Here is a 121,896-nt window from a genome sequence, read left to right on the forward strand (position 1 = left end):
TTTCATAGTTCTGTTTGCAACTTTTCAATTATGTCTTTTTCCACTTTCATGTTTTTAATTCACCAGATGTTTCAAGCCAAGTATTAAAATGCTTTATTGCAATAACTTAGAAATGCACTTACTCCAATTCAGGAAAAAAATGTATTACTAATTTGGAAAGATGCATTGGATTATTAATAATCTAATCTTTAAAACAGGCGCTGTTGCTACCCATAACTCACTGAAAAGTTTAAGTCAGTCAAAATAACTTTGTTTTTATCAGAAAACTGAAAAAGTGAAGAGAGGTATTTTGGCATAAAAGTATTATTCTAATTTTATTTGACAAACAGGACTTTTACATATTATTTTACTGTCTTCAAAACCCAAATCTTAATGTGTCTAGACACAGCTGTTTTAAACCAATTATACACCTGAAATTCCAATTTAAAAGAACACGTTCACAGTTGGTTTCTTGGTTCCAGTCTACCAAGCCTGAGGCTAACCCAAGGCTGCAGACAGAATGGTTATTTGCTTGCAGTTAACTTTTCCCAGGAAGACTGTAATGCTAGCCAGTGGAAGCCATTCCCTGAGGGTGCTGAGCTTTGTTAGATTCTATCCCACCCTATCATTGTATGTACCTTACACTCTGTGCAGCAGTTTATCATCAAGACTAATATCTGACATGAAAGAATCTCATCACCAAACTCTAAGTTAGGAGTAGAGTTGAGACCTCTGAGACGTCCCTGGTATATTTGGTGTGTATTTAAGGAGAGAAGTAAAAGTCATGAAATGATGACTACCTCAAAGCACAGTATATAAATGTTTGAAGAGCAAGCAGAGGGAGGCAGCGTCTTTAGTTTTGGGAGAAATGTTAGGAATATGACTGCTCTCGACTAAAATTAAATAAATCTTGTCCAACTACTGCCAGTAGTGTCATCTGTTGTTTAATTTTTTTCTCTCTTAGTGGTCAGTTAGAAAGGCTAAGTAAAAGTCCATATACTTAAGGATAATTTATTTTAAATGTTAACTGTTAGTTACTTGGTTAGTAGAAAAACTAAGTAATATTGTGATAATAATAACTGACTTATTTTTATTTAATAGATTAATCAAGAGCAGAGGTCTTTTGCTCTCGATCTAATTTATTTTGGATTATTATTATTTTTTATTATTAATTGTAGCTGTCCCAGGTCTGCCAGTTCTTCTAGAGTAATATCTTAATATCTTGGACTTGGATTGTGAAGAAATCGTCTAGTATAAAATGACTTGCTATAGGAGAGCTGGATTTGGAATTCTTTGAATTTTTTGGAATGTCAGATGTCTTCATTCTCTTCACATTTGTGCTTTGCTAATAACTGCTTTTGGTTTCTAAAAGTACAATATGAATTCCTGTGAAATTTAGTTAGCATTTGTGGCTCCTGGAGGATCCTGATGACACTAGATGTCCTCTGTTATTTTAATTCAGCTAATGACATGCGAGCTAATGACATTTGCAGTAGCATAGTGTTACTGCAAATTATCATTTCTTGTCAAGATCAAAACAAAACTGTGTTAAATATACCTAACACATCTCTATAAGACCTACAATAACAATTAATTAATTAAGTCCCCTTTCTAGATTTTTCTTTAAACAATCCTAATAAGGAACAACAAAACCAGTTAGGTGAAAAAGAATGTTACGCTTTGGGAGTGAGAACGGGTTGGAATGGCATAGGCACCGATCGGTTTTCTATCGCCCATTTGCTGGGAGTAAGGGCGCCCTCCGTTTGCGAGGTGCGCCTGCTGCTTGCGGCGGGGGATTCTTTGGCTGGCTGGAGCATCTAATAACCAACTCGCAAAATAAAACAAAATAAAAACAAACAACAAACACGAAAACACCAGACATAATTATGCAGACTTATAATTTGCACCGATGTTTTTTTCGAAATTCTATACGCGAAAAGTGAGCGCGAGAGCGCGAGAGCCCTCGGTGCGCCTGCTTGCTGCTGAAATCAAAGTACCAGTAAACTTTATTGTCATCTCCGCTACATACAGTACAGCATATAGAGAGACGAGACGAGGAGGCTCCAGTTACAGCAGTGCAAGGAAACAAACAACAAATATAAGAAGAGTAAGAAAATTAATATACACTTCAGGACTAGGGGTAAAGGGATCAATAAGAGTTTAAAATTTACAGTTTAAATCTCACACACAACCTGTCGAAAGGGGAGGAGGCCCAGCTGCTTCCAAATAGAGCACATTTCATTTATAATACTGTAAATCCAAGCCCATTATGTATTCATGATTTGAATCCTGGGTTGTGCGAAATCCCAGAAATAACCCTAGACAAAGTGAATCTGTGAACTAAGGTGTAGGTTTAGTTGTGGTGATCCTCGGGTGGGGGGATGGGTGTTCATACAAATTAAAACCAATGGAGGATGGACAAGAAGTCAGTCAGTGAAAGGCAGCTTTTATCCAATACTTTCAGACATTTTGAACAGAAAAGGCTCAAACATGTTATAGGTCAAATTCACACGTAGATTCAAAGGTCCCCAAAGAAAAAGGATAAAAGCTTAACTGCCTTCTTTTAAATGTTAGCAGTACATTCCTAAGGTGTGTTATAAATAAACGTAATTACAGTATTTACAGGGTCTGATTCTGTACTCAGTCTAACCATGTGCCTCCTTGCTCAACCAATTACAAGGTGAGTGAATTTTCTTTTCTTTCTTTCTGAAATCCTGGTTAGCACAACCTTCCAGCTCTGCGCACCTGCTTTTCTCATCATTGGCTTTAGTTCCTGAAGATGTTGTAATTAGTTGGAGATATCGTTCAAGCTAAAGGGATCTGGATAAAGCAGATGTTGAGGGGTTTGCAGATCCATGAGGTTAGAGAAAGATGAAGACAGATTTAGCCCCTAGGCTGCTTCTCAGCATTTAAGCACTTTTCCCCTTAGCAGAGCAGGTGGAGGATGTCAAGACAGTAAGGAGCAATTTGCTAGTTAAAGTGCTAAATATTACTATCATCTTTAAATATGTAAGTTCTGGAAATAATGCCTGTGTGTTCAAAAGCACAGTGTAATTAAAAGAGAGAAAAAAAAGGCTGATTCACTGAAAAATAAACACATGATAAGAAAATATGGTCGCACTTTCTGTTACAGCTAGGTAATAAGGGGGAAAACGGGTAATAATCCAGGTAATAATCACACATTAACTTTGCTTCAATAGGTAATTATTACTCTATTTAAAATAAATGGACAGTTTTGCATTTTGCAGCTCTATTTTGAGCTTTTTACACAGAAATTACCACAGGTAATTGCATAGTAATAACTTTAACCACATTATAACGTTCTTGTGTCTTCCTCGTTACCCTACTATTACCACTTTGTTACCGAGCTATATTTCCACATTGTTGCCCCCAGTTTTGGGGGCTTTATTATTCCATCCATCCATCCATCCATCCATTCGCTTCTGCTTATCCTTTTTCAGGGTCGCGGGGGGTGCTGGAGCCTATTCCAGCTGTCATAGGGCGAGAGGTGGGGTACACCCTGGACAGGTCGCCAGTCTGTTGCAGGGCTAACACACAGAGACAGACAACCATTCACGCTCACATTCACTCACAGATTCACACCTATGGGCAATTTGGATTAATCAATTAACCTACCCCCACAAGCTGCATGTCTTTGGACGGTGGGAGGAAGCCAGAGTACCTGGAGGGAACCCACGCAAACACGGAGAGAACATGCAAACTCCACACAGAAAGACCCCGGCCTGATGGTGGAATTGAACTTCTTGCTGTGTGGCAACAGTGCTAACCACCGTGCTGCCCGCTTATATTATATTACTCAACTGTATCCACTGTTACTACCATGATTTTTATATTAAACTCGAAATACTGCTTTGAGAAAACTTTTTAAATATGGAGATGTCATTTAACCTCCTAAGACCCGAACTCTTCCACGGCATGCATTTTTAATTTCTCTTTGATATTTGGGCTGATTGGGGCCCGATGAATGTAAAAACAAAGAATTACCAGATTTCTTTTTTTTTTTTTTTACCTTATTTTTGTTTTTAAGAAAAATAAGAGCTACATATGAGGATATACGTTAAAAATTTTGATAGAACAGTAGCAGTATAATGTCCTCGTACATGGATATCAGGCCCTTGTAGAGCAAAATTGAGTATTTTGGTCTAAATAACCCAAAATGTGATGTCCACATATGTGGATGCCAGGTCCTAGGAGGTTAAAGTCAAACACCTGTCATGGCTTCTAAACATGTTACAAAATGCCTCTTGTAGATGAATTAGTGAAACAACTTCATCAGCTCTCTTACAGTGTGTTGTGAAGTCCTGGTGCTTATCACCACTCTGTGTTTATGTGTTAAATGAGAAATAATTTCTTTGTTACTTAAACAGATTCTGAAGTATGAACTAATTTACACAAAGTGTTTTGTAGGGTGTGTTAATCTTCACATTGCATGTTTTTCTCTAAATAGTATTTCAAGCTAAACCTCAAAGTTTCAACTCTACTCTCAAAATAATCTGTTTCTTTTTTCTAATGTGGCCATAATACTACTTGTGCTTTAAAGTAAGTGTTTAGGTATTTTTAGCTGTGTTTAAGTGTAATGAATGTTTCTTTAGGATTTCCCAGCAATCTAGAAGATTCTGATAAAATGCTTATGTGGTATCGAGGGTTAGTCTCATTCATTTAATGCAGGGAAAGCATCAGTAACAAAACGTACATTTAATGAAGTACATTTTGCATTTTACATTTTTAATGTACAAAATCTATATCTGTATATTTATCTTATGCTAATTTCTAGTGCCACTTCACTCTATTATGGGGCCAAATATTATTTACATTAGCACTATTTTGAAAATTAAAAAAAATACAAATCTACTAATATTTTATGCTTTGTTTTTATGGGTAAAACTCATTATTTAAAGTCGTCTCTTGCTGCAATATTACATTGATAGACACATTAAGGAGTGAATGATTTGATCCAGTAATATATTTTAGGCATAATGAATGCTTCCATTTCAGGTACTTTACCCTGCTTAACTAAATTAAAGGAACACTTTTTAATCAGAGTATAGCAAGTCAGTTAGAGGGGTAACAGTGAGACAAACGGGAATGGTTTTACAGGTGGAGGCCACTGACATTTATTCCCTCCTGATCTTTTCTGACTTCCTTTTGTTCAATAGTTTTGCATTTGACTGTGGTCAGTATCACTACTGTTAGCATGAGCCCATAGCACAACGCTACGGGGATGTACATTGCCAAAAGGTTTCCAGTGTTCCCCAGCAGGTTTCAGGGCATGTAGGAGATTCAAGGAGCCAGGTAGTTATTCAGGGAGGGACGGACAGGCTGTAGCACAATCCATAATCCTCAACAGAACTGGTACCTCCAGCAGGTCACTGGCATGAAACAGACCTAATGAGACTAGCCTGAGCTCCTGACAGCCTCTAGTGGACCCTGTGCTCACTGCCTAGCACTGTGCAGCTCGATTGGCATGTGCCATAGAACTCCAGAATTGGCAGGTCCACCACTGGCACCCTGTGCTTTTCACAGATGAGAGCACCACAGACTGCCCAGGAGCTCAGTGATGCCCTGGTCCAGATCTGGGACCTTAGGACACCATTGTTTGTTTCATTAGGATCATGGCACAACATTTTCAGGCATGCAAACAAGTACATGGGGTCCATACAAACTACTGAGTACATTTGGGTTTGCTTCATTGGAACAGCATTGAAAAAATAATCTAGTCTGCCACATAACAGAAAAAAAGGATTTGGGGGTGTCTTCTGTAGGTTGATAATTTTCACTTCTATCAAGCTATGTGGCATCTTTAATCTCTAACACATTATCCAGTAAAGATATCCAGGATTTTTATTTTTATTTATTTATTTATTTAACCTATGAAGATATAATTTCTTTTCTAATTGTTCCTTTAATTTTTTTGACAAGTTCATATTTTGATGCAAAAGGTTTTGAACTAAGATTAAAACCAGGATTAAATAAAGTAAGGAGTCTAAATATGTGTTATCATCACCAGTTATTTAAAAAGAATTATGTTCAAACTCTGGTGCAGAGTAGTTTTTCATGTAATATGTTTGTATGAGGGCACAGGGCTGTAGAAGTTTGAACGGTGCATCCAATAAAATGAGTCCATCCAGCTCCAACAATTACAGACTGATTTCAAAGTTACCTCTCACAGCAAAACCTTTTGAAGTTATAAGTCACAACATCTATGAAAAGTTTAACCACAGTACTGAGACTATTCTTAACAGAGTCCCCAAATGAACTTTAAATGATCTTTTAGGAACTGCTGACACTGGTGAATGTTCAGTCTTTACTGCTTGACTTAAGTGCACTTTTGGTACCACTGAAATATAAAATTCTGATTGAGAGGCTGCATCACCAGGATGGCATACCTAGGATGTTTCTGCAGTGATTAAGTTCTTATATAACTAATCTGAAATTTTGTGACCACATCTTTTCCTTTCTGTAAACTGTGGCATCTCCTAGGGGTCTGAACAAGGACCTGTCGTGTTGGTAAAATAATCCACCACTTTGCTTCATTGTACTGAAAAACAAAATATTGTTTTTCCAAGGGTATGCAACTATATCACTCAGTGTAAAGATCTAAGATGCAACAAGTGTGTGTACCTGTTTAGACATCTTTGTGAGGACAGAAAATTGGCACGCTACTATACTTGTGGGGACCAGTGTTGGTCAAGTTACTTGAAAAAAGTAATCAGTAACTAATTACTGATTACTTCCCCAAAAAAGTAATCCCCGTTACTTTACTGATTACTTATTTTCAAAAAGTAATTAATTACTTAGATACTTTTTAAAAACACGATTTACAACCTGAAGAGGTGATAAAGCGATAGATCTTTCAGCCCAATTCTACTTTTTCTGCATAATCCATCATACAAAATGTAATCAAATGGAAAAGTCTCTTTTTTTTAACTTGTTTTATCAGTTTTAATCTTTTAACTTTATGCATCAAGCAAAATTTAATTATATACAACATTCTCTGACTTGAATAAATTAGTTTAACATTTAAAACCTATTTTCTGCACATTCCAGCACATAAAATAAAATATTTTTTGTGCTTACACTCACTCTTTCAAATAGATGCAAGTAAAACACAGCAGAAAATAAATAAAGTCAAAGACTCAGCGGTCCTGTTGCTCTATTTTCACCTGTAAAGCAGGACTGGGGTAGGCGGAGGTTTACCCTGGTGCAGGTGTGCCGCGGTCAGTTGAAGAATCCACGAGTTTCTCTGTGAGTTTCCCATTACGTCGTTGCGCACTCAGTGCTTGCTTGGAAGTTTAGGGTTTTTTTTCGTTGTAAAAAGTTTTCTTCCCACGCACAACGGACGCTAATGTTTTTGTCACTTTTTATGGAATCAAACTCAAAATAAGGTCAGTACTTCCACGCTTTAAACGCTGCACGCTCATACTCTCTCCCACAATCGATATATGATCCATTGTTGATCTGCACACAGCTGTTGTCACCAACGGAGCACTCGCTTACGTCACTGTCATGAGACATTCTCGCAAAAAAAATCACGGTTTTAGTAACGCAGCGTTCCTACGGAAAAGTAACGGTAATCTAATTACCGATTTTGCAATAGTAATCCCTTACTTTACTCGTTACTTGAAAAAAGTAATCCGATTACAGTAACGTGTTACTGCCCATCTCTGGTGGGGACCAACAGTCAGTTATGGGGGCAAAATGCCCATCCCTACGAGTTTGAGGCTTAAAATCTGGTTTTAGTGTCAGGGTTACAATTAGGTTATGGTTAGAATTAGGCTGATGGTTAGGGTAAGTAGCTAGGGAAAGTATTTTTTCAATGAGATGCCTTCACTAAGATATGAAAATGTACGTGAGTGTGTGTGTGTTCATTAAATTGCCTCCATACCGTCTCCCCTTAGTCATTTGCTAATTCAATTCTTTGATGTTCTAAGCTTTTCTCAATTTTATTCTTTTATACTTTCTTTTATTTTGGATATTTGTAATTGAGCTATTTGTACATATTAGAGCTTTTTCTTACATCTTGGTACTTTGTAATACATTGTATTATTTAATTTAGCTCAGTCTGTTACTGTTCTTATTGTCTTGGCGCACTGTAACCACATAATTTCCTTAGGGATTAATACATTATTCTAAAAAGTAAAATTTTACTTTATTCATAATTATGGATTCACACAATAGTTTCCTTAATTTTAAAATTGCGCTTGAGGACTATTTTACTCTTTAGTACCTAGCCTCCTCCATCCATCCATTTGCTTCCACTTATCCTTATAAGGATTCAGGGGGCACACTCACATTTACACCTACGGGTAATTTAGCATCACCATTAACCTTGGCACTCTACTACTAACTGCATGTCTTTGGACTTTGGGAGGAAGCCGGGAGTACCAGGGAGAACACGGGGAGAACATCTAAACTCCACACAGAAAGGCCCCGGCCAGATGGTGGAGTCGACACCATCTGGCCGGGGCCTTTCTGTATGCACTGAAAAAGGACTCGGGACCTTCTTGCTGTGAAGCAACAGTGTTAACCAACGCACCACCATGCTCAGGCTTCTTAAAATGTCATTTGAATTTTATATTTTTTTACAAAAATACTTGGTGGCTCCCTCTGACTTTTTGTGGATCAATTAAAATGACCTAAAACCACTTCTTCTTTGTTTAATTTTAGTTTATAAAGTTATATACTTAATGTAAAATGGCTGACTTAGTTGATTATTAATCCTTTATTATTCTTATATACAGCTCAAGAAAGACTTAATGTCTAGCAGAGCCCATGGTTTTAAATCTGTCTGCATGAAGTCTGTACTAAAGACTTCATTATGAAACTATAGCAAAAATGACATTTTGCATGTTCCAGCAACTTGAAGAGTACAGTAACTAAAATCCTATTTTCCCCATAAGCAGATCAGGATAATCCTTCGCTGAAATGACAGCGTAAGTAAGTGTGGACATGGAGAGATGGATATAATCTTCTTATGTACTGGCACAATACAAGGAGACTGGAAGTTCTATAGCTGATGACTCACCTTTCCTGACCCATGTCAAACACCATCACAGTGTGGGAGTAACACCAAAGTAGATGGATCCAAAGAAGTTGTCAGAATGCCACAACAAATTTTTGTTGTTGCCTTAAAGTCACTACTGCGGTCAGTTCAACAAACAAAAATGAATTCTCAGTATAGTTAACATCCAGTTATAGCCATTTGTGAATTTTAAGAAGGATTTGCATAAATGACTCTAACGCTACACTGCATGCATCTGTCTTTTTCCAAACAGCCTGACATGAACCTGAGCGCAGTGGTGGGAGGGAATCTGATTTTGCACCAGAAGCTAAAAATACAGTGGCTTTTCCTGTCATGTAGGAGCTTGGCAATCTGCTGAAGATGTTAGTCACTGGCACATATGAACACACAGGCAGCTGCGTAATGTACTGAGGTCCCCCCTCCTGAAAAATACTGCAGAACACTCCCACGCTAACGTGTGGTTTGTGCTCCACAAATGAATATTTCTGATGTTTATTTTTCTGCTCTTCTATTTTATTAAACCTCAATGTGTTATTTGATTAAATGAAAAGACTTTTGACTATAAAATCTAGCAGATGCTCCCTACTTACCTTAACAAATGAATGACAGCTGAAAACAATAAAGAGAAAAGGTTCTATTTATAATTTTTTGCTCCGTTTGTTAATTTAATTCTCAAAACATTTATACAAAGGCAATTCTAAGAGAAGAACAAAACACTAGTCATCACAAATTGCCATACCAGGAGAAACAGGAGGGGGTCCTGCTGTCAAAAATACAATGGTATTGTGACAACATCCAAAATACATGGGAGCTATTTCTTGAAAAGAAAAGGAGGAGGGTTCAAGCAATTGTCTAATCAATAATGGATCTTAAGGCAGTTTTCCACGCAGAATACAGAATACATATAAAATGTCTTTGTACAACACAAAACGACTGTCTGTGTGAAAATGTTGGGTTTTATACAGGCCTGTCTAGAAAACACTGAAACAAAGTTAAAAGTTTAATCTTAAACTATCTTAATGTTGACAAAGACATGATCCAAAAATGTGTAAATACAAAATGGAATTCAAATTCCATTTGTTTTATCATAAACGATTCAGTTGTCCACAAAAGAAAAATCAATAATTCAGAAAGTTTTTAAGTCTAAATAGAAGAACAGTGTCCTCAATGTCAAGTGCAATCAGATTTTAGTAACTGCATGCAATTTATTTTAAATTGTCTACCAGAGTGGGGTTAACTAAAATATGACACTTGGAAGCAAAATTATATTGTTGCACACCATAAGTGTTGCCATCAAGGACAGATGAGAGAAATTGAAGGTTGCACAAATTCCCTAGGTGTCGTCATCGCCATCTTCAGTGGCTGCTTGTGCACACTGGGCATTTGTAGCCAGGGGAGAGGAAGACCAAGAGATGAGTCAGATACTGAGGTAGGTCTGACAGCATGGGTTCTTGTGGAAAATGCATGGTGTAGCCTGCCTTGCAGGACTGGGCAGGTCTTCACTGTTATACTGCTGCCCAAGAAAAACAAAGGCGCAAAACACACATCTTATCTAGTGTAAATGTATGCCACAGGGCCAGAAAGAAAGTCTTCAGGGTTGATTTTGAGTGAGAAATAAACTTAAAAGCGACTTTCTTCTTCCATAGCTAGTTATCACTTCATGCCATCTTTATTTTTAAAGCAGTTAATATTGGTCAGGGACACCCATGTAAGAGAGTACAATTTGTAATGTTGGTTTGTTTTTTTTACTATTTTGTGGTGAGTATAAGAACCACTGATTTAGGCAACAGCTGACAATAATAGTCAATCAGCTTTACTTATCCGTTTTCCTTTTTTCTCAGATGTTTCAGTCTGTCTGCATCTTCTTGTGTGAATTCACATTTTACTTCCACACATTAACTCTACGTTAACACCCAGAGCTAATATTCAGATTTCACGCCTGAAGTTTTTCTGGAAGAAAACATTTATTTTTCTACACAATATGGATATGTTACCCTCTTCCTGTGCATTAGCTTGACATGTTTTATCACAGGAATCACAGAAAGGTGGGGGAAAAGAAGTGTTTTCCCAGCTGCATCCACTTTCCCTGATACCTTGAAGATATTTCACAGCTCATCAAGGCAACTTGAAAGAGAGAGATTGCTCCAATGCGTTCATGGTCATCCGCAAGACCCACTGCTCACATAAAACAGCAAGGCTGTACCCACACAGCAGGGCACAAATCAATTGTGTATAATGCTTCAAGATAATGTAATTGGCTCGAGGACCCTTGATGATCCTGAAGATAAAGGAGGGATACTGTTTTTTCCTTTTCCCCTGTCTCTGCTGCCCTTGGGTGCAGTGTTCCTCTTTGACTGAGTAGCTGTCATGCTAAGTCCTCCAAGCACAATCATTAGTGTGTTATTACTGATTATTATTCATTAACCTGCGGTCAGTAGTAGGGCAGATAAACAGGAAGAAGCGACTGTACTCCCTAATGAGAACAATAACTCTGCTTAAATTAGATGGTTCTGTCACAGAGTGACGTGAGGGAGGAATTCATTTGTAGGATGCAAAAGTTGAGTCAGACTTTTCAGGTGGGAAACCCGCTTGCAAATTGTGAGCCATCAAATGTCTTGACAGACACTCTTGAGCTAAGCTTTCTGACTATTTCATTTTAAGGCCTGATGTTCATAAAAGTCAGAGTGCAACAATTTATACCAGCTGTAGGATATGTTTCAGGTGTGAATGGCTTTCAATCACACTGAAAAGACCGGCTGATTCATAATACTCATCAGCAGTCAGAGAAACCACTAAGGTGAGTTTGTCACTGTAGGCTCAGGCTGCTGGGTGACTTCCCATGATGCACTGTTTCTTCTCCACTCCCGTTTTTGCACTCAATAGGTTTATATATTGTACTACTGTATGTCATTAACTTTTGACTTTTCTCTCACAGAGTTTGTGCTTTGTCCTTCGTCTTTCTGTTTCATCCCTTTTTTTTCTCTTGTCTCTGTCCTCATCCCTCAACCAGTTGCAATGGTTCTGCTCTCTGAGCCTGGTTCTGATGGAGGATAAAAGGGAGTTTGTCCAAGTGTGGGGCTCTTTAGATTGTTGATGTTTATCTTATAATGTAAATATAATATACTATCTCCTTGAGATATTAAATTATATTTATATGCTGAAAATTCTTTGAATCTGAGAGTTTTCTCCATCTCAATCTTGGTGATTTTTATTGGCAAACAATTTGTGGTTGACAGGTTTTTAACCAATTACCACAATCTGGATAATTATACTGACCATGATGTACAAACTGAACTTAATATTTTATTCAGTATCACTGAAACTAGCAAATGAGGCCAAAAAGTCTCAGGAAAATGTTTTTTGAGTTCATTGATTGAAAGAGGGTTTTTTTTTTTTTGCAAATTGTCACCGGCTGGCATTTGAAATGAAAGCACGTTTAATGCACTTTTTTCCTTTCTTCACTTTTCACTTCTGGAAGTTACATCTATATTTAGCATCTATAGAAATTAATTGCTATTTTTGTGGGCAACTGGACAAACACACCAGCCACAGTCAGTTCACAAAGTCAGTCATTCATCAGTATCAAGCTATAATCTTCTCCAGCTGGAGACTGGAGTCTTAAGGAGGCAAAGAGTAGTAAAACAGCTTTGTGCATCGGTTCAGTGCAATCTAAGAGAAAATGCAATCTATGGTACTTTCAAGCACATAATCAGACTGAACTGTAATTTTATTTACCTATAATATGATACCGATAATGTGGGAGGATTTTTTTTGTCAGTTTTGAAGTAGAAAGTATTGTATTCACTATGTTCTTCAAAAATAATAATTACAAAAGAATGCAACATCCCAAAAAAATCCACCAGAGGTTTAAAGTTCCATAGAAGTGTTTTTAATATTAAGGATACAGTAGTGAAAAAAATTGCACTAGTTCCCACTGGGGATTGATGGAATATTCAATACCCGTCCAGTAAGCATCATAGTTGCAGACATCCAAGAAAGGGTCTCCAGTATAAAGAGCTGGACAGCACCAGGCCCCGACATGTCTCATGCATACTGGCTGAAGAAGCTGACTGCACTCCCAGAACGTCTGGCAGCACAAATGAACCAGTTGCTAGTTCCTCTGGCTAACCGAAAGCTGGACAGTCCTGATCCCCAAGGAACCCTAGAAGGGACCGCACGATCTGATATCCTCGTGTTGGTGTTGTTCCCAGATCATCATACTAAATGTTGTTCCAGGATCAACATTGCAAGTGACCAATCAGAATGTTGTGACGTCATACTTTTGCGACTTCGGGAAAAACCGGCGTACAACAAAAAACTGTACTTAAGCTGCGAGAAACCGCCTCTGTCCGCCGATCAACGGACCCTGACCCTAACCCTAACCCTTTAATAAACAGTAAGCAGAATTGATATTGTCCTTGCAACATTGGAATTTCATAAATGCACGAATGGCTTGGCGCGCAAAAGAATAACGTCACAACAATGTGATTGGTCACTTGCAATGTTGAACCTGGAACAACATTTTCATGATGGTCTGGGAACAACACCAACACGAGGATATCAGATCATCCAGAAGGGACCTGTCCCATCCAGCTACGGACTTGCCTGACCTCTGCAGGATAACTTGGGTGGTTGCAGCCTTTTCTAGCGGCCTCTCATGGTTCCCATTTGCCTGCGGGATCCCCAGGTACTTGTAACTGTCCTCTATGTCTGCAATGTTGCCTTTGGTAGTTCAATCCCCTCAGTTCTGACTACCTTCCCTCTCTTTGTTATCATCCGACTACACTTCTCCAGTCCGAACGACATTCCAATGTCATTGCTGTATAGCCTGGTAGTGTGGATCAGTGAATCGATGTCTCGTTCACTCTTGGCATACAGCTGATGTCATCCATGTACAGGAGGTGGCTGACAACTGCTCCGTTCCGTAGTCGGTATCCGTAGCCAGTCTTGTTAATGATCTCACTGCGGGGGTTCAGGCCTATGCAGAAGAGCAGTGGGGACAGAGCATCTCCTGATAGATCCCGCACTTGATGGTGACTTGTGCTATGGGCTTGGAGTTGGCCTCTAGTGTTGTACGCCAATCCCCATTGAGTTCCTGATGAAGGCTCTTAGGGTCCCATTGATCTTGTACAATTCTAGGCATTCAGTATCCAGCTGTGGGGCATTGAGTCATAGGCCTTCTTGTAATCAATCCAGGCAGTGCACAGGTTGGTCAGTCTGGTCTTGCAGTCTCGGCTGACTGTTCTGTCTACCAGTAGCTGGTGTTTTGGGCCTCTGGTATTCTTGCCAATTCCTTTCTGTGTCCCACTCATGTATTGAGCCATGTTGCCTGTTCATCTTAGCCGATATGATGCCTGACAGGAGCTTCCTATGTGGTACTGAGGCAGGTTATTGGTCGGTAGTTGGAGGGGACCGGTCCCTTCTTGGGTCCTTGAGGATCAGGACCGTCCGACCTTCGGTTAGCCATTCCGGGTGTCTCTCGTTAACTAGCAGCTGGTTCATTTGTGCTGCCAGACGCTCGTGGAGTGCAGTCAGCTTCTTTAGCCAGTAGGCGGTGAACCATGTCGGGCCCTGGTGCTGTCCAACTCTTCATACTGGAGACCCTTTCTTGGATATCTGCCACTGTGATGGTTACTGGACCCTATTCAGGGAGGTCGCTGTGGTCTGCCCTCAGATCCACTAGCCACTGAGCATTGCCGTTATGGGTTGCGTCCTTCTCCCATATGCTCTTCCAGTATTGCTCCGTCTCCAGCCTTGGTGGTGCTGTTCTCTTATTATTGTTCCCTTGCCACTGAGAGTACACCTTTGCTAGTTCTGTGGAGAACAGCTGGTTTATTCTCCTGCCTTCTATCTCTCTGGTGTACCTCCTCAAGCGGCTGGCCAAGGCTGTGAGTCTTTGCTTGGCAGTTTCCAAGGCCTCAGGTATGGACAGCTTGCTGTATTTCTTATGCACCTTCTTTGTCGCACCTTTCTGACCTCCGTACTACTTTGATCTTGCCCTCTAGCCTCCTTCTCCATGGAGGGTACTGCCCCTTGTGGCTGTTCAACTTGTAGCCAAGCATCTCACTGATCACTGCTGCCGTATTGGAGATCAGCTTGTTAGTGTCGGTAATCGTGGTTGCAGGTATCGTCCGTAGTGCTGCATTAACATCATCTAGTAGACCTTGTGAGGGTACTTCACGTAATCTTGGTAACCGGCTACGGGGGATCCAGGTTTCAAGCTTGGCCATTATCCTATTTTTCAGGTCAGTTCCTCTCGCACTCAACGATCCTTCTCCTATCGCACTTGGGGCTATGTACCCAATCTCGGGTGGGGGAGATGATATCTCCCCCCTGACCTGGCGTCCTGACTCCTCCTTGCCGTAGCATTTGTGTTGTACCTCGTCAATCTCTAGCTGTGAGAGCAGTCCCTTCTTTCGAATGTTGGAACACTGAGCTACTAGTTGTTTCGCCGTCATTGTGGATGTTGGGTATCGAAGAATCCATAGGTCCCTCATCCTATTCATGCGCCCCTTCCGCGGGGGTTACTTGCGTAGTAGCATTCCAACAACACCCTGTTTCGTCTCTTGCCCACCATGCCTCTTGTTCCAGTAGCCCACTTTCGTCAGGTTGCCCTGGTTCCTCAACACCTGACGCGGGACCTTGTTGATCCGGGCGAGTCCGGCCGGCTGCCTTCCTATTATCTGTCTCGCCTGCTGTCTGCGGGCAGGCGCCTGAGCATAGGGGGTCTAGCCGTGGAACCCTTACCTGGATACGACGCCCCGGCAGGCTAGCGAACGCGATTGGTTTTGGGTGGGTGCCAAGGCGGGGGGCGAACCACACGCCCCAGCGGCCGACACAAAGCGGACATTTGTTATCCTTCTTTTCTTGTTTCATTCATTTTTTTAGACACAGACAGAACAGAACATATAACTACATCACATAAGACATCAGAGAGAACAGTAGAGACAGAACAGATATAGAGTACAGAGATTCAAGAACAACACTAGCGACACAAGAGACAGAAAGTACAAGAGTAGACACAGTACAGGAACGACATGCGAAGACACAGAGCGAGAGATACCAGTAGAGAGACACAGAACACAAGAATACAGATACACATGATAAGAGATACATACAGAGTCACGAGCCGACAATCCAAACACAGTACAGAGACACATATATATACATATACAGTATACACACACACCTATACACAATTACAGACACCATACACAAATACATGTACTATATACAACATATATATAACACACATATATCACCACAAATATATATACACCACACCTATACTATATATTCCATACACACATAAATACACACATAATAATACAATCATAACACTAACCACACTTATATATCCTATTAAACTATATATCTATATTACATATAAATATAACTCATATACATATTACATACATATACATATAGGGGTGCAAGATACACAATAATCACGGTTCGGTTCGATACTTTGGTGTCACGGTTCGTATTTTTTCGATACAAAAAATGTTCATGCATTTTTAATTTGTCATTTATTAAAATTATAAATATATATTTTAACTCAAAAGTACAGTTTTTAAATTTAACCCTAACCCTTGTGCGTGTTTTTTATTTTGACAGCGAATGCGCACCTGCGGACCACTTATGTGCAGCCCTGGTTATTTAGCTCATCATATTGCAGCCACAGAAATTCTTTTGTCCATGAAACCATAAAGCTGCACTTTCTTTTTGCCTTATAGTCTGATTTGTCATAACTTCTCCGTTTTGTGGTAAGCTTTTCTTTGGCTGTCACTTCTTCACCCTGACCTGTCTTATTTGGCTCAGCAGAACTGAAATGCTTTTACACGCTCACTCACATAAGCTCAGCGATTCTCTGCGCGATCAACCTCTCACATGTTTAAGCTTGCTGCAGGAGATTTCACTTGTCATGTTTGCATAGTAAGCTAACGATTAATAAGACGATGTCAGAGGAATTGGTGCACAAATTATCATCACTCACAGATCAGTGCTGTCGCTCTCTATACACAGTTCGCACGATTGCAAAGTGAAAGCAAAAAAACAAGCGCAAATTCAAACGCGACTTCAATATGTCACATATTGACAGTGGCTCACCGATGCCAATGACATAATTACCCAGCTACATTTCTGAAAGAATGCAAAAGCATTGACATATATTTTTCCTACAATAGCCCGACGGGCAGGGAAGAGATAGATTTTGGTAGCCCGACTGAAAAAAATCGCTAGCTCCGGGACGTCGGGCTAGCGATATTGCAAGCCCTGTATCTGATTGAGGAATCACTCATCTTTGGAAAAGAGAGTTTATTACAGAGAAATGGCTCTTTCCAAATAAAAGCTATACTATCCGCTTCTTCTGGGCTATATTCTCAGCAGCATAAGGAGAATCATGTGCTAACAGCTGTCTAAATGACTCGGCTAAAGTTAGTAGCATGCTTGCTTTTTTTTGTCTGCTTCCACTTGTCTTTGCACTAGGATGATGTCGGCGTAAATGTGCAGTCATATTCGTTGTGTTCCCACTAGTGCTTTCAGGTTAATCTCGTTGAAATGACCTTAACGCCACAACACGGCAAATCTCCGTTAACGAGCTACCGCCGATCGCTCTGTGCATGGGGCTAGACGGCAAACACGTTAACGAGCTAACTGCGCTAACACACTAGTTCACACCAATGTAATTGAGCATTGCATGGCACATCCAACATACTGTTTTACTTTAGTCCATGACTCGCTTACCTTCAGGGTCATACGTCACATGAAAACCAAAATAATTCCAAACGCCAGATCTGAATGAGGTTCAATTTGCCTGTTGCAAGTAGAGCTTAACTTCTGTCTCGCTAGCTTGCCCTGCGCTCTTCCTTCTGACGATGCTGTCTGTGTTGAGCACTCAGTGGATCTGCGCTCGACAGTGCAGCCTAGGCGGAGTAGTCGAACACAGATTCACTGAGCGCTCAACACAGACAGCATCGTCAGAAGGAAAGTTGATAAAATAAATTACAAATGTTGTATTGTTCGATACATATGCGTACCGAACCGAAAGCACTGTATCGAACGGTTCAATATCGATACGAATATCGTTGCACCCCTAATATATATATATATATATATATACACACACACACACACACACACACACACATACAGTTAAAGCTTTAATCATTCAATACTCAAAAGTAACATCTCTAAAGCTGCCATAGAATGGAGCTGATGGCTGCCTGCAACACAGGAATCAATCTAGAAAATAACTTAATGAGTCAGAAAATGCTTTATAACAGCATCCAAAATTGCAGTTAATGGGCTAAAACAGGCAAATCCAGCTGTTTAATGTGGTGTTAAGCAGCACTATTATATTATATAAGGCTGAAGCAGACAGGAGCATCCCTCTGACATGAATACAAAAAGTCAAATATCTACCGCAACACAAGGTGAGATTAAAACATGAGCATAAAGACAAATATGATGCCTGTTGCCCTGGAGGCCCGAGACCTGTGTACCAGGTAATGACGTTGTCTCTACTTACTTTATTGCTTATCATCTTATTCACTCTTTTCCTCCCTTTCCTGCCAATCTTTGCTTAAAAATAAAAGCAAAAAAAACAAGAACTTCTGTCCATTAGCAGACAGTTTGTGTCACTTGACCTTCTTGCATCCTCCACATTACTGACATCCATTAATGCATTTCAGTAACCGTGAAACCAACAATACTGAAACCTGTTCTGAGGACATCTTGGCCTTTCCAATCATATTTCATTTGTGGGGGTGTGATCCTCTCAGCAGGAGTTCTGCCCTTTGAAAATGGCTCAGCAATCACATTTTATAGGAGGAAAATAAGCGACTGGGTAAAAAAATATCAATTTAGTTTGTTTTGTGGAATTTTTTTCCATAGATTTTTTTTTTTTTTTTTTTTTTTTTTTTTGGGGGGGGTAAAATTGTCTTGACTTTTTAACCAGTAACTCCTAATCTTCTTATTATTGATTTTAAGAACTGTCTTCAATTCAGTGGATTGATTGTGCCTCACATGCATTTATCTGACAAGGTTTATCAGAGTTCAAAAGACAAAAGAATTTCAATGATATTCAGTGTTATCATAACCATAAGTACCACCTTAGGGTTAAATTCATCTCAACTTTGAGGTGAGCGATGGAAGTGATACCACCAGAAGCAAAGTAGTGATCGGCTGTCATTTACAAAGTGATAACCAAACCACTGTGGATGTGATAGTAATCTCCCTGTCACTCTCAGAGTGGATGGGAACTGTCTTTGAAGCGACATCTACTTTGTGTAATCGGAAACAGTTTACACTTATTAAATAAGATAAGTGCACAATATATTCAACCTTATGCAAAATCCTTCCTATATTACACAATATTTGTGCACGTGCTTTTTGCAAACTCCTGCTAGATGATTAAGAGTTTAGTGATGAAAATTGCTACACAGGTACATCTTAGGTCCCCGAAGCCTCTAATATTAGATATTATGATGTCATCATGTTACCACCATAGCAACCATCTTTATCCAGATAAGTTTATCCATGTACAGCCCCTTATGAAAGCATTGTATCATTTCTATTTTACAACAAAAATGTTATTATGGATGCTATATTATGATCCCCTGTTGTCTAGCAGCTACCTAATAATGGACTAAATCGTAGAAAAAACAATACTGTAGCATGGGTAACGACTATTTTAATATACCATCTATAATCTAATATATAATGTGCCATCACTGATGGCACATTATATATTAGATTAATTCTTTGCATTTTTTTGTGGTTTTATTATTTTTAGTGGCTCAGTTCTACATTGCAGCACTTTAGTTGGACGAAAAGTAAAACTGTGACTCTGAGAGCTGCCTCTGTGTCTTTCTGAAGGTGTCATCTTATGTGCAACATTATCGTCTGTTACACCAGTTCTCAAGTTTCCGTCTTCCCCTTGACACCTCTTTGCTTTAGATGTGTATTAGCACCTAATTTCATGTAGCGTGAACAATTTCCCTTTTTACTTTTGTCACAACACAACTGCTCTGATCACATGCCAGTGATAGTATTTTACAGTTAGCATTGCCTATTGCTCTAATGAGTCTATTTACACTACTAAATTTGTTGTTTGTTAGTATTTGTTTATGGTATCATTTGTTTTCAGCCACCTTAACAAAGCAGATTAGGCAGCATTTTAGGGCGATTCTAGTGCTGATTACTCGATGGGTCAAACTGTCCACTTCAACAACTACAGGTATGAGTTGCCAAAGTGAAGAGAAGGATTTACTGTAGGTTTGTACAGAACAGCTTATAAAAGAATGGGTAGCACTTTATTAATGCTTCATAGTGTGACATTATTATAAAATATTAGTAGTCTTAATTCATCATTTATATAGCATTACCTCTCCTTATTATGCTATTTATATATACAGATATATTATTATGACTATGATTATGATTATTAGAAGCAGTGATGGTACATGGTGTAAAGGCAACAGAACAACATATCTGTTAACTAAGGATGAGTACTGATACATACATGATCAGTTAAGCACTTACTGATGCTTAATAGTGAGACACCAAAGTGCTACCAAAGAATGATATGAATCAAACCTGGAACAGTGAACCTCAGAGAAAATAACAACAATTCAGGAATAATAAAAATGTATTTTCTTATAAATTTATAGGAGTGAGGCCTAAATACCTATCTAGATTTCTGAACATACTTACTATCAATAAGCATGCATATAATTATCAAAGCTGTAATCCAACACAGCCTTACATGTGGTAGCAACAAGTCACCTTCTTATTTTATTGTAAAAAATAAAAACACTTTTAGCTTAATGTTTTATCTGTTACTAAATGTAAGATGTTGAGCAAAGGGAGTCTGTACACATTTACTAACTCATTCTCACAGCTTTGATTCATAGTGGTACATGACAGGTTCAGTGATTTTCTTATTGCATTTCTTATAAAATTTTGAAATAGTTTGGTGTGTGGTGGAATGGTTCTGAGAGTTAACTGTTAACTCATTGTGTGTGCGCACTAATTGATGTTACAGCTTTGGGCTTGAACACAGTTTGCAACATAAAGAGCTGAAATGACTAAAATGGAAATGGAATGGATTCATTCATCTTCCTCCTGTTCCAATCGCCCAGATCTGTTTCCACCTATTGTTTCTGTTTGCTTGGATTTCTCCTGTTTGGTGCTATGCACGGAGTTAAGGTTTGTTTCCTTTGGTTATTCCAAGGTTGTTTCTGTGACTTTCAGGGGCTTGAAGCTGGGTCTTTTTTCACGTTGTGTCCCCACGACCCATTTACGGCGCACAAATGCCTGTAGGATGTGATCGGAGAGTTTTTGTTGCTTACTTAGAGGAAAATTGTAATTTGTTCAGCTTCATATGCTCAACATTTAAGCTTCCCAGAATTTTCTTCACACTTAAGATTCATTCTTACCCTACAATAGCTAATGCAAAACCCAGAAAGAACTAGTTAATAATGATTTTAACTAAATATAAATCAACAGCTCATTAAATCAGTATTATCTTATTGCAGATAGTGAGATTTGTTTTTGATGTATTTTGTATTTGTGCCAATAATAATTTGTGCTCTCCGAGACCCACAAAGAATCACAGGCCTGCTTCACTAAACAATCCCTGTGCTGTGAGCAGTTTTTTGACATGAAGGTCAGAAATTTCAGACAGTTCAGTCACTGTCTCGCTCTGTCTAGGGCCGTGTACAAAGTACAAGGTTGCTTGCTGCAGTATTTAGAGTTGCATCAGCACTTGAGCTAAGTCGTGATATGAGGTTAAATCATTGAAGACAGAAAGTATAAATAGTAGTGCATAAGTGATCCGAGTGGCAAATCTCATATGGGACACTATTTTAGCTGCTATAGCCTGCATACAGTTGCCTCTGCAAGCCACATTGCAGGCCTACATCCACCCAGCTCCTCTATTTCAAGCATTCATGCCATTTCTGACATAACGTCAGGCCCATTGTAATGAAGCCTGATCCAATTTTGACTAAAGTTATGATTACTGTAGTATGCAGCATGAGTTCCACACTTCAGGAATTCATTGAAAAGGATATTTATCCAAGTATTTTTTTAAGAAAATTTGATATTTTGTTCAATTAATGTTTAAGCCTGTGAAAATAAGGGGATAATATGTCTAAAAATGGCTCCAGTCCCTAAACAGGTATTGCAATACTTTTGTCAACACCCTTGAATTAAAGCTGTAAGCTCACCCTTCAATCACACCTTGATTGTTTGATTTAAAATCCACTCTGATTGGATACAGAGGCAAATTTACAAAAACTCTGCCCCCATTACAGCACAGGGCAACAAGTCCTTCAGCTGAAGTATCATAATGGCTGTTTGTTCCTATCATCTGAAATGAGCCATGTAAGCGTTCCTGAAACAGCATGTGGCAGCGATTCTCTGTTAGAGTTAGAAAAAGATAGAAGGCAAGAGCTTTCTTTTAAACCTAAGTTAACAGGCTTCCAGATCTCAAGGTGATGGCACCAGAACACATTTTCGTGCTCTCACTATGTTCTGGAGGGTGTTTAAATTTAGAACATAAACACAGGTCATGATGAGATGCTTGTACAAATGACCTATGGTTTTGTTTTTTGAAGGAGGACAGTCTCCTGCAGAAACAGTTGACAGCAACGAGGGAAACAGACTCAACTCGTTTCAGACAGTTTCTCTCATTAGCACAAGGGGCATCAATGGCAGCAAGCCATCTGACCTGGTGTTAACTGCCTGTCAAACACTAAATTCTTTGCCACATTGGTGTCAAGGCTCACATCTTCCCCATAGCTGTATGTGCTGCGGGGACGCCCTATAAATCTCCCCACTGAGGATTCAACCCATTACAATAAATAGCCACAGTAAAACACGAGCTTTTCTAACAGCTCATCCGGGATAGCCCCAACATGCTGACAAGCAGCACCATATTAACTCTGACAGCCCTTTTTTCCAGCTGTTGTACAGCACTGATCAACAGCACCACACATACAAAGGCGTGTTTCCCAAAGAAAATCTCTGCATTAGTGATCGAGTGAAATTCACAGGAGGAAACTGATATCCATAATCCGTGCTGTGGTTTATTGTTGCTGAGGTATCTTCCCTCAGAGAGGAGGTGTCTGAGTTGCAGCAAGCATTGCATGGGCTTTGTGTTACAAATTGTTTCCTTGTTAATGATACCTCATTTGCCTTTCATCTGAATAAAATGAGGAGCCAATCAATGGGATTAACCAAGGGAAAAGAAGTGTGGAGTCAGCTGTGGTTTATAATGAGGAAAATTCTATAGTTTGGACTGAATCTAAATCACAAAGAAGTGTTTTTAACAAAGTAGGTGTATGTGTGTGCATCCTATTCTTACAGAAACTGGTGTTACATACTGTGAAACACACAGGAAAATATGGCTGTGGTGAAGCCTTGTTGATGTCAGAGGTCAGAGGTGAATGGCCAGACGTGATACAGTAGGCAAGATTACCTCTGGCGCCGGTGCCCACCTCTCAATTTTAAATATACATTGAGGGTTCTCGGGAGGGGCTATGCGCTTACCTGCTGCTCTCTGGCAGGTAGCTCCATGCCCTCCTGGGTTTTAAATGCACCTTAGAACACACATGCATCAACACTATATATGAGCGGGCGAAGGGAGGTTTGGAGTCTTCACACACCCCCGTTCTCTGTTGCCCATCGGGGCGGGGGGGCTGGAAGGAGGAGTTGGCCGTCCAATTGGGGTCTGGAATGTGGGGCCTCCCTGTTACTGCGGAGTCGGGCCGGTCTGCTTGTCTCCACCCCAGGGAAAAGGGTAACACCTCCTGGGTCTGGGTGCAGTTTCCCCCTCTAGGGTACCTAGACCTGGGGTATAGAGTGCATTTGGGGAGTGTGATTGTGTGTACAGTGTCTATTTATGTCTGTCTCCACGTTGGGTGAGTGCTGAATATTTGCATATGTGTGCATGGGGATGGGAATGGATGTTCGTATCTGTGTGTGCCTGTTTGTCTGTGTCTATATGTCAGGTCGAGTATTAGACGCCACCTCTCTAGGGACATCTCAGGCCCTCCAAGGTATGGACGCCTATCTCCCCCCACCACTCCCCCTGCTGGTTGCTGACGTCCTCAGACATCGGTGCGTTGGTTGTTCTTGGTGTATGTACCGGCTCACTTCCGGTGGCTGGCTTGTCGGGGCCTGGCACCTGTGGCTCGGTCGGGCCCCTTCTGGAGGTGGGGCGCCCTCAGCCTGGGCCTGGGGCTCGGTCCACTCTTGCACAGCTGGCTGCCAGCGGAGCTCACGGGCACGTCATTGCAGCCCCCCCTGGCTTCTGTTCCACGGCTGCTGGGTGACCCCTCATCTGGGACTCTCCTCATCTCTTTCCGGAAGATTGGCACGGTTGCCCCTCCGTTGGTCTTCCCTGGACTCTTGCGCTCTGGGGGCCTCTGGATGTCTAGAGCCTGGATCTCCTCCATACCTGCCTTATGCCCTGGGGGATTAGGCTCCCCACACCATCTAGCAGATTGTTACATGAAGGAACCTTTTGAATACAAGCGCGCTCACGATCACAGGTGTACACACGGGTGCTCACAGACAAACTACACCTTTTTTGGCTGCTACCTCAAAGCACACTGTGCGCTGTCTATCTTACGTGCTGCACAATAATATTCAATATTTAGTATTTACTGTTATATACACATATTATCGCGATGTAGTTTATCATATTGCTCTCTTTTTTTTCTCAACAGGTGATCCAGGAAGAAAAAAAATAAAAAAGGCAAGAGTAACTCAGTTTCAACCAAGTTATGCAGAACACCATCTCTAAACAACAGAAGACCACTCCCATCAGTTAAGAACAGAAAATTGAAGATATGCTTCACACAGGCTGGCCACCATTAAACAAAAGAAGATTGCAAGAATACCATTGGCTGGTCCAATGATTATTGATTTCTGCGGCAACATTTATATTAGTGTCAGAATTTGGCGTGAATAATATGAAAGCAACATCCTTGTGTCAGCAGTTCAGGCTGTTGATGGTGGTGTAATGGTATGGGGGACATCATGCCACACACTGGACTGAGCATCATTTAAATGTCACAGTGACACAGTGCTTGGTCCAATACTCTTGACCATGTCCAACAGTGTGTCCATCTTCTGATGGCTGCTTTCACCATGATGACGTTCCATGTCACGAAACTCAGCCAATTACGTCACTGTGCTGAAATACCTTCTATATTCACCAAATCTCTGTGTGATGCTGCCATCGAAATATGAACCAAAGTCTTTGATATTTCCAGCAACTTGATAATTCTATGACATTATGAATTAAGGCATTGTACCAAACAAAGTGGCAGGTGAGTGAAATTTGGTGAAAGTGGTGATGCATGCTAGATCAGCCTAGTTAGGAAATCCCAGAAATTTGATTCTGTTCTGGATTTTCCGTGGGAGGAATGTTTCATCCAGATGAGAAAATTAGCTTTAGAGATCAAAACTGTTTGTTTGTTGTTGTTTTTTTACACCACATTGTAACCTTGTTTCTGTTGTCAAGTATTAATTCTAAACTGTATACAAGATGGTTATAGCTACTATAATGTCTCCAGCTGCTTTTGGGTCATGCTAACTATTGCACCAGTGCACAAACACACTTAAAGTGGTTCAATTCAGTGACTTAGGTTAGCAGAGGTCAATCACAGATGACACCTAGAAGCTACAACAGCCTTTGCCAGCATCCCTGTGCTGTTAGGTAACAGCCTGCCATCGTTACCTAAACAATGACCTAATGAATTTAATAGATTTAGGCCTTAATATAATTAAATATTTGACTAAATGAAATATTTAATAATGTTGAATCAAGTAGAAAGCTTTAGTTGCACACATCGAAACTGTTTTGTGTACCAGGCTGTGAACATGTTTATTTCTCCTGTAAAGATGGGTATGCTAACAATGCCGTCTATAGGAAGTAACTCCCTTTAAGAATTGGCTCCATGTGGCTATTAGAGAGAACTGCACTTTTTTCTCATTTCTGCAGTAACTTTATTTTTCAGACCTGGAGGGTCTGATTACGACCTAAATTAAACAACAAGGTCTTTAGAAACTACCGCATTTCAAAGTTTAAGCTGGTGACTGCTCATTTTAGCAGCTATAATGAGATCTGACACATTTACTCAGCTGGGCTTCATTACGTTTTAGTTCGCTAAACAAACAAAAAAAGACATCTTGACATTTTACTGATTAATGTGCTCTCTGCTCATCAGTGTCTGTACCAGTTTAGTTAAAGGCAGGAGATGCTTCACACTGTGCGATTTGATTTTTTGAAGACGTAACTTGTGGGCTATGTGGGTGTTGTGAAAATTCTCCTTGCATGTCTCAAAGGTGCTACTCTTTAGAAGAATAGAAGATGTCGTGTGATGTATCAGATCCAGTTTAATATTCATGCTTCTGGAGAGAAGGGCACAATTATTTGACAGTTGCTCTATGAAGGACTTCGTGAAGTGAACATCAGAGGCTGACATCAGTACAAAATTGATTCATTCAGTCATGCATTCAACTGTTGGTCGTGTGTCTGGTTCTAGCTTTTTTGAAATAGCTTGGACCACCTCAATGCAGCAGAAACTGTTTCAGTCAGTAACTGCTGCAACACTGTGAGGCCAAACAGAATAACCTCAGGCTCTGAAGATACTAAATGCTTGGAAGAATTTTCAAGTATAATAAGTCACTGTGCCCCAATCACTAGACCAGGGTGACATGTGAAAAAAAATCCTCCCAAGAAAATTACATTTTGCTTAATCAAAACTGAGAATAGATGACAGACTTACAACAATGAGAGAGAAAGAGTGACACAGGTGTTATTATCTCTTTTCTAAAAATTCTCAGCCGGCAAATTTGACAGAAGAGAAGTAAAGCACAGCAAATGCTACATCCAATTTAGGGAACACAGAGGCATTGTTCTTTTGCACTCAAAAGCAGAATGAGGAGAAATCGATGGGAGAATTCTCGAATACTAAAGACGGCGGTTATCCTGGCCCAAAAGTGTCAATCAGCAATCATAGTGGAAAACACCCTAGCCAATCATGTTATTGCACACAGTAAAGTTTCAGAAGCTGTAATCATATAAAAGTGTAAGCAAGCAGAGTAGGAGTAGAACCAGTGATTTAAGTTACAGGGTTAGTAAAAGAAACAATAGAAATTTCTATTGTGAACTTCAGCAAATTTTCTTTGCGTACAAGCTTTGAACATCTGACCTTGTGGATTAAGCAAACTGAATTCAAGAGAAGCTACATGATATATAGGGCTGATTTCCAGCACCTAGACGAAAGGTAGAATCAGGTGTCTAATCAGCATTCTGATTGTAACCCAAGAGTGAACACCACATCCTGGTCTGCACCAGGTTTGCATGGCATTTCACAAAAACACCACTCAGCACAAATGATGTTTAGATCTGGTCTCTAAGAAAAAAATATTTAAAATTAATTAGGACATTACATTTTGTGCTGGTTGTAGCTCAGGAGGTAAAACAGGCCATCTACTACTTAGAAGGTTCGATCTCTGCTCTCATCTTCATGCCAAATCTCCTTGAGCAAGATACTAACCCCAAGTTGCTGTCCACTGCTGCAGTATGAATGTTAGACAGAGCACACTTAAGCATAGAAAAAAGTGCTTGTGCGAATCCGTGGATGTGGCATGATGTATGAAATCCTTTGAGTGCTCTGGGAGAGTAGAAAAGTCCTATATGAGAATCAGTCTGTTTACCATTTAAGATTTAAATTTCACTTTATTGCAGTCCTTGCATTTGAAAAAGCTCTCTTTATCTCCTTCCTCTCTTTCTTAAATCTTTCTCCATCTCTCGGTGCCACTCATTAACCTTTTTTCCTCTCCTTGGCAAACACAGCAGCTGTACATTTGGCTAGCAGACACATTTATGACTAACCGTGCAGAATCTGTGTCTGAGTTTGCTGATTTGTATGAAAAGATGCATTTGAAATTGCCTGCCACTAAAAAAAACATTACTCGATTCATGGTCACTCCTCTTCTGTAGTTCTAGGTACATGTCAACCACAACTTTATTTATCCCTGCAGTGCATCACAGCAACAGAAAGGAAAAAAGGATGTGTTCATATGGCTGCTGAGGTGAAATGCTTTATTGTAGCAGGACTTTGCTTAGACACCAGTGTACCTCGCTCAGCAACCTTCCAGTACCAGTTTCAGCCCAGTTCTAACTGAGGGTGTGGCAGAAAGTTTGAACCCTCTGCTCCACCTCTCCCCCTTCAGCTGAGTCAGTGTCTAGGAGTGACAGAGCAGCTGATTATTTTCTAATCAGTGTCTCCTTTTTATGCAGCAGCACCCTGGGACCTGCACACTCCAAGGAAGCACAGCTAAAGATGGCAGCTGGTGTAGATGCAGACACAGTAAGCCTGGGCGATTGACTGGGCGTGCACGGCGGAAGGTGCAGGAGAGTCTGTGTTGTATGTGAAATTATACATAATAGTGAGCAAACATGAAAGGTAAGTCCATTTGTGAGTGAGCTTTGCCACACAGGAGCATACAGCATGGAAAGATCTAAAATCCCAAATGGATTACAGTTCACTTTCATTATATTGCACCTCCTCACAACAACAGCCACTTTACCACATTGTAAGGTAAAGAGTCTACAAGATTATAGATAGAAGCACAACAATCTAACGATTCCCCCATGAGCCCTTGGTGACAGTGAAGACAAAAACAAAGTATAAAGAGTATAGAGTGACAGGCAAGTAAAGAGAGGAGAGAGTATAGAGATGCCACAAATAAAGAATGAAATCATAAACTCTTGGCATGTTGGTGGGGCCAGCAGCCACCGACAGGAACATGAAGGTGGTTTCAGAGCCAGAGATACCTGAAATAAAAGGGGCAGAGAGACAAGGACAGAGAGGACATATCACAAACTACAAGGGAGGGCATAAAAAATTAATGACATGATATTTAAATGCATGCAGAGTAGAAGAGAGGAAAGTAGAGGAGAAGTCCTTGGTGCGTCATGGGAGGTCCCCCAGCAGCCTCGGCCTACAGCAGCATAAGTAAGGGATGTTTAAGGGACATCAAATTAACACATTATCAAGTCACACTGGTGGGTCTTATTCTACTTAAATTAAATAAAATTGCTTCACTGCAGGCGCCCTGTAGTTAATCCACTAATCTGTGTAGTGCCACCATATTTCAATCCAATAATTGAAATGGACACGTTCATTCTAATAATGTTGCAATTGTTTATTGTTTTAAGTTGATATTTTATGTGTCTATTTTAAAGTCATGACTACAATGTGATATAAAAGTCAAAACCCAATTGAATATTTGACTTCGGTTTGTTTCCTTGGATGCTCTGGAACAGGACCTGGATTGGGTCTAATACATTCAGACAGATCGGTGATTCTCAAACTGTGGGGCAGGTCCTCTTGGCGGGTCCAAGGGCCACTAGAAGTGTGGTGTGAATGAGGGAAGAAATCATCAACTTTAAAGATTGATTTCAGCAAGCAAAGCAAAGCACAAACAGTTTGCGGATTCTACTTTTCTCATGTTTTATTGTGCATGAATGCAAAAACTTTTTGCTTCTGAAGCGTAAGAGACACTGCATTAGAGCAAGCAACTAGAGAATAATTTTTAACAATATGGAGCCGGACAGGACGCTGACACTCAGACTTGCAGCCATCTTTTCTGGGCTACAACCCTTTTCCCCATGGATTGCAGTGATAAAAGAGACTGTTTACAGACAACCTCCAACTGTCAGAAGGCTTAGTTTTACTCTTTTGACTTTTTAATGAAACCACGAAGACTTCACATTTGCTAAACCCCCAGAGCTCGAAAAAAGGCCTTTATTCTCACATCGTCATCCAAATGTGAAACCTGTGGGTCCAGCAGGAACCTACGGGCAAGACCAGCAGGGGAAACACTGATGCGCAGTAAAATGTGAAGTGTAACTTATTAAAAACCCATGAAATGACTCTTTACTTTCAGAGTCTGTGTGGTACCAAATCACTTTCAAAGTCTAGAAGAGCCATATGGCTAGGAAAAGCACGGGTATAATAATGAGCATTAATAACCAAACTCAACACCTGGAACTGAGCCATTATTAAACTAATGTGTGTGGCTTCTGGGCTGGAACTGCACTCATTAGTAAAGCAAATACAAAATAAACTTTTGTTGCTAATTTCAAAATATATAGTTTAAGTCTACTTAATATTAATATTAATGACAGCGGTCAAGTCTTAGCAGACAAGTGTCATTAATATCTATAAGGCTTAGGAGTAATGTCCAGTGTCTCATTCCAGCTGTGGAAATATCAATAAGCAATAATGGCTCTCTTTTAGTCCTGTCAGGTCTGCAGTCAACAAAATAAATTGGACCTAATTGCAGACAAAACAGAGATGGACAGACTGTGCAATGAACACATGGACTTTATATACACTAAGGGAGGAATAACAATGCACAGTTGTCCATGACAAATCAGTCATTGTTGCTCATCGACCCCAAAAGATTTTTTATTTTGCAATAATCGCAGTATATAGAAAGAAGGTTGCAAATACAATGAAAACTACAGATCCCTGAAGTTCATAGAGGTGGGATTTTTTTACACTTGCTTCATGCTTTTAAATGTGACACCAAGAACCATAAGTGTTGAGCTAGGAATGAGAGAACAATTTCACTAATCAGTCAAATCTGCGTAAAAATAAAACGGCAAACCCCTCGCGTATAGGAAAAAAAAACATTTGCGTTCTTTTGGTCACCCACACAGAGGTTGAGCTTGCAACATCCTTAACCTCTGGGTCACTGTTTTCAATCACTTGGCAATTTCACTGGTCATGTACTGGTCTGACACAAACTGACTGCACTCCGTCACAAACTGGGAAAGGTTTGCAAATAACTTGCATCTCATTTATAAACAGACAAATTGAGCAATCAATCTGAGTCAGTCTTCACTGATAAGCACAATTCATCTACGGCACATCCATTTGCAGCGGGGGAATCGATTCAGCAGGTTGCCAACTGGTTGTATTCTGGTTATATTCTTGTGTATCCCATCCCGTACTAAGTACTTCACCATATTTGGAGGAATACCTGAATATCTGTTTCTAATCTAAATTTATAAGGTTCTGGCTGGACTTTGAGTATAAGTAATTCACTAGCTGGGACCACATCCTCAGTTACGATGAGCGATGATAGATGAAGGACCGTGTTGTGGTGCTGTGGTTTGGGGAAGGCCTCAAAGGGGACTGGCAGCGGCTCCCGGGCAGATCCCCATGTACTAACGAGAAGTGAATAGAAGGGGGTGTTGTGTTGTGGATTTTTTTTACCACCCTTGCCCAAAGAAGGGAAAGGCAAAGACAAATTGAAAATCAACTCAAGTTAACTCAGTCAGCAAAAATGCTCAAAATCTAATTGTAACATCCTGAGTTGAATCCACTGTGGCTCTACTTTGTTGAAATGTTTTCTCTACAGTGATGTGGCTAATGCAACGTTAATGCACCAGCTTTAAAGGGGCACGTCCTCCTAATGATATTAATATGTAATCCAATATAAAAAAAAATTATAAACTGTCATGCAATACAAGATTAAGCAGTGCTGACAGAGGTTTGCTGAGAAAGCTAATTTGTTTAGCCAGATCATTTCCATTTTCTTTCTGTTATAAGAGATAAGAAAGCTCTCAATCAGAACTGCTTATGAAATATAGCATTTGATATGTACAAGTCGCAAGCTGTAAAGCGTCTGCATAATGGAAAAGCTGTTGGATGAATGTCTTTCAGTCTGATAATGAGCCTCTTCAGGCTTACAGCTTCCATGCAATGTTGAATTGTCTCCTGTAGGTTTATTCTTATATAAAACTCCTGCTGCACTTTGACAGGATTCCCTTAAAAAAGAAACTTCTTCCAGACACATTTATTCCAGCAAAATGAATTCAGTCGTTTATCGCCTATAGATAAATGTACATCTGACACAAAATCTGGTGTTCATCTGAATTGCTCTGCATAAAGAAACTAGAACATGAGCATTGCAACCTTTCCTGAGTATTTTGTATTGTGTTTGTCTTATACCTCAAAATCTATCGAAATAAATGAAAGTAAAAAAAAAAAAATTTAAAAAGAGTTTTCCTGTAACATCATAAATAAGTAAATAACTTGTGACTGACTCCTTATATATATATATATATATTTGTGTTAACAAGAAGCTGAACAGATGTACCTAACAAAAAAGCTAGTGAGTGTATTACAAGTTTGACCATTTGTTATATTTTTCAATCCTTGGTTTCTGTGTTTACTTGGTTCCTGTTCTTGTGAAGAGTTAAGCTTTATTATTCTAGCCTCTGTGGTATTCCTTTTGTATGATTTTCTTGTCTCACCTCTCTCATTACTTCCTGTTTTGCTTTGGTAATTGTCTCCTGGGTTTTGCTGAGTTTTACTTGTTGCCCATTGATTGCGTTGATTATCTGCACCTGTGTCTTTCCTCAGCTGTTTCTGCCTCTCTGATCATGTGAATAAATAGTCTTGTCCCTCCACTTTTGTTTTTCTGATGTATTTTATGCCATTGTGGCTATGCTTTTTGGACTTTTTTTGACATTATTCAAAGGTTTTGTTGTGGCTCCTAAATTAAATTGAAACAATATGAACAGAACCAAACGTGTAAATTTCAGGATTAACTGACCAAAGTTGAGGCATTTCACATGCACTCACTATTGTAATTTTTAGTTATTTTATTTTCCGTGTCATATCAGTCACACTTAATCAGACTCAATTAAATGTCATCACAGATATTATAACAGATATCCGAAAAGAATCCGGTCTTAGATAACCAAACAAAGAACCTGAAGACTTTTTGATTTTGTTTTGCTTTGTAAAAACACAAAATAGTTTCAGGTCATTTCTACAAACCAAGGCTTTGCACTATAATAGCATATTTGCCTCTTCATAGCAGCTGTTGCATTTTTAAGGCAGTTATGAAGCAAATAATATGACCTTCTGTGTGGTTACTTGTCACTGACCATCTAATAAATCTGTGTTCCACTTTTAGTGAGTGGAATTCTGCTTGTGTAGCCCTAATTAGCAGGTCTGTGTGACAGAGTTTATAAGCATATCATGGTAGCTGGCATTTTCTAAAAAGTTATTACTCCAACCACTTGTTCAAATAAATGCACCTCTTCTAAAACAAAAAAACAAAAAAAAAAAAAACAAAATTGTCCCAGTTATAATGCTAAAATCGTCTGTCTTGCTTTTTATTTATGTGTGTATTAAAGTGATGCAGGATTAAAGTTTATTAAAAACTGTCTTCTATAAATTGCACATTTTAAAAAACTGAATTAGGCTTAAGTTGACTGATTATGCTGCCTTTTGGAGCAGCTTTGTGGTCTCAGGTTAGTCACCTCCATCTAAAATGTTGACAGGTCAGTTATTTTTCCCTTTAAATTACGGTACTAAGCTGTGACTATTCCCCTCTAGTCACTTTCCAGAATTACTCAGCTTTCTCCAGCATCGTTCACGCTTGTTTAGGTGGATCAGTTACAGCCTGCGCCATGTTTTTTAGAGTCAGAAAATACACTCATCAGTGTCTTAACTAAAGAAGAAGAAACTAAAGAACTAAAAAACAAAACAAAAAGAAGAAAACAGCCATTCGGGAGAATCTGCAAATTTAGTTGCTTCTTTATAATTACAGCGTGTTATTTTTCCCACTTCTCCACAGATGCTGATTCGTTGCACCCCTGTGTTTTATTCGGTGCTCAGGAACATGACTATACATTTTCTAATGACTGTTAATATGAATATGTTGCACAATGTATGCATATGCACGGTTTGGCTCCCTTTTTTTGAGATGTTATTTTCAAATGAGCTGGCACATCACAGACACAAATATGTGCAAACATGCTGAACTAAAGCAGGAAGTTATTTTCATTTTGATATGAGAAAAATATCATCTGTAGAGGCTCTGTGCAAAACAGGGATTCTCACAAACTGCTTATGCAGATGTTATGCTTTGAGTTAGAGAAATGGTCAAAAACGAATAAATAACGACTTCTGTTTGGACTGTCAGATACCCCAGCTGGAAGACATAATCAATACAGTGGATTAGTGCCAACAACATCTGATTCAGCAGCACACACATACACAGGTGCACATGAGATGAAAGGGAAAACTATTTTTCTTGCACACTAAAAGACACACCGGTGTCTTGGATCTTTAATTTTCAACAGATCATTTTGTTGATCACAAAGTCAAAAAATGTTTTTAGTTTAAAAATAAATAAATTAAAAAAAAAAAAAAAAAAGATCAAAATTAAATGAAAAATTAAAACTAATTTAGAAAAGTATTTGTTGTAGAACTGCAAATTATAGCTACGAGTTGTGTGTTTGCTTTAATTATCCTGGATGTGTGACCACCTGAGGCATGACTGAATACAGAAAGATTCGAGTCTCTTCCTGAGACTTCTGAAAAAAAAATGCAGAGCTGCCGCCTGAAATGCCCACAATCCACAGAACACTCACCAGCCATTTTGTACCCCACACCTGTGCAACTGCTTGCTAATGTAAATATCTAATCAGCCAATCATGTTGCAGCAACTCGATGCATTTAGACATGTAAACATCCCTGTAAAATCCTGCCGAAGTATCAGAATGGGGAAGAAAGAAGATTTAAGTGAATTTGAACATGGGATGATGTTGGGGGTAAATGAGCTGGTCCGATTATCTCCCATACAAACAATTCTAGGGTTTACAGAGAAGGCAGGGTTTGCAGAAGAATGGCAGCAGTAACTAAAATAACCACTCATATTAAGTTATGCAGAAGAGTATCTCTGAACATATAACACAGAACAGAAGACCATACCAGATGCCACTCCAGTCGGCCAAAAACATGTTTTCAACACCAACTAATGACAATCAGTGGACTCACTGAATCAGTTGATAAATGCATGTTTTTACAAAAATTTGATCCAGCCTTTGATCTTATTCTGCATTTAAAATAAAATCAACAAAATAACATTTTGGGAATATAAGATATGCTGTAAAAAGAAACAAGCAAGCAATATTGTATCCCAGTGAAAATTACAGAACTATAACCAATAGTTAAAAAACTACAGTGTCATGATGTGCTGTGTGGCAGGTAGGAATAAGGACCCAAACGCAGGCCTCAAAACAAATGAGTGAACAAGAGGAGGCAGCTTTATTTCTGCTGTAGATAACTCTTCATAAAGAAAACAAAATAGAAAGCCAGGAACTAAAATATAAACACTAACACTCTGGGAAGGTAAGGAACTAAAGTGGGAAACAGAGCTAGAAAACTACTAAGCATACCGGGGGGGGGGGGGGCGCAACACCCAGCATTGTGAGGGTACAACACAATGCAGAGCAAGGAAAACACAGGGCTTAAATACACTGATGGAAAACGAGGGAATGAGACACAGGAGGAGAGCACAGCTGGGAAAAATCAAACATGACAAGACCAAGGGGAAGCAAAACTAGAAACACTGACATGAGACAAGGGACCGTCAAAGTAAAACAGGAAGTATAACGCAGAGATGCGGACTTGACACTGAGACATAGAGACCTGACTGACCGGGAAGACAAAGGGAACACGGAGACAAGACATAACACGTGGAACATGGGGAAGGCAAAGAAACAAGAATCTAAAGCCTAAGAACTAAGAATAAACACAAGCAGAAAATAACCCAAGAATATAAATTGCTTAATAAACACAAAACAGTGGGTCAGACCCTGGACCATGACATACAGTTAAATCTTCCCAGTGATAACTAGAACAAAAGTGGGAAATGTTGTCAATGTTAATTATTAACATGTGATGAAAGAAATCACTGATAAATATCTCTCTGATCAATGTGTTACCACAGTAACTTTGTCTTTTTCGAAACATTCCTCTGCCACCTCCAACAGATTTGTTCTTTAAAATCAAATCCTATTAATGGGATTGGCGTCCTTTCTTTAATATACCTGCCTTTTGATAGTGGGTTGTTAAAATGTCCAAATGTATTGCTGTATTATCAGGCTGCACAGCTGAAGTCTATTATGTTTCATTTTTCAACAAATGGTATGTCTCATTATACACTAAATACAACAAAGCTTGTCAACCTTCCAATAGAAAGAACATAATGTTATAAAGAAAGGCAGTATATGTTTGAAAGGCTTTGGGGGCTCTATTATTTAGCTTCGTAAAGGATCCAACAGAAAGTTTATCAGAATAACTTTATGTGGCAAACATACCATGTTGAGTTTGTTTTGAACTGGCATAAATCATTTATTTCTTTGAAAACACATTTGCTTTTTGAAGGGTCAATAGGAGAAATAGTTCATTATTTGTTTTCTCTTTAATTGCGTTGTTTTACATTTGTTTGAATGTGTTTATAAACTAATTAATAAATTGTACTTTACCTATCAGAGGCCCCTCTTTGATTGATCTGTTGTAATGAGGAATAAACAAAGAAACACCATATGGACGATGGAAGTTCTGTTAGAACTTCAGAGGTCCTTTGCAGAGTTTAGAATACTTACTGGAAGGAGAAACATCTCAGCAGTGCTTCATCAGTTTTACAGTACAGACGGATGTAAGCCACTGAGTAAAAACACATGCCAGCTGGATGGGAATGTGCCAGGCAGAATTTAAGACTTCGAGAGCATATGGGATGTTCTGATGAGGAAAATTTAACTCTTTGAGTTGAACATCATGTACCATGTGAAGTAGTAGTAGTAGTAGTAGCAGCAGGAAGTGCATGTCCTTGTCATAGCATTACAATGAAACATAGTGGTGGCAGCATCATGCCACTGAGTTCTTTTTTGGCATTTACAATGACAGTAAGACTGGCTGGAACCGAGATAAAGATAAATCCAGCCAAATACAAGAGAGGCCACGTGACCTGAGTTGAAGCAAACAGGTTGTTTTTTCAACATGACAAAGCTCGATTAGTCTGGGAAAAGTCTCTAATTTAGTGGACCAGCCAAAGCAAAGATCTGAACCCCACACAACCCCCTATAGAGAAACACAAGTTTCACTTTCTTTCCATATGTGAAAGTTCGAAGCTGCCGTATTTTATGTTTTATGTGTAAAACATGTAATGTTCAAATGTGAGATTTGTCCAAGGAGGCTCTGTCTTAAGCACAGACGAAAACATCACCAATGGAAATCCTACCAGTGGCTGGACAAAGCTGGACTGAAAGACAGCACAGAGGCACTAATCATGGCAGCACAAGAACAAGCTCTGAGCACAAGATCCATAGAGGCTGGGGTCTATCACACCAGGCAAGACCCCAGGTGCAGGCTGTGTAAAGATGCCCCAGAGACAATCCAGCACATAACAGCAGGGTGCAAGATGCTAGCAGGCAAGGCATACATGGAACGCCATAACCAAGTGGCCGGCATAGTGTACAGGAACATCTGTGCCGAGTATAACCTGGAAGTCCCGAGGTCAAAATGGGGAGATGCCCCCAAGGGTGGTGGAGAATGACCGAGCTAAGATCCTGTGGGACTTCCAGATACAGACGGACAAAATGGTGGTGGCTAACCAACCGGACATAGTGGTGGTAGACAAACAGAAGAAGACGGCCGTAGTGATCGATGTAGCGGTTCCGAATGACAGCAATATCAGGAAGAAGGAACACGAGAAGCTGGAGAAATACCAAGGGCTCGAGAGAGCTGAGAGGATGGAGTTGAATAACGGTGTCCCGTGGTAGGCACTATTGCGTGTCCCAGCTAGCGAGTGGTCAGCAGATCCGAAAATCAGCTCTGTCCAGAAGTAGCGCAGTCCTGGGAACAGTAAATACTGCGCAGGACCTCAAGCTTCCAGGCTCTGTAGAACCGACTTGAGATATACCCTGCCCGCAGGGCGTCTGGTGTTTTTTTTTTTTATATTATATTATATATATATATATTATATATATATATATATCAAAATACACCCTCCCACCACACACCTTGTGTAAGCCCTTTGAACTCTTCCTAATTACAGTGCCGGTGGTTTCTCTCCTAAATGAAACAACATTATGAGGAAACAATATTCCTTTCAACAGCCTGCAGAAAAAATAGGAAAGTCAAGCATCAACATCAGGCCTTTAGGTGATTTAAACTCCCCGAGAGAGTCATTGAGGCCATCCAATTATAGCAGTAATGAAATCAATTTAGCGATTAAGATAGAAGGAGCAGGTGGCCACCACCACACCCAACTGAAAACCTGAAATCCTCTTCCTTGAAGTTAATGAGCCAGAAAAGGAGGAATGGTCTCCGTGTGTAAATATGAGGGAGGTTTGTATGCTTATCAGCCTGTCATATAATGACTGTGACTGGCTGCGTGACTTAATATTATGCAGTCTCGTCATCATCCTGCAAGAACTGGAAATGGAAGCCAGAAATGTCAGCTCTGTAATCTATGGGCAACAGCTTTTAGACAATCCTCAAACATATTATTAGGTGCAATAAAGTAGAGAAAACATCACATTCGCCCTCAAATGTCCCTGAACAGTTGTCAAAACACATTCAAATGTGCACTTGCAGCATGTGTGACAGGCTCACACACAGTATGCTCATCTTCTATTTAAAGCCAAAGTGAGGTACCCTTCACCTCGTCTGCACCTCCACTGCAGCAGGCTTATCAACACCGCAGAGCTCCGAATCACTCATGTGCGACCAGCTGCAACCGTGACGGACCGCCGGGCCAGGGGAGAGATGTGAGGCTCTACGACCCCCGGATGGATAATCATCGGTGTGTAAATGCCGGTAGAGGCGCACCAGCTGTGACCGTGGTCCCAGAAGAGAGCTCTTTCGGGGATCTGACCATAGCATGGTCAATTAGTACGTTTCTTTATGAAGTGAAAAGACTGCTTTTCACTTAAAGATACAGTACACACCTTACGGACAGGTATGCTGTGCTGTATTTTTAAGCATTGTCACTGACTACTATATTTTCTCTAGTTCTGTAAACAACTGTATTAGAAGTATTAGAACTTCTAAAGCAATTTTACATGCACTATAGAGCTGAGTGCGTTTTCAAGAGTGCAGGTCAGAATGCAAATGTTCTGCAGCTGGACTGAAAATGATCTGTTGTAAATTTGTGTTGGGATGGATTACAACAAAGTGCATGACAAAGCTTACTGCCAACATGATGAGAGATTTTTTTGTTTTGTGTTATGTTTATTTGTAGCTTCATTTAAAGGAAGAAGAGCTTGTGAATTGGAACCAACACAGGAAGAGCGATTGAAGCCATATGTGTAGAGGAATGCGGTGACATACGATACCATACCTCATGTTTTAACAGACAAGCTGGCGCTCGCGCTCTCTCTCTCTCTCTCTCTCTCTCTCTCTCTCTCTCTCTCTCTCTCTCTCTCTCTCTCTCTCTCTCCTCTTTTATGGGAATGTCTGAATTTCTATACATACCAAGTTATCTCCTGTTTCAGCTGACAAGCGAACAGTCTCTCCTTTTATGGAAATGTTTTATATTCTGAACATGCCACTCCTACTTCCTTGAAAACTTGCTTAAAGTATAAATAAAGAAAGCTCTGAAAGCCCTGGGTGGTCTTTTCCTCTCTGTCACATCTGTCCTGCACACGTTGCTGCAGGATGGATCGGGCGATGAGGGGGGATCGTCCATGTATGTTACATGAAAAAGATATCTTGAGTCTAAGTTTCTTTGCCTTCTAACAATTTTCTCCTCACACAACATGTGTTTGTCTGGTTTTAACAAGCCTTTCAGAATATTTGTTCAAAATGGCATCTTAAAATTCTCAAGCTTGATTTTTTTTTCAAATGCTTACTGTTTATCATGCATACAACTATCATGCAAACTTGTGAAATTCTTTCTCTGAACAGACTCTAAATTAGGCACTACTGTTTGCATCTGCTGCTTGGTTTTGCCTTGTTTTGATTTTCACCAGTTTCTCAGGAAACTATCTGCCGTTACAGATGCTTAAAGTTACGAGTGTGCTCGCCAGCATATTGCTAAGTTTGTGTCTCTCTATTTAGACCTCAGCAGCTAAGGTACAGTGAATGCAATGGTAGCAGAAACTGTCAGCTGTATCAGAAAATAACCCATGAGAGCGGAGGGAGTGAACCAAAACAGTTGAGCTGCAGGCGAGAAAAACAAAATAATGATGTTGAAAATGCTTCTTGGAGGAGAGCTGAGTAATAATTCTTTGCAATTTGTCATTACAAGCAAAATATTTGGCATAAAACTTTAATGATTGGTAAGTGCAGCTTTAAATTGAAAATGTGAAATGAATGAGTGCATAAATGAGAAAACTAAATACAGATGCTTTTATATAAACGAGATAAGTGGCATTCTCCAGACCGTGCAACAGCTTCGGAAGTTGCAGTTCCTCTACTGGCCACTTTTTGGAGGCTGGCTCCAAAAAGCGAGTCAATCCCCATAGACTCCAATTTTAAACTGTTAGACTTTACAACAGAAATAAACGGTATTAACTTGGAGGCATGTCCACTTTGAATGGCAGGTGTGTGTAAACACAGGCAGCTGTAGCTGCTAGCAGTCTGACAGGCTTCACTTCAACTAAACAAAGCTGACTGAGTGGGACTTCTGAACTGTGTTTGTGCTGTTTTTGCCTTTTACTGTGTTCCTAATGTGATAAATGATATGACTTCCTTTTTGGTTAATTATACTAAGAGATATCCCAAGACTTCTAGTATTTTATTAGTCTGCAATTTAGCCTTAAAAAGCAGGTGTCTGTGCATTTGCATATATTTATACAGTTTATAAAAGCAGCTTGCTATCGTTAGTTGATCATTTATATTTGGCCCAGAGGGAGATAGTTAGTTAGACTTAAAGTTAAGAGTTACATTTTACATTAATTCACCAGGAAGCTGACAAAAATGTGTCTATTATATGCGGTCTATGCTTCTGCATGATATTGCTTTTCAGGTAGACAGAAATAACATTAAACCACCAGTATGATATCCTGAAGATCATTCTTAAATTACATAACATTGCTAAAGCTATTCACTCACTCATCCAAATCATTGGAAACAGGTGTTCCAAACATTCCATAACCACAGATCTATAAAATCAAGCACCTGGGTATCCAGTCAGCTCCTGGGACAATCCATTCATTCACAAATGTTTATAGGAGCAGAGTGAATTCCAGCTAGGTACTGTGATAAAGTTCCACCAGTGCACCAAGTCCTGCCATGAAATGACCATTCTGCTCAGGATTCCACAGTCAACTGTTAGTAGTATAATAACAAAGTGGAATCAAATGGGATCAACACTAACTAAGCTACTAAGTGGTAGACCACATAAAATCACAGAGCGGGGTCAGCGGGTGCTGAGATTCATGGTGCACAGATATTGGCAACTTTCTGCAGAGTCAGTTTCTACAGACCTCCAGACTTTATGTGGCCTTCTAATTAGCTCAAGTGCAGTCAATGGAGAGGTTCATGGAATGGGTTTCCAGGCCCAAGCAGCTGCTTTCAAGTCAGTTTGGTGTGGAAGACCTTCCAGAGTCCTGACCTTAACCTGTTTGAATACCTCTGGGAATTACAGTGTCTCTGACACAAATGCACTTCTGGAAGAATGGTCAAAAATTCCTATAAACACATCCTTACCCTTCCCAGAGGAGTCAAACCTGTTATAGTTGTAAAGTTGGCCAACATCATATTAAACCTTACGGATTAAGAATGGGGTGTCACTCAAGTTCATATGTGCGCGAAGGCAGACAAGCAATTACTTTTGGCAATCTAGTGCAGCTCTGACCCACTAGGTTATGGACACTTGTCCTCTAGAGGTATACAGTGGGGTCCTGTTGCATCCTGTGATCACACAGTCGATTGTTCTGATTCTTTGAGTTCCAGGGTAAAGCCTCAGCCTCTGTGGCCAGCTTTTTCCTGCCACGTCATGTAAAATTGGCTTTTTTGTGTTCCTTGATCCGTCCCTAAGAGGTTTGTTGGGACACATTGTCCTGCTTTGGGATACAGTAGCCTTTGGTAGAAAAAGTAAAGAGGGTTATTTGTATTCTCAGAACACCATTAGACTTTTCTTTTTACAGGACTTTTGCACCAGTGCAGTCTTGTGTTTAAAAATGCTGATCTAAGCTAAACATGAGGATGCAGTGACAAAAATATCCACGATCCATTACAGAGACATGGGTGGTATTGAAACTCTGGAAGATGCTGTTCAAGTAAGATGGTATACGGAGGAAAAAGATTCCTCACCACATTTTCATCAAGAGATGAGTGTATGTGTGCATGTGTTCCCCAGGAGGATGGCACAGGCCTGAACTTGACCCTCACAGTGAGGGCGTTTGATGGCTGTGCTGTGCCATCAGGGAGAGAAAAGGTTTCTACAAGACAAAAAATAGTAATCTCAATCACATGTGGGGAGCCTTTTGGGAGCACCGAGACATTTCCTGATGGCTTGAGGGCCATTTTGGACTGCGACAGGAGAGCACGCAGAAATGAGCTCACAGCCATTTCAGAAACCATGCATCAGGACCAACTGTCACTCTCAAAGCAGGATATCTATGCACACTCCAGAAAGATGCAAATAAACAGCACAACTCGGTCACGTTTTGTATTCTTTTTCTATTTATTTATTTTTTTAAATTTTGAGCCTTTGTTTTCGAGTTCACGATGACAGTCTGATTTGTCACCTGTCGATATCAGTCATGTTTGGTGTCCATATTAATCTCAGGCCTTAACATTTAGAAGTTAATTTGAAAGGAAAAAAATTAATGGCCAGGCTTCAACAGTAGGTGTTTGCCAAACCTCTCTGCTTTTTTTTTTTTTTTCGGGGAGGGGTGTAATATTTAATTCTGGCCTGCAGCTTTAAATCCGTGATTCATAACTGCAGGCTATCAGCTGGAAAAAACTCACCTCTGGATTAGTGAAAGGTTTATTTGCATCCAAAGGAGCTAATCTCCTCCAGTTACTTACTCTATGCTGATCTGAGAGAAGATCCTTATATGCATATATTCACATAGTTATGTGCAGGTGTAATTCTGCATATACCCTATAGCTGTAGGATTAGTGAAAGATTAATTTTCTTATTTTAGATCATTCTGATCACATGATTAACTTTATGTGCACATGCGGGGATGAGGTCTAATGTAGTCAGGAAACAATACAGTAGACTCAATCCTTCCACTATTCTTTCTCTGAAGGCCTTTTTAGATTCAGATGCCTTTAGCAAGTATTTTCTGTGTCAACAGGGTAAAATAAAAGTCATGAAAAGTTAACTCTGCCTCCAAGACAGAAACAAAAGCACAAAACTTTACCCTAGAACCCAATTTCACTGAATTTCTGCAGATGAATACAGGGAGGTAGAGGCTGTGGGATGCTGTTTTTTGTTCAAATGATTGCTTGAAATACCAAAGATGGATTCAGAGCTGGCGCGTGTTGTTCCTTTGTTACTTGTAGATGCCAGAGAAAGGAACTGAATCTTCAGCTCTTCTTCGCTGTAAGACACATCCCTGACTGACTTTCATGCCAAGTTTGGCTGCTCCTGCATCGCCTCGAATCACAGCTCCGTCACTGAAGTCACAGCAGAAAGGAACAGGATTGAAACAGGAAATCCTGGGAGAGACTCTTGAGAACAGCGTGGACTAAGTGAAAATGCTGTAGCACTTGGACTGATGCTTTAAAATGCATGTCACACGCCTGATGTGAAGTTGAAGGGGGAGGGCAGGTCAGTGCATTTAGCTGCAGAGCATGAATGTCTTTTAGAAAAGCAAGCTTACGACTCGCTAAATGATGCACCAACACAGCTTTGGGGAGGAGAAACAACTCTGCTTAATGCATTTTAATTGTGCAGCTAACATTCAGCATCTTTCCTTCATTTGTAAAACAGAATGCAGCCCTTAATGATGGCTTGGGGATGGACCTCCTCGCTCTGAAGTACTCCTTCATTGCAGCAAGACTGTCAGGAATCTGCTTAATGCTATTTGAACATTGATAATGCAATTTAATGACAAAGAAATGTTAAAGCTCTGTGCTGTATGCCGTGTATTTTCAGGGGGCTTTTAAAGTGACAAAACGGAGCTGAGGTCAACTGTGAAAACAGAAGTAAAATGAAGGCTGCTTTCATTCGGGCATAAATATGGATATCTGTGACACTGGAGAATGTATTTCACGCATTTATCTATTCAGTCCATGCACTGAGTGCAGTGGGGCTATTACCAGTCTTTATTTCCTAGTTGCGGCTACATCGTTAGCATTTATATCAATGTTGTTAGTGATATTAAAGCTGCAGCAATCAGTATGTTTATATTTTCAAAGATTTGGTTTACTTTCTAAGATGCAAATGTGGTCACACCGTGGGTTCGGTGATGTGTTAATCATCTGTGATTGCCCATATAATTGCAGAGGTGTGTGCCTGTGTGTCTGTGAGTGTGCAGTGCACCAAGCCTCTGCCAACTTAATATTAATTGTAAATAGAAATGAGCTATTTGGCAAGGACGCAAGGCGCCAAATTATCAAAGTAAATCAAACAACAAATCACACAAAAAAACCCAAAGAAATGTCCAATCGCTTGTTCACCAAATGCACATTACTTGGTCATATTTGACCATAAGCTGTATGGTGTGCATACACTGTAAATCCCCTTTTGTTACAGAGGCAGAAAGACCTTGGACTTCTGTGAATAAGAACAGAGAATGCACAATACAGAAAAGAAGGCTTTAAAGGGTTTTTTTGATTGTTTTTTTTTTTTTTTTAAATAACATCTCAAGTCTTTGTGTTTCCTCTGTGAGCATCAGTATTGAACTATAGATGCTTACCAACTACTTTATTCCTTCATCCAACCCCCCTGTGTGCCAACGCTTGAAGGATCTAAATATTTCCAGGAGCACCTGTCTTTGCATTTCCCTGGTGATCACTAAGAGATATTAATTTTTAGAGGCAACTCTATTATTTGGAACTGTTATAAAACAAAAACAAATAAATAAAAATAAATAGAAATAAGTTAATATTGTAAAATATGAACAACTTTATAATATTTTTTATTGTTCTATAAGCATTAATGAGCCTAAAACAGAACAACTATTTGTACTTCCTGACCTTGCCTGTAGACTATTTCTGCATTGCGTTTTTATATTTTTTCTCTACTTACTCTCAAACCATTAAACTCCACTGAGGCTGCAGCTGAGACAATAAAAACTAAAACCGTCTTTAAACATTAATTTGATAAAATACTCAAGCACTCAATGATCCATCGGATTCTAGTGTGTCTTAATGATAGATATGTGATATTAAGTGTGTTAACTACCACAGTTTGATGGCTTTCTTTCCAGGCTTCAAATTGTATAGTCTTATTAACCAAAGTGCTTGAAGTACACATACATTCACTGAGCACTGTTGATGCTAAACTACTGTACAGTGATCGTCCTCTCACAACCCCGATTTATCTGGAGCAGCTGTGATTCTTTCTTTCTTTTTATATGTGTAAGTTCCTTTTTTTTTAATTATACTTTTTAGTTAGTTATGTGGCCCATGGCACCCCTTTCATGTAAACACACATCTGAGTTCAATTTAGCTACGGTTTATACAGTATATCCAGCTTTTATACTCCCTGAATAACACCAAACAGCTGACATGTAAACTTGGAGGCTAGCTGGTGAATATAAAGATTCACCAATCATCTCGAGAGCCTTAAGAACAGAAAGGAGATTCGTTATCTGTCTGTCGACCTGATAAATATAATGCAAACAGGATGCTAAACTGACAATTGTTTGCTATGTTTATCAGAATTTGAAATATGTCAGTATTGTGTCTTATTTCACTACCATAAAATCAGTCACTAAATAGCACAGCTTAACATAAACATCTCCCCATCCATTCAAGCCTCTCTTACCTTCAGCTTGTCACATGATGCTTGATGTAGGTTCCTAAGGCATCACATCTTATTGCACTGTTAAAGGGTCATTTATCAGCCTGCAGGGAATTTAAGTAACTCAAACGTCTTTACCATGATACCAAAGGCTGATACCATTATTCATGCAGGACACATAGACTGCAGTAACCAAGGGAAATGTAGTGAAGCTTGTTTCAGGTAAGAACAAACGTCTCTGATTTTTTTCCAAAACCAGAACCAGCTAATTTTTGTGCCTGAAGAAAAAGGAAAAAAGAAAACATGATTTGAAGTGATGTGACTGTGCCAGCTAATCATCATCTTTACGTATAAAGTTTTGGTTGGCATTCATGCTCAACTAGGAAACGAAATCTGTACTGGGGCAGCAAGTTCAAATCACTTGAATCGTACTTTATTGTAATTTCTTTATGAACATTACTAATAAGACAAAAACACTCTGCTACTCTTTCAAAGACTGTTTAAAATGTCGTTTTTTCCTGCGGTCGCTCTGAGCGTCACCTCCAGAAGCCTCAGCAGTAAATTGTGGCGTTGATGTTGTTTTGGCTTACCCCTGTTTAGTTGCTTAGATTTTCAATGTCAGGCTGACTGAGCCAAAAAAAAAGGATAGCAAAGCATTTGCTTAGTGATTCTCCCACGGTAGATCCAAGAGGGGAGTTAAGATTCACATTTCCAAATGCCAAGATATGATTATTTTTATTGCAAATGTCAGGGGGAAAAGTAGGCTGCAATTTTGTGCAGTTTGATACATTAGGCTTTCAAAATAGTTTTCTCACCTTAAAGGTGATAAATATTTCATGGCAGCATAAATATGAATGTGTATGCTTAGCAGTGATTTTTAATCATAGTATGTGCATGGTATAGACTGCTTTGGAACAGAGAATGACTGGATTTTAATTCAGGCCAATAATGCAGCATTTATTTTAGGACTATTGAGATGTAGCAGAGGAAATCTGCCAATCTTTAATTAGTTGTAATTTTCTGCATTAACATTCTGCATGTGACATCTTCCACAGCCTGATTAGATTAAAAAAAAAAAAAAAAAAAAGATAATTAAGAACTTCTGAAATAACTGGCATGTTTACTTAGTTCTTTTCACCCTTCACTGCATTATCATAAAAACTTGATTTTCCCAGTGTTGTGTCTTTTTTCTACACAATCACTACATTCATTCAGTGTTTTAATACCCAGCGTGGCCCGAATGTAAATAAGGCAAACTATTATTCTTCTGTTTGAAGTGAGAATTCTGACTTCCTGCTACACGTCAGTATCGACCTGATAGAAAATAATAAACTGAAACAGGCTGAAGGGGAAGTGTGGAGATTTATATTTGCTGTGTTTAAAAAAGAAAAGAAAAAGAAAGATAAGAAACTCGTGTAGGAAAAGGGAGCACCTCAGCAGTTTTACTGCTAAATGTCAGTTTACTTTGCATGTTTACCGTGTGTCAGAGCAAACTTGCATATAATATGTTCAGCACGGATGTTAAAGTCGCTATCGTCTACCTCCTTACACCAACAGCAACACCACCACCAGCATTTAGACTCCAGGGGATCCAGTCACTATTTCCTGCCTTCATTTGGGATATTGCTCTATGAAGCTGCTTCTCATTGGAGTCTAACCACCAAAGATATAAACTGTGTGTTCATATTTTTTGGAGTAATTTTCACTCTTTTCTTCAATCTGAATTTTTGTGTGTGATTTTATGAATGACACAAAGTGGCACACATTTCAGCAGCTTAAAAAATGCTACTTGGTTACTGAAATATGGGAATAGGGGTTTCAAATAAGTCTCATATGAACACACACAACAAGTTGTGACTTGTTTTTGTTTTTTAATTTTGCACGAGGCGTGGGGTTGTTTTTTGACATTTCTTTAACTTGAAAATTAGTAGCCAGTAACATCCACAGTATAGGTTATATAGTTATGAGACATGATTGCATTCCATCATAATAGATGCGACTCAAATGCATTCAGGCATGTAGACATGGTCAAGATAACCTGCTGGAGTTCAAACTGAGCATAAAAATGGGAAACAAAGGTCATTTTGTAGCATAGCGTGCTAGTGACAGATAGCTGGCGTGAACAATATAGAGCACGTTTGGGATGTGGTGGACCATCGTGGCTGTACTGCCGACAAATCTGCTGCACCTGTGTGATATCATCATGTGAATATGGATCAAAATCTCTAAAGGATGTTTCCAGCACTTTTTTTGAGTCTATGCCACAAAGAATTAAGGCAGTTCTGAAGGCAAATGGGGCTCCAGCCCAGACTGCCTGTCTCCTGATTCTGTTGAGTTTCTTGTGTTCCCTTTGCCTACATTTCCCATTGTTACTTTATCTGCTTTTGGATTTAATAATAAAGATTTATTTATTAGATTTATTAAAAAGTCCCTATTGCCAGTCTTGGCAGCCGGGGGTCGGTCCGCCAGGGCCTCCGCTCCTGGCCGCCACCCGGCTCACAATGCACCCGACCCCTATGGCGCCTCCTGCGGGTGGTGGGCCTGCGGGAGGATGGGCCCATGTCTCCTCTTCGGGCTGTGCCCGGCCGGGCCCCATGGACTAAGGCCCGGCCACCAGACGCTCGCCCTCGGGCACCCTCCCCGGGTCTGGCTCCAGGGCGGGGCCCCGGTAACCCTATCCCGGGCAGGGTAAACTGTTCCCTCGATATTCTCTTCATGGGGGTCTTCTGAATCGCTCTTTGTCTGGTCCCTCACCCAGGACCAGTTTGTCATGGGAGACCCTACCAGGGGGCCAAAGCCCCCAGACAACATAGCCCCTGGGATCCCTGGGACACACAAACCCCTCCACCACGATAAGGTAGCGTGGTGGAGGGATGAGTTCCTGCCCCAAGTGGAGGAGTTCAAGTATCTCGGGGTCTTGTTCGCGAGTGATGGGAGAAGGGAGCCGGAGATCGACAGACGGATTGGGGCTGCGGCTGCAGTAATGCGGACGCTGCACCGGTCAGTCGTGGTGAAGAGGGAGCTGAGTGTAAAAGCGAAGCTCTCAATTTACCGGTCGATCTACGTCCCTACCCTCACCTATGGCCACGAGCTGTGGGTAGTGACCGAAAGAACGAGATCGCGGATACAAGCGGCGGAAATGAGCTTCCTCCGAAGGGTGGCTGGCCTCTCCCTTAGAGATAGGGTGAGAAGTTCGGCCATCCGGGAGGGGCTCAGAGTAGAGCAGCTGCTGCTCCACATCGAAAGGAGCCAGCTGAGGTGGTTCGGGCATCTGGTAAGGATGCCCCCTGGGCGCCTCCTGGGCGAGGTGTTCCAGGCATGTCCCACCGGGAGGAGGCCCCGGGGCAGACCCAGGACACGCTGGAGAGATTATATCTCTCGGCTGGCCTGGGAACGCCTTGGTATTCCCCCGGACAAGCTGGAGGAGGTGGCTGGGGAGAGGGAGGTCTGGACCTCTTTGCTTAGGCTGCTACCCCCGCGACCCAACCTCGGATAAGCGGATGAAGATGGATGGATGGATGGATGGATTTATTAAAAAGCTATACTCAATGTCTACACTTCAGCCCACCTTAACACTAAACCTGAAGCTAATGTGTTATAGGGACTTTCTTAAGACTTCCTGAAATACATTTTTTCAGTCTTCCCTGATGGTGCCGTCATCTTCATCTGGTACGCGCTGTTCCAGCTGCATTGTCCATTTATGCTCTTACTCTGGATATCACCAGCTAATTCCTCTTTGATGACATCATGCACATTGTGAACATGTAAAGCATAAAAGATTGATGCCACTATTGGCAACCTGTTGGAGCCATTAGCGTCTCTTTCCAGTGTTCTCAATTTAGGTTCTTTAAAAAAATTAGCTGGAGACATTAGTGAAGTACCAATTCTTGAAGGTAGCAAAATTAAGAAACTACTTTTGATGAAATCATTTCAGCTGCTTTCATACTAGTACTGATACAGCAATTAAACCACAGTATAACACAAGGGAAAGTCCTTCGGTTGTATTAACCTGATTAATTCATTATTAATCAAATCCATGACACCCGTACCAAGTGGGAAGACTAACAAATAACACATACATAAAATAAGAATAAGAATAAGGAAAATGAACATACAAAAAATGGCACTACCAAGTATATTAATAACAAACTGTTGCTCAAAAGGTATTACAAGCCAGCCTTTATGTAAAATCAAAGTGTGATATGTAACATTTTGGAGGACTTTCCAATAAAATGCCCGCTGTTAGCATTTATACCCTGCATGTGTATAAGAACTGAAGGTTTGATGGCTTCACAGTTGAGAGTTATAATAGTTTTTCAGGGACTTTAGTAAAAATGGCTCTTATCACCTCGAGCTTGCATCACTTGTTTTCCCAGCAGCTTTCACACATTTTCAGTGCGTCTGTCTCTTGTTTAAAGCAGATATTATGTAAGCAGCAGTTTGCTCAGGTAACTGTCCCCTGTGTATTTTAATGCAATACAGTCCGTTCTTCTCTTCCACCTCGTGTGTGCGTTTGCCTGTCTCCTCTATTCACTATCCAGCAGATGACTTGAGAGCCAGGATCAACATTTATTTTATCTCCCAGCTCTCTTCCTCCCCACTTGTGCATCCCGAGCACATCCCTTCCTCGTAAAGCGAGCAGGCAGAGGAGAAAGTAAAGGAGAGCGATGGTGCCCTGTAGGAAGGAGGAGGGTTGACTGATGATCCAGCCCCGCTACACAGTTGGTTGTCAGTGTAAAAATGGCCCCAGCTTCACATCCATTCAGTCTAAACTACAGAGAGCAGGCAGGAGCTCACTTCAGCTCTTACTGCTGTGCAGTTGCACATGCCTGGTTTTGACGAATCCAAGTGAGAGATGTCAACAGAGAGCACGGGGCGTGTTTCCCACTGCTTTCTCTGGATGATATGTAACCTATATCATATTCCCTGTTCTCCTCTTTGATGTAAATATCACTCTGTTTATCTAGCATTTCTCATGCAGCTGGTATCCACCTACAGCTTCTTTTTTTTTTTAAATGGCCTCTTTAAATAGTTTTTGTTTTAAAAGTTATAACTACTTTTTAATTATTTCTTTTAACTTTCAAGCAGCAACACTTGGATTTCATGGCTATCAATAAATCAAGGCTTGGCTAACTAATTTCCTTGGAGGAAAATACGGAAATAACAATAGAACTACACAGACGACAATTTTATATGAAGGCTGTCGCTGTTTGTATCCCAGTGCAGCAAGAGGACAGACATTCGATTATACTGGCAGTCTCTGCCATTGACGTCACCACTGTGCACGCCTCATTTATTGATGTCGAATCCTCCCTGATATTCTCAGTATTTGTCTGCTGAAAATCAGGTTTGAAAGAGACAGGGCCGTGAAAAGAGAGGCACCGTGAGGGAGGATGGAGGTGTAATGATGCCGGCCGGTCGCAGGCCGATGGAAAATGTCATCTGTTTGTTCATGTGCATGGCCATCAAGTGTCTTTTTTTTCATCGTGCAGCAGAACTTTAAAATGTTAAGTCAATCTCAGGATGTGGAGATTTCAAACATGTAAAAAGTGGCTATATGACAATCTGATTTAATACAGACAAAGAAGTTATTTACTCATGTCTGGAAAATTAAGCAAAGGCAGAAATGCCATAAACCTGCATTCTTTCTAATTGCCAGCGGAGGCGAACCTCTAGTTGCAAAAATAGATCTCGAAGTCTAAGCGGAAGCACAGTAAAGACTTTGCTTTTAGGTTTAATGATTTGAATGGTCAGTTTCAAGTCTCACTAATTACAACATAATGTTCATTTGAGTTAATTAGAACCCCTGATCAGAGTTAAAAAAAGGTTTCAGCATATTGTCTTGTGTACATGTAACCAGAAAGAGATGTGCATTTATTAATTAGACAGCAAATATTTTCAAACCTTCAACAACCTCTCTGAGAGTGACTTAAGTCAGGTCAAGTTAAACTGCAACTCTTTGCAGAAAAGTTGTGTCTTATTAGGCAACCTGTGCAACTGTCTCTCTTTGTTAGCCTTGTGACAGGCTGGTGACATGTCCAGGGTGTACCCCACCTCTTGCCCTATGGTAATTGGGATAGGCTCCAGCCCTGCTGTGACCCTGAATTAGATAAGTAGAAGAGAATAGATGAGCGCATGTTACTATGCTACATGCAGTAGCCTTAAGGGTGGATGAAATTAAGCCAGTATAGAATTAACAAAAGCCACAGGTCCTCTGATGGAAAAGCAAAGACCAGCAAGTGAATTTATATTTTAAGGCTTCAAATGACCAGGTGTGCTAACACTGCTGTAGCTGCTCACCGTCCTCACAATATCCCATTCACCAGTTTCACTTAATGAACTGAATTTCTCAACTGTAATAGGGGTGTTGCTACCTGTTTGTGCATGTTAAATGCAATGACTGAATAGGTAACACTGATTTCTGTATACAATACACCATCCAAATGTATGAAATTGGAGCTCTTTGTTAATCTCTTAATTAGCAGTACTTTCCGATATGGCAGAGGCCTAAACACCAAAAGTGAGGCTTTAAATTTTCCAGAAAAGTTATAAGATAACAGCAAGTAAAGCTCTTTGGCTTCATCTGGTGGCTAGGGGGAAAAAAACTCCACTACTTCAGCATTATTTTCAAAGTGGTTTGCACCAAAGTGTATGCATTTGACAGCTCAGGTCATAGCAAATCAAATGAGCATAGCAGCAGTTTATAACCCACAGTACTTCAGCATGTATATCAGTGATTATGTCCACGCATCGCTGTGCATTGAGACATGTGCAGGTGTGCTGATGTCTGTTCTCCTCTGCTCATAATTTGCTTATATATTCATGCAGAAACCACTGCTGAGGTTTTGCTCCAGTTTTTTCCCTCACTATTAAAAGCTTTCTGTGATGGCTGTCTCAGTACTCAAAGGAACTATATGCAGTACTGATGCCATCAGGTCATGACACCCACCTCAGATTATCCACAGTGACTAGTGTCCTGCCTGTCTGTCACTTCCTAAATCTTGCCAGATCAGACTCCCCCGCATCGTCGGCATCTACAATGAGGGATCTTGATTCTGGGGAGAAATGGTGTAGGGGGGTTGCCATAGCAACAGCTCATCCCCTGTCTGTCTGTGCAATTTGATCTTGTTTATCGAGTTCTTCTCCTTGTCGGAGCAGCTGCATGGAAACAACTCCGCATGCCTCGCAGCCAAAGGAACAGATCTGAATAGAAATTGATCACAAAAGAGAGAAAAAAAGTCCCAGAGAAGCTCCAGCTATAGTGTTAATTATTCTGTGTGGCCTAAAGTAAGTATAGTAGGTGCTATACAGACTCTATAAGTTGCTGTTGCAGACAGAGTAATTATTTTTGCAATGCACCATTAAGCCACCAGGCACTAGCCAACTCCTCTCTCTTTACTCCAGACTACTCAGCCTTCTGTGCACCACTATAAGATCTATTCTAATAACATAATAATAAGGACAGTTACAACAGCATGTCATTATGGGTTCCTTTATATAATATATAATATTGGATTGGCAAAAATATGAAGACAGAGCATCACACCTTCAAAGGATTACTAAAAATGCAATTCCAAAGCCGTGGGCACTAAAGGATAAGTAAGGTCCATTTCCTGTTAAGCTGGCTCTATAGACTCTAGCATCCATTTACATTTTAGAGATTTGAGCAAATGAGGAATCATTTTGAGGAATTGTGTTTAAGTCTTGCTAAAAGTAAACACTAAAATTTGCCATCTGGAGTACCCATTTTGCTAACTGCATAAGTGAGTTAACTGCATAAATGCCTGTTGAGCTAATCACCATGCATCTCCAACATGTGTTTACTTTGTGAGCAAAAGACTGTAAATAAAAGATGAACAGGGTAATAACATTGCCTGCTGTTTGCCTCCACTATAGATTCATGGTTAGAACAATCTTGGGTTTTTGAAGCCAGAAGGGCTTTTTTTTCACAAGAAGGTCAATTAGTTCTTAGCTAATAACAGCAAGCATGATTGGCAGTATCTAGAAACTTTTAAACAGTTTCCAGATTTAAAATAAGAAGCAAAGATAATCACCCCCTGCTTTAAACCTACATTATTTTTAATGGTCAGCAGGGGGTGATTCCTCTTGCTCCAGAAGGATTTACATAGAAATCTATATGATGCTAACATGATGCTCATTTCATAAATTACTGTAGTCAGAGTAAAAAAGAATGATCAAACAATGTTTGCTTTTAGGGGGGCTAACTTTGGATTGTGTTAAGTAACATTTAATTCACTTGGATTACTGCTTAGTAAAATTAACTTTTCTGAAAGAAACGTATTTAAAATGATTGAAATAGCACCAACAGCAAAAACAGTCAACTGATCTGGTTCAGTAACTTTACACTGTAAAAAGATTTAATTGAAGGCTGCAGAGAATAGAAGGCTGGATATTTACAAAAAAAACAAAAAAGCATCTCCAATTTCCAATGTCTTCAGATCTAATGATAGAGAAAAGTAGCTACAGAGAGCCAACCTTTTTCATCTAGATAAAAATAGAATTTTTGCTGCAAAGACAGATTTTAACAAATGTGCATGTTGGGTAAAGCTAACCACAGATTAGAGGTCCGAATCTCCTTCAGAAGAGTTTTCATTGCAGCATTTGGATTTACATTCTCCTCCCAACTGTTGATATTAAGATGGCTGCTTGAACTCTGGGAAGCACTGATATTGGCTTTAATCTGAAGTGTGGTAATTGGTTATTTTGGAGGTTGGTAACTCTAATGAAGTCATCCTCAGCAGCAGGGGGAACTCTTGATCTTCTTTTTTCTGGGAATGTCCTCATCAGACCGAGTTTCATCAGAGTGAGTTTCATCATAGCGTTTGATTGGGGGGGGAATCGCTGAAGTTGTAGAAGCTTAAGATCTTTACTGAAATTTTTTTTTACTCATATGCCAAAGTAATGATGGCCTGCTGTGTGTCTTAATTAAGTAGTTTGTAGTTTATTGCTTAAGTATGAGACCTGCAAGAGGTTAACCTTTAGACCCACAGACAAACCGTTTGTTGTTCAAATGCACCAGAACACTTGTAAGACTTCACCAGGTCAACATCTGCAGACTGTCCCTGATCACCAGTTCTGATTAGTTCCTGCCCTGTAGATCTCCTTCCAGTTGCTAATTCAAAATGTTCTGTCAATAAATCTTTTGTACCTTTTATCAGTAGTCTGTCTGCTCTTTGAGTCCATGTTTTGCAAAATCATGACACAGAAAGGCCTCAGCTGGCCGGTGCATTCATACCCACTGCACTACCATGTGGTGCATTCAGTGAATGATTTTAGATGTGCCAAAAGCATAGACTAGTAACGATATTGTAAACAAGCTATTGGTTATTTTTATCATTTAAAGAAAGTTTTCGAATTAATGATAATTGCCATCTCATTGGTGTAAAAACCTATTTTACTCTACCAATATTTTAATAGGATTTTCATTACATTTGTGGCCACACCATCAGGCGGTCTTTCATTTTAGAGTTCACCTGAACACAAACAAAAATTAGTTTGGGCAAATGCAGAGACACTTCTCTTGTAGAAGAACTGAATTCATTATAAAAAAAAAAAGATAGGGTTTTAATAGAAAATCATAATACAAGTGTCGAGGGCAGAGGGAGTTAGCAGAGGTTAATTTCATTCTCTCCTCCCTCTCTGGCAGCATAACGCTATCTTTGCTTGCACATTTAAAAGGAGGAGTAATTGAATCATTTGTGTTGCAAAGACATTTGAAGGCCATACTTTTAAAACCAAAGAGCATACAGCAGGAACTTCTCAGAAAAGGTGTTTCAGAAAGCTCCTTTTTATAGGTTTGACAGGAGGCAAGTCGCTGTAATTGTTTTTCTTTACTTTTTCTACAAAGGAAATGCAGGTTTACTTGCAACATGGGAGAAAAGTGGAATTTGAGCCATCACTTTAAGGGCAGCTCCAGGTCAGAATTGTATCATCCTGCCTGTTAAACTCTGGTAGTTCAGACCAGGATGCTGCACTGGCACAAAGAATATCGTGGTGCTCACAGCTTACCTTAGATCATCTCACAGAATAAAACAGAGTCGTTATAGACTCGTTTGCAGTCAGGGCCAAAGTGTACCCAAACAGTACTGCAGTAAATTTGAAACATGGTCATTCTGGTTCCAGTGCTCCAGAGAACTGAAGTGAAGATGATAAATGTCAACTTCATTCCCCTGTCTTTTTCAGTCTGTCATTCCAAGCGTCATGCTATATCGATCATGGTGTGTCTCTTTGGAAATCACACTTAAGTTGACCAAGTTTAAACAAAAGATTAAAGCTTCAATGTGCGATAAATTCAAGTGATACTTTTATGAAAATATTACAGAATAAATGGCCTCAATAATCTGTAATGTATTAGATGAGTTAAAGCGATTTGCATAGTTCTTTTCAAGTGCTTTGGATTACTGCAGCATTGTAAATGAATGTGACTTACACACAATACGACTGCCTAAAGACTGCAGTAGTCAATTTGATGATGATTTTTAGTCTGGGAAAAAACAAATTTTTTCCTTGACCTTTTATTTTCTGCCAACTTAAAGCAAACAACAGTAAACAAGGTGAAAATGTGTGAATTCACAGTCGCATCGAATACCTCGTTTTCACTTTGTTGCCTCAACTAATCCTCTTAACATATAACTATCTCCTGGTTTCCCCACAGAATAAAAAAAGATGTGGAAAAGATACGAATACAATCATGGAAATCTGCGAGACGGCACAGAGCAGAAAAGACTGCACACAGAAAGTTTGTAGTCAGTATATTTGTGCTGGTATTTATATCATTGGATTGAAATAAGTGGGCAAAAATCTAATGAATATTAGGCCTGTTGTAAATGTGTTTGTTTCTTCGCGACAACTGCTTAGCAACAACAACCACTGTGAGCTCATCTCCAGTTAGCAATCTGCTAATTTGAGGGTTTTTTTCAACCACTTTTATTAGATAAATCAAATCAGCTGTATTTGGATTGCCTAAAATTAACTGAAAACATTTATATGTAGCATTCTACTCTTGACTGTGAGTGCAGAATGACTACAGTATCCCAGTTCGTGTAGAGTACTTCATGTGGCTGCACTTTGCAGTGTGAAGGCACTTATGCACTAAAAATATTACATGGTTTGAGACACAGCAACAGTTTCAGCTGTGAAATCATTGGGAGTCAAGTAGCTGTGCTCAGGGGGAGTCCAGCACTACCAGAGCTGCTGTGACACATTTATTGTCAGTGAAATAATGTTTCCTATGAAAAAAAATCCGTTACTTTTACGACAGGGAGTTTTCAGTTTAAATGCAATAATATTTGCTGAAATATCTGTAGAAGTACCTTCTACTGCAAATCTTTTACCACACTATAAAAAGATTTAATGTTGATCTGTTCTGTTATACACCCACCCCCTTTTCACTTCAGAACTTAATTCTTCATGACATCAATTCAACAAGATGCTGGAAACATTCCAGATTTTTGTTCCATATCAACATGATAGCATCACACAGTGGCTTCACTTCCAAGAATCTCCCACTGTACCGGTTCACTGTACCATCAGACTTGGATCTGATGACTGTGGAGGCCATTTGAGTACAGTGAACATGGGCACACACGTGGCCATAACAGGATCAATAACAATTCTTAAGTAAGGCTTGGTGAAACAATACCCAGTTGGTACTAAGGAGCCCAAAGTGTGCAAAGAAAATGTCCTCCACACAATTAGACCACCACCATCAGCCTGAACATGTCATGGTTTCAGCTGTGTGCAGACAGGAAAGGACCCAAACACAGACTGAAACTCAAAGAAACACAGCATCATTTGCTGAATGGCAAAAATATACAAAACTAGACTGGGAAATTATAGCTAGCACACAATGAGGCACATAGGGAAACCGCACAGCCATGGATAAGGGAGATCACGACGCTGGACAGAAGACAACAAAGGGCTTAAATACACAGGGAATGACGCGGGAACAGGAAACACATGGGGAACACAGCTGGGGCAAATTACACACAACAAGACAGAGGACACAAAGCTAAACATAACACGTGAGACGAGGTACCTTCAAAGTAAGAGAAGCAAAACAAAACATGGCGCACACAGACAGGAGACTACCAAAGTAAAACAGGAAGTAACTGGAACACACGCACAGAGCCACAGACATACACAGGCTGTATCCCAACTTCAGGGTCTGCAGCCTTAAAGGCCGCATTTTAAGGCCGATTACGTCACAGCGATGCGACGAAGGTTGTCCCAATTCAAAGGCTGCTCGAAATGCGGCCCTCAAATTCGTCCTTCATTTCCCTGAATTTTAAGGATGTGGCGGTGTAGACTTCATGGCCCAACATATCCCAGACTTCATAGCGCGGCGGTGGGTGTGGATAATTTTGCCGAAAAAAAATGGTGGAAGCGGAGCGGCCGAAGAGTAAACTTTCAAAAGTAAGCACTGAATATTATGTCACTTATTTATGTGCAAATGTTTAATAATGAAGAACATTAAAACATTACTGTTGGCTACATGTCGGCAAAGTTATGTGACATTAGCGATGTTTGTACTTTCAGCGTTTACTTTGTTTTAAAGCCTTTACTTTATACGCCGTTAGATAGTCGACCTTAATCTTACAGAGATGTGATGATTTTGTGGATAATTAAAGTCAGTCATATATCCACAAACACAACAAGCTGAAAGTCAGTGATGCTGCTCGGTTTGCAGTCCTGAATATTACGGCACAAGCAGGATTCACTGCACTGTTAATGTTAGCTATGTTATATTGCTGCCTCTGTTCGGTGGTGTCGAGCCAAACGCACTTTAACGTGTGTTTGAACGAGCTGACGGTTCACTCGTTAAGCTGAAAGAAAGATGCTTTAATCACAGGAGTCACACGTGTCCACTGTAGCATCTGGGAACTCTTCTTGTTTAGCACTCCTAATAACACAAACACTAAATCCTCCTTCTCTTGTTCTGTTTTGTAGCAGTGTATACACCTGAGACTGTCACCTGTCTGTCTGTCCTACACTCTCTCTCTTTTTCTTTCTCTCTGATTGTGGAATAAAAGTATGAACATGTGTTTATAAGTTACACTTGTGTTTGAATCCTGCAGCTTATCACACATTTGATTTCCATGTGTGACAACTGCAAGTGTCCAGAGTGAGGACAGACTGAGGGACACACTGCTGCACATCATCTGTGAGGCTTTGCACCCCTGATGATCCACCAGGACAAACTCAGCAGTGTGTGAGGAAGAGGAGGAGGAAAAGCCAGCAGCAGCTGACAGATGGAGAGAATAGACAGACTGTTCCCTGTTTGTGAAGGACTGCTAGAAAAGTTTAGAATAACTGTCTGTCCTGAATCAGTCTTATTAGGTAATGTTCAAATAATTTCATCATTCCAGTGTTTTCAGTGTGGGAGAAAGTACTCAGATACTTATCAAATCACACAAAGCTCATGTAGAAACAAATGTACAAAATATGTTCTCCTTCATTTCTGTCAAACAAAGCTGTATGAAACGTTTCCAGCTGTTAGTATCGTGGTTGCTAGGCAACCTGGGCAGCACAACGGAGGCTAGACCGTCCTATTTCACAAGCCTACAAGCCTCGCACTTCCAGCCTCAGCGGTCTTTAAGTACGCGGCCCTTGAGGACTGTTAAGGCTGCGTACTTTAAGGCTGCAGAACCTAAATTGCGATACAGCCACAGAGACATGACTGGCTGGAGAAACATGGAGAAACATGGCAGGCAGGGGAAAACAGAATGAAACACGAGGTGGAAACAAGCCACAAGAACTCACACAACCTATATAAACACAGACACAGAGCGAGAGACACCGAGGGCAAAGGCACAAGGGGAAAATACTAAATAATCAAGGAACTAAACTGGGAATATAAGGAACTCACAACAGAATAACTAAAGACTACTAGTGAACCAGAGTTCTAGTTTGTGTGCTTCAAGGTCAGACATACTGTACAGCCATTGGTGTTCCTATGCATACAATTGGTTATTTGATTTTTTTAGATCAGCAGTTTCTGAAACATTCAGACCAGCCTGTCTGGAACCAGCAACCATACGACATTCATATTCACTTAAATCATATTTACTTCCTCATTCTGATGCTCAGTTTGAAGTTCAGCAGTTTGTGAAGTATTAAAGTTCAGGATGTGGCTGCCTTGACTGGTGTACCAAACACAGGCAGCCATTACTAAAAGTTATCACATTGGTCTTGATGCATTCTCAATCATCCAGGAAAGTAAATCTCCAAAAGTTGATTCTGTTCTTCTGGACGTAGCGTTTTGTGGGAGAAACATTTAAGGAACTGACCTCCCAGCCCATTGTTCCTCAGTGGGCTGGTTTCAGTCATTATGCAAATGTACTGTTTATAAGATTGGGGAAACCTGCAGTCAGCTGAGACTGAAGAAGTCACTTGGATGAGTGACGAAAAGTTTCTCCCACAAAACGCTACGTTCAGATGAACAGAATCAACTTTTGGAGATTATGACATGGGCTTTGCTACTATCAATTTGAGTCACTAAACTGGACCTCTCAACCATGTTTCTGGTTCTGCTCACAAGATTTTTAATGGAAATATCAAAAATATATGAGTGAAATTCTACTATTTTATTTGTATGAAACTTAGCATTAATTAGCAGGAATCTGCTGTACCCAATCAGCCTATGAATGGAGTTTGCATGCTGCCCTCATTACGTTTGATTACAAAAAACATGTTGGTGGCTATAAAAGCTAAAACAGAGACTTAAAAAAACATAAGATGATATAACGGTGAGTCCACCTTTTGCAAATTCTTTGTTGGGATGATGCGTGTATGTAGGTTTCCATTCATTTGTCCCTTAGTCCCAAGCAGATTCAATGGACGTGGAAGCTATAACACTGACAAGACAGTGCATGTTCTACTGAAGACATAAGGTGGATTTATGGTATGTCTAAACCAAATGTCAGATGACTGGATAGGTCCCCTTAAATAGGATGTAACTGTGCTGTTCTCTATAACTTTCTCAAACTGACCTTCCAACATTTACACCTGCTTTGGGGCACTTCTTATGGGAACAAGCCTATCAGTGACTCCCTGAAGGCCTGACACCCAAAAATAAAAAGCTCCCACACCTCACAAACCGCATGCAAGCACTGTTATTAATTTGAAGAAGGAACAGTACCGATTACTGTTTTGTCTATCGCTGTTTATAACAGAAAGGCACTAGGGTGGTGTCATTCTTTTCTTGTGTCTGTTGGCAAAGCGAATAACTGCATCCCTGAAAATGTCAAACCATTTCTTTAGCTGCTGTATATCCTTTCAGCCGAGCCAGGCTCTGCCCTACTGTTTCATTGCTTGACAACAGTGCAGCGAGCAGCCAAAGCAGACAGTATTTTTCCAGTGAGTTTTCATTTCAGGGACAATCCTTGCCAGTAGGAAATATGCTCTGTCACCTGAATTTTTCTGAATGCCATGGAGCTGCTGCAGTGCGCTTCCTGAAAGCGCTCATTGTCAACAACGTGCAAGGTTATCTCAATGGCAGCAGTGAATAAATTGAAAATTCTGAAGTGTGAGTCAGCAATGCAAGGAGACACAAATCAGCAAGGTTAAGCATTCAAACTATGGACACTTTGTTGCAGTTTATTGCTGTGCAGACTAACGAAAATCAACAAGATCTGACAAAAGGCTCAACTTCTGATAGAATTCAACTTTAATACAACTTCAAAAAAATTTTTTTTAAAAGAGGCCTTAAAAGTGCTACCGTGTACTTTATTGCACCTGACAAAGTGGAGTGAAACAGCACCGGGCTTCTCAGCATGAGCTTGCCTGATTCCTCCATATCTTTTCTGTGACAGTAATTGCCAATGAAAGAAAACATTTCAGAAAGCATGAAAAGTAGTGAAGATGAAAATAAAACATGCTCCAAAAACCTGTGAAGTTGGAATTTATAGCTTTGAATGTGAAAAGTAGTTTGATGACTAAGTTTGAGTGGGAGCTGAATAATAAGTAGCAGGAATATGAGGAGGAAGAGTGTTACTTTGCGCTGTTAAGCTGGCACACTATTAGACACACTGCAAGGATTGTAGAAACTCTCTTCTCTGCATTATCTGGCTTCTTGGCCTTTTTGATTGGGATTGAACCAGACTGTTTACCTCGAATTGTGCTCTGATGGGATTTTACAGAAAGGTTAGGTTACCGTCTTATCCCCATTTCAGCATCACCTTAAACGAGTAAATAAACCTCCTCTCTGCCAGGTGGCCCTCTGCACATCTAATTCCAGCAGTTTTGGGAGGGAACACCAACAAGCAATAAGCATCATGATTGAATAGTGTCACACATATCAAACGATGAGCGCCTTCATTCCGAGCCGCAGCATCTTCCTGTCAGGCGCCACCGCTTGCTTGCACTCGAGTTTAGCACAGCCTCCAAAGTGTTTTGACAGTTCCGGAGAATGTGCCGACGGATAGCAGACGGGGAAGGGATGGCGTCATATATTCGGTATCAACAAGCTGACACTCAGGACTCATCAAAGCGTCACAGCTTCACAACCGCCGTGTGACAAAATGACACAGGCTCATGTCAGCGTGTCAGATTTTAACACAGCCACTTTCCAAGAACAGGCCGCGAGGAGGAAAGTGGACCGACCCAGTGACCTGTTCTTTCCAGAACAGTTGTTGGACAATTGCAGTTTGAAGATACAGTGCATGGCCCGTAATAATCCCCCTCCCACTGCATCCCAGCCTGTCAGACTGACAACCTAACATTTTATAAGCACTGATGAATCCAGTTTTGTGTTGTGCTAACAGCTAATGTCATGCCTGCAGCAGAGGTTTGCAAACTGGGCCACAGAGGAAGGAGAAAAGTGAGGTCGAGGCAGTGAGAGGGAAGTGATAGATGCATGCTGGTGTTGTGGTTAGGCCTGCTTATCAATGTGGCCACACAGCTCATGGAGGCATTTTAGGTATTTCAAAATCATTAACACATAAATGCATAATTTTGTGTCAAATAACCAATCAATAATTCATGCTTGACACACATATCAAGGATGATATAACATCAATCAACACGGGGGTTTTCTGAATCACTCTTTGTCTCTTCCCTCACCCTACCAGTAGGAAGCCCCGGAGAAGACCAAGGAGTTGCTACAGATTATTTATCTCGGCTGGCCTGGAAATGACTCTGTGTGCACCCCCTCTGTCTGCACCCCTCGATGAGCAGGAATAGGTTGCCTGGGTGAGGGAAGTCTGGACTTCTCTGCTCAGGCTCCTGCCCCTGTGACACGGACAGACAGACAGATGGAAGGAAGGAACAGTAACCCTGCAAACCAAACAATGACGCTTTCACGGTTACATTTGGACTCACATGTCATGCAAAGTGTACATTTACAAGCAGTGTTATAAGTGTTGTTACTCCAAAAAAAAGTTATATAATACACATTGTCACTTTTTGAAAGAGTAACACATTACATGACTTATTTACCACTGCAGAAAGCCATTCATTGTGCTACTTGCTATATTACTACATTACTCTGTAACATTGCCTTTATTGCACTGTTACTTAATTATCATTTAACAATATAACCCTAAGGCTGCTGTCCCACGCTCTGGCACAAACTCCTAGCCTAATGAGGACACACACAAGGTCCTTCTTTGAATGTTTAAGTACAAACACAAACCTGAAAGCAACGCTGAAAATCATCCCAAAGAACATTTCACAAAACAATTTTGGAAGCGCAGTGACTCTGCTGTACAAATAGAGACAAAGTAGAAATGGAAGCTACAATGGCACAAACACGACGGGTCATCATTCCTCTTCTTACCTACTGAAAATTATGCTTTGGCTGCCCGGCTAGCATTGGCACACACTCGGCTTTAACATTGCTCTGCAGCTTCTTAGCTGCTAGTTTTATATATGGATGCTGTGCTTTAAGAAACTTGGAAAAGAAACTGAAAACCTGGAAAGAGTCAATTGCATGTTACACAGATTACACTTTACCATCACATTCTTGTCCTTTTGAGCATTAAAAATAAAAATAATGTTTATATCACCACTCCTCAAAAGTTGTAGGTCATTCTTCTATTTTTTCACTCCCTGCACAAGAAAGGGCATAACTCTAAATGTGATTACTTTATTTCGTGCGATTTTAATGTGACTAATGAATATTGTTCAAGAGCATCCATGTAGGATGAGTTGGAAACGACAGGCCTATAACACTAATACCATAATCCAGTGTGTTTATGCATTACCTTATGTGTAAATGGGAAACTGCAGCAGCTTTTGGCAACATGCAGAATTTGACGCCCTGGAAATGAGAATGGTTGACCAAAGAACTGTACCATTTAAGAAACAGACCTGGGATGATATTTTTGTGAAAGCAGCTCTGTGAATTCAAAAGCTAAACCATATTAAATTCTTCTGCTGCTCATGCTCTCCAGGAAAGGAATCTTTCTCTACAAGACACCTCATTCTCACTCTGACTCTACCTGATTTGCGGTGATAACCCACTAATTATGCGCATAATAATTTAGCAAAATTTGTTTTTTCCCTTGCAAATCCTGTTGTTGCAAGATGACATCACCAAAAACAGTCCAATCAGTGAGTCACCTGTCAGTTTTGGTATGTCTTTTTGTTATACTGACCAAACTACAGGTTTCATAACTTAGATCATTATTATCCCCTAGCTGAAGTGAGATAAAAAATAATTGCCTGGGCTCCAAAAGTGTCAGACTCCTTATTTATGAAAAAAAAACAAAACCCATAAAGACCAAAAACATACTGCATAATGATGAATACAAAACTCAGCATACACAGCTCCCAGCCACAATTCAGCCCTGCGACTCATTTACAGGCAATTTCAGGCATGTTTAAATTTAGGTTGAACACTGAGAGCTCACACTGTACAGTGGATGTTACGGGGAGGGACTGAAGGCTTCTTTACCATATCAATACCACCATCTAAAGTGCTTCAGTCCCTGATGTGAATACATTACCCACAGTTATATCAGCTGTGGTAGAATGAAATGAGAAAATGGTGGTGCTATTTCTGTGCGCTGTCAGCTGCATGCAGGCACAGTCCCCTAATTGCTCACCTTGGCCCTTGTGCAGCAAAGGCAGATGTGAGGAAAAACACATAACTCAACAACTGGCTCCGTGAATTAAATTAGTGACTGAAAAATTGATTTTTACTTTGCGTGTTCCAGTGAAACGAAATGCAAAATAGAAATCGCAACAGGCTTCACAGAGGGTATTATCTCAACAGTGACGGGCCTGAAGAATTATTTTATATCTTGATGAGGAGCAAATCCGACTGTGCATTGCGCTCATGTTTTGGTTTGTGCTTCTTAGATGCATCCAACCAAAACACCCTGAGACACGCATGCATTAGCAGCAGCAATCTAATTATTGCCATGTGTGGAGGAAAAGGATTCACTTGGTAACGTCTCAGGAGTGACGTGATGCCATAAAACCCTGGCTCACTCAGAAGGATTGGGAGTGCCAAGGTCTCTGTGGTTAGCTGTAACAATGCAAAGTCTTGTACTTGCAGGACTCCACCGTTTGGCTGCAGGATGTCTGTGGCACAAGACTGCCCTCAAGTGGAAGAGAGCAAAAAGAACCAGCTTTTCCACAGAAATGTGTCATTTCAAAAGGCCAGCACTGTTTCCAGTAAAATGGATTTGCTACAGAGTGGCTCGTTTTCAGAGTCGACTTTATTCCATAAAGATGAAAGCCACAGAATAAAAGCACATTACCCAGAGCGACATGGAAATGGACCACACAGGATATTGCCTCTGAGCTAGTACCAATCAAAGCCTTTGACATCTGGTTGTGCATATGTGTTAGAATCTGCCAGTCAGTCAGTGTGACAGTGGTCGGTTGAAGGCCTGCCTGCAAGACATGACTGAGGGCAGATAGAGTAGTCAAAAGGCCTTGATTTTTTGGTTAGGATGTGCTGTTTAAATAAAATTATATGGTGGGGCTTTTGGTGAGATGTACCTCAGAGAGCAACTAAGCAAATAAGAGCAGATGTTCTTACATTTTTGGATTTGTAAATCCGTGAAACAAATGTCTGGGAGTAAGGGATATATCCTTGACTTGCTTATAATGAATTTATACTGAGTGGCACAGAAATATGTGCTCTTTGCATTGCAAATCCTCAAACTATCTTGTTAACCTAAGACCGCAGGCTGTGTGAAGCATTTTGGATGTGATACCGATGCAATATGTAAAAACACTCCAGTACAAGCAAAACTGATGCATTCTTATTATAAATATTGCAAATGTGTTGCATTTATTTACAAAAATATAATTGATGGAAATCATGTCGATCATGCCACATTTGGGGTTTTTTATGTTGAACCGGTATGCCAATTTCACTCACTAGCTAGTGGAGGTAGAGATAATTAAACTTGCTCAATTTTTGCCAACCTCCAAAGTGTAACCAATTTCAAATGTTCACTCCACTTCAAAAAGATCTTGGTCTGTAAAAAAAAAAAAAAAAAAACAATTATCCCACACCTCGCTTGATGTGACCTCACTAAACACTTTCCTATTACATTTATAGTTTCAACCACTACTTTCAAGTCTTACTGATAATGGTACGATAATGATTTTATAAATTATAGTCCCATTAGAGTCAAAAAGGAGGATGGAGTACACTGTTCTTTGGGTAACTGCCCTTTTTCGAGTTGCTACTGCATTACTGTATTTTATCATGTTTCTTAGTTTTCAGTTAAATCATAAACCACGACCCCATTTCCAAAAAACGTTAGAACACATAATGGAAAAAAAAAGAAAAAACTCATGTACCCAATTTTTATTCATAACAAAACACAGAAAACACACAACTTAGATATTTGAGTATTTCATTTTGAATGTGATGGCAGCCTCGTAAGAATTGTAATAGGTCCATGTTTACCGCTGTGTATCACAGTCCATAAATGTTTTGGAAGTGAGGCGAGCTGCTGGACTTTTGGAAGAGAAACGCTTGTCTGGTAGAGGATTCTAGCTTCTCAAATCTTGAATTTTTGTGTTTCATGATGCACTCAGTAGTTGAAAGGTCTGGACAGTAGTCAGGCCAATTCTGCAGCCAGATTCCTACTACACAGCCTTGCTGTTGTATGACACACAGTATGCAGTTTTAGCACTGGCTTACTGAAATACTACTTACTACTAAACTTCCTTAATAAAATATGCCAGGCCTTCCATGAAAAAGATCTCATCTGGATGGGAGAATATGTTCTTCTAAAAACCTGTATATACCTTTGGCGCCAATGGTGCCTTTCCACATATGCAAGCTGCCAATTCCATAGATATTAATGCGCCCCAATACCACCACAGGTGCAGTCTTTTGAACTGAGTGCTAATAATGAGCCAAATAGTGATGTCCATGTTTTTTGCCAATCAGCATATCCTCAGTAGAATTTAAAGGATGCATCTGCAGGTAATGCCAACTGGTGACCAGTGTTGAGTGTACTGAAATCACATTACATTTTTCAGGAATGTAGTAATGTAACACGTTACTGTAGTAAATTCAGTAATTACATTACAGTTACAATCATGTTGTTAGTTTATTGCAAAAGTTCTTCAGCTATCTGCACGCTGGGTTGATAAAGAGGAAAACAAAACATCAAACAAACATGCTTTTTTCTAGTTAGCATGCTGAAGCGGTCTAGAACTTTTCAGGATACGATTTTTATTTTTATTGCACAAAAGGACAAGAGCTCATGGTAAAGTGGAAACTGCATTCGGGACAGAATTAACCAAATAATCTCTACTAAGTGTAGTCACCGAATGGGACCTCTCTACCATGATTGGTACAAAAATATGGTTTGCTTCTGTTGCTTAGCACTAATTAGCAGGTACTTAATGAGTGACGTCATGTTAGCTGCATCCATCATACACTTCATTCACATGGCTGTAACATTGGTTGAACTCAACTCTGAACTTTTTGATGCACAGTTTTCATTATTGTGTTTCTGGCCATTCGATCAATTCTTGCTTCATTTTACGTTCTTAGTCACATCACCCAAGAGAAAATTTTCATTGATCGAGTCAGGCTGCGACTCTTGACGCTATGCAATCAATTTTCTCATCTCTGGGGCTACAACAGTGGCACGAGCCACATGGGACACTTTGTACCTGTCACATCCCATATGTCTGCCAATTCATCTTTCTGTTGATACGATCATCTTGACTCATAAAATATTATTCGTTCCCACTGCACATGTAAAGTATCTCTTATGTGATTACAATAAATAGAAGTCTGAGAAATCGGATGATGGCACTACTTTATAAGGAGCGTCTTATTTCCACTTTTCTTGTGAGTCTTTGATAGACAAACATGTACCCTGGAGGATTCTCTGAGCTCACTGTGTAAAAATTAAACATATTCTTCATTCTGCTCACAAACTCCCAACTCAGCTGGAGAGATTAAATTTCATGCTAAAAGAATAAGGGTGCACACAGGAAGGTAATTAATCACTTGTTTGGGGGCTTTCTTTGGCTCTCAGTGCGTTCTGGCCCCACTCAGAGACCCCTTCTCCAAAACCATCATGACATTTTTGTAATTACACCTTTTTTCCCCAGTGTAAAGCAGCTCGGCAGCTGTTGACAAACTGGAAAGGGGGGGGGTCAAACAGAAAGAGCACACTTATAAAAAGACTGAGCTTTAATGCATTTAATCCCACCAGTCACAGCAATGACCATTACACCACAATTTTATTAAGTTTGTAAAAAATTTATTTTTTTATCAACTTGTCAACAACACATGACAGAAGTTATTTCGGCAATACACTTTAAAGTGAATCATAAAAGCAAAAGATTAGAACATAATGTTTCTGTATTGTTCAAATAAATATTTAGTATAGTCTAAGGGGGCAGGCATCGCCTCAATCCTCAGCACACATTTTCTTTCCTAATTTTCTACAATGTTTGAATAGTGGGTGCTCATTTTAAAATGACCCAAGGTTCAAATAACAAAGGCAGTGAGGCCTGTAAGCTCACAATGAGAGCAGATGATGATCTTAAGCAAACAACCCTGGCTATAATCAGAGGCCCCGCCCACCTGCTGTTCAAATCTCAGGTTTGCGAGTGGCAGCCAATAAGAAAAAAAGTCAGCTTAAAACAAGAGTTGCCTTAAAGGGGTGGGTTGAAAAGATACAAATGTGGCAGGTGGGGTTCCTAAAACTACTCAATGAATTGTGTGTGTCCAGATATCTGGGAAAATTGCAGATTTATGTTGGTTATTTGCATTTTAGTTACCTAAGAAACGGTGCTGACACCTCTTGCTGCCACAACTGGCACAGAATTCCCTTCATGTTCCATCTGTGAAGCTTACCAGCTGCATGTCAAAGCAGAAAATAATCCAGACGTGGCTTAGAACTATTATTGTTTTCCCACAAAAGTCTAGAATACTAATTTCTTTTTCCACCTGAGGGACGTCTAAGGGGAAAAAAAGTTCTGGAGCTAGAAATTAGCATAATGGGTCTGCCTTAAGTTGCTCATTTGTCACTGAAATAGTTTTGTCTTGGTATAATCTAAATATTACCTTCATGTCAATGCCACTGATGAATGTAAAGCCATGGCAAAAAGAGAAAAAGTACACGATGACACTGTGTCATTATTTATTTAACAAAAATTAAGCCAAAATGCAGGACTGTGTGAAAACCCTAGTATACCCCCTCACTGCTTCCATTGGAGTTAGAGTATATGTAGCAGCAAGGTGTTAATAATAAAATGCAGTTGACTAAATGGTTATCAGCAAGTATGAGCACCTCTCTAAAAGCAGAACTATTAATGGTTTGCTGGTCTGCAGCATTCAGATGTGTGTTAGCACAATGCCAAGGAGAAAAGACATCATGATTCTGGAGAATAAAATATTGCTATTCATCAATTTGGTAAGGATTATAAGTCCATCATTCTCCAGTGAGAAAATTATTCACAAATAGAAACATTCAAAACAGCCACCAATCTTTCCAGGAGTGGACGCACAGAGGGTCAGAATAAAAGCTTAGAGAAATTGCCCCCAAAAAACCCAAGATCTCCATCTCAAGCCTCATTTAGCACGTAAAAAGTTGATGACAGTATAGTTAGACAAAGACTGAACAAATGTGGATTCTTGGGAAACATTTCTGGGAGAAAAGATTCTTCTGTCTAAAATGAATATGGTACCACAGCTTAGCTTAGTAAAGATGCAAACCACAATAAAACAAAGCACAAAGCATCTGGAACAATGTCCTCCTGACAGAGAAGACCAACATGGAGATGTTTGCTTTTGATTTTTGGCTTCAGCCAAATGTGGTACTGTGCATTACAGCCAAAGTATAGAATCAAATGGGAGGCCATCTGTCCAAAAACTAAAGCTTGGCCAAAATTGACATGCAGCATGACAATGACCTAAACACAGCAGCAAATCTACGACAGAATGGCTGGAGGAGAAAGAAATTAAAGTGCTGCAATGGCCCAGTCAAAGTCCAGACCTCAGGCTGACTAAAATACTGTCAAGATCCCAGAACGCTAATTAAGTTATTTTAAATGTAGCTTAATTTCCTTATCTGAATCATCGAGCATGTATCATGACTTTGGCAGGAATTTTAAAACCTGGTAACAACTAGATAATTTATGTCCTAATATGTAAAACCTTAGAATTTATAGAGGGTGTACTTGGTTTTGACCGTGACTGTAGCTTGCGGCTATGACATGGAGAAATAGCATTGGAGTGTTATGTAACAGTTTGGACATATCACACTGATCAAACAAACTTGGATCCTGAAGAGGAGTTTTATCCTTGAAGGTCCCGGATAACAGAAAGAGCTAAAACAGCTATTCTCGGAATAAAGTGAGGGGCTGTTTCAAGGCACGGTGCTCGAGCAGTTTGATGTATGTGTCTAAGTACGAGGCCAATCCCAAAAGTAAGGCCTTCTATTTTTTTTTTTTTCATAAATACAAACAACCGTTTATTTTCCATAATATTTAAATCATTTTAAAGTTTGAAGACTTATTTGTCTACATGTCATTTCGGTCGATGCATTTTTGTAGAAATTTTTGTAGGCAGTTTTACAATGCCCATGTCATACCTGCTCGCCGCCGCCGCAGAATCGCCTTCCGAACAAATGTTCTTTCACCTTTAGGAACAGGTGGTAATCACTGGGTGCGAAGTCCGAACTGTAGGGTGGGTGGGTGATGAAGTTCCAAATTTTTGCAGGAGAGCGACAGTTTGACGGACGACGTGTGGACGCGCGGTGTTGTGGAGAATGCTTGCACGCACAGTGCGCCGGTGCGCAACTGTGTTTGAGGAACGAAAGGGGGTGTTGCTGACTTTCTCACTCTCAACTCAGAAGCGCATTTCAGAACCGGAGAAGAGGAATGCTGAGCAAGGGCGCTAGCATTCTCCAAAAACTTCCATATGACATGGGTATTGTAAAACTGCCACAGCGTCTACAAAAATGTATCGACCGAAATAGCGATTATGTAGACAAAAGTCTTCAAGCTTTAAAATGATGAAAATATTATGGAAAATAAACGTTGTATTTCGAAAACAATAGGAGACCTTGATTTTGGGATTGCCCTCGTATCTGGGGAAATTCTACTATTTGAATGGATTCATTGTATTTTATTCGCTGGTAACCTGATGTGATCTGTGAAGCTTAACAGCACAACATCAGAGCAGAAGCTAATCCATATAACGTTAGTGAAACATGGTGACATGTCCTAATGACAACAATTCTTATAGCTCCCTCATAAGTTGGAAGACTGTTTTGTGCAGTCAGACACATTCAACTGCAGAAAACAAATCAATCATCAATCAATAGATGCAGCTAATTGAATATCAATAGTTATGACCCCCATCAGGACCTACCTGAGGCACAGACAATTACCTGGCTAATTGTAAAAACCAAAGAGGACCACACAAAAGCAAACCACGTGTATTCAAAAAGGCCTGCTCATTGAACATGCAAAATTATGCCTGGCCTAATTAATTTGCCATTAAGACTGGATTGATGTTGCCCTTCGCGATGCACACAACCAACCCATAATTGCCTCTGGTGTTGCATTCACAGGTTGGCCTCATTACCGAAACAGATGCTAATTCTGCAGAGCGGCTTCAGGTTGACAGCTGTGTGAGGTGTGTGCAGATCGTTCCACTCTGTCGGGCCACGCGTAAAGTGAACCGAAGCAGGGAAAGTTGAGAACACATCATAATCGCATGCAGAGACATGCTCACGAGAACAAGGATTTTCTCTTTTTAGAGCATCTTTTAATTATAATGAATTTCAAATGGTAACAATTGGTGTGTAGGGAGCAAGAGTCTTAATGGCTCGGGAAAACAAACCCTGCAGCTGAATTATGAAGTTGTTCAACTAAACAATTTGTATTAGAGCTTCATAGTTTTGCCTCTTTCATTAAGCTAACTGTTGACTAACTCCTTATAGATTTGTTTATGAAAAACACTCCATGACCAGAATTAGTGCAGCTGGTTCCCCAGAAGATGTTTATTCTTTTGGTGATTAACTCCATTAATATATTTAGTAAAAACAAAGAACTACAAAAGCCCCGCCTTCCACCATGAGTTCAGCACTCTCGTCAGATTAACACTGGTGTGTTTCAGCACTTTGGCTCAGAGTCAATTTCTCTGCCAAAACAGCCTCACATCTTCTTTGTCCGTTTCTTGGGTCTCTGGTCAAAATCGTCAACCATCATGGAGTCGGGCGAATGGGAAGCATAGCTTCCATCAGATCCCACCCCTCCGGGCGAGGGCCCCATTACTCCTCCTGACTCACTCATGGTGGACATGGGCCCACCGTCCTCAAACACATCTCCGCCCAGGACCCCGTGGTGGTGGTGATGGTGGTGGTGATGATGATGGTGAGCCGAAGCTTGGCCTTCCTCGCCGTCCTGTGGCTCCACTTTTACCTGAGGCCACAGAGGGGAGTTGTTTGCCACACCTCCACCTTGGAAATGCATGAAACAAAGACAAATTAGGAGCGAATTGGAATTTTTTTTTAACCACTAAATGGGCAAATGGATTTAGTCACATTTATTTAAATAAACCTGCTGTAGTGAGAAACCTTGTCTTCAAGAGAAAGCTGAAGGAGCATGAGAGAAACCAGTTATGTATAACTTTTAAAACTACAGTCAATGCTTTGAAAACCTTAGTAAATGAAAATTACGACTAAACAGAACAATCATTCGTTAAAGTATATGAATGTGGTTAATTCTATGCTGTCGCAGTTCTATAATATATATTAACTTCTCTTTGTGCTTGAAGTGACAATTAAGATTAATTAAGAATCCCCATTAATTAAGATTAATTTAAGAATTCCCATTACCAAACAAATAACATTGCTACAAACTACTATAAAGTTGCTAATGTTAAAAGGGAGTTCTTCCTCCCCACTATCTCCGAGTGCTTCTTATAGGGACTCATTAGGGTTCTCCCTCAAATATTGTCAAATCTTAGAACTGAGTTAAAGCTTACAGACAACTCTGCAGTTGTAATTGAAAGAGGGTAATGCAACCACTGGGATCAGTAATGACCTGTTGTGGACACAAAGCATTTCAAACACTAAACTACTGAACTTGGAAATGACTACTTATCAGTCCAAGTGGTAGAAAACATTTGATTAGGATGATCTTACCTGAGGTATGAGGAGAATGGTCTCCATCCAGCCCTGAAGCCAGCCTCTCAGCATTGGCACCAAGGACCCCCATTGGCAAAGCCTGGTCCCCGGAGGCCAAGTCAGCCTCAGGCTCCTCACTAACAGGGAAGGGAATGTCACTCATGGCCTCCACCTTGATCTTCGGGGACTTGGAGTCCTCAAGAGCTTTCTCTGGATTTACCAGTCGCTCGTATTCCTCTGATAGATCCTTACTGAGCTGTAGGAATAAGATATTTCTGCGGTAAAGTAGGAGTCTGGATGATGTAACTGTTAAGGGTTTTCTATGAAGTCATTCAGCTCTAATTCAATGTAGAAAAAACATACAGTTAAACAGCCAGAGATATGAAACAGATTAGTATAAGACTTTGGAGGATGACAAATTGATGTTGTCTCATGTATTTATTTTTAATTTCTATTTTCTTTCCAGCCTTACCTGCAGCATGTAGCTGTGATAGTCCTTGATCCTCACTTGCCAGAATCGCTGCAAGGCCAGGACGCTGCCAATTCCCACCTCATGGAACACCTGCTCCACCACATCTGGGAAGGGACTGGCTCCAAGTCGAGCCTCCCTGTCCACTGCCACCCGCAGCAGGCGGGTTAGACGCAGGTAATGCTCGTGGACCAGGTCCGTGAGCGTCTCCAGGACGCTTTCCTGAGCAGATTCGAAGCCAGCATGGGCCAGGACGGTCGCTACAGACTGATACAGTAGCTGCCTACAGGAGGGCCAACTCAGTTCTGTGACCTGTTCGCCTTTACCTCTAAAAACAGAAGAAGGAAGGAGATAAAGAATCATTGTTGACTAAGATTTATATGAGAAATGTGGAATACACAGAAATTTGGGATTTAGAGTCCTTCAGTGTCTAAATCTATTACTTCCTTCTCCCATCAGCTGATCATGATGGGAGGTGGTCATTGATTTCCCATGAAATTCATTTTTACAGATATAGAGGTATTGATTTAGAAAAGAGGACTGCAATCTGAAACTTACTTATAAAAGTCACTTTCAGGGTCGCTGTGACGGAGCTGAAAGGGCTGTCGGGGGGCTTTGCTATCCACAGGTAGCAGGTCATCTGGCATAACAGGTGGGGTGGGAGGGCGTAACGGCAGGTTGGTATCAGCCTCGTCCAGCTTGCTGCCACCCTCGGAGGATGTTGAGCTCTGACCCTGAGATTGGGCTTGGGCTGCTGCCAGAAGACCTCGGAGACGGCGAACGTGCTGGCACAGCTGCACTGTGTGGATGGTGAGGCTGCACGGCTCAGAGGGGATATCAAGCATTGTGGTGGGCCGTGGCCGCTGTGCAGAGGGCTGGTGCAAGGGAGGGTCCTGCATCTCCACGGAGCGAAACTCACGCTGGAGCAAGTCAAAGGAACTGCGACTGGGAGGAGCCCCCGCAGGCCCCGGGATCTCACCCCAGTAACGCATCATGACGACACAAGGACAATATAGACTGCAGTTGAGACTAAAACAGAAAGGGGGTATAGAAAATGTAATTAAGTTTTGAAAACATCAAGGCAACTATTGTTCATATTAATTTGTTTAGTATGAAACTGATTTTGTTTAAAATTCAAGCAATTTTATTCTTTGTTTTCCTGCATTACTGTCTGGTTTGGCTTTAAACCATGCATTAAAATGTGATTATTTCACTGAACAAAGTGTGCAGCTGCCAAAGGAACACACTGAGCTTTGCTGAATCAAAGCTACCCTTTTGTCAGGTATTTAGTTAAGGCAATGAGCCTCTCTTAACATAATTAACAGTAAACCTATAAGTATTTTAGGCTCGCGTAGATTAAACCCTACTGTACAAAATCTTTTGCAGGACCCTCCCTTGCAAAAGATTGTCACGTATTTCTGTTAAAACTCTTGTGATTTAGTTTGCTGGGATTTCAAAGCCTCTTTAGAGAGGGACCAAAACTGTTTTATTTCTCACCCTAACAGAAGTCTGTGAAGCTTCCTGCTATTTCTTGCAATGTTACAAGCATAGGTGTAATTTAAACCCGACTGTAAAATGTAAATAAGGAAAAATAAAGTTAGTTATTTACAAGAAAAACACTTGAACAATTCAATTTACGTTATTATCCTGATCCACTCTGCACCACCAGTATTGCAATTACTTTAAATATTCTGCAAGGCCAATCACCCTCAATAATGTCCAGCTTTCGGGTTGTACTTAAATGCCTCTTGACAAAAGGTCTCTCAATAAAACCAATTCGTTAAATGTATACGACTCCGGTTAATTTTAGAGCAAATTACGCCAAATGTTGATCACAGGCGAACAATTTTTAACAAAGTTGAAGTTGTGACATACTGGTTTTGTGAAAAGCTGAAAACGCTAACACAACATTTAAAAGATCTGTTACAACTACATTGTTATCTCATGATCACTTTTCGTACATTTGACATACTTTAAGGGCAACATTTATGATAAACGAAGACAGCGTGGCTAGCAGCCTCTCCAAACTTAATAACTGATGAAAGAGCGGCAGGATACATGTCTATTCGCTATGCTTTTATATGCCGAAAAGAAGATCAAACTGCATTGGTTCCTTTAAAGTCTGAAGTCTGAAGTCTATGATTAACAAAAACTGATGTTTTTCGAATGACAGAAAAACGCACAAAATGTCTGTTGTCTGGCTGGAGTATAAAGCTGGGTTCCAGGACCTTTGCGGTTTGAGTTACTGATGCCCTCGTTTATTTTAACTCAACGCCGAACTACATATTTTTAATGCATCACGGGCATGTTTATTAATGTAAATGAGATTTAAAAAAAACACATTGCTGTTACCCTGGGATGGAGGAAACGTCTGCTGTTGATTGAATGTCGAAGAAAGCTGAACAGGAAACTAAGGGTTTTCGTCCTTGGAGGAAAATAACTCGGGTAAATAGCTATGTTGAATGTTTAGTTCCACAACAAAACGTTCGTTTTGAATTTCACAAATTAAAAAATATATTCATGTAACGTGGGACTGTTTAAGAATTTATAATATCCGACGGCTTTCCTTCGATTTACATAATTTATCAGATGTAGTTGTAAATTTTTAAAGGTTAAAGTACCCGGTCAAGTTTCAGAGCTGCACCAAATAAACATGGCCGCCTCCCCGCCAGCAGCAGACGTGATGGACACAGGCGACGAAATGAACTCTGTAATGGACTCTAATGAGCGTTTGGCACCAGAAAATGGAGAGGAAGCCGGAGTGAAAGACTCGGGTAAAACTAAACAACCAGAAGCGGAGGAGCCTTTCAAGAAACCGGCTCTTTTTGCGGCGCCTAGCTTCACCGCAAAACGCACCAACGTCACTGCTCCGTCCAAACCCATCACAGAAAATAAAGCTGACGGTGAAGGCAAAACCTCTGAAAAAGGCCAAGAAAAGGACAAAAAGTCCGACAAGGACAAAAAGTCCGAAAAGGACAAAACCAAACCAGAGGCTAAACCTCGAGCGCTCACGACTAAAGCCCCCCAAGTTGGCAAATTACCCCCTCTCCCTTACACAGAGCCTCCCTGGGGTGGCACTGCTTCGGATACCCCGTACGCTCTTGAAATCCTAAAAAATGGCACCATAGTGGATCAGGTGCCATTAGTGGACAAGAGCTACTTTGTGGTTGGACGTTTACCTGTGTGCGATCTCTCCCTGGAGCACCCCTCAATCTCCAGGTACCACGCAGTGATTCAATACCGTGGAGAGGCCGGGGAGGACGCGGGCTGCATGGGAGAAGAGAAGGGCTTCTACATCTACGACTTGAGCAGCACGCACGGCACTGTGGTGAACAAGAACAAGATCCCACCGAAAACTTACATCAGAGTCCGCGTGGGGCACGTGTTGAAGTTTGGAGGAAGCACGAGGCTTTTTATCCTGCAGGTAATGTCTGTTGTGGTGATCAACGATGACAGGGAGGGTCTCTAAAATGTCTTGATTTTAGCTGTTTGACACAGTGCTAATCTTGCCTGGTTGGGATGATCAAGTTCTCTTATGGATTCCTTGCAGCTACACAAAATTGTTTTTCTGTAGAATAAACAAAGGAAATTGTATTATGATTGGCTATGGCATTTGAGCAGCAGATGGGTGCGGCTTCTGTGTGCCTAAGTATAGCTATGGCATCATACAGATTAAAGTGTTGGGGAGAACTGTAATGCCATGTTTAGAGCTTTCAGCTTACACAAATTATCTACACAGGATATATATGACGAAAAATACAAAAAAGACAACAGGTCTGTTTTAATATAGAGGCAATATTCTTCATATGTACCAGCAGTATGATAGTTACTTTAAAAAGGCAGAATGATGTGACTGCTATTTGTCACAATATATAACAATACTTAGTAAGTGGTGTGAAAACACCACTTGTCATACCACCATATGTTACACTACAGGTACCACACACATCAGTTACCGCAAGCATCTTTTGCCGCATCATTGTTTACTTTTAAAAGGTTATATCAGCGTGTATCTGACATGATACAAGAAAGAATTGAGTTGGTTTTTTTATATATTAAGCTGTTAACCCATTAATCATTAAAAATATATTATCCATCATATAAAGCACTCCCAGATTTTGAGTGCAGTTTTTAGCCAGCCTTTTACATCAGGGATGTTTTGGATGCATGAATTTGGAGAAGGCATTCAACTTCATACCTCAGGGCAGTCCTTTGGTCAATGTTTTCGGAGTATGACCCTTTATTATGAGTTATTCAGTCCCTGTACTACTGCATGTACACCTGGTTAGCATTGACTGCACTAAGTTAGACTCATGAGAGTCCCAGGGCTGCACTTTATCAATGATTCTTTCCATAACTCTTATGGACATAATTTTTAAATACAGCCAGAAGGTGGAGGGTGGCTGGTGGCCTGAGAATCACAACTTTCCTTTTGTGAATGATGTCTGCTGGCTTTACCGAGCAGTGAAATCCAGCTTGTGCTGGGTATGATGAGTTCAGTTATCTTGGGGTCTTTCTACACTGGCGAGAGGTGGGATGAGAGAATAGACTGGTGCTGCTCAACATCAAAAAGAGCCAAAAGACGTGTAAACCTGCTCCTATATGTGTGCTTGCTGAGGTGTTTCTGGGCATGTCCATTTGGGAGGAGATTCAGGACAGACTAGAGAGAACATTTCTTTTAACTGGCTTGAAATCCCATGCTGTGTTTCTAGAAGAGCTGGGAGAGAGAAGCTTGTGTGTTATGCAAAGAAAAAGAATCATCTATCAATCAAAATTACAAACATCCAGTACTGGAACTGATTTCTGCTTCATGTACCAGAAAAATGTTTTATGCATGTAAGATTTTCAGTGTCTAAAACGGTGTGAAGGGATATATTTTAAAAAGAGTAACATTTGAGTGTTGAGCTTCGTTTTCTTTTTGCAGGGTCCAGAGTTTGATGAGGAAGACGAGTCTGAACTGACAGTGACAGAGTTGAGGGAAAAAGCTCGCAAACAGAAGGAAGAGCTGGAGAGGAGGATGATGGGAGATGGTTCTGATGAGGAAAAAGAAGAAGAAGAAGAGGAGGATGAAAACAAGGGCGATGGCAAAGTGTCAAATGAAGACTCTGGCTGTTCGTGGGGAATGAGTGAGTGTGTCACTGCTGTTGCTGGATGAAGCTGGAGTGTGTTACATGTCATTTGGTTTGGTACATGATTTCAGTGTTTTGGGTCTTTCTCTTACCTTTCACATTACCTCTGCACAAATCCTCCCTGCAGCCGAAGAAGCAGCTCCAGAGGAAGATGAGAACGAGGAAAACCCCTTTTCAACAGAATTCCACGAAGACCAGGAAGCAGCCTACCTGAAGGACCCCAAGAAGGCTTTGCAGGGCTTTTATGACAGAGAAGGTGAGAAGAAGTATTGCAGGGCATTAAAAGACTGAAATTAAAATCAAGGAAATTAAGGTCTGTACGTATTTGCTGGAAAAAAAAAAAATCAGTTACTCCAAAAGGTCGAGGGTTATTTTGGTCAAGTTGGCCTAAGATAGTTAAAAACCATACATCAAAATGAAGGGTCCAAATTCTTTGTTTTTTATGACCAACAGCTGAAAATCCAAAAGAAACTTTACTGTCTCATGAGATTAAAGAATGGTTAAATACTCTCTGTTGTAGAGGTTAAAGAATATACTAACTAGCAGTTAACTAGAACTCACAGAAAGCAGATTCTGCTTTTTTTTTTCACTGAACTTCTTTGCTTGTCTTCTGTAGGGGAGGAGCTGGAGTTTGAGTATGAGGACAAGAACCACGGCACCTGGCTTTGTAGAATAAAGTAAGGGGAATAAATTATTTTGTTTTTTTCCCAGGCAGGCTGTGAAGTGTTTATCGACCTGTATGTGCTGACTGTTAATTTTTTATTTATTTATTTTTTTAATAAAAACAGGCTGCCGGTGGACGACGCTATGGGTCGTCAGCTGGTTGCAGAGGTGACCCACACAGGAAAGAAGAAAGAAGCTGCAATCCAGTGCTGTCTGGAGGCGTGTCGAATGCTGGAAGCCAGAGGGCTGCTGCGCCAGGAAGCAGGTTTGTGTGCTCAGTCCCGTGTTGAGAGGACTGGAAGTTGTGTTGGAAAATTCAATAAGAGTTTCTGCATCTGATTTTCAGTGTCCCGTAAGCGCAAGAAGAAGAACTGGGAAGACGATGACTACTATGACAGCGATGATGACACCTTCCTGGATAGAACCGGCACAGTGGAGAGGAAAAGGCAGGAACGAATGAAGAAAGCGGGAAAGCTCGAGGAGCGGCCCGAGACCTATGACTCACTGGTAAACATCTGCATAGTTTTATAAATGACAGGAGCGTAAAAACAACAGACAACAGTGAGAGCATCAACTGGGTACTGTCTTTCCGACTGTTTTCTGAAAGTTTTAAGGGCTTCACTGTCTGTAAGGGGACCTATTCTGTAAATTTCCAGCTCCATATTTATATGCTGGGCCATGGTGCCGCCCCTCAGTTCATCCTGTCTAAAACAAACTTTCTTAGCTCCTTGGCTCTCTTTAACCATCTTTCTTATGACTGGCTTCCTTTCACAGACAGAAAAGCAGCAGGTGGGTGGAGCCTGAGGTGCATGCCTAAGAATGCCTAAATGGGATATTCTGTTAGCCAAGAGTAGGAAAATGAGTAGAGAAAACTCTGTATTTAGTCATGTTTAATATCAACATCCAGCACTTGACATTGTTAAAACACTTTACACTTTTGTCTTCGGTTGGTCTGGGATAGCTAGGTCACCTGGTAAAGGACATCCGTTACCAGGCCCCACTACAATCTCCACTTTTTTAGAGAAGCTGCTGCTAAATAACTTGTAAATTACCTGTCACTGTCATTTTGTACATTATCACAAATTTCTAAGCTTCAATTATTCATTGAAGTCCTAAGAGCTTCCAGAGTCTGCTTTGTGCACAATATACTCAAAAATGATACTTGGCCATCAGATAGACGGACATTGTAGACATGTGGTCATGTCCTCCATCATCATGATGTGGCTCATGACCGTGCCAGCTCATGCAGTGCTTCTGTCGTGTCCGGCACCATGACAATTCTGCTTTTCTGTGATGAGACATGAGAAAAATATTAACAGTATTTTGTGAAAGGAAAAAGGTTGCCCATGGTTACTGGCTCATTTAAAAAAAATTCCAGGTTCTCACTATCTTTAGTTTACTCAGGTGTTCTTCCTGTGTTACTGTGGACAATTTATACTGGTCTAGATTTCCACCATCTTTATAGCGCAATTGTTAGGTTATTGTTCAATCACAACAAGAGGAATTCTGGGCTCAGATGTCCTGGTCTGCCTACGCTAGCATCCTCCCACAGTCCAACACGTGTAAGTCAGCTTAAGTGATTATTAGGTAAATAGATCACATGTGTTGAAAATATGCTACATGACTATAGGTGAACAGGTGAAATGTGGCTTATGTTGTCAGTGAGACTAGAAGAGCTTTATCTAAATGTCCCTTTTAATGAAGTTTACTCATGTAGTGTGTCCAGGACTTGTCTGTCCGCAAACCGAGAAGGAGATTTTATACCTGACAGACAAATCAAGAGCATTTAAAGCATCATCAGCCATTAAAACACATCTAAAGAAAGAAGCGATTTTCTGTACGTGTCCGTAACTGTTGATTATTTTTCTGTAGGTGGCCAAACTGGAAGAGGTGGAGAAGGAGTTGGCAGAGACTCAGAAAAAGCTCAGTGCTGGAAAAGGAGGTGAGCTGTGATCACCTGTTCACACTTCTATAGACTTTAAAAGGTCCAGTCTGTAACTTTTCACTCCTATCAGAGTCTTTGACGTCATCGACTGAGGACTCGCTGGAGGCCTTCATGACCGCAGTGAAAAGCGAGGTAGCGATGGACGCGGTGGAGCGCAGGAAGCTTCACGTGCACATGGCCGACTTGCGGAAAGATGCTCAGAGGCTCCGCAAACTGGTTGAACTCACGAGGCCAGCGCAGATGCCCTCCTTGCTGCCCGGGTCAGACAAAGCAGCAGTTTTTAACCTAAAAGTTATCTTATGAACGTGTCAGATTGAAGTTGATATTTTGATCTGTCTTGATTTGATAGCAGCTCAGAGCAGAAGTCGAAAAAGACCCTGCCGATGTTTGGAGCCATGAAGGGAGGGAGCAAATTCAAACTGAAAACTGGTACTATTGGGGTATGTGCTTTTTGACGTGCTTGCATTTCCACTGAAGTTGGTGCTTTTAAGTTGTAACATGCATGATATGAATTCTTCAAATACTCCCCTACCAGCTGTGACTTTTAAATGTATTATATGTAAGACCTGCATTAACTGTGCATCCTTTGTACTCAAGGTTCTGATCAGATAGAAACAAGTTAATATAAGTCAAGGGTTTCCTGCATAAATTGAGCCTTTTAGGGTGACTACATATGAAGTCTGGGTTAATAAAAATGTCTAACATAATAACTGCACAATTACTAAAAAGCTTGATAGCTAGCCAGATGGCGTAGTAGACTTGGGAAAGGCCTTGCGCTGTAGTAAAAATAGATGAAGGATAAAGAAAAGAGCACCAAGCAAGGAGCTCATTGTTGTGCCTGTACTGGACTTTTACTGTGGGCCAGGCTCAAGTTACTCTGCCCATGCAGCAACAGCAAACCATGGGAGGCAAAGGTAACTGTAATAGTGCAGGGTTCTTGTAAGGGATTTCACTTATTTGGTTCTTGTTATTGGTTTTTTTTGGTCACTGCCCTTCTCCTTATTTCCCAAATTGTACATTCTCTCCACGAGAATGAGAGCCAAGCACAGGCGGTGAGGAAGAGACTGTCAGACTTTCTGTCCTTTAGTATCTTAAATAACTGATACAACATGAATAAAAAGGACCAGTGGCTTTAAGAGTCCTCCTTTCACCTTGGCTTTTACAGTACAGCTGTTAGTTACACCTCTTTTATATCTGAAGATAAAAACACTGTTACACAATTGAAAATGACAAACTCCAGTGCATCATTAGGAACTGATACATCCTTCAGCATGGCATTGTGAGAGCGACATCCAGGCCACAGGCAGTAGGATGGAGGATGAAGGAGAGAAGGAGGCACCTCTGCCTGTTTTCCTTGTTTCCATTTCCTGCTTTATTATGATAATTGCTTTTCCTTGTATTGTATGTCACCCTCCCTTAAGTTGTGGCCTTCATCTTCCTACTAACAGAGCTCAGTTGTTTGTTTGTGTGGTTTGTTTTATTTAAATTTTTTGTACTTAATAAAATACTGTGATGCTAATTTTAGGTCATAGCACCCAGCACTAACTGCATTGTCTTTTTTCTCTTGCAGAAGTTGCCTCCTAAGCGGCCTAACCTGCCTGCTGAGCTCTTCAACATGAAAGAACTTCCACCTGATGGGGAAGAAGAAGAAGAGGAGGAGGAAGAAGAAGAAAAAGCACAAGAAGAAGGGGAGGCAGTGGCAGACAAAAGTGAGGATAATGATGAACTACCTGGTAAAGGTATTGCTGAGTCTGGCGCATCGACATCTAAAGAATCGTCTCCCTCTGAGAATAAAAGAGATCAACTCAAAGTCTCAGAACACCTGAAAGGTAAAAGCACAAAAACATGCAGAATACCTTTTTTATGTTCATGCATTTAATTGAAATTTTTCTTTAAGCCACTGGATGGCAGTAAATCTGCAATGCATGCTGCTGTCATACTGTAACGCCTCCTCGTACATATAAACAGATTAAATATGTCGCAGTGAAATGCTTAGATCTCCTTCTTTCATGTTCTATTTTTTGCACTTTAGGTACAAAGTCAAGTAATATCTGTGCCTGTGGCTCGTATTTAAAGTCTTAACAGGATGTGCTGAATCGTGCGTGTCCTCATTATTACACACTTTATTTCTGTTTTCATGCCTTCACGTCAGATCAAAGCCACAAACAGCAGAGGAGGAGCGGGGAGTCTGAAGCAGCGGAGCAGGTTCCCGAGCATAGCAGCAACAAGCCGGCGGCCCTTTTGAGTCCAGGTGTCGTGTTTTATTGCTGTAAAATATTTCTCTGCACTCTCTCTTAGATGTAGTGTTAAATCTTCTTTCCCCACTGGCATTCAGTAAAAAACAAAAAAAGATTACCACAACCTTTATAAAACATAAATGTCCTTTTTCTGAATTTGAACTTTATTGCTAAGACTTTGACATCTGAGTGACCTTTGCAAGAGTCGAGGTGGAGGAATGCAGTGAACAGTACATTTGCAGAATGACTGAAACTAGCCCACTTTCAGTCATTGATCTAATGTACTGTTTATAAGATTGGGGAAACCTGCAGTCAGCTGAGACTGAAGAAGTCACTTGGATGAGTGACGAAACGATTCTCCAACTGAAAACGCTACGTCCAGATGAACAGAATCAACCTTTTGGGATTTACTTACCTAGATGATGAGCATGCATCAAGTACTTGGTGCTCCACCACTAATTTACATTACCTGCATGTCCCCAGAGTCCAAATCCAAAGGTGCCGGCGAGCCAGCGACAGACCCCAGCCCCAAGAAAAAGAAGAGAGTGATGGGCCCCGGCAGGGTAGGCCCATACTCACAGCAGTAAATGTATACCTGTACAGTTTATTGCCACATGAATGCATAAAGCGAATTTCCTCGTCATGTGTCTCCACAGCCTCCTGTGCAGCTGTCAGCACAGTATCCACAAGACGACCCCGATTATTCTGTGTGGGTGCCTCCTGCAGGTAAACCTCCCGAGCTGTGTGACTGACGATCAGCTGATCACTTCCCTGCATCACACTCAATCTTGTTAAGCAGCAGGAACAGTAGCGGTTAGGTTAACCCTGCTGTTGTTTTAAGAGATAGAATTACAGCAGTTCTTTTGACTCGCTGACACCGGCGGGGTTGCATATTTCCTCTGCTGGAATGAAGAAAGGCCCAAATATTTTCCTGACCAAAGGAATCAAACAGGCTTTCATGGTACATTTGCACAGCTGAAATAGCTGCAACATTTTCATTGTTTGCTGAGGAATGCAGATCAAAGTCACAATTAAGGGATAAGATAAGCTTGAATTGCATAAACTTCCAGATTGAGCTTTTATTTTAGGTCAGATTTAACTGCACTGCTCCGATTAGGTTAATGATGAGGTATGCAAACGCATGTGATACTCCTGGTGCCCAGTTTGACAAGAATTTGCTTTTTAGTTTCTATGCGTGAGGAGGATGCAGCACCTTTTGTGTTTACTCGTGTCTTTTCTTCACTTGTAGATCAGACTGGAGATGGACGCACACACCTAAATGACAAGTATGGCTACTGAGGGGGAAACGTAACAGAGCTCTTCTGTTTCTACGCGAGATAATACCTGCAGTACAAAGCCTCCAGTCTCCTTAGCCATGACCATTAACCCCCTCCAGCCCAGCCCAACCACTGTTTAACAACACAGAAGCCTGTAACAGAGCGGGACGGGCTGAGACAGTAATGCTGCACGTTTTTACTTCTCTCTCTAGGAGATTATTCGAAACAGCACACCATTTGGGTTCACATTAAACAAGCAGAGCGGACTCTGGGCAGCCAGTGTGCTGGCACTCTTCCCCACTCATAATAATGGAGTTGGGTAGCACTTGAATTTTTTACTTTTTAAAGAAAAAAATTTAAAGGAAAGGTGGGAAATTTCAATTGAATTCTATAACATCTGAGCAGAAAATATGAGGAGACAGAGCAAGAGCAGCAACTGATCCAAATTCAGCTTTCTAGTCTTTGGCTGCTCCTCTTGCAGTTAAATCCACCTGACATCCAATCTGTATCCCTCCCCTGTTTGGCTTCAGTCGCTTGCTGGCATAACCTTTTTTTTCCTCCTCCAAAGGAGTGTGTGTAGCAGGGAGGGAGAAAGAGGGAGAGCATTGGAGCAGCTTTTCTGACCATCTGGACACTTGGATGGCTTACTGGATGAAACGCAAGCTGATAATGACTCAAGCTAAGTGGAGTGTGTGTGTCTGTATCCATTCAGACACACACACACACAGAGCCCAACCTTCTCAAAGTTTTTTTTTTTTGTAAACAAGATTGCCTTTATGAGCGAGTTAGCGGTTGGTGTGCGTTTGCCCGGAGCAGGATTCCTCGCTTTGCAAAATCCCACTCATTGCTGTTCTCTTGGTTTCCTGCCAGACTTTCCACCCTCTTTCCTGTTGTCTTTGCTCCAAACACAAGTTAATAAACTGTATTTTGTTACATAAATGTATAATAAAATTGTCTGTACATAACCTCAGAGCTACTGTTTGTTTGTTGCTTTAGGATGATCTGAAACTTTCCCTCTCTGGGGCTCCACTTCTCACCGAAGCCGGTTTTGACGTCAGACTTTCTTTTTCTCCCTTTCAAGCTCCCTCTCACACACACAAAGAGCGTTTCTCTGGCCGCGATTGAGTACAAAGAGGCTTCTGGTCTTGGCTGTAGGTCTTTGCAGTGACCTACTAATCAGCCGATGGATTCCTGAAACACAGGGAGACCCTTCTCAGGCACAGTCAGCATGATGAAACATAAGCTTGAGCACAGGAAAAAGTAGCAGATTAGATTAATAAATTCTTGGATTTTCTTTTGTCCTGTCAAACTCTAGAGATCTAAAACCATCATTTTTGAGAAAAGCCCTAGAATCATCAACAAGGATTTCTGCTGAATACAGTGCCTTATGTTTTGTTCGGTGGTGGTGGTTTTATATAAGCAACAACTTCCTGGATTTTGTTTTTGCTGCCAGAGAGCACCTGTCAGATCAGCCTTCAGAACCAGTTAGCACTTCCTTCCTTAGAGGTAAACTGTAGTTTGGGGTTGACAGCTGGCCAGGAGGCAGTGAACATAAAGTGGTAGAAGATAAATATTTAAATAAATTTTTAACTTTTGCAGAAATCAAACTGAAAATAATAATAATAATGTGGCTGAGCAACTTGTCCTGGGTGTAATTGTGGGCAAGGTGGGGATTTGTCTCTACCTCTTTACATTTCACCTAAACCAAGAGTCTTCCATCAGCAGAAAATATTTTACTGGTGTTTTTTTTTCCCTCCCATTTTCCAGGTGTTGCACAGAGGAGAGCTGGTATGCAATTCACTTGTGAGCTTTGTTGTTTTGTCATAGGTTCCATTTAGAACTTTTTATTGACAGAACTAGAAAGTGTAGCCAGTGAGCGTCCGCCTGTTGGCTTCATTTAAGTATTAGGCACATTTTAATTTCATGCATTTGACCTGGAGCAGCTGAGAATTTGTAGCAGCAGCCTTGTAGTGATGACCTTCAAAACAAACTTCCGTTTGTGTATAAGAAGCAGCTGCTGTGGTGGTTGAATTTACTACCACTAAAGGAAGACTTTGTTTTGTTAAACTACAGCTGACAAATGGCATCAACATTAGCTAACTAATTGTTTATTGGCTTCACTGTAAGGAAAATTAAAGGCTGTATGTGGGTTTAGTTAAATTGACGTAAATGTAAATATTTATTTAAGCCGTTTAGCTGTGTGCATGCCTATCCATTAAAAAAAAAAAAAAAATGCTTTGCAAGCGCCCCCTGTTGTGCCTCAGGCTAAACTGCAGCCAATTTCTGTACAACGTGATTAATGGGAGGAGTCGCCACTCTCTACAGATCTACCTTTGCAGAGTGCTGCAGGGATTTTTCTTTTTTGGGGGCTAAAACTTTGCGTCACAAATCAGAAATCCAGATCCATCTGCTGTGGCAGTGCCTCAGGAACAAAAAAAAAAAACAGCCAGAAGAAGCTTTTGGTTACAACTAAAAGTTTGGATCCATGTTTTGTTCAGCAAAAGTTTCATAATCAATTATTGCAGAAAATAACTTTAAGGGAAATAAAGAAAACAAGATATTTTAGTCATAAACCAAGGCCATTTTGAATCTAAAATTTAATCTCAATATATAAAACACAAATTTTAGGCTATAAAGCACCACAATCAGCATCAGTTGTCCACTTAAGGATTTACGACACCATCAACTCTCTCGATGGTCCCCAAATACAAACAATAACATGACATTGTTAAACTATGAAGGGGGCTGCTGCTTCAGAGTATTAACTGAGCACGCTCCTGGTCATACTTCTCACCTGATGTGCTGACTTCAGGCATGGAGACAGTGGACCTTCAAATGAAAAGTGCCCTGTAGCTGCCAGAGACCCAGACCTCATCACCAGCAAGGATCCTTCACACAAGGATAAACAGTCCAGAGAATCCCATGAAGGTGAGCTTGAATTTTCGATCCAACCTTAAATACTCATAATATCACATAAAAAATTTTTAAAAAAAAAATCACCTCCTAAACAAGAGGCCACAGGGCATTTATTGACTAATTTTTGTGCAACAAGGGACGAAAACATGTCACAATGTTACATTCACTTCAGCAAAATCCTAGTTACAGTGGTGACATTTCGCATTTAATAAGTTCATCAGCTCAGTTCTCGGGGCCGAGATCGACCCCAAGTTTCATTCAACACAACAGGAATGTCATTTCAAGGCATTAAGAGATCTGCAGAAACACTGGGACATCTTAATTACACCAGTGGTCCTCTTCTACCTAGACAGTAATGAGGTACAATATTGGAGAAAAGAAATGGCACACTACAAGTAGGCTATGCAGAACACAGCACCGTGTACACTTGCCGAATGTGCAGCAAACTATTCTCATCCACATACCTCTTTCTGCAAAGCAGTGAAATTCATGCAAGGAAAGAGGATACAAGTACTGAACTTTGACCTGGACTACAAGTGACAAATTCATTAAGAAATGTACATCATCAAAAGGTCAAAGGTCGACTATTCAACTACAGCCATACATGTTTGTTATAGCTCAGCCTTACATGACCTGCATATTCAATAATACATCCAGAGAAGCTTTTTTTTTTTAAACTTAATTTCAAACAGACAAATGTGACCACTGATGTCAGTGGACTCACCTCGCTGTTTTTATGAAGCTATCACATCAAAGGAAGAAACCCTGGAAGCATTTGATTGTCTTACATGCATTATTTCCCTTGAATATTGTGCTGAAAACTTAAGTTCAGGTGGGCCGTGTCCGTTTCCGGAGCGTTCTTCCTCCAATCACAGGATTTCTAAAACCTGAAGCATCCTCAGATGGGTTGTGCTGGGCCCGCTGTTGATTTCAGGCAGAGAGCGACGCTCAAAGTGACAGGGTGGGATTACCTGAGTGTGCAAGAATTCGACCTTCAAACAAACGCTTTCATACCAGCCGCTCGTTGGTCTAAGAAGGGCAGACACCACAAAAAAAAGCAGCCGTCTGGGAATGAAGAGAGGAGTGGGGAGGATTATCTGGTGGGAGGATGTTTCCTTATGAGCAGGGAGGATCCTCGGACGGACTCAGAGGGCTGCAGGGGGGGACTGTGCTCAGGGAGCGGAAGGCGAAGATGGAGGGGTCGTAGGTGTACCTGGGCGGGGGACGACTGCCCGTCAGATTCTGAAAGACAGATAGAGAGAGCATGTGTTTGGGTGACTGCAGCCTTTGGTAACGATTACCTGCTGACCTTAAGAATTTTTAACATGTAGTTTTGTTAAACTTTAAATATACAAGGCCATCAGGTAGAGTTAGACCCAAACTGAGCTGGTGTTTCTGACCAAAAAAGCCATCCAAGGGCAAACGCCAGCCCCTGCCACTTCACTGCCTCCACTGTGGGGTACAGTATGTGTTGCTCCAAATACGAGCAAGAAGAGGCCCAAGCAGCAGGGGATGTGAATACCTCAAGACAGCAGTCATTCTCATGTTACGCAAAAGGAGGTTGGGTAAGAGACCCTTGTTGATCCGTAGACAAAGGCAACCGTTAGTGAACCTTACACAGGTTCATCTACAGAAACATTTCACTACTTTTAATCTTGTTGGCTTTAAGCCCTCTTAGAGTCATATTGGTTTGAGATTAACTAAAGAGCAAATGCACCAGTGGCTCACGATCCATCACAGTTCACAGGTCATTGCACATAAAATGACAAATGTGATGCTGAGGTTGAGCACAGTTTGGGTGAAGACCCAATAGGTTGCTAGTTTAGCTCATGGGTTTAGGAGGCGACCACACGCCACAGTGACCCGAGTTTGATTTTGACCCGAGGCGCCCCGCTGTGCATCTTCTCTTTTCTGTTCATCTTCACTGTACTATCTGGCAAGGGCAAAAAAGCACCAAAAACTCAATGACCAATGCTGAAGGAGGAGTAGTGATCCCTGTGAATTATGGATGTATCACAATGGGATGAGATAATGAGAAGTTCACAACACAAACAAATTCAAATAATAAATAAAAATCAGAATTTTCTTGATTTCATGTTTGTTGAAAACAAAATCTGTGAGCAAAACTAGAACTTGCATCAGTTAATCACATGACTTGAGTGTCAACAGTGGCCTTTTTGGCAACGGTCACAATGCATCTCCTCACTTTCAGCGAGCAATGAACTTCTTGTGTCTGCTCCTAGATTTCAAACAATAACCCAAACAATAATCCATAACCCAATCCTATCTGGACTGAGTTAAGGCACTGAGGTAATGCTTTCCACCCTCAATGATGCATTTTGTGTTGCCCAAGTGCAAAAAAAGCACAACATAACCCTCCCTTGAAGGTTGAATTCCCTTTTCTAGCATGATGGAGGAGAAAAGGGTGACTCTACCAGTAGTTCAAATATAAAGAATGACTCAGCCTGACAGCTCAACAGTTATGTAGTATAAATTAGTAGTAGTATATACGTAGTTGCAGATGAGGTCACTCAGAGAGACATCGGGTGATCCTATTATAGTCATTACAAGTCCATGTAAATTCTGCACAAAGGATTTGTTTTCACATGTGCAGTCACTCAGCATTATAAAAAGCACAGGCGCTACGAACCTACTCAAAATGACAACAAGGAAGAAGAGGAGCTGCTGTGTCTCTTGTGTTGTTTTAATGAAGAATTGCAAAGATGTGGGTAGTGAAAAATGTCTTCACACAAAACAGCTCTTTGAATTCAGTGCACACTGGTCCCCTTATAATGACTACACGGACTCACAAATAAACTGGCAGGCACAAAGACATCCACACTCTCATCACTCATCACTCTCCCTGTTTGATGACAAAAATCACTGACCATAGTGGGCCCGAGGCTTCAATTGTAAGCAGTTATGTATTGTAATCTATTACTTATTTACTTTGGTGTAGTATGACTGGGGCAGGGATAGCTCAGTAGGTAGAGTGGTGGCCCCATGATCGGAAGGTCGGGGGTTCGATTCCCCTGAACAGCTACCCTGAGGTACCCCTGAGCAAGGTACCGTCCCTACACACTGCTCCCCGGGCACCCAATGGCTGCCCACTGCTTCACTGAGTGAATGGGTTAAATGCAGAGAGCGATTTTCCCCACGGGGACCAATAAAGTACACTTTCTTTCTTTCATGGGGGAAGTCTGTATCTGTGTCATCTTGTGGGCCAGATTGGAGTCTTGGGCTCGGCTGATTCTGGACCCCAAGCTTTATGTTTGACAGCCCTGGTTTAGAGGCTGGATGTTTCTGGTTTGCATAAAGTAGTCTTGACGACTTGATACCTGGGCACTTCATACGTGCGACAGAGTGCAGCACACATCAGGTTAAACTGACAGTCTGTGGAGAAGTGTGGAAATGCTGGATCCTCAGGACACATCAGAGCAAAGTGAAAACTCAACTGGCACTGTTGGAAAGTTACTGCACCTAATTAGAACATTTTCACGCTAATTAGTTATTTATTTATTTATGCACACTGCAGGTTCAGTGACATAAATGATTTTCCACTTGCAGAGACCCCTCTCTGAGCTTCTCATGGCTCTAGAAGGCCTCCGTCTAAATTTAGCCCTCGTCATTCTCCTCCCTACAGGAAACAACAGGAAATGACTTTGTTGGATTTGGCAGTGAGGCGGCACTTTCTCCCTCAGAGCCAAATCCAAGGAGGGAGCACATTTCTTCAGAGACAGACTTGTTGCAGCGAGCTGATACCATGGAAAGACTGGAGCGTGTGCTTATACAGAGAGCTGTAAATTGGGAGACCGATGCATTAGAGTAACTAAGTGGATCCCCTGAGATGCGGGGAGAGCACCCGCCGCTGCTAGAAAAATCACCCAATAACATCAGTGCATGTGAAGCTACAGGTGTTGCTATGACTTCAACCGACATCTTCAGGGGTTCAGCTCTACAACAGTAACTCAGCAACAATTCCCATCACCACTTAGAGCCGCTCTGTGTACTCATGTTTGAATAAAGAGCCGAAAAAAAAAGAGAGAGAGAGACATGGAAAATCTCACTCTGAGACTGAGCCACAGTAAACTTGATGGATGTGAACTCTGCTGAGATGTTCTCCATATGGTAGCTGTGAGCTACTCCAACAGCAGAGAAAAGTCATACATCAGGACAACTCCCTGTCCACATTAACAATCCTCCTCACAGAGTTTACATCTGCGGCATTCAGGGTCAGACCGAGTACAGATCTCTGCAGTAGGAACAATGGCATGAAAGATCAGTTAAACCAGCGGTCCCCAACCCCCGGGCCTCGGACCGGTACCGGTCCGTGAGTCGTTTGGTACCGGGCCGCAAGAGTTGAGGCTCAGGTGTGAAATGTATGGTTTTCAAGGTTTTTAATCAGTTTTCAGCGCTATTTTGTTATCGTTTTTATCGTTACCTCGGTTTTCCTGGGTCTTTTCACGTGCTTTATGAATAAATCTTCTTTTTTCGGTGCCGGTACTAGTTTTATTTTGTTGTATTTATCCGCGACACCTTAAAGGCCGGTCCCTGAAAATATTGTCGGGCATAAACCGGTCCGTGGCGCAAAAAAGGTTGGGGACCGCTGAGTTAAACCATCTAAAAGAATCTTAAACTCTAAAGATTTAACAGCCGCTATTGGCATCGAAAAGCCACTGACGGGATTTACTTAAGAGGTTACTGTGCCAATCATGTGACTTCAAAGCACGGAAAAAGTTTGTTGCATATTTATTTTAGGAGTCTCTCTTTCAGAGTTGCAACATTTGCTATATTTAAATAAATGATACAAACGATACTGAGGTCTGCAGTAAGCAACTGCGCCCTATTTAACACAATCGCGCCTAGCGGAATGTGATAGCTTCTCAGAGTGTTAATTTATTTGCAATGCCAGGGGGAGATGTTATCAGGACAAGAGCATAACTGGTGCTGGTCGATGGCTCAAAGCTGTGAGCATGGATTGTAGCTCTTCACTGAGCCCTCACCTCGAGTCCATTTCAGTCTTGCTGTAATACAAAAGTCGGATTTACCTCAACCAGAAACCAAAGGGTCATGCACCACTTTTTCCCTACATTTAGTTCCCTCAATTCTGCCTATATCTGCACCACTTCCCTCAGCTCAATCAATTTTTTCCCTCCTCCATTCTTTACAGTGGCTGAAACCAGACGCCATCACTCTCGCCTGCTACAGCCGGGGAAGCTCTCATCAATAAACTCTCCTATTCACCTCCAGGCCCTGAGGGGGAGGCCTCAGCAGCAGCTACAGGGTCCAAAGCTGTGTTTTCATTCTGCTTACACAAAACCCCCACCGCCACCGCCACCACCATCAACCTCCTCAACCCCTGTAACAACTCCCATGCTTGAAAACTTGAGTCCAGTTTCAACCCCCTCCTGCACCCACCCAGCGAGATCCAGTGCCTTTGTGCTGGATCTTGGCCAGGAAACCGTGGGTCGACAGAAGGAGATGGAAGGGGGAAAAAAGTGCACAAAGAGTGGACACAAGCTTCCAAATGGCTCATCAATCCACTGTGCACTCACTTTGAGACAAAAATCTCTGAACTGGAACAAACACAGTGCCCACAGACGTCACTGACGGGGACATCAGCAACACTACCAGCTTCACCAGTGAGAACACGGGATAATGAGCAATATCTCCACGTATCAGTGGAACTAAACAGATAGCAGCCGGCCAGGCTATAAATGGAAAATGACTCCATCCCTGGAAATACACCACAAGGGAACCGCACACACTCTACCTCCTCCTCCTCAGCTCCATCTCTCATCGCCACCTCGGTTTTTTACATTTTCACTCATCATCATGCAGGACTGAGGTATACTCGATGCTGTTACAGTCGCTGTGTGTACGTGTGCACGCACATGTGTGCGCTCATAAACAAGTGTGTGATAAGGTTCCACTGACACTATCCCACACGACGTGATAATAACGTCACTTTTCTCACCACACTGTGCCTCCTTCTGGAGCGCCCTCCTCCGTGCCAAGACGACAAAGCTTGTTCCAGCCTCCAGCTCTCCGTCCTTCTAAGCAAAAATCACCATGTACACAGTCTCATCGCTGATGATTAATTGTTGGCCGTTGCGTTTGGACTTCTTTGGGAAATTCCTGTTGTATTTACAGAAGTATTCAGGCTGGTAAATGTGCACTAATGGGACAAGCGGAAAGCACAGCTATTAAAGGCTGTTGAGTGAAATCAAGAGATCAAACAAACGTGAAAAGGAGGGCATTTTTTCATTCTTCGGCTAATGTATCACTGCAGTAAAGTTTGCAAAAGGAATCCAATGGCGCTATCAGATTTTCCACAGTCTCTATAGCTCAGTAGCTAGTGGGGCATGGGAACAAACGCTGCAGCCAGATGCTGTCCCAGTATGCAGTTGGATGGAGATCAAGGTGCTGGCAATAAGGCAGGCCGGTCTGTTCACAGGGGCTGAGCAACCTCGCAACCTTATCGCGACCGTAATGGATACCCTGATCTGGACTGCCCATCAGCCAGCATTAAAGGAAAGGCTCTGCATGCAAAGTCGTGTTTAAATTGATTTCAATTAATTTACATGTAAGACACACTTGATAATGATAATCTGCTTTGACTGGTTTTCTTCACTTTATTTTTAGACTCTGTTACAGTAGCTTTGTGTGATTCACAGTTCAAAATAATTCTTATTTATCTTATACTGCAGCCTGTTGGTGCATCCTCTGTAAGAGCTGACTATATCAGGAATTAGACCTGTCATGATTTTAGATTTTCATATACCAGGCATTTCTAAAGACTGCCGAGACCCATTTGGAAATCTGAAAATCGTCTGCGGCTCGCCCAAAACTATAATTACAGCTGTGATAATGACATGAGCCTAAGTAGTATTTCCTTCTTGGTGTTTTCATTGCTTCTTTTTTTCCAGATAATTTGCAAGATGGAGTTGATTCATTAACAGCTTTACGTCTGCTACCTGATAGCCAGCTGCTACTGATGAGATACAAGTTCACGATCAAAAATAGGTCCAAAAATAAACCATAATGTCTAGTTTATTATAAGAATTTATTCTCATGTCCCAATATCCACCCTCAGCAGTTGGGTATAGGACCACCAGGGCCTCCGCCCTTGACCACAGCCCAACACATTTCCTCAGTGGCGGAAATGAGCTTTCCTCGAAGGGTGACTGATCTCTCCTTTTGAGTTGGGGTGAGAAGTTCAGTCATAGAGGAGGAAGTAGGAGTAGAGCCACTACTTCTCCCCTTCAAAAGGAGCCAGTTGAGGTAGTTTGAACATCTGTCTGACCATGATGCCTCCTGGGCACCTCCTCTGTGAGGAGTTGCAGGCATGTCCTACCAGATGAAGAACCGGAGGTAGACCAAGGACATGCTGGAGAGATTGGATCTCTCGCGTGGCCTTGTAACGCCTCAGGGTCCCCCTGGATGACGTAGAGGAGGTGGCTGGGTAAAGGAAGGTCTGGACTCTGCTTAGACTGCTGCCTCCGTGACCCAGCACGGATAAGCAGCAGAGGATGGGAGGATGGATGCATGGATGGATCTTAATTTCAAACTAAATTTTCAAGTTAACTAGAACTTTAACCCGTTCATAGTTGGTTAACGTTCTAATCTACCGTGAGTTGGACGACCTTTAGCACCGTTTTGAGTGACGACCCATTGTTGAGTGCAAGTTTCATTATAATCTGACGAATACTCAAGGAAAGAATAAGAAGAATGGTGTGAACTGTGAATGAACGGACGTCTCATCATTGGATAAGCTCACTGGTTCTTCAGCTAAAGAAGATATATATATATATATATATATATATATATATATATATATATATATATATATATATATATATATATATATATATATATATATATATATTAGGGGTGCAACGATATTCGTATCGATATTGAACCGTTCGATACAGTGCTTTCGGTTCGGTACGCATATGTATCGAACAATACAACATTTGTAATTTATTTTATCAATTTTCCTTCTGACGATGCTGTCTGTGTTGAGCGCTCAGTGAATCTGTGTTCGACTACTCCGCCTAGGCTGCACTGTCGAGCGCAGATCCACTGAGCGCTCAACACAGACAGCATAGTCAGAAGGAAGAGCGCAGGGCAAGCTAGCGAGACAGAAGTTAAGCTCTACTTGCAACATTCAGATCTGGCGTTTGGAATTATTTTGGTTTTCATGTGACGTATGACCGTGAAGGTAAGCGAGTCATGGACTAAAGTAAAACAGTATGTTGGATGTGCCATGCAATGCTCAATTACATTGGTGTGAACTAGTGTGTTAGCGCAGTTAGCTCGTTAACGTGTTTGCCGTGTAGCCCCATGCACGGAGCGATCGGCGGTAGCTCGTTAACGGAGATTTGCCGTGTTGTGGCGTTAAGGTCATTTCAACGAGATTAACCTGAAAGCACTAGTGGGAACACAACGAATATGACTGCACATTTACGCCGACATCATCCTAGTGCAAAGACAAAAACAACAAGCATGCTACTAACTTTAGCCAAGTCATTTAGACAGCTGTTAGCACATGATTCTCCTTATGCTGCTGAGAATATAGCCCAGAAGAAGCGGATAGTATAGCTTTTATTTTGGAAAGAGACATTTCTCTGTAATAAACTCTCTTTTCCAAAGATGAGTGATTCCTCAATCAGATACAGGGCTTGCAATATCGCTAGCCCGACGTCCCGGAGCTAGCGATTTTTTCAGTCGGGCTACCAAAATCTATCTCTTCCCTGCCCGTCGGGCTATTGTAGGAAAAATATATGTCAATGCTTTTGCATTCTTTCAGAAATGTAGCTGGGTAATTATGTCATTGGCATCGGTGAGCCACTGTCAATATGTGACATATTGAAGTCGCGTTTGAATTTGCGCTTGTTTTTTTGCTTTCACTTTGCAATCGTGCGAACTGTGTATAGAGAGCGACAGCACTGATCTGTGAGTGATGATAATTTGTGCACCAATTCCTCTGACATCGTCTTATTAATCGTTAGCTTACTATGCAAACATGACAAGTGAAATCTCCCGCAGCAAGCTTAAACATGTGAGAGGTTGATCGCGCAGAGAATCGCTGAGCTTATGTGAGTGAGCGTGTAAAAGCATTTCAGTTCTGCTGAGCCAAATAAGACAGGTCAGGGTGAAGAAGTGACAGCCAAAGAAAAGCTTACCACAAAACGGAGAAGTTATGACAAATCAGACTATAAGGCAAAAAGAAAGTGCAGCTTTATGGTTTCATGGACAAAAGAATTTCTGTGGCTGCAATATGATGAGCTAAATAACCAGGGCTGCACATAAGTGGTCCACAGGTGCGCATTCGCTGTCAAAATAAAAAACATGCACAAGGGTTAGGGTTAAATTTAAAAACTGTACTTTTGAGTTAAAATATATATTTATAATTTTAATAAATGACAAATTAAAAAGGCATGAACATTTTTTTTGTATCGAAAAAATATCGAACCGTGACACCAAAGTATCGAACCGAACCGAACCGTGAATTTTGTGTATCGTTGCACCCCTAATATATATATATATATATATATATATATATACATATATATATAAAAAACTATTGTAAATGACGTCTTGTAACCATTGAAAATTATCATTGAAAATCATGCTTAGATGTATTTATTTTGTTAACAGGACTCTCTTAAGTCACTCTTATCTCAATAAGGCTAAACCAGTATGAGCGCTGGTTCAAAGTGATACACGGGGAACTCGGTTTGTTCAAGTCTGGTAAAGTAAAAATAGTGCAACTCACTGCAGTGACTCAAGGCCAGCAACAAATTGAGCAGACACCTCTGAGTCAGTGTGTAGCTATCGTTAGCTCAAATGAGAGAAGAAAGGAGAAGACAAATAGGCAATTAAACTAAGAGTGAACTCAGCCTAGTGAGTCTCTCGGTGTGCAAGAGGAAAGTGAACTCTGTTAGCAGTTGTCACATTGCTCTAATTAGGCATTTAGTGTGTAGATGCTGTCTGCAGTGAGAGAGCTGTGATAAACTGCAAAGTGAATCTGTGACTTTAACTGATAGCACTGGGTTTTTTTTTTATATCACTTTTATCTTCAACTTAGCAGCATCTGTATATCATAATAATGCCCCTGTTAAAGATATTACAACCCATAAATGGAACGCTTCAGCCTGAGCAGAAAAAAAATATTTTTACCCAGCAATAAAAGTTCAAAACGAAGCTTTTATTTTGCCCTCATTTAAATATGGGATCCTGTTTATTATCTTACATGGATGGTTTTTAAACATGGCTACAGGCACTCACTGTTGGAACGCTCTACATACTTAACAACACTGCCAACCAAAAAAATTTGGATTCATTACTCCATAAGACTTGTTGTCACTGATCTTCAGGCCAGTTCTTGAGTAATTTGGCGTACCTTAGTCCTTTCAACCTGGTTCCCTTTCTAAAGAATAGCTTCTTGACAGCCACCTTCCTCTGAGACCATTTCTGATGAAGGACATTACCTTCAAATACTTTTCATCTTCTGCAAATACTTATTCAAGCCCGCAACTTCTTCCTGTGTCCTCCACTTGTCCAGTTTCCTCACATTTATTAAGGACAAACTGCACAACCTGCCAAGTTTTCAGCTATTAGTTCTTAGGGAATCACCTTGTTGGTGTCAAAATACTTTTATATGCCCATCAAATTGTGTTATCTTTGGAGTTTTTCATAGATCCTATTAAAACATGGGGGACAGATTTTTGCTTTCTTCTCTTTTGTGTAGACACAACACTCACTGGGTTGTGTGCCTTGGCTCCTTGGAAGCAAAATATATGGAAATGAGGCTTGGCTCAAGACTTTTGCACAATACTGTCCACTTCAAGGGTTTACAGATGGACTGACTGATGTGGGAAAGCTTAAAAAATATATTATTATCTGTTATATATATGAGCGCTTTGTCCCTTCAGAGCTCATAACAGCCTGAAAACATCACCAGCTGTTGTGCTGACAAGTTGTTTTATTTCTTTTTTTACTGCTATCAGCTGTAGGAATGTTTCGTACAGCTGATATCAGTAAACTTCATAACCTTCACCGTGACAATATTCTCAAAACATCTCGAGTGTTGCAGTCAAAATGTTATGTCTTAGCTGAGCTTTGAAGCTTACAGGAATACTATTCCAATGTTCGCCAATGTTGTGGGAGCGTTTCCTGCCAGCAGGGTATTCGTGTGGCAATGAAAGTGAACTCACCCGAATCTTTATGGTCCGTGTTTTCCCTCCGCAGTTCTTTTTCAGCAGCATCTTCTGTGAAGACAAGAAGAAAGCACAGTGACTTTTCTATCGATATTAAAATTTCAGCAGCAGCTCCTCTGTGACAGGAAGAGTAAAAGCTCCACACCTTTTCTTGTAGACTGAACTTTTTATGAGAGAAAATGACTGGTTAAAGCTAGTGTCGGTGCATGTGTGTATTTTTCTATAATCAGCCATATCAAAAACAGCAAAACACCAACACATGAAAACAAAGTAGGCACCGGCTTAATGTTTAATTCGGGATGATCGAGGAAGTCAGCAAATCCAGCTGTCTCACTCAAGTATAAACAGTTGGTCAATGAAGCTTATGCAACATCCTGTCTCCCACTCCCCTCCATGACCACGCAGCTCCACAGTTTCCAGAAAAAAAGAAAAAAGAAAGAAAACACAGTGGGGGTGGAGGGACCACACAATCATCGAATTGTCTGGAGTCACGGAGGTAGCTTCCAAAGGGGAAGGGAGCGCAGGAGAGAATGGAAGCACCACAAGACTCCTGCTGCTGTGATGTGGGAGACAGTCAGCGTGCACTTGCCCTCATGCTCACCTCCTGCCAGCCCTCATCTTTCTTTTTTTTCCTCTTCCCATCGGTGACTCTACAGTCTATTTGGGTGCAAAATGCTTGAAGAAGAATTTAAAAACAAACCAAAACCAATGTTTATTTTAGATGCTACATGTTTGAGCTGGCCTCATGCAAACTTTCAAAGAACCCATCTTAGAGAAAAATCAAAGTGATAATTTTATCCACCCCTGCACACCACCCTCACCTTAAACAGGTCACAGCTTGCCAACGAGCTGTAGAAACGTGGGTACAGAAATTGTCTTCTATGCAACATGCTACAAAAATAGCCTTGACTTATCTAGGCTAATCCTTGGTGAAAGCTATAACCACTGTTTACATCCAAGGGCCGCCTAGTTAAGATGGATGTAGACTCCAGGTTCTGAAAAGTGAATCCAGGGCATAAGTACTACCTTAACACTGGACTCTTTTAATGGATGGTAGTGTGAGGCCATCGTTTGCACCTCTCCGGGCTAAAAAATTTGGGGGTCTTGTTCATGACCTGAGGACGAGTGAAGTCGACACAAAGGGTTTGGTACCAGCCTGTTGTGCTGAATAGATATCAGACCAGAAAGCAAGCCTGTTGATTTACTGCTCAATCTACATTCCTTCCTCACCTACGCCCACCAGCTGTGAGCAGTGATGAAAACAATAAGTGGACAGAAGCAGCTGAAACTAGCTTCCTCCTAAGGGGAGTTACGGATGGAACAGGTAACTCTGAGCGCTCCCTCTGAACGGCAATTGGCTTGGTACTGGGGGCTTCCCAGGATGCAGTGGGTTATCTTCATTGACCGCTTTTCATGATATATGCCTATACACCCCTCTGCATTTAATCATTAGTTATTTTTAATCTCTCACTCTCTTTCACAGTGTGTCTTCCTCCCACCACCCCCAACTGGTCCCAGCAGAAGGCTGCTCCTCCCTAAGCCTGGGTCTGTCCTGTTAGAAGGAAGTTATTCCTTCCCACTGTCACCAAGTGCTTGCTCAATCCGAGCTGCTTTATTGTTGGGGTTTTCTCTCTATTCTATGCTCTTTACCTTACAATAGAAGTGCATTAAGGCAACTATTGTTGTGATTTAGTGCTATATAAATAATATTGAATTGAAGTGAATTTAATTGAATCTTTTGCTTTTTAGTTCCACTTAGCTTTCACAGTGGTGTTATTCATTTCAGTTTAACACTTAGTGTTTGGATGATGGTGCAGAGAGCTAACAAGTCAGACCAGAATCTCTCATAGATAACTGGCTGGGTTGAGACCTGGTGGGTGTGAATGTTATAGTATATGTAGCAATCAACACCATTTTCACTTACATCGGCATATAGTCGATCACTTAGAACAACTATGACCTACTCACTATGCAATTGGGGTTTTCCTTTAAACTGTCATCCAGTTTTTCCTTTTTTTGTAAAATGACCAGCATCTGCCACAAAAACTGTTTTTTCCCATGATAATCAGCGCAACATCTGTGCCGTTTGTGGGAACCCTAACCCTATGAAGCGCCTTGAGGCGACTTTTGTTGTGATTTGGCGCTATATAAATAAAATTGAATTGAATTGAATGGACACGAACAAGCAAGCATAAGGAGTTATCAGAGACTAAATGAAAGAACCCATAAATAAATAAATAAATAAATAAATAAATAAAGGCATGACTAATTATTTACGGTCACACTGGGGAATCATAGACCTGCACGTTAGCCCCTGGTCTTAGAGAGGGAGCACCTGAGCCAAAACTAAGTGCACTGTCAATATCCTTCAGCATTTAAGGACCATTTCAATTTAAAGAATTAATATTTTTTCCATGCACTCTTATGGTAGTCTGAGGCCATCGTTTTCACCTAGAAGAAAGTGGAGTGCCCACTCAGTGTTTGGGGAGTTGCTCAAACATTTTGGGGTTTGTTCATGAGCTGAGTGAAGACAGAGACCAACAGATCAGTTTGGTACCAGCCCGTTGTGCCGAATAGCGATCAGAGCGTGAAGGCAAGCCAGATGACTTACTGCTCAATCTACATTCCTTCCTCACCTACGCCCACCAGTTATGAGAAGTACTCAAAACTATAAGATTGAAGATGCAAGCGACCAAAATTAGCTTCCTCCTAAAGGAAGTAGGGCTGGAACAGGTAACTCAGAATGCTCCCTTAGCTATGCTGCAATAGTCTTGGGCTGCTGTGGGTGCAGTGGGTTATCTTCACTCATGTCTTTTCACTCCGTGTGTTTATACACCACTCAGCATTTAATCATTATTATTATCATTAGGGAGGCTGTCCCTCCCTAAGCCTGGTTCTGCCCTGTTAAAAGAGAGTTCTTCCTTCCTGCTGTCATCAAGTGCTTGCTCATAGCAGGTTTATTTTTTTGTTTGGTTTTTTTTAATTGTTGGTTGGTTTTCTCACTATTCTCGGCTTTTTACCTTATGATATAAAATGCTTTGAAGTGAATTTAATTCAATCTTTTGCTATTTTCACTCACATCAGGATACAGTCGATCACTTGGAACAACTTTGACCAAGTCACTGTACAGTTCAGGTGTTTCCTTTAAATTGTCATCCAGTTTTTTGTTTTGCTCAAATAACCAGCAGCTGCCACACTAACTAAATTGAATTTATATTGGAGTATGCTACTGAACATAACCCAGGATTTAGTTTGCAGTATCTGCAAGCCTCATTTTGAACTAAAGGAACAGTCTTGTTCTTCTTCTTCTTCTTTTATTGTGTTCAGATTTGCTGTACAAATATCTTCCTGTAAGATGAAGCTGTGTAAGCCCACCCACTCTGCATGTACAGAGTTATGGCTCTTGTTTTTTTTATAGCTGTCTCTTCGAAATGAAAAAAAAAATAGACTATGAGTCAATCTAACTGAAAATAAGCATGGGAGGCTATATTTTGGGCCAAATATACTTATTTCTTATTCTTCTCGTTTCTGGCCTTGAAAATGCTTTTCCTTTGCTTGCATGTCCATTTGTATGGTTTCAGGATGTAGTTAAGAATATGTTTCAGGTGTTCCCTGCACCTTTGGCACAGAATCCCCATATTTGACACCTTTAAATTACATTTTTAACAAGAACCGCATCTCTTTCCCTTTCTTGCTCCCCTGGGGGCCAGTTTCATAAAACTCATGACTGAAGCTGCGTGTACGAGCACAGGCAGAAATGCATCCTTTTCATTAGATTTATAAAGCCGTGCATTGGCATGGTTGTCTTTTATAGAGCTCAGTCTTCTTGGCTTGTGCTCCTTAATTAATTATTTGCATATAAAACACTGTTTGCACCAAATTGCTTCTGGAACTCCGAACAGAATAAAAACCAGAGGATAAAAAAGGTTGTCAACTTTATGTTCATAGAAAAAGAGAGAAGTGGTTGTACTACAAATGCGTGGGCGAGGTCCTCCACTAAATGTCTGACCGCGGCATTCTTATGGTGTGCTCAGACCAAACATAATGTGAAGCTTTGCCATATATATCTTTCTAACACACATTTAAGATAGCTTTTGGGGGTAATAAGAAATTCAAGGTTTATAAGCTAACTTTTTCCTGTACAAACACCAGTGAACATGTGCTATTTGTTGGACCCTGGATGAGCTGTAGAAGTCGAGGCTGATTTCATGACTGGGAGATGTCCAGCTAAAGGGTTAATGTGTCTGCTGGCTACCTCTGTAGGCCCCCTTTTGTATTCCCTGCAGCACCTCCCATTCCACTTCACTGAGCGTGCACACACACACACACACACACACACACACACAGTGACACAGACAGGAGGATGTACACATGCAGACACAGACAGACAGGCAGGATGATGGATGCACACACATATACACATCGACACACTACTTCTCTTTTTACACTTCACCCCTCTCGAAGTTGCCCGCTGTCTCCCATCATCTGTTCGTTCCCTCTAAAAACCCCACGGACATATGGACCCCTGAAACCTGCAGTTTCTCTCTTTGCAAAGACACACACACACACACACACACACACCCTTCCCCATCCACAGTGTGGGCCAACAAGTCTATTGGATTTTAATGATTAGCGGACCAGCTTCGCCGTGACTCATTAGTGGCTGTCGTTTTTCTGTTGTTTATTTAATCCTCTCCTTCTGCCTCCACCCCTCCATCGTTTCCCCTCGTTCGCCAGCCTTTGTGAAAAACGAGGGCGGACATCTGCCGTCCGTGGCTCCCTCTCCTTCATCCCTCTCCAGCCAGACCACCGTGGAGGCGAGCGTCCGGCTATGGAAAGGGAGGACTTTGTTTGCGTGTGTGCATGTGTATTTGAAGAGTATTCATGATTGTATTTTTGGACCAAATGTGCGACCCAAGATCGCTGTTTGATTTGCTCAGGGGGGTGGAGATGAGGGGGTTAAGGCTCATCTGCCATTTGGCACACATACTGCTATAGTGTCAGAATTAAATATGATATTACATAAATAGGTAAAGTACAGAGAATCTATTTCAGCATACAGTGAAACGGGTTGTTGGACATGAAAAGACTGCATTCTGTGAATGCATCCAAATATTTGAGGGAAGAAAATCTGGCTCCTAATACAACATCCCCACATAAACTCACTGATTATCCAAAATTATGGCATTCCAAGCTCCAAGTTAAACATCCTACTGAGAGAGAAATGGTCTGTCAGTGATCTGTTTCAATTACAGCAATAACGACTGATAGCAATTAAAAATTGATTATTATTAATCAGTTATACAGTGCCCTGGGGACTAAACCGCAGAGCCATTAAGTAAATGTAGATTAGAGTGCTGTACTGAAGCATAATTTGGAAGTACTTAGTATTTTTACTGTGCTAAAAGCTAGAAGTAAGATTTAAAATTACATGCATTCACATTTTAGGAAAATTTTAGTGTTATAAAATATATAATGCACTGTAATTCTTTAAACTAACCAAAAGTATCTAATCAGTTCCAACCGAACCATTTACAACAACAAAATATTACTTACATGTTAATCCACTAGTAAAAATAGGGATTCATACTGTTATGCAATTTCATGTATGTGTTACTTTTAAGCAAGGTGACCGGATATCCTTCTTTATGTGGGATTGTGAAGCATTTTTTATCCCGTGTTCCCTTGTCTAACATCTTGAGATATTGTCCCAAATATTAACTGGCTCTGCAGGACATACCCTTTTTCTACAGTGTGTGCATGTGCAGTGAAGGCTATAAATGTTAGCCTATCTAATACTAAACTCACTATGGAAATTTACAAGTCACCAAAAAAAAAAAAAAAAATCAAAAATAGAAATCACAAGCTTTGCAGAATTTTGGTGAATATGATGGAAACTACCATCAAAAAATGAAGAGGAAGTGAGTGCTGCATACACTGCCGTAATTGCTGGAGTTTCAGTTTTGCACAGAAGAAAACATGGCCTGATGTGATGCAGTATCTGTGTCATAAGTTAGCAAGAGAGTTTGAAACACTGCATTTGACCTTTACATGTTAAATGACAATACTTCCTAACAATACCTTTGTTAGAATCTGGTCACTGATTTTTTAAGTCTTTACCTGTCCTTGTAGCCAACTCTGTGTGTGGGTGCTAGGCTGCCAGCACATATCACATACCTGTAAGTGCCAACAGCCAAACCATGAGCTAGTCAGATGTGAACTCTAAGTTTTCTGTGATGCACTTTTACTAAATGTTTCCATAGACTGCTTGGATTTATGTCCTTATACACTGACGACTTGATACACTTAATATAATGAGCCTCCACTGAAGTGTAGCCAATGTGGTACACGGTGCTGCAGGATATATGTGAAAGGCAAGTGCCCCGGGCCCTCACAAGTTGCCTCAAAAAGAGAGTTCCCTGTTATGGTCAAGGAAGTATAAAAATGCATGCCATTTTCTCCAATATGGACAACAAAACCATTTCCTTCAGGGCCCATTGATACTACGATCGTTAACAGGGTTTTTACGGACTCAAAATTGGCTGTTGGGGGCTGACTGAACATAACATAATAAGTCTACATGAAGACAACAAGTTTTACCTTAAATTGCAAAATTGTAGGCATTTTCTTGTCATTTAAGGCAACATAACAAACAAGATTGCTCAGAGGGCGCAAGTCCTCCCGAAGGCAAGAACTATACTACAGTAAAACTTTGTTTTTATTACAATATGATGACTTCAACTTGTTATTGGTAACAATTTTGACCTTGGGCTCAATGAAGGTCAAAGTCAAATGCTTGGCCAACCTAGATACTCGTGTCTCCTGAGACCTAGTATATTGTTGAGAAGTTTGAAGGCGATAAAAAAAACAAATTGTGGGTAATACAAAAGTTTTTTTTTTTTTACATTTAGTGTGACCTTGACCCAGATTTTACCCAAATTTAATCTGTTTGAGCGGTTTTTTTGCATCTACCATCACAAAAAATATGAAAATGACATCTTGAAAACTGTAAATCTTAGACTGCTAAGAAACAGACAGACAAACAAAATGAACTAATTACATACTGCCTTCTTTCAGGGGAGAATAAAAAGGGTGCATTATACTAGCTGCAGGAAAAACCCTGCTTTAATAATTTAGCGCTAACATATACATGCTCCTCGTATTTAACTCACGGACCTGTTGCATTTTCTCCAAGTCCAGACTGGGTCTCCCTGGCTCCCCCCCGTAGCTGTGCCGATACTTTCTGTAAGGTGCTGATTGGTCAAAGTGGGTCAAGATGATGGGTCGTGCAACCGGCGGCACCACCTGCAGCTGAAATCGCATGGGGGGTGGCTTGAGGCTACGTGGTGGGCTTGAGCTGAAAAGTACAGGGCTGGGGGAGGCAGCCAGGCAAGCACCGGGCTCCCCCAGCGACCTGGCGGAGGCGGCAGGCGACCTGCAGCCACAGAGGTCCCGCACCTCCTCATCACTGGAGGCACTGCTGTGGTGATCGCCATGGCGCTGGGAGAGTGAAGACACCCACTTCCTGTTATCGCCGCAGCTGATTCGCTCGAGTTCTTCCTCTGAAGAGTGGCGATCCAGATTGGCATCTAAAAGGAGGCGCAGGCGTCGCAGCCGTGCAGGAGAGAGGGGACCCTGGTTGTGCTGCTGGCTGGTGGCCAGAGGGGTGAGGGCACAATTTCTCCGCCTCTCTAGGAGAATTAAAAACTCATAAGTCAAATTTTAAAAAAATTTATAAGATTATAATTTAATACCGAACAGACCAGTTACACTGAAACAAGGTACCCCTCTGCTCTCATCTGTTTCCTACTTTTAAATTAACCACTAGTCAGATTTATCTCTCTCTCCCTCCTCTAAAGGACTAGGAACAAAAGTCACCAGGAATCCTAATAAAGGCTAAGTAATCATTCCAGATTACCCCAACTCTACGCTATCAAAATATATATTTATTTTCTATTGTTCTCCCAGTTCTTGGAAATCAGGGGACAAAGACAATCACTGTAGCTGACACGCATCAAAAACTACTTGGATTTGTTATATAAATCTGTTGCATTTGCTTTTTTTTGTAAGGTAAAACATGTCCGGTAAAAGTGGGCATTCGGCAACTTATTTTTTTGAATCATTTGCACCTCCTTCCAGTAGCAGAGCACTTTATTTTCATCTTGTTTAAGTGAGAGAAGATCCTGTAGCTTTGTGCAAACTATAAAGTCAAAATTGTGAAGTTTACCAATTTATTTTACTATGAAAATCTAATTTTACATTGACGAAAAGTTGAAATTGTTTGTACGCGCTGTCAGTTATAGTTCGGTATCGGCAGGTCACATTTAGAATTTAAAAGAAAGACAAAATCTGAATCAGTCAAGAAAAGTGCAATGAATACATCTACGTTTTAAGGTGTCTGAGAGATAATGAGATCCCAGACGACGTAGGTGCTTTAAAAAGAGCCAGTGAAATGTTTTAAAATCCTAAAACTAGAAGCTGTTATAAATGACCTCAGTGCAGCTGCTATTTGGCCATAATTCCTTTTTCTAATGAAACTTCTGCCAGCAGCTTTCTGAAGTAGCTGAAGTTGATTGAAGTGAAACGCTTTTCAAGTTTCCTGTAAGCAATCTGTTACGGCCAACTACAAGTATAAGTATGAATGGCTCTTTCAGCATCCTCTTTTCACCTTTACTGCATTTCTTAGTTGATTAAAACTTTTTTCGTTTCCCAGAAAACACTGTAATAATTTGAAGGACATTTCCAGAGTCAAAATTCTCCTCCAGTAATCAGTGTTCCCCTCTAATCTTTATTTTTGACCCAAAACAGAAAGTCATCATCTATTTTCAATTAAAGGTGATTTGCCTGGCAGTGGGAACATACCTCTGTCAATCTGTGCAAGCTCCTGGTTCTCCCCTTCTGAGTCATCGCTCTCCCCTCCCTCTCCGCTGCCATGGTAGGAAATCTGGAAAAAGCATCAGCTTGTACTGTAGGTCAAACATGCAATGCTAAATTAACCCCTCATATCCCCTGCTGATATGAATCTTAATATTACACACACATACACAAAAAATACAAAGTTTATCATACAAGGATATATAAGGGTCCTTCTCTTTCAAGCCAAAGAAAAGGAAGATTTTGGTCTTAGATCGTGACACTTGGCGTGGGTGTAAAACTGATTTGTTGGCAGTTTTAACAGGGCTTAAAAGTGTTTTTTTAGCCCTGAATATTTCATGTGTATATCTCTTTTAGTTCACAGGTTTTGACAGCAATAATGCAAACTAAAAATCACCAAACTTTAACTCACTTTTATATAATTCCAGAGCCTTTATGTTAGAAAATATTCATACCTTGAGAGTAAAATTTTGCCTGGCTTCAGTAAACATACACAAGTTGCTGTACAGAAAAACATTCAACCTAAACCAGACTGTCTCTTTAAAAATCGTTTCCTCCTCTACAGCAGCAACAACAATACAGATACCCTGCAGACTGCAAAGCTAACAGTTAAGTAATGCGCCTCACACTCAGTAATTACCACTCCGAGGCTTCGCTGAGCAGCTGCCATCTGTGCTTGAGCTTGTATGTACGATGACACACATACATCCACACAAACATACAGTGTCCTCCCTTCTAGTGTGTAACACACACACACACACACCACCTCCTCCTCCTCTTTCTGACGGCCTTCAAAAAAATACAGTGAAAAAGGGGGAAATAAGCCAGGATTTCAAAGACAAATACAGGGAGGACAGTATTCAATTCATATTAAGTGGAAGTTCCAGAGTATGCTGTTATGCAACAACATCAAGGCCGTTGAAATCACATTATTCACATCTTATATCAGCAGTAATAAGTAACAGAAGTTTTGGCCGACTTTCTGTCAGCCAAAACTCCTATTAATCATAAATGTAGTTTCCTTAAATTGCTATAGACGCATGTAGGCTAAACTGACTGAAAACATGTCATACTTACAGTCCAATGTGTCATATCAGTGCAGACCAAAGAATAGGCCAAACCAAGTCTGATGATGTAACACTACAAACACTCTTTCCACACTTTATGTTGCTAGCTCAATGATTTTTGTCTTTCACAAAGTAGGACAGTGTCTAAATGACCCTTGAAAACAATGTTAATTTATAGATGATATTTTAGACTAGACCAAAAAACTTTATGACCATCTAATAAGAGGTTTTTTACCTCCTTGTGATTGGCCATTTACAAATGTTTAACTGGAGTTCCCCCTTCATTTAATGCTTCCTTTAAAAACTTCAGTTGCGTATACTCTCCAAGAGCAAGTCTGATAACATCAAAAAGTCACATCTGAGCAGGTTTTAGCAGGTAAACAATCCAAGCTGGGTGCAAAAGATGGACATTTTTTTCCCAAATGCCTATTATCAAAGGCTTAGCTTTCTATTATTTTTTAATCAATTTGAATCCTTAGACAAAGATTTGCAGAACAAAAGAGAAATTTTGGTCCCAGATATCAGCTGACTACATCAGTAGTGCATTCAAAATTTGCACCCCGAGGCTAAGTCAGCAGAGAAGCCCAGATAACGTTTCTGGTGGTAGGTTTGTGAAATGAACGTAGCCTGTCCCAGTTTACTTCCACCAAGAGCTGAGGTGCTCCACAGACAAGTCCCTAATCTATACCAGATTCTATATGGTCTAACACAGAGAAACATAATCATACATGTCATTTGCCAATTTAAAATCACCGGTTAAATAAACATGTGTGTATCCTGAGTATCTAGAGGGAATGCAAGCAGGTTTTAACAGAATATGCACAACTCCACACAGAAAGGAAAAGTAGATTTGAAGCAGGAACCTACGAGGTGACAGTGCTAGCAGTAGGTAGTAAGCACTACATGCCAAAGTTTCCAATTTGACCAAGTGCTATGTGCTAAATTAATATGACTTATTCCCCGAGTATATAGCATACTACCAGCAATGACATGGCTCATCAACTAAAGGCCATTTGGTGTCGCTATAGCTCAGGAGCTACAGGTCTTCTGTTAATCAGGAAGTTGATTGTTTAATCCCTTGCTACTCCAGTCTGGATGCCAATCTATCCTTGAGCAAGATACCGAACCCCAAGGTTGGTCCCAGATATCAGCTGACTACATCAGTAGTGCATTTAAAATTTGCACCCAGAGGCTAAGTCAGTAGAGAAGCCCAGCTAATGTTTCCCCAAGTTTTTCTCTGATGCATCCATTGTAGTATGAATGTTAGACACCAAGCACTCATGTAGGAAAAAGCATGGAAAAGTGTACAAAACAGTCCATTTCCTATGAATGCAATTACTACATTTATTGACAATCTAACAACAAGAGTTTAAGGAGTTTAGGGAACAACATGGTGATGCTTAAAAATCAAAGGCAACAATTAACAGAACTTTTTAACCCTACAGGAACATTAACTGAAGCAATAAATATCCTACAAATACTGAAACGAACTGAAAACAAGCTACAGCTGAAAATGCTAAATCAGAAGCTCCACTTGCTCAAAGTAATTCATTCATTTTAAAAAACATGCCACCTTCAGGAATCTCAAGGCAAGATGTTCTAACAATGTTACCGCTAAAGATTTTTAAAAAGTTATCACCAACCATTTTCTAAAACATATATAGAGGATGCTATCCTATCTTAATGAAGACATCTAGAAGTCACCTAAAAGTGTAACAAAGGGTATATTCCATGCAATAAAAGAGTGTAGCCTTCATGCTTTTCACTGGTGCATGAGCTGTGGGAAGGATACTCAATGAACAGACCCAGAGCCAGTTCACAAGACAAAACCCCTTGGCTGAGGGAGTCTCGAGTTAAACAACTTCACTTCATGAACTCCATATGAAAAAGACGTTGAGGAATAACTGTGAGGAGGAAATGTGTTTTGGCAAGTGGTTGGCTTGGGCTTCAACTCCACTGTATACTACAGAGAGTTATTGTTGGGCAGCATCCATAAAGCAGTTGAAATCCTGTTAACATTACCGTTGTAGGATACCAAGAGTGAACTGGTACTAGTTGCGGGTTATAAACATTTTAATTGTACTCAGAAGAGACAGGAATTTAGTCTGAGTCGCTTAAACCTGTTTTCACTCGCAGTGAGATCACCACTGAGATCAAGTTAGCAGCTTTTGCTTTTCTGCTTCTTTGGAATTCTGAAAGCTTCTTCACAGACAAATCTCTGTCAGTCGGAAAAATGAATGATTCAGATAAATTCTGGCATGTTTACATTTTACATTTTCATGCCAATGTCCATGAACATGCTCTGTCTGCATCTTGACCACCCACGCCCCCTCCAAAAAATGTCAGCTTAAAAAAAAAAAAAAAAAAAATCCAACACTTACAATTTTGTCCATCAAAAAAGGAGTCTGCTAATGCATGCTAATTGGTTGGCTAAGGATATATGGCAGGAAGTCCTCCCTCGATGACAACCGTTTCCAAATGATAACAGACATTAGTAAAGTGGTTAAACCACAACAGAAACCCCATGTGTGTGAGAAGCATGTGGTTGTAGTGGCTGAAGGTGACTCGTGTCTGGAAAAAGACAAATCAAAATGGCAGATGGTGGAGTGGCTCATGGTACTTTGACTGTGACTTACAGAAAGATACTTTAATGCAATCAAAATCTGAAAATAGAGCAACAGCTATTCTCTTGACCCCGGCTGCGGTCAAACAGACCAAAAGAATGACTTCCTTTTCCTAATCACTTTACCCTTGATCTCGATGGAAAACATGTCAAGGAAATTTGTAAAGGAGAAAAGTGAACCACGGTGCTCAGGGAATTCGACTATACTTGCATAAGACTACTTAACAATGTGAATGTTGTTGACATGGAACTAGCTGGAGATGACAATGGCATCCACATCTTAAATACTTCATCTCACAGAGGTCACAGTGATTGTGATTAGTTGCTTATCAAGTCCACTCATATTCTCTCGTCCTACTGGAGAGACAATCTTATTCTGACTTTCTGGGACTTAAGTCAAGACAGTCCTAAAGACTGCAATACAATAATGGACATAACTAATGCAAACTAAATTATAGTGAACCTTAAAATGACTTTGATCACTTTGATATTAACATATTAGCAGGTTAGGTCACAAAATGGAAAATGCACTGTTAATATTTACATGATTTCTATTACTTGTTATTTATGTTTATTTGTTTTCACAAACTGATGGTTGCTATGAATTGTGGGACTTTCCTTTCATAAAGGATGCTCTAAAGTACCCTTTGCTAAAGGATGCAATAAATGAAGCATTGAGCACTGATATAGTGGTATCGTTCATTCACTTGGAAATCTTCCTAAGCAAAAATGACTTTAACTGGAGACCTCTTCAATTAAAAACGTGATAAAAATTGACAGAAGAATAACTTTTACCGCATGAAAGTTTTTTGAGGGAGAGGATATGGCTCCATAGGGCTAGACTATCTAGCTATGAGACTTTAGAAGCAAAGAACTTCTAGTTTCTCACCAGAAGGGGTTAAAAGACCAACAACAGCTCAAGCATGAACAGAACGAGACCCCTTCCCATGAACTCAAAAGCTACTACAGCATCTGATAAATTTCTCTTAATGCAAAACAAGTACATATCAACAGATGATAAAAAATAAGCTATGCAAAATCTCCTCTGGGAGTGTGAAGCAAAGCCGTGGTACATGTATGAGTATTTGAATAAGTTTCACTTTGTTTTTCTAGACAGCAAAAACTTGGCGTGTGACAGTTATCTGATATCAGGTATTACTATGAAAGAGAGAAAAACTTTGCATGTGTTCTCAGTGAACCACATCTGATACGGGTACTCCTTTGGCACAGCTAGCTACAACAAACTCTAGCTATTGCTTAACTGACATTCACCATCACACTGTGCTGTAGCACCAGCTGTTCAGCTCCAGGATATGGTGCTAATGGTTGCTCCCTTGCTACTGTAAAGTGAGCAGTATTTCACTTAGTAGTCTGCATAAGATAATGAGTTCAGCTCATGCTCTGGTCAAGCCTGGACTGCATAACTCCAACTTAAAAAGGCTGCATCATATTACGATTTTTTTTCCTGGATAAAAATGAGCGATTGGAAGTATGTAATTAATTTAAAGATTCTGAGTTGGTTAACTTGACAGAAATGTATGTATTTTCTTAGCATTTTTATCCGTCTGATAAGAAAAAGCATAGAGCTTATGGTTTACCTTATATCCAACCCAGTATTAGCAAAATGTGCCTAACAAAGTATCTGGTATGGACTTCCAATTTAAACTTTTGAGCATACTACAATATCACTCACTAAAAAAATGAAGCCCAGACTCTCTTGGATGCTACAAAAACAAAAACAAAAAACAAACAGAAAGTATGACAGAGATAACTGCATTAAAATGCTCTCAGTCCAGAGCTCTGGTTCAGTAAATCCAATCAGCTGACAGCAAGCCTAGCAGACAGGTAGCAGCTACAGTTGCCCAAGTCTGACCTGTGACTCAAACAGGTTCTAATAACATGATTAAAATACAAAAGTTTGCTTTACTTAAAAAATGAAACTATATACAGTTAATATAAATATGGAAATGAGAAATATAGACTAAAGCAGTTTTTCCGTAGCAGGCAGTAAACATGTTCATTTCTGCTGTAAAGTTGGACATTTTAACATGGTAGTCTATGGGAACTGCCTCATTTTTTAATCCAGCCTCAAGTGGCTATTAGAGGAATTGCAACTCTTTAGAGAATATGTAATAACCACGTTTGACTTGTCACAGCACCACACCAGAGTAGGTATGGATTACAGAAAAGTGGGTGGTGCCTTGCAAACAGTATTTCTGCAAAAGTATTTGCATGTGCACTAGCAATAATATATACACAATACAATATCGCTACATTTTTGTCCATTTAAATGTTGCAAACTTAGACACTTTCTAGTTCTTTCAGGCTGCCAGTTTTTATCCAGTTTCAAACAATCAGTTTCAAAACAATCCCAACTATTTACAGACTTTGTTTATCTTAATACATTTGCTAAAAATAGCATATAAAGCAGTAGTGCCCCACCTGTAAGCACATTCTTCAAAAATTATTTCAGCTCTCATAAATTAATGTTTTAAGATTAGGTTTAACATTGCGAGAAAAAGGATTTACAAGGTTCATCGACATTAGAAGCGAGCAGAAGCTTACCTAGCTACTCTATATCTAAAGATTATATATTATGTTGTGACTGAAGTACACATTGAGAGCCAAGAATGAAACACAATTAGACAAAAAAAAGACAAGAACCTAATCCAATGAAGGTTGTGTTTGGATATGTCAATATTTAGAAAATAAGGCAACTTATTCTTGGGCTTCTTAATAAATGTTATCATATGTCTTATGATGAGTTTATGATCTCCTCCATTCACTTTGGAAGTAGGTGAAAACTGTGCGAGAAACATCTGCTTGGCAGGAAAGTTTAACCTCTAACCCAGCCTTCAGTCCACCAAGAAAAGCTGGCCAAGAACTATATGTGTTATTTTACTGATATAGAGAACTATACGCAAAGAAAAAAAAAACAAAAACAAACAAACACAACCTAATCAGGAGTTCAATCGGCACAACCTTCCATACTCATTAGCATTGCACTAATATTTAAGGTTCCAATCGCGTTGAATCTGAAAACAGGTGTGAAAAAATATTTGAAAAGCTTAACGACCCTCCACTGTCATTCTCACATTGTTGGGAGGTAGCTCTGCAGTGACAGCATTCAAATATCATTTTGATGTTAATCACTGATGGTGATTTTCATCTTCCGGTCCAACTACTACCCAGGTCTGTGCTGCTACTTTGCATGACAAATATTCAAATTAAGTTTGAGGTGAGGGCTTGGACTGCTGTGAGCTGTGGGTCTGCACTACACCTGAGAATAACTCCACCAAACTAACTACAAAGCTCAGTAAGAGTAAAGTTATATAGTACTTAAAAAACATTTAGAGAGTTGAAGTATGACAGAAGAACTTTAAAATAGAAAAGGTGACCTTTATGGACCAATATATCAGCTGATATACGCCCTGTTGACTCATGTTGGCATAACAGCAAATAAGATAGCATTTACAGATGTCAGTGGCCAATATGTTGTTTGAGTTTAGAAAGCCTACAATGGAGAGCTAAAAGTTATCCATTTCCCTGGAAGCAACATAGGAATAACTACCCACAAAATCAACATGATTTCATTTAACTCATTTAACTGTTGGAAGTGACTACAAGTTACGTTATACAAAGTTATTATGACACACAATGAATCACGGCTACAGGATGAGCCTGGAATCAATGTAGGCACATGCTGCTTTGACTAGCCACTTATCCCACATAGTATTAAGGCCCTTGGAAGTTTACCCAAATTGCACTTTTCACTTTTTCCTTTCAGTGAATTGTGGAAAAGGAAATTAAACATTTGGGGTACCAATGCCTGCTTCTGCTACTCTGTATCACAGACAATAAACTGCTACTGTGTTGCTATTTAAATATGATACACATTTCACCATACTGATGTTCCTGAAACATGCTGAGGAGAAAAAAAAAAAAAACCTCACATGAATTAAAATCTACCAAATTTCAGCCCAATCTGATGTACTTCGAGGGCCTGTAACTTGGAAAAATTCTCATATTTTGAAGGTAAAATTTTGCAGGGCTTCATTAAATGTGGTATACTTATTATACCAAACAAATCAGCTGATTCTGAAGCGGTCAGGTAAGAATTGTGTTCAGATTTGGTTGACCCATACATCTCCTCACCTGGTAATTTGCTGATATTTTGAGAAAAGTTTGAGTCATACTTTTGTTTTATTCACAGTACAGTGTTACATTAGTCCTGAATAAAAAGACAGAAGACAAGAAAAAAAGAAAGAAAGAAGAGAGTGCTTGAAGTTCATTTGGACAAATAAGCAAAAATGAAAATGAGCCTGCAGGAATAAAGCATAGAAACGGCTATTGTGTACGCATGCAAACACATACAAAGACTTGTGTGTTTGTGTGTCAAGAACAGTTGAATGAAATCCTTGTCAGTGCCTTGCATCACTGAGCAGCTTGCTAAGCTGGATCAATGGCAATGTCACAGCGTGCGCACACACAAATACACACCACCCAGTTCACACACATATCAGCTTTTCTCTGCCCTTCCACACTGTCATGGACACTGTCACACTCCATTCCCCCTCTCATAAAGACACACAGCATAGGGACAGACATGCTTGCTTGTCTTCAGCTCACACTCAGCTGGTGGATCTTCCTCACAGTAGTGTAGCTCTAAGTGGTTTTAATCTGTCGAAGCTCCAGGACCTTGAGAGACCGTTTAGTCTCTTTTAAACTATCCTGAAGCCAATACATCAGCTTCTTTGGGTCTGTAAAGGGCCAACACAGCAAGGGGAGGAGTCAAAGTGTACAAGAAAAAACTGCTGCAAAGATTTAAATCTGGACCATAATTTCCCAACTTTTACTAGGTATAAAATATCAGCAGCGCCACACAGAGTTCAATAGTGAGGTTCATGTCCTTCGTATGGGTTTATGGATTATGCGTCATAGTGGTGTTACTATCCAAAGTAGATGAGTTACAACACTGTGAAACAATGGTGCGTGCTCTTGTAGAAACTAGAAATCTTTAAGATATCAACTTTAACAAAAACTGTGTTTTGTTTCCAATGTTGTGGAAAAGATCTACTCTATCCACAATCCGCAATTGAAACTGTGACGTCTGTGATTGCTGGTGGTCATTGTTACCATGGAAATATGAATGTTTAATATTCACAAATACTACTATAAAGCATGGATTAAACTCAAAAGGTTTGAAGGTTGCTGTGGATTTTGCATATGCTGTGCATGCACTGTGTGATAAGTAGTTCCTGTGGCTCCACAATGTAGTGGTTTACACACTCCCTTAACAAATAAAATATTCCCTTTAGAGCTCGGGAAAAGGCACAAATCCTACTAAGGGTGTATCAGGAAGGGCATCTGACATAAAAATCTGCTAAAACATATAATTAGAGCCTACTGACCCCTTATACATTCAAATTAAATCTTTTTATGGTCATGATTCATTTCAAAGCTGGTTGGCTTGGTTTGAGGATTAAAACTCTTTGTACAAGGATTTTCTGGAACGTCAATGGACAGAATGAATAGGAATTTCAATTCCGGAACTGGGGCCCTTAAATAGTGGGTAGTTATTGTTAAGCTCTATTTAGACAAGAGGCTAGATAGCAAAGTTATCAGCTAACGGTAGCTAGCTTGGTTAGGTCTCAATCACACAGGGCTAAGGACTTGTCACAAAACCCAGGAATCACCGGTCACTAGGGAAACGTGTTTTCCCCAGATGGTTAGGAGGTGGTTGCCAGACGGTACTTCAACAAATGAAATCAGTGCAAAGATGATGCTGCACCAAAATCATCCTTGTGATTATTTCAGTCGCTAGCAGATTTCAGATAGAAACTTACATGGAAGACACAGACTTGGATGTGGACACTCACCGTTTACCCTTCGAGCTGCAGTGCTACTTGAAAAAGTGTGACACGAACTAGAAACATTCATCTATAGAAAAAATGTGGGGCTTTAACACTCCAACCAGCACATTAACAACTGTTGCCTCGAGGCGCTTTATATTGAAAACATGCAACAATAATACAAAGAAAACAGAAAACCCCAGAAATCAGATGACCCCCCTTTGTCGCTTTGAACTTTTACTTTAAGTTGTAAAATGCACTTTTACTTTGAAGGTGGGAGTTCTTCATTTTCAGTTTGTGTTGTACTTTTCAATTTAATGACCACTTGGCAATTAGTTTGCAAATTTGTGCAGACAATTAATGTCTTTCATGCACACTATTAGCGACAGTGACAACATGCAAGCGACCAAAACAATTGTAAGGAAGTATTGCCACTGCATACTTCTTTGCAACCTCAACCAACCACTTGCAAAGTGGTGGGAGTATTCCCAAGAAGCTAGTGATTACAGGAGCTCAATGTCTGGTCTCTAGGGCTGCATCAGTAGGACATTAATAATTGTTTTCCACAGCAACTGCCAGTAACCACTCACAATAAGATCAAAGAATAAACATTTTTCCCTCATGACTCAAGGTTGCCAGATGGTTGCAAACCAGTCTCTAGGCCTCAGCGAGCTTCATCCCTCCAACTAAGTGATAAAATACTAAATACTATCTTAGTGACAACAAAAAGCAGAAACAGAAGAAAAAAAAAACAACAACAACAACAACAACAACAACAACAAAAAATCAGCCATGATGGAAAAAAAAACAATCAAAAAACATTTTTTTTCCTGTTTGTGGCTTTGTGTCGCAATAATCGACATGAGTACACTTTCTATCACTAACTAAGATTCTAAGATCGTACTAAACCTTGATTATCCTTTAAAATTCCTTCAGTCAAAGGTGCTCCATTGGCTGCCTCTTCTTGAATCATTACACTGCATTAGTGCCGGTCCTGGAGCAGGGGTCACACCAGCAAAAATTTCTTATAAATCACCATTGTACTGGTTTAAGAGTGCTGTGCAGAGACTTTCACAGGCCATCCTGTGTCAGTCCAGCATGAGGCCAACCAGCCTTGTCACAACCCACAACTCACTTTTCCCATCACTACGACAGGCAGAACGTTTCCACCAGTGAGCAGATCAACAAACACAAACAATAGCAGACAATAGGGATGGCACACTTTCCCCCATATCCACCTCCAGGCCTTTGAATGGGCGCACTTTGGCACAAAATGGCTGCCATGCGACTATACAGTTGGTTGACGCACAATAGTGTAGTAGATGGAGCAAGTCAGTGACCCGTGCAAGATACAATTCACCGTTCAACTCCCCAAAAAGAGGCATTATGCAAGCTGAACAGCCAGCAACAACTGAGGAGCACTTACATGGATTCTGTGGTGGACAATTGGCGGGTAAAGATGTAGATGTGGGGGCAGCTTGCAGCAATAAGGTTTTTACTGAAATGTTTGTTTGTGTACATCCTAAATGAATTTCAATTTGTACCCCCACACCCACCCCCACCCCAAACACACATATGCACACTCTGAACTACTTCCACCAGCCTTACACACAGGAGGCCAATGTTTCTCAGTGTTTCGCCTTTCTTATATGACAGCGAGGCAAACATGTTTAGCTCAAGAGGGATTTTTAAGACCTTAACTTGTAAACACCAGAGAAAGTCCTGTAGTAGCCATGAAGAGTAAATTGCTTGATAATGAATGAGGCTGAGAGTACCTCCAAAAACACGCACAGCAGTGATGAAGCTCTAGCCTGTCCCACAGAAAGAAAATGCTATTTAGGAATTGGTCAAACAGTAATAAACAAGAAGTCAAAGTAGCTCCTAGAAGAACTTTACCTCAAAATTATGAATAGTAGATAACAACTATTCGTTAAGATAAAGGATACATTGTTCAAACAGGCAGCTTGATGTAATGAATAACTTATAATTCAATTTGTAACTAAAAGTAATGGACTAATGGTTAAAATAGCGTCCAAGAGTCATGGGTAAACAGCTGAGACAATTTACTAACCAAAACTGATAAATGGTCAGCAGAATGTAATCACTAAGAGTAAACAGTAAGCTGAAAGTGGTCCAGATTCCGTTTAAATAAGTCCAAATGAACTCGTTTGACCACCAGAGGTGGTGCAGATGGAGGAGTCCATCTGATAGGGCTTGTGGCCACTCGGGGTGTATAAGGCTGGGAATGACTGCTGCTCTGTGCGTGTGAAAGAGAAATAGTGTTAATAAAGGTTCATAAGCGAGTCACGAGACAAAAGTAAAGCCACGCTGCGCTCACACACGCACACACGCATACACACAGACACGAGTCACTTTCTTTCTCAGCTGTTTTGAACTGCGAGTTTCATGACAACCATTTCACGGTGTGTAATGAACTTACCTTCACTTGGAAAGGATGGATCTCATTGAGTGAATGTCTTCTCAGCTTCTTCGTCAGCGTCTTCAGCATTTTGTCTTATTTTCTCGTGTATGGCTTATCCCCGCTTTACTGCCTCCTACAGCGTGACGGTTACAACAACTTCACCAGCGACTTTGAAAGAAGGCACACAACAAAGCAGCTGCACTGACTCTCTCCGGTGTCGATAAAAACACCGACACACCGAGATTCCTCAAACTGCGTAGATGCGGCTTCTTTTCAAAGGCAGTGCGCAGCAAACTTATTTTCGAGTTCATCGGAGTCACTCTGCCTTTGCTGTATGTTTAACTACTTTTATCTCTCCCGGAGTTTAACTCAAATATGTTTATGATGAGGGAGGAGGGGGTAATAAAAATTTAAATGAATATCAACTTGTTCGCATTCACACACGCACACTCACACACATACACACAGCCGAATGCACACCAGCTTCACCAATACATAGGAGATCTCCTCTAGCTAGAGCGTATCGCTCTCGGATTGGCTGCCGAGCCCGGTGACGTCGTGTTACTCTCTCTAGGAGGAGGCGGGCTAAGAGTTAAAGCCGTACGTTCTCCTATGTTTATTTCCTCAACAGGGGCGTATCCAGGATTTTCATTATGCAGCTTGGGGCCCATCTGCTGTGAGCCAGCATAGAAAAGCCAGGACAGGAAACAAGATTATGTTTACATTTATAGATAAATATGATATGTACATTTACATTTACATTACACACACACACACACACACACACACACACATACACACACACACATATATATATAGACTGAGAAATGGTTTTTATCCTATACAACTGACCATATACATGGCACAAAAACAGTTCAGTTAGAGTAAGTCTATTTTTATTTTTTACGTTTGCTGCTAATTTTAGTTTTTTTTATCTGTAAGTACTTACCTATTTTATATATTCTGTTTATTTGTTAATTGTATATATTTATTGTTATTGTACTATTTATGATGACAATAAAGATCATTCCTTCAATCATAATAAGGTCCTTGTCATATTATATTTATTTTTATCTTTCAATTTCAGTGTAGTCAATATAAAAAAATTGAATTCTCCAATTCTCACTTCGTATCCCAAAGCTGTTAAATGAGAGATAACAAGCACATATGAGGCTGATTTAATTTTCCTTCATTTCTGATTGTTGAATCAGGGATAGGTGTTACATAACCTTGAGCTTCAGCCTGCACCTTTCAGTTGGTCATTTAGTTCTTTTTTTTTCCTTTTAAATGAACCAAAGAAAGGAAATTATACTTACGTATTTATTTATTACACCATTTACATGATAGCTTAATAAATACTTATTTTATCTAAGCAAAATAAATACAATGAAGAAAACAAGTGTAGAAAATATTTTGAAGAATAAGGTTTTGCACATAAGTTATTCATAAGGCTTTTCTCAGTTCGGTACTTTTCCGTGTCCTCCTGCCTGTGACCTGGAAACCAGCATTAGTGTTGTATTCTCAGTGTTAAAGGATGTCTCACGGAAATGCATTTGGAAAACTTAGGTAAGAGGAGGCTGGTAAAAGGAACTACAGTAGAGATGTAGTGCATCCTTTTACCTTCAGTGTATAAAACAAGCATAAGACTATATGGTGACCAGACAGTATTTTCGTTCCATGTCTGTCTGTCCCACATCTTGAGATGATGCCCCACATTCTGACAGGTTCTACAGGAAATGCACTTTTCTAGTCTGGCTTTTACCCAATGTATACAGCATTTTGTTTTGTGTTTGTTTTGTTTGTTT

At 40.5% G+C, this 121,896-nt stretch overlaps 3 protein-coding genes across 7 annotated transcripts; 1 reads left to right on the forward strand and 2 right to left on the reverse strand.

Annotated features, from left to right (window-relative positions):
* Positions 1 to 72,165: 72,165 nt before the first annotated feature.
* On the reverse strand, positions 72,166 to 77,155 carry supt7l (SPT7 like, STAGA complex subunit gamma). 3 transcript variants are annotated; one of them, XM_040041519.1, is made up of 5 exons: positions 77,041 to 77,155; positions 74,420 to 74,890; positions 73,865 to 74,189; positions 73,411 to 73,648; positions 72,166 to 72,723 (listed from the first exon to the last, which is right to left on the reverse strand). In XM_040041519.1, exons 2-5 carry the CDS (start codon positions 74,854 to 74,856, stop codon positions 72,419 to 72,421), a joined length of 1,305 nt encoding a protein of 434 aa, XP_039897453.1. In that variant the 5' UTR covers positions 74,857 to 74,890; positions 77,041 to 77,155; the 3' UTR covers positions 72,166 to 72,418. The 3 variants fall into 3 exon arrangements, with proteins under 3 accessions (XP_039897453.1, XP_039897451.1, XP_039897454.1); XM_040041517.1 differs by lacking the exon at positions 77,041 to 77,155 and adding an exon at positions 76,214 to 76,356; XM_040041520.1 differs by lacking the exon at positions 77,041 to 77,155 and adding an exon at positions 76,045 to 76,199.
* Positions 76,489 to 86,077, forward strand: LOC120739659 (solute carrier family 4 member 1 adaptor protein). Of its 2 annotated transcripts, none has more exons than XM_040041515.1 (14): positions 76,489 to 77,285; positions 78,786 to 78,987; positions 79,118 to 79,246; positions 79,607 to 79,667; positions 79,779 to 79,918; positions 80,000 to 80,160; positions 81,526 to 81,595; positions 81,669 to 81,858; positions 81,948 to 82,038; positions 83,169 to 83,427; positions 83,751 to 83,849; positions 84,319 to 84,398; positions 84,492 to 84,561; positions 85,085 to 86,077. In XM_040041515.1, the coding sequence occupies exons 1-14, from the start codon at positions 76,515 to 76,517 to the stop codon at positions 85,132 to 85,134; spliced, it is 2,373 nt and encodes a 790-aa protein (XP_039897449.1). In that variant the 5' UTR covers positions 76,489 to 76,514; the 3' UTR covers positions 85,135 to 86,077. The 2 variants fall into 2 exon arrangements, with proteins under 2 accessions (XP_039897449.1, XP_039897450.1); XM_040041516.1 differs by having other exon boundaries at positions 81,951 to 82,038.
* Positions 86,078 to 88,116: 2,039 nt separating this feature from the next.
* si:dkey-16j16.4 lies at positions 88,117 to 120,645 on the reverse strand. 2 transcript variants are annotated; one of them, XM_040041522.1, is made up of 5 exons: positions 120,110 to 120,638; positions 108,116 to 108,197; positions 106,430 to 106,944; positions 99,251 to 99,304; positions 88,117 to 89,270 (listed from the first exon to the last, which is right to left on the reverse strand). In XM_040041522.1, the coding sequence occupies exons 1-5, from the start codon at positions 120,176 to 120,178 to the stop codon at positions 89,145 to 89,147; spliced, it is 846 nt and encodes a 281-aa protein (XP_039897456.1). In that variant the 5' UTR covers positions 120,179 to 120,638; the 3' UTR covers positions 88,117 to 89,144. The 2 variants fall into 2 exon arrangements, with proteins under 2 accessions (XP_039897456.1, XP_039897455.1); XM_040041521.1 differs by lacking the exon at positions 88,117 to 89,270 and having other exon boundaries at positions 98,694 to 99,304; positions 120,110 to 120,645.
* Between the last annotated feature and the right edge of the window lie 1,251 nt (positions 120,646 to 121,896).

Source organism: Simochromis diagramma, unplaced genomic scaffold, assembly GCF_900408965.1.
Source record: "Simochromis diagramma unplaced genomic scaffold, fSimDia1.1 OVJJ01000304.1, whole genome shotgun sequence".
NCBI classification, from domain to species: Eukaryota; Metazoa; Chordata; class Actinopteri; order Cichliformes; family Cichlidae; genus Simochromis; species Simochromis diagramma.

Bases quoted from the DNA above. Each gene is read 5' to 3' on its own strand.
- supt7l (XM_040041519.1), bottom strand. From the start codon at position 74,856: ATGATGCGTTACTGGGGTGAGATCCCGGGGCCTGCGGGGGCTCCTCCC. The intron at 74,190-74,419 runs GTAAGTTTCAGA...TTCTGTTTTTAG, and splicing joins CCTGAAAGTGACTTTTATAA to AGGTAAAGGCGAACAGGTCA. The intron at 72,724-73,410 runs GTAAGATCATCC...TGCATTTCCAAG, and splicing joins CCATTCTCCTCATACCTCAG to GTGGAGGTGTGGCAAACAAC.
- si:dkey-16j16.4 (XM_040041521.1), bottom strand. From the start codon at position 120,178: ATGCTGAAGACGCTGACGAAGAAGCTGAGAAGACATTCACTCAATGAG. The intron at 108,198-120,109 runs GTAAGTTCATTA...TGCTTTTTCCAG, and splicing joins TCCATCCTTTCCAAGTGAAG to ATTTCCTACCATGGCAGCGG. The intron at 99,305-106,429 runs GTCCGTGAGTTA...TTGTCTTCACAG, and splicing joins ACTTGGAGAAAATGCAACAG to AAGATGCTGCTGAAAAAGAA.
- LOC120739659 (XM_040041515.1), top strand. From the start codon at position 76,515: ATGGCCGCCTCCCCGCCAGCAGCAGACGTGATGGACACAGGCGACGAA. The intron at 81,596-81,668 runs GTGAGCTGTGAT...CACTCCTATCAG, and splicing joins GCTCAGTGCTGGAAAAGGAG to AGTCTTTGACGTCATCGACT. The intron at 84,562-85,084 runs GTAAACCTCCCG...CTTCACTTGTAG, and splicing joins TGTGTGGGTGCCTCCTGCAG to ATCAGACTGGAGATGGACGC.